Source organism: Diadema antillarum, unplaced genomic scaffold (genome assembly GCF_040938485.1).
Source record: "Diadema antillarum isolate AM-2024a unplaced genomic scaffold, OU_Dant_1.0 seq00000451_RagTag, whole genome shotgun sequence".
Taxonomy (NCBI): domain Eukaryota; kingdom Metazoa; phylum Echinodermata; class Echinoidea; order Diadematoida; family Diadematidae; genus Diadema; species Diadema antillarum.
The window spans coordinates 619,079-726,916 of record NW_027271424.1 but is presented as its reverse complement, the minus strand read 5'-3'; the positions used below and the strand labels follow the sequence as shown (position 1 = coordinate 726,916).

The following is a 107,838-nucleotide window of genomic DNA, read 5'->3' as shown; positions in this document are numbered from 1 at the left end:
CAATAACTTTGTTTTGTGAAGAACCTGTTTGTGTTTTTCTTTATCTCACATCTTCTTCATCACAGAGTATGTGTGAAACCTACATTAACTTTGGTCAACAAACATTAAACTGTTTAACATTGCAAAGTAACTCAATGTTCTTGCATGTTCATATTGAACAAGTCTATACTGTAACACCTTGTCATCTGGCATGGTGACAATGTATGTATAACACATAACACTGAGCTGCAAATTTACTCTTTTTTTTACAGCAACACCAACAAACAAAATGTCTTTGAAGAAGACGTTCAAAAGTCATCGTTAAATTTGAGAAAGTGACAACTGCAACTCTTCAAACACTATGCATATACACTGCCACATGTACATTCTTCCTCAAAGTTCAACCTGGTTACATCCATACCCATAATTGGAAAGTTGGCTACTTTCTGAACATGAATGTTGATATTGAACCTTTCATTGTGTGATCAATTTGTCTGACAGGTATATGGAAGGAAGACCACTGTTAAGTCTTAATATTGCTCAATCAGTCGTTTAGGTCTATTTACTACTCTGCCAGATCTTATTTGGTATGTCTGTGTCTCTCTACCACTGTCACGTTGCATAGTGTTTGGCTGTGTCTGTCTGTCATTGTCATCATGTCTGTGGTTCTGTTGTGGTAGTGAAGTTCTGATGCCTCCATCTTTTGGCATCTCATCTTCGAAGCGGACCTGTTTTGGTAGTGGGGTGAGGCTGCGTAAGTTTATCTTATTTCTGCGGAAAGCACTCCCATTAGGTGTCTGGATCTTGTATGACCTTGGTTCTGGACACTTCTCTATCACCGTTGCTGGTGTCCATGTCCCAGTCTTGTAGTCAAGTGTAGTCAAGTGTAGTCACTTTCTGGCCTACCATCAAAGGTGGTAGTGCGTGTACACCTTTTCCGTCATACTCTTCCTTCTGTTTCTCTTGGCGCTTCTGAAGCTTGTCTGTGATTTCCTCATCACGTGATGTGCTGCTTGCCATCATAGGCAAGTCACTCCTGAATTTTCTGCTCTGCAGAAGTTTGGCAGGCGAGGGAAAGTTGCTTGCTAGTGGAGTTGTACGTAAGCATAGCATTGCACTGGACGGATCTTGTCCTGTCTGCTTCACCTTAGTCAGTGTCAGTTTCACTGTTTGAATGGTTCTTTCAACCAAACCGTTGCTTTGGGGGTAGTGCGGACTGGACGTCACATGTTGAAATCCCCAGGCTTCTGCGAATGATCTGAATTCCTGGCTAGCGAACTGTGGGCCATTGTCACTCATGACTGTCATCGGAATGCCATGTTCGCTGAAGATTCCTTTCATAGCCTCGATTACTTTAGCGCTGGAACATGTACCACCCATTTTCCGAATGAAGGGGAACTTCGACCAGTCGTCAACAATGATGAGATATTCTTCTCCATTCCAGCTGAAGAGATCGGTACCAACATATTCCCAAGGGCGGTGTGGTAATTCGTGTTGGAGGAGTGGTTCTTTAGGTTGTGCATGCTGAAATTCATTGCACGTAGGACACGAGCTGATCATTCGTTCAATGTCTTTTGAGATTCCTTCCCAGTACACACAGTTCCTTGCCCTGAGCTGGGGCTTTGTCACACCCAGGTGTCCTTCACGTAGCTTGTGAAGTATCTCCAGCTGTACTGGTTTCGGTATGATCCCATCTTCCACAGTCAGCGAGTCTCTGCTTGACCAGTACTGCAGTACTTCCTTTGGCACCTTCTTTGCTGTCTCTGGCTAACCTTTATGAATCACTTCCTTGAGTGTTCTCAGTTCTGGACAGTTCTCCGTTTCCTCCTGGAGCTGTCTCAACCTGTCTGGTGCGACAGAGATCACATGGATAGTCTCGTCAAACTTGATGCTTGGCCGTTCCTCTGGATTGAGTTGCGACAAGCCATCAGCGAGAGTCACTTCTGATCCTGGTCTGTATACCAGATTGAAGTCATATGGTTGGAGGCGAAGAAGCATTCTCTGCAATCTTGGAGGTGTACTGGCAAGATTTTCTAGTGGATGTTTTCCAGCGGTGTGTGGCCCGATTCCACTGTGAACTTTGAGCCATAGACGTCTCAATGTTGGCATACCTCCTTTCTGTGTCTGTGAGTACCTTGCTGGCAAAGGCTACAGGCTTCCCTTCCTGTAGGAGTACTGCTCCCTTTCCTCGAGTGGAAGCGTCAGCCTGGATTGTTGAGTGTTTCATGGGTTTGAAGTAGGTGAGAGTGCAGAGTGTCGATACAACTCTCTCAAGCTCCTCGAACGCATTTCGGTGCGATGCAGACCATTGAAAGTCACTCTCCTTTCTGGTGAGGGCCCGTAGTGTCTCTGTCTTGTCCGACAAACTTGGTGTAAACGGAGCCAAGTACTGAACCATTCCCAGAAACTGCTGCAGTTCAGGAATGTTGGTTGGTTTAGGCAGGTACGATGTCCCTCACTTTTGCTGGATATGGATGGATCCCATATGCATCCGAAGAAGGTGATGTGCAGTTGCTTGATACTGCATTTCTCAGCATTAAACACCAAACCGTATTTCCTGGTGACTGTCATCAAGTTATGCAAAGCATTGTCGTGCTCAGCTTCATTGTGTCCGAAGACAACAATGTCGTCAGCAATGCCTATGGTTCCAGGGCATTGTTGGAGGATCTGGTCCATTCTTTCCTTGAACACGTCCTGCGCGACCTTGATCCCAAATGGCAAGCATCTGAATCTGTACCTTCCAAATGGTGAGTTGAAGGTAGTCAAGAAACTTGACTCTTCATCCAGTACAATACTCCAATATCCACTCCTGTCTTCCAACTTGGAAAACACCTGTGCACTATGGAGTTTGTGAGTGGTCTCTTCTATTGGTAGGTGTCATGTGGTAGGTGCGCTTGCATGCTCTGTTAATGTCCTTTGGGTATAAGCATACTCGAAGTTTGCCGTTGGACTTCCTGCTGAAAGCCAGAGAAGAAATCCAGTCTGTTGGTTCTGTGACTTTGGTGATCACCTCAGCTGCTTCCATCCTATTAAGCTCCTTTTTCAGTTTATCCTTGAGCTTTATAGGGAATTTCCTTGGCGGATGGACTATCGGTACAGCATCTTGCATCAGGGTGATGTGGCATTCACCTGGAAGCCTCCCCAGTCCTTGGAATCTGTCCGGGTGCGTTGACTCGAGGTCTCCTATGCTCCTAATTGGGAATGCCTCTTGATGAGTTTCGCAATGAACTTGGACGAGTTTCATCTTCACTGCACTCTGTAATCCGAGAAGGGCAGGACCCGCAGTTTCTACAATGAAAAATCCAGTGCGAAACCATTTTCCATCTGCATACTGGTATGGAAAATCAATGCTTCCATACTGCGGTATGATTGAGCCACTGTACGCGTAGAGCTTGGTTTGACTCGGTTTGACTGCAGACTCCAGTGGGTAGCCTTTCTCATTGACGAGATCAGGAAACGCAATCTTAAAGATGCGAAGGGGCAGTACATTGCTTTGCGCTCCAGTGTCTACTTTCACCCTCAACGTGTTGTTGCCTGGTTTGCTCTTCAGGCTGATGTTCAGTGTTGCAAACAACTATGCAACCTTTGCAAACCCTTCTGACAAGCCTCGCAAATCCTCTCAACCTTTCCAGACACTTTTGACCTCTGCAAACTTACCTGCTCTGTCCAAAACTATGCTACAAATTCTCCTTACCTCCTGATCTCTCCAGGGATAGATCACAGACAAAATTTGATAGCATGTATGAACGTTTGAATCAAACACACTGTAATATTGATGTTGGTATTGAGAGATTGCGATGTTATGTGAGTTTGTTTTCAAAGTCATAAACCCTGGAAGTAAAGAAATGTTTGGGGTTATATTTTCCAAAACATGAGACACAATGGTGCCAAAACATCTTTATGTGTTTGCCTGTCAAGTCATTTGAACGTCATGAAACGAGTATACAATGTCTTTTTCATCCCTTTGTGATGCTTTGCTAGAGAGGGCTTTGACATTTGGTAGGTAAGATGCTATGTATTCCAACCAGCTGTGATTAAGTGTGCAAATAACAATAGGTTGTTTTTGTAATTGTCATCGTAATCAGTTGAAATACACAGTTTAAAAAAGCTTTATTATTTTGACCAGCTACTTCCACAAATAAGGTGTTTATGAGTTAACTCTTTGACATAGTCATGCAGGCAATGGACTAACATCATCTGTACATGGCTGTATACCAGAAAAGTGTTAGTTTTCTGTGTAAAATTGTCTTCTTTCTTGTCACTTTTGCCAAATACATGTATTTACATTTATGGACATTACAACTGTAGGTTGAGGTTTATATTGTGGAGTTCAATGGCAATAAAGTTGCATTTTGACTTGTTGCATATGCCTTGTGCAGCGACTTGAAAGTTCATGTCTTTTCATTGTATGATTTGAAACTCATCCTTTATCATTGGTGGGTGCAGTAAACAGTGTATTCCTTTTCACGTCGTATACATTTTCCACATCACTTTCATTTTCAACCTCAGAAAATGATGAATAGTATCAAGAGTACACTTCAATCTTACTTTTAGTATCTATAGAGGCCATTGCTTCTCTGTAACTCCCTCTCTCCCTGTGATATTGACTGTCAGACTGGATTATGTAGAATTCCCATCATACAGTGGAACCTCATTATAGAGAGGTTGGATATAACAGAGCCTTTTGTAAAAGGGTGGTTTTGCAGGTCCCAATTCTTTATATATCTTGTTTTGTATTCATATTTATATTTTGTGCCCTGATTTTGTGTGAAACCTTATACAGTGGACTCCTGTTATAACGAAGTCCTCGGGACCGGCGGTTTTCTTTCATTATATCAAAATTTAGTTATAACTGAACAAATAAACAATAAAAATACGTAGAGTGGATAATCTTGCGACCTGAATTTTTACTTCGTTGTAACCAGAATTTCGTTATAACCGTGTTCGTTATAACAGTACAGTGCACTCCTTTTCTAATGAACATTGTTATGAAGAAATTCCCATTACAACAAAGTAAAAATTCAGGTCCCCAAATCATCATAAATATGTCTTTATGTACTGCCGGTCCCTAAGGACTTTGTTATAATGGGATTCACCTGTATTACAAAGCAATACAGTAATGTTTCTGTAATACATATTGTTTATAACAATTCATGGATGTTCCTTCTCCTACAGGCTAGCAACAAAGCATTTAATATGCCTGATCCCTCCAATTGAGTTCCCCAGTCAGAAATTCACTTAATTGTTGCTAGGCAGGACAAACCTCGAGCAAGCTTTGTGGTTGTCAAAGGCAACTTTTATGACCAAAGCATGCATAGAATTTGAATGCAATACCGAAACAGTCTATTGCCATGGTCTGTAGGTCCTTGTCATAGCAAGGTTCCACTGTATTATCTGGGAGTTTGAGCTGTAAACAGTATACAGAGAATAAGCTGCAGAAAGACATTTTCATGGGACTGTTGAAAGAACTGGGATGATATGGAGATGATGAATGATGTATTCTGGTCTTGTCTTCACGCTTCTTGTTTTTTGGCAAAATCAGTGCCACAAAGGGAAATTGAACACTTGGGTCTTGTATGAGAACACAGCACTACATGTATATATTGGAGTTTATAAAAAGTGCATCATGGCTCCTGGTGACATATTGTAATAATAATAATGAAGAAGTCAGGTTGCTCATGATGATCACAAAGTACATGTAGTTTCCCATTGAACTGTTTTGATGTTAAATGTGTATGCTGCATGACAATCTATGAGACTTGTGACCATGGCTCTGTTATTTTTTTCATTGTGTATAGTCTGTATGTTGCACAATTTGTGACACAATAGCCAGATTGAATATCTGTTGGAGAGGATTTCCCCGTTGGGCCACAATTGAACTGGTCCTCTACTGCTTATTAGAACGCCACAGACAATGACTAGAAACTAAAAATTGAAATTTTCTGCACAAGCTGATATGGCCTACAAGTCACACGCCCAGCTGGTCTTCACAGTCTATTCAGATTGTTGAGCGATTATGAAATGATATCTGTTATGAGATCATCTGATATTACTTGTGGTCATGATGTGTTAATGTATCAGCCACTGATGCAGCTTCTTGAGCAATACATTGTATTGAGATGAATCTAAAATAGCAACCAAAAGAGATTATGTGTCATTTGAAAGTTTGCACTGTGATGTAAATGAGGAAGAGAAGTTTGCGGTAACACCATTTATGTATGTAGTCCATGATGTAAAGACTTGTTTGGCAAAAGAAGAGCCTAGAAAAAGGAGAGTACATGTACAAGAGAAACAAAAGAGATATTAAGTAATGTTCTCAACACTGTCATGATCATCATGTTTCAAAAGCCTCAACGATTAGAAACAATGTACTCTTGACACATGAATTTCACTTTTAGAAACCAAGTTGTTGTTTTTTTTTTATTGAAGTGACACAAAGCAAAGGCAAGAGTGGCTAGTTTGTATGACGTGTTACGAGGGACAAGAATAAAATCACACAATATGACAAATTACAAGTCTGAGTCTGCTAAGTCAATTATGAACCAATTGTGGGGCAAAGGCTAGGAGAAACAGATATCAGTTTTCTTCTCTGAAGGTTTCTGCTGTTTGAATGTTGTTGTTTTTTTCCAACATAATACAATGTAGAATATTACCTAAATTTTACATGAGTATTTGTTCATACACATACAGGTCACAGGTAAATCGGTCAAATAATCACATTGTTGAACACAACATAATTACATCCATTTTGCCGAGAAGTTCACAAATTCAGTTTAAAGAAGTACATATCTAGCCTCTTCATAAATCATGAATGATATTCTAAGAACATGGTAATGGTTGATTAATCTCTGTTTTAAGAAAGATTAAACCCGATTAAACTATACGAATGTCAATTTATTAGATGAGTTCAGGAACACACCGTGGATTATCTGTTTATATGCTGAAACAGCTCTCAAAATGCAGGTGTTATACCGTTGAATATGTCAAATTAGAGTGCAAAATCACTCATCATACCTTATCAGATACCATTCTCAATTGCCTTGATTCATCACATCAAATTTGGCTTCAAATTTTTTTGATAGATATTACAAAACAAGTGGATCTCGGGAGAATTATTCAAGACATTCTACTACACACATGCACATCATTTACCCATTTGTCCGGGGGACATGAATGAATTTACCACTTCCTTTTATGATACATCAAGGACAACAAGGTTCAGTTCCCCTGTGTTATAATGCTATAGGTCACGTGGGTATATTGCAGCAGTGGAAGTATGTAGTAATTGGAGGACAAAATTGGGAGCGATTATTAGATCTTCACCTTTTTCCTGTTCAAATTTGAACAAACTAAGTCATATATATACAACGTACGTTTTGTCCATCGACAGTAAAATACATAGTACATTTCAGAATTTAAATTAAAAAAGAACATATAGCATACATAGTACTGGACAATATTCGTACCACAAAAGTGTCCTACCCGGTATAATCATAGTGGGTCTTTCTTTCCTCAGGCAATTAATGTGCATTAACTTGAAATATGTTACAGACGACTATTACACTGTACCTCTTAAACGAGATGTGTAGTTGATCTAACAGGCGGTCCTTTTGAGCATGTAAGCTTCTTGGTTTACAGTATTCTTACAGTGCATTTTGTGAACGAGTGATTCGGGGAAACCTACAACACATGCCCTCAGAGTATGGTGCATTACAATGATGTGAGCCAAGTTAGTAGATTTACCAGGGATTTATGCCAGTTGGGAATTGACCTATTTCACCCTTCTTCCCCTCGATTTCATAGCTTTGGTATAAGTCTTTCTAAAATCCAAAATTTGAAGGAAACCACGAAAGCATTGTTCTACTTATTGCGGGAATGAAACCTATAATTGTTATGACACATTATCCAGTACAGTTCCCATGATAAATCGATGATTACAATACATCGTACTTATTGAAGCGAAGTTATACCAATTGATAATTATTAATGTTTATGACGATGGTAGTAATGATATCTACAGACGATAAAGACGCTCTAGGGTACAAAGATACTTCAGTTCAGTTCATAGTAAATTGCGTAAGATTCATGGTCCTTCAAAGAAACTAGAAATCCACGAGTGGTAACAAAGTGTTTTTCCTGATGGCTTTTCATCACTGTTCATTTCCTTTAGTTTCCTGGGTTCTAAACGCGGAAGAAAATGATTAACAACTAAGAAAACGACGCCATTAAAATATTCTATAGCCGTTTAACAATGTGAGGTGAAAAGGAATGATTATCGTTCAAACAATACCAAAATTCCTTGAGACATATTTGACATTTGACACGTATGCATCCTTCAAATGTAATCACAAAAAGCAATTTGATGTTCTCATTCACTGTACACTGAGATTGATCGTAGAACAGACATCTAAGCGGACAAGCACACAGCGAGCAAGACAAGACTTTCCGTCAAAAATTGAGATAATTGCATATTCATCTGAATCATTCAATCATTCAATCATTCATTTATAAATTACTAGAGAACGAGAGCAAATCAAAATTGATATGTACAGTACATATGAAAAAACAACCAAAGAATCGGTCAGAATGTACAAAGTGTACATTATACACGATCCAAACCTGTGTTCGCATTTAGCGATGTCACTTTTACTTTCGCGTTGTTGTTCTTTCAAGCTTCACGAGTTTCTTTGTACTAGGATGGCACTATTCGAGAAGACTTTCGTTCTCTGATGAGTTCATTCATCACATATCTCCTGGTTTGTTCGGTTGTTTTGCTTTGTTTATTTTTGTATTGTACATGAACATTTAAGCTAACCAGCGAACATAAAATGAACAGATAACTGAGGTGATTTCAAGGAAGAGTGTGATGACAAGAGGCGTGGCTTCACTGTATCCGTGATTACATTGGACCATCCGAAACAGACCAACTCGTCCTCATCCAATGAAATCGACGCGTGGAATTTTCGTTCAGAACATTTGTCCAATCACAATGCACGACGTGTTCACTGCGGTACACACATGTTTACAAAGCGTGCTCTTCTTTTCGCGATTATATCATGTCGTTGATCTCTTTGCGTAGAACCGCAGAGATAGTGGAATGTTTATGTGAAAAATAATTATTTACAGTAAGATCTGGTGCTCTGATATCACCAATAGTGCTCAATCTTCAGAGATCGACACTAATTATTTTCACTGAACATGTTCACTCGTATTGAAAAATTATACAAAATGAAGGGTTTGCCAGTAAAAAGTGAATTTTATGTCAAAGTATAAATGCTATTTTTTAAATAATAAATGTTCACTGTCTAGTATGCAAGTACTTGTCACTTTGGAAATAGTGTCCGTCTAACCCCTGATGATTAAAGGTAAACCTTTACTTTCTCTCCATTTTTTTTCTCAGTTGTGTAGGTAGTATTAGATCATACTATTTCAGTTACATATATAAAAAGATCAGTTAATGCTTATTGACTTGACAATTATCTATAAATTCTCGCCGATGCATGGTATACAGGTGGTATGAAAATGATACAGATAATGTTTGGGAAAGTGATGATCTATCGGCGTTTTGACCTGGAATGCAATTTAGAGGCCCACATATTTTATTCCAGCAGTAGTGTCCCCCATGTGTCTAATCTCAAAGCATTGTAAACTGATGTGTTTTGTACCAACTGTCAAATCACGAACCACCTGTAAACTGCGTCATTTTGCGCACGATATATCGGCAGTTGAGGTGATTCTGTTCGTTCACTGTTCCTACTGCTGATTTCAGTCATCAAAGACTTACACCACAATCAATAGGCCCTACAGTGAGCTTGTATTATAGTCACTAGACAAGCTCTAAATAAATCACAATCGAACAAAAAAAAAATGGTGGAACCATTTCACATTACACTAAGACACGAACTGTCAACATCCAAAAACTTCACTAGGAAACACTAAACATCGATAAACACCACAAAGTTACTGCATATACCAAAGCACAAGCACTACGACTTGAAATTGCTGAAATCAATATTGCACCAATCAATAAAAGATAAAGTAAAAGTTCAAAACAATACAGAATAGAGCACGTCCATTAAAACCCTGGTAGCCATTGATGTAAATTGCAATTCATAATGTTGGCTTTTACTCGGAGGGATATCGTTTCGTATAAAGACAGGACTGATCTAAAAAAAACTGGTCAGATTTACAATGGCAAAATATTTGGAATTCATTCCTTTCTTTTACAGCATGATATTATTCTGATAACACTCACATTACAATATTTTGTATAGCCACTCTAAAAATATATTTTCATAAATATTCTTTAATTGCCACTATGTACTCTGAATTTGTAAATTACATTTTGACTAAAAAGAAACTCGGTCTTTTGATGTTTTGTTGGACATTTGTCATTTGCACCAATCTGTAGTTTATGTTGGGAATATTACAACGATGTGATTGTCCATATGTGACATCGTGGATTTCATCATGAACAGTCATAAACTGAAAAACAAATATGCAAAAATGCAGCAAAATACCAGATTTTTTTTCCACTTGAGATTGTTCTAAGATCCATTCCTGATTGAGAAAAAAAAACTCACGCTATCATAGTCATCATCTATATTGAACGTTTTGTGTGTTTAAGGAAAAGCGATGCAAATCAAATGTTGCTCTTTCGACGCATATTTCCCCCTTTTGCATGACGGCATGAGGTCATTAGTAGAAAGGTTAAATCGGTGGAATAAAAAAAAGCCTAAATCGTGTATTTGTAACGAAGTTGATAAGTAAGCACGTGATTCCACGATTCCATCGACACAGTACAGCGAACGGATCCATCACACCGAATTTTAAACACAGGCAGAGACAATCAAAACTTCTTGTCGTGTGCCGTGAAGGAAGTATAAAACAAAATGTTTCGTCCATAATTCATCTCCAAAGTGACATCTCTGAAGTCTAGTTTACTTCTGTCCATTGGCTCATATACTCGGCCGGAGTCGGGGACGTGCTGTCGTGAAGTGCTGTGCTCCCGGGGATGTGCTTCCCCGTTAGGGGGCCTACCAGAGATTCGAACCGGTGACCTTCAGGGAAGGCTCCCACCCATGAGCGGCATCGGTGCTAGTCCTTTCTCCTCTAATACGTCGAGCAAGCAGCGATGGATGAACACGTATTGTTGCTATGCAACGGAAAGGGAGAAACAATATGAAAGTGACGCTGGTTTCAGTGGCGGATCCAGAGGGGGCGCAACCGGCGCACGCCCCCCTTTATTTTTCGTTAAAAACAAAAGAAATAAAAGGAAAAAAATGAAATGAAACCCGGAAGTGGCACCAGAAATATTAGTCACGCCCCCCCCCCCCCCCTTTTCAGAATTCCTGGATCCGCCCCTGGGTTTGATATAACGGTTGAAATGAAAGTAGCAAGCTTTGCACACGACATTGACATTTTCCTTTGTACAGACTGACTGACTGAAGTCACTGAGAGATTCTGTATCAAATTATCAGGCACGTTAGCATTGCATTACAAGTGCAGTTTGCTGTCGACTTGACCAAAAAAGAACTTTAAAGAGGAAGTAGAGTAGATTTCAATCATTTTATTTGCAACCGTCAGTGACGAGTTCACGAGACGACAGGAAACCGGAGCCCAACTTTACCTGCATAGTGAGAGGATGGCGCTATAGAGCGTAATGTATTGTGTTATTATTGATACACCAAATTATGACTAGTATACTGTACAGTTAGAATATTCCTTATGAGTTGTTCAACTTACTTCAGTCTGGACCATGAAGTTTCGATGCATCCTCATCTCGCAAACAATACCCATGATGTCCACGTAGTCGTACTGCTCGATGTGTTGGAGGAGGCGGTCGAGGACGATGAACGTACCGGTTCGACCGACGCCAGCGCTGTCAAAAGAATCGAAAGCAACGGGAAAGATCTTGCGATGAAAACACATCGGTAGACGATTAACTAGCAATGTGTTGAGACATATTATAGCACTGATGAAATTCTGTGAAATCTATTTATTTTATTTTCAAGTGTCGGGTTACTAATTGAAAGTCTTTTTATTGTCGATATTATTTTACCTCTTGAGGATCGAGTAATGGCATAGAGTGCATTGAAGTAATCTGTTCGACGCTCATTCTGTTCCATAAAAAGGGGAATCAAGTGCGCACGCACTAGAGGATGCTATGCCCGATAAGCAAGGGTAAGCTTTCTGGCCAGTAAACTTTGTCATGCAATCGTATATGTATGCGTGAGGTTTGTTTATTGTAGGAAACTTCCTGACAAGATACACTGAAATTAATAACAATAAAATTCATACACTCATGTTGTCTCAAAGGAATGAAATAAGAAGTGACATTGCACTGAATGAGCAAGGATCAGCTGAAAAGATTGTGACTGAAGTTTCGTGTTTATGAATGTATATGAAAAACATCTAGCCCTCATAAAAAAACAACTACATGATAGATAAATACATTGCACTGAACCATTCAGATGGGGCCCACGGACACCATCTTGTAAAACAACAGCAACAACAACAACAAAGCTCATAACAAAAGCAAAAAACTGCCCCCTCCCAATAAAAAAAAGTTCAGTTACCAACACTTTAATGCACACCAATCTATAACCAACCTGCAATGAACTGCAATGGGCGTGGTCGAGGGGGGCGTGACGGTGCTCCGAATCCTCCTGATGAAAGAGAGGAGGTCCTGACTGGAGTCTGGCACCCCGTGGTCCGGCCACGACAGGAAGTTCCAGTGACGCACGTGTCTCCTCTGGTCTCGCTACAGTACGTAACAACATTAAGCACGAAACCCACCGTCATGATCAATCTTTAACCTCACGTTTTCACTTATATCTTTTTTGTTCTTTAAATTAATTGCAGGTTAGAGGTCTTTGGAGAGGCTAATCGGAGCCAAGATCTACCTTGAATTTGGGTAAATTTTGTTACACCATGGCCGTTGTAAGTAATACAAGGACATATTGGCTTTTCTTTAGTGAATTCTCACAAGAGCTGAGCACAAATCTCAAATTGTCTAAACGTATAGAGCCCCGTTAGTAGAATCATGAAAAGAGCATTCAAATCTTTCAGTTGGTTTTACATTAATTGATCAGTGAACATAAAGCTGTGTAGACGCAGAATGCATTGTACGCGTCATTTGCGCTGTATCTGAGAAACAAAGTACACATACATTGTGATCTTTTCACATAATCCTTCAAGCGTTGACAGTATGTGCGTCAATAACTTAAGTACATTTGTACAATCAAAGGTTTTCATCTATTCATATCTCATCTGCACGCTCTGCAAATATACCTCTCACTACACTGATACAGATAACGGTAAATCTTATCCTATGAACTCCACAAGTCCATAAAACATATTGACATCAAAGCAAAATAACAAGTAAAAACTCAGAAGTAAATGAACTGAGAGCAACTGAAATTTTTTTTTAGTTCATCGAGACTTTAGAGAAAAAAAAATCACGACCTAAAGTTACATTACACTCATTATACTAAATCATGTTATCAGTTTCACCGATGGTCTTTCTCAAATGATAAGTCCAAATATTCATTAAGGTATACTGGACCTGTATTGTGGAATGATTTGAACGTGAACCATGTTTTTAATGCACAATTTAGTAATATTAAAGAAAACAGTTTAAAAGATTCTTCTGAGTTTATATTGAAATTCCATGTGAAAGTATCGGTCTTAGATTTTGGGTGATATCCTTATGTATTTTGACCATGCCAATTTGTTTGTTTCTTTGTTTCTGTATTGTTTGTTTTCTCAGTTCAAATCTGTTTCTATACATTATTAGGTATGCACAGTCTTACAATCCATCTAAAGGCTTTCTCATGTGCATTCCATTTACAGTTGTGTACTTTGTGCTGATTTGTATAGCATATGAATGTAACAATACCTTGTGTTAACGTTGTTTTGATTTGTATGTAATGTGTTTTTTATCCTTGTGGAATGATGGAAATAAATGAAATGAAATGAAATGAAATGAAATGAAATGAAACAGTATGCCACGGGTCTGTATGCAAAGCGCAGAAGTTGCAAGTGGAAACAGTCAAACTCACAATCTGAAGAATGAATTCTTTGATGTTCCAGTTCGTTTCCTCGAATGTCTGCGTCATGGTCACTTGGATGTCGCCATATAAGACTGGTTTGTGGTCATCTGGCCAGTACTGGTCACATTTGACCTGAAGCGGAAGAGAATAAAACACATTGGTATCTTCTCGACAGGAGCGACACAGTGGTCATCGCCTTAATTTTACGGGTGTATATATTTCCATTCTCTACGCTGCGATGATTGCGATTACCTTCTTCCCTCCGACTTTGTGCATTTTTATGCTAATGCGTTTCGGAAAGATTTAGTTATTGCATGGACCACCACTGCGTAGCGTATAAATACGCTTTTCTCTGTATACGGCAAGGGATTTGATAACCCAATGGCAGTAGGGCATTGCCTTATCAAAGCATGCTCATAATTGATTTGCATTTAAAATTCTACTAATTCGTAAAGAAAAGATGGGGAAGAAACTTTCTCATTGCAATAAGGCAAAGGCAGATGACCCCCCCCCCAAAAAAAAAAAAAAAATGCAGAAGTCTAACATAATATAAAGGTGGTGATCGAATTGAATACTAGTAATACTGAATTGCTTTGCATGACTTACTTTTCCCTTCTCCACCAGTTGCGTTACCATGACGACAGTACTGACGTTCTGCTCCCAAATCATCCTCCACGTGTCGTCTGCGGTTCCAGGGAGCGGGCCCTGGAATGCGATGTATTCCCGCGGTGAAGTAAATCCCTATTTCGATATGACAGGTAGAAAAGGTTACAGTCACTACAAAAAACGGTTGAAAGGATGTGGCATGCTCTGTCAAGCCCTTGTAGCATGCGTCACCTGCATATTACAATGTAGGTATATGGACTTTTGCAGTCAGTTGTAAGTGACTTGCTGAAAGTGTTCAAGTCAATCCACCATTTAGGACAGAAATTTTTATACGTCCAGTGAATTCCAAATGCAGTGAATGATAATATCTGCAGAACTATGTGCTTTATGTGACATATCGTTTCTTTTTTTCTAATTCTCCGTTCACCTTGAGGTCCGGAATTCTGAAGAATGTATCGGTGGTTGCAAGAAACGAAATCAACTTGTTGACAGTTTTCCTTACATCTTGTATCTCCTGGTACTCGAGTGTGTATGTGTGTGTTTTGGGTTTCTACTTCTTGTGTTCGTCAGAATCATTCCACATTTCTGGAGAAATATGTTACATACATGTATAGTCACAATGAAACAGAAGAGCAGAGCAAGGTGTAGAGTACCAGAGTGTAATGTTTCAGCAATTCATCGCCATAGAAACCGGCCCGAATATCTGTGAACACTATTGTTGCTAACCATGCTCGCACCTGGTTCCAACCCAATACTAGCTATAACAAAGGACTGTGACATCACCACTTCGGTAGTCTATATTCAGATACTAATGTTAAAGGCGCAACCATGATTATATTCACTTTGTGTGTAAAGTCAAGTTTGTTGTTTCTTACCGGGATGTAGTTGGCGTTGATGTAGTCCGATCCGTCCTCGTCGTCGACGGAGCTCAACTTCACTCTCGTCCGATCATCTGATGTCGAAATAAAGACAACAAATCGTTCAAATCGATCCATCTCCAGAGGTTAGTTATCGAATACTAGTAGTGCATGGTATGCTATGTCAGTCAATCAATAGACTTAATCATAGTGCTTAAAGGTAATCGACGATGACATTATCTTTTATGTCATGAAAGACTGCAACCTCTGTTGTGAAGGTGTGTTCTCGAAATCCATTTCATTCTCACGTTATCACTGAAAACAGAATGAGTTTTGTAATATCAAACAATGGCCTAAAGAAAGCATTTATGTTTTGGTTTTGTTTTTTTGTTGTTGTTGAGCTATGACCGTTCTAATGTCACCTAATATCTTGATTCAAAGTAACAGAAATGTGTCAAATAGTACGTGAGGTCGGAGAATACTTATTTGCTGGTCTGTATAGAATCATTTTAGTATTCTTTTTAAAAGAATTACACAAATCGAGACTATCAAGTCAAATAAGAAATTTATGAGGACACAAATGATTGAACGTGTGACATGGCACTAACTCCTTTGTGTCAAGCGACAGTGAGCAAGCAAAGAGGACAATGAAAACAAGAGACCCGCGGGTCACGCGCTCACCTGAGTATCGCAATTTCACCTTCCATGCATTCTTGCACACTCTTACCTGAGAACATTGGAAACTTTAGGTCTGCATATGGATCCCTCCCCCCCCCCCCAACTCGGGGGGGGGGGGGGGGGCAGGCAGTCCTGGATCTGAATCTGCAATTAACAAACTTGGAACTAAAGTCATCAATGTACAAACTCATGGTATTAACTTTGCTTTATCATTTCTGGTTCTAGAGCAGAAGATTTTACATATTCCTTAATGTGGGGGGGGGGGGGGGGTGGGCCCCCTAGTTCCCCCCCCCCCCCCCCAAGAGGGACATGGTGCCCATTTGAAGGAATTGAGATTCTATCCCCCTAGGGATGCTACCTGCTAAGTTTGGTCAAAATTCATCTTGAGGTTTTCAAGAAGAAGATGAACATGTACAATTCAGGCTCCATTACAACTGTATTGTAGGACTTCTCCCCAGCCCTCTCCTGGGTCCTAAGGGGGGGGGGGGGGCACTCCTGATTCCGCCAACCCCATGAACAAACTTGAAACTACAGTCATCAATGTACTAACTCATAGTATCATCTAAGCCCTATCACTTCTGGTTCTAGAGAAGATTTTTAAAGGTTCCTTAATTTTAGGGGGTTTGGCCCCCTAGGGACCCCCCAGGTGGGCAATGGAGCCCATTTGAACAAATTGAGATCCTATCCCCCTAGGGATGCTACCTACCAAGTTTGGTGAAAATCAGACATGGGGATCTCAAAGTGAAGATGAAAATGTACAATTTAGGCCACATTAGGACCCCTCCCCACCCCCTCCCCTGGGTCCCAAGGGGGGCACCCCTGATTCCCCCATGAACAAACTTGAAACTACAGTCATCAATGTACTTACTCAGAGTATCATCTAAGCCCTATCACTTCTGGTTCTAGAGAAGATTTTTAAAGGTTCCTTAAGTTTAGGGGGTTTGGCCCCCTAGGGACCCCCCAGGTGGGCAATGGTGCCCATTTGAACAAATTGAGATCCTATCCCCCTAGGGATGCTACCTACCAAGTTTGGTGAAAATCAGACATGGCGATCTCAAAGTGAAGATGAAAATGTACAATTTAGGCCCCATTAGGACCCCTCCCCACCCCCTCCCCTGGGTCCCAAGGGGGGCACCCCTGATTCCCCCATGAACAAACTTGAAACTACAGTCATCAATGTACTTACTCAACGTATCAATTAAGCCCTATCACTTCTGGTTCTAGAGAAGAAGATTTTTAAAGATTCCTTGATTTTAGGGTGTTTGGGCCCCCCTGGGGCCCCCCAGGTGGGCCATGGTGCCCATTTGAACAAATTGAGATCCTATCCCCCTAGGGATGCTACCTGCCAAGTTTGGTGAAAATCGGTCATGGGGTTCTCAAGAAGAAGATGAAAATGTAAAAAGTTTACGCACGACGAACGACGGACGACGGACGACGCACGACGGACGACGCACGACGCACGACGCACGACGGACGCCGGACGAAGAGCGATCGCAATAGCTCACTTGAGCCTTCGGCTCAGGTGAGCTAAAAAAACGAGCTAACGTTAGCTTGTTACGAAAACTTTTAATGACTCATCACGTCCTTATGCCATGATATTCTTTTACGGTACATTTACGTGTTAAAAAGTATCTCCAGTCTTCAATCCTTAAAGGTAGGGAATCCCATTTGCATGCCTTAAATGAAGAGTTGTATAAATACAGTGGTATGTTGAAGAGAATATCATTTTAGAAACTCCCATAAAGTATTGAAAGTGGAAGGTAACATTTAGTACATTTTTTTGACGGTTAGATTTTGAATTGAATTGTTTTCGGGGCTCACCGTAAATTCCAGTACATTACTAGGCTACCTTTGCAGACCCATGTACTGCATGTGTGTCCATCATGTATATTTTGTGAAGAAAGTTCATCAACACTTACAAACATTTCTATATATACATTCTTACCACACACTCTATATGTTATTACATCAGCTCTTGTACTTTTAGATTTGTGTTTATAGATCACAAATACAGAAGAATGCAACAAAAAGGCTTAAGTGTGGCTGACACACAGAACTACTGAGTAGTTGAGTTTTGTGCATTATTCAAATTTTAGATAACTGTTGACTTCCAAATTTCTAAGCAGTGGCCTAAGCAAGTCCCCTGAGGTTCATATTTAATGTTTTGCTGCATTTTGGGAGGTCTGTAAAAGGTATCCCCTACCTTTAAAAACATACATGTACTTGTCATGTCCTGCATCTGTCATTGTTAGTGATCTGTAATATTGTTCTACTCACAGGGAAGGATGTTCGTGTAACGATTTTTGCCCACATTTGCTGCAGAGACGGCGGTACTGGTTGTCAGTTTCTTGCCAACTTTACGAATTGCCTGAAATCAAGAAAAGTTTAAGCAAAAGGAGCTGAGTGAATATACGAATGCAAATAAAAATCTGCAATTGAGAGAAACACAAAGAGTACCATTCGAGTAGTAATAATGGTAATGAAAAGAAGCAATCAGCCCCACAAGTTTCCTTATATAGTAACAATACAAAGTACAATATTGTGATCGATATAGCAGCGCTCGACATTAGCGATGGCCCGGTGGTCCGGGGCCACTAAAAATTGATGTCGGGCCGCAAAATTTCCAAAGGTTATATTTTGGTGGCCCGACCGGGCAACTAAGATTCTAAACGGACTGTTTTGTTTCTTTTTACGTCAGGCCACCAAACTTTCAAATGTAAAGATTATATAGTGGTCCGAGCGGACCATCACAAAAAAAAAAAAAAAAAAAGTTAGTGTCGAGCCCTGGCTATAGCATACTTATTAAAGATTCATTTCCGGCGTTACACAATGATAGTGTTGAATTTGGACATTTCTCTTAATCCGAGCAAGCCCTTGATATTATATAAAATCATGCAGTTTATGACACGGTGAAGTTTAAACTGCAAATTGTAATATCAGATGAGCTCCGTTCGGTTGGGAGGGGGGGGGGGATCATGGAGAGAGATGGAATCAATAATTTCATATTGCCCTCCTGAGGGCCACGTTGTCATACATCGTCCTCGTGACCGGTAAATATATTGTATATTATTACATATACGAGGTAGTTTTGCGCGGCAATTGCAGTTGTTATTTTGCAGGGTTAAAGGTCATCAGTTAATATTCGTTTCCCCATGTCGCTGCGTGTCGGTTACACACACCGTACCGTACACAAAACAATGTGTGCAAACAGTGCAATCTTCCGGTTTTCGCCATTCACTTTACACAGGGAGGTGGGAAGAGAAAGAGTGGAATCTCTCTCCCCACCTCCCTGCTTTAAATGTAAACAATCCCATCGACCACGAAAAGAAAACATTCCAGGACGTCATTGGGTGTCGGTTACACGCACCGCAGAAGAACGCTGATAAATCAACTCACACAAGGTCGACCACTTACTGCAGCACTACACGTCAAACAATGACTAATCCATTTGTGCTCAATAATTGCACAGTGACCATCAGCTTTACAACTCTCCAAATTTAAACAGAAGTAAAAATAAAGTGTAAAAGCGTTCAGATGTTTGAAGTTCGCCTGTTACAACTACATATGTATCTTTGAAGTTGGAGTTGAATGATATACATTGATGAACAATTTTTCAATTATTCGACATGTTAATGATCTACAGGTAGTCAAAATGTGGCTTGATCTATATCATAGTGTATAGCCGTATTCACATATTTTCTTAATTTACCTAGGGGATAGGTAATAATTATGATATTGACTGGCCTTGAGGGAGATACCAGATAAATATTGCCCGCACTGAAAGAATATTGCCCTCGTCTTCGACTCGGGCAATATTCTTTCAGTTTGGGCAATATTTTCTGGTATCTCCCTCGAGGCCAGTCAGTATTATATAAATGTCCTTGCTGTCATCACTTACCTCATACTCCTGCGAGTAGCCGTAGTTACTGTCTGCATTCATTGAGTACCAGTCTCGTGTGAATTCGGACAGACGAACCGGCCTATAAAAGAAAAAGAGAAGTGATAATGTCGCTGATTGCTTCCTGGTACCAAGCACCAAATGATGTCATTTCTTGAATAATGGTCAATAGACGTATGAACAACAAAACAAAAGAAGAACAAAGTAAGAAAAATACACAAAACATTTCAATTATGCACATAAAGAATGGAGAGCTATGGTTGGATCAATAAATTTGCCAATACAGTGACAGAGGTGGAACGAAAGTATTCACTGTACAGACGCATTACACAATTATGTATAAAACAACAAACAATTTATCAAGAAATTGTGAGACGACTACAGTTTTGTAACAAAATAATGACCATATTTTCCACTTGTTACTGACATATTGCTATACTGGGGAAATATTCCCCCTACTTTCTGAAAGATGTAAGCGCTCTTTCATTACGCTAGCAAAGTGATTATTTATGTTGAATTCTCCTTATATCGATGTCCTCATAATTCTACTGTGGCATCACGAAATGTTGGGTAGTCTTCTTTTTACATCGATGACGACACATGGATTTAACAAAAACTTTAAAAATTGGTATAACTTTAGAATGGATTGCCAGGTTTTCATCAAACTTTACTGAAGTGATCTACTAATATTGCTGTATTCACTCAATTCACATATTTTGGGATAACTTCCCCCTTTAACATCCAGCGCTGACCAACGAGTGTGTCCGGCTCGTACCTCGAGTATTTCTGTTTGCTGACCACTGTGGACTGATGATGATTATTGGCTACTCTCGTCAGCTCGACATCTTTCAAGTTGGCTGCGTGATAACGCCCTCTGCCGTCGAGTCTGCACCAGAGAAAACGGAACGTGGTTAGTCTAGTATGACTAACATCGTAACAATAGGATAAAAAAGTAAACAGATTTTTTTTTCCTTTTACCCCACATAAAAAAAGGGGAAAAAAGTGGAAGCTGCAGTTTAGGGGGCGCACGAATTTTATCACAAAATATTTCTTGTTTGGAGCATATTTCGAATATCTATTGCGAAGCCTTTTAAATCCCTTTTATAGTAATTACTTTGTCGATTTCCCACTGTCTTTAGGGAAGGGAGTACGATATAATATTGAATCTAGGTGTTCCCAGATAGTGCAATACCCTTTCTCCTATCTCTTTTCTCTTGGTACACCTACTGAAGCTGAACCTTTCATTAACTCAAAGCTACGTCATTTTGATGTGTATACTTATGCCTCCATTGCTTGAAGCTGTTTTATCTCTTGTCTACACCATGATGGTCTAGGAAAAGGATTTCCTTTTCAACTTATCAACACTTAACCTTGTCGAAATATTTGAAGGGTCTCTTTCAGTGATCCTTATATCTTAACGTGATTTTAAATTAAATGCTTAATTATTTTAGTTCTTAGAGTTCTGCGGTAAGCAGTAATGGTAATATATTTGTTGCTGCCGTGCCCATTTTCTTTTCATTTCTCTACTATCCTTTATCAACATTGTCGACATCATTAACACCAGGAACATCATAGCCAACATCATTCATTACCAGCCTCATCACAAACAACAAAATAAACAATTTAAACACTACATTATCTGAAGCACTGCTTTATTTTTGACAACAAATTCTACCCCACAATCCTTTGATAATATCCACTGCCCTCAACACTTTGGAAGTATTATAAGGGTTCTCGTATCCCCCCCCCCCCCCACACACACACATACACATACACATACACATACATACACACATAAATCCCATCTGATTGTGACAATCGCATTAAACTAGGAATTGCCTGTTTCAATCGAACCATGCATCCCCAGTTTTGAAAGAGAAGAAATTAAATCTCCCATGTATTGCACCTTGTATAATTATCTCCTTTTTAAAATAATGATCTAATATGATATTAGATACAAAATATTATTAATTTAGCTTGAATGCTACGAAATTTGAAACTTCGATCTTTTGTAATCATTAATTGATTTCATGACGCACTGATCCTATCCTCGTTCCGTGGTAATACCAGGATTCTTTGGAAATATGAGGTACGGAAGCGTACTATTACAGTCTTCCCCTCCTCCCCCTTAACTTTATGACAACTATTCCATGATTTTCGACTGCCTTGTCTATTTCATCGGAGTCTGCATACAATATTGATTGTTAATTTTTCCTGTTATCTACAATCAAGGAGTTCAAGGTGTCTCGAAGCATACATGAAGACCCACATTTACACGTAGAAAATAATCAAGAAAATAACTAGCCCCTTAAAACAAACGATTAAAACAAACAAGCAAAAATGTTTATATATACATCTCATTATGAAAGGGTAATAAAGGTCACGTGTATGCAAGTAAATATTGAGTATGGATATACAAAATAATCTCAATAATCCTACGTACAAAACGACATTAAAGCTTTTTCTGTTTTGGGCATGTCATTTGATTTTTTTTCCTATGATAAGCGAAGAAGGATACACGGGATATTTAGATAGGCCTTACTTTGCAATCGATGGCTACCACCACAAAAACAGCAGATTCACTTTTACTCTAACAATAAAGCAAAACGAGACAATCTTTTACCACAATCACATACGGATCACTGCAATATGACAATCGACCAATACACATTTGCAAAGCACAACAAACATGAATGCATTATGGAACAGAACTATTATTTTGGTTCTGGCTATGATAGCGGGAAACATGACACTAAAATGGTTCTGCAAGGCACCACAAATAGGAAATAAGCTGGTCCAGGAGGAATTGTCTATTAGTAGCAAGGAAGCAAAGGAAGTGTGCACTTTAAAAGCAAAGCCCAGGAAAGGTTGAATAGGGGACATAGTGTTTACACAGATCATGTTATTGAGAATGTCAATATAAAATGATAAACGAAGACATCTACAAAATCAGGCACAAAAATCATAGTAACAAAGACTTCTAGGGTACTAGATATGTGCGGACTGATGCAGACAAATTTCAGCAGGGGTCAGAGTCTAAGTTCAAGTTGCTCTAGAATTGGCAAGACCGATGCAAGACTTTAAAGTGGTCTATATGTATTCTAAAACACTTCATAGAATGGGACCTTAATACACCGACTTTGGTCACTTCGTTAGATCTGAACACCAAACTCAGATCTATACATTCAATCTTGAACCTTTTTTTTTTAAAAATGCAAAAGAAAGAAATGTTTCCACCTGACAAACGGCACTACAAAACGAAAAACAATTGGCACGACACACGTCAAGTCTGATACTATAATTATGAACTAGCTCTCAAAAACATGCTACCTTTCCTTTTTTTTTACAGTCCATTACCTGTGTTTGCACTGTAGCACCACTCGTAGACATTTATGTAGTCTGTGTGGAGCAATCCAAAATAATGTAAAACTTAAAATAACTCGGATGAGTTTTGTGAAATAGCAAGCCATGGCAACTTTACAAAACATTCATGAACCATCTGATGAGATAACATGCACTATGTCACTGAGTCTGAAATTGAACACATACGGGGAAAATGAATTGTTTTATGTTTTGAATGTCATATAACTCAAAATACGCAAAGATGAATATATTCAACAAGGAATTTGTTCCATGGAAACTTATGGGGAAACTTATGCGGAAAAGATTCCGGACAATTCAAAGTGTTGCTATTGGCTGAAAGTTTTCTTAAAACAAAAGCGCTGGTGTGAGGATTAATGATGACAAGACGAAGACAAAATGACTGAAAGAAATGTGTACAAACGAAGAGTGAGTTAGTGACGAGTGTTATGACCTTCCGTCTGCGAGCATGGAAAACGGTGACATATAAATAAGTAAAACCCAATATAAAATCGCAATTGAACAAAACAAAAAGTTGCTGTACATGAAAAAAAAAACTTTGTTAAATTTGTCAAGAAAATTAAACGTGTCAAAGTAGAATCGGTGACAGACGTTATGGTTGAATAACGAAAAGAAATATAAAAGAATATGAATTTCAGTGGGTTAGAATCCTGGGCGCAATTCGACATCGCGATCTGTACATGGAATGTTAAAGGTCAGTTACATTACTGTTACGTAGTATATAGTGGCTAGTAAACATATAATAGTTTTTATACTCCAGTGCTTAAGTCCCCTATCATTGCAGCACACCAATGACATTCATTACGAGGATTTCTGATTTGGCTTTGAAGATGACTTACGGTTATATTTTTATCACATATTTTCGTAATTTTAATACACAGCCAAAATAATGTTAAGAGAGGCAAAGTAAACACATGGTTTCGTTTGTTCAACTTGGTTTATTAACACAATCATCCAGTCAAGTGAACAAATAGAAACTCCTTTGTTGTTTTTTTTCTTTCCAACTGCAAATACGCATCCCATTACTCATCGAGAACATTCTTTATAGCTTCCCTTTTGTATAAAAATAGAAACACCTCATCCTTTCCTCAACTGCGAGAAAGACAATCATTTCAGTACTGCAAATATTATCGTTTGATCACATGTCACTATGAAATTCTATTTTGCTAGTCTGTAACAGCTAACTACTACTAACTACTTTGCTAATCCCTCATGCTACAACAAGAAGAAAGGCGTCTTGAACATAAGACTAGTCAACATAAGGTCAATTCTTTTACTTTACTTTTCTTTCTTTCTTTTTTATTTTCGCGTATTCGGCCGACGTAAATTCTGCAAAGTTTACAACTCAATGTTCAGGGAAAGTCAAAACGACAAAAAGAGAAGAAAGCCGAAAATACACCGATTTTGATCGAAAAAATATTCAAACAAAGACAGAAATAATTGCGGTTGAAGTTTGCACCCCCAATTTCAAAAGCACCGCGGGCACAGTGGAAACAAAATCAATATTGACTGCTTTACTAATTTATTCAAATTTCATGCATAAACTTCGATTAAAAAACAAACAAAAAAGAGCTTGATGTTTGTATGAAGACTTGATCTACGTGGTATATACTAATAGGTGTAATTTGAATGGCAAGAATTGACAAGGAAGAAGAACAAATGAGTTGAATAGTTTGTTACTATGTCCTCTGGAAGAACACAAAAATCGTTCTATAAAATCAAACATTAGTGCACTATAGCTTGTTCCCTTGTTACAGTGAGAGGAAGATGCCGTAATGACGATAAATAAATGGATGATAAATGGATGGATGAATGAACGAAATATTTAACAAAACTATATAAACTGAATAATTAATCAATATATACATGAATTATTTTTAAAGATAATTCTTAAATATATGTATTGCATTTTGTGTACAACAGCTGAATTAAAGGTGCATGATTTTGTGTCAAGTGCTTTACATATACCAAAATGTGATGTGCGAGTGAAGTTTGATTAAGTTTTGAAGGCTTGCGCATGGAAGCTACAATCTTAACAGACACCCGCCCTATTTGGCACACACTACTGTGGTTCTACCAAAAACTGCTTGGCTGTTGCACGGCATTTTCTGAAAGATTTGCATTTTTAAATCTAATCCATGCAAAATTTTCCCTCATCAAAACTAGCTTGTTCGCAATGCAAATACCAGTATGAATATCTCTTGTGGAGTGCATCTGTCTGAACATGATTCCAAAGGCATGATTAAAATATCACAGTGGAGTGTATTCTTCAATGCAACCATGCATTATTGTGCTTTGCAAGTGAGGGTTGCAAGCTCTCCTGCCGCTATGGACATCGTATCGACAGGTATTGGAGTTACGCCACGTTCTGCGCAATTATTGTCAAATTACTGCGCAAGCACCAAATATTATTATATTGGTGAATTTGTCCAGGCGACTTCGGTTTGTACCGTTCCCTGTTTGACTTTGATTGATAAAACCTTTGACCCCTCGTTCACTAGTCTTCGCCACAGACGCTCTATAGTGTTGCTGCGTGAGAAATCAGGGGCTACGGTACCTTCCGATACGTCGGCCAGTCAGTTTGTTAGACCCACTATAGACTACACGGGGATGCAATAAGACGTTGTCATCTTCTGACCTGAACTTGCGGACGATGACGATGATGGAGAGGATGATGACCACGACGAGGAGGGAGAAGAGTGCTGTGCTGATTCCGATGATGACGGTATGGGGGCTCGTGGCTGCTCGAGCAAAATAGCTTAGAGTTAACTCACTGTTTTCCAATGCACATTAAACAAATACAATCAAATACAGATCAAATTATTATATCCTCACTTCAGTGGTAGTCACTGGATCAGAGTATGATTAGTGGAGATAAACAAATTAAACAAACCAAGATATCATTAGTTTATCGGAAAATATGTGCCTTCAGAACTTTCCTTCAGAGTTTTGCATAGTGTTTTATCATACGTATCGTAGTAATCAACTTTTCATATATCTGTGAAATATTGCAACGGATATAAATAAATTCCCTAAGCCACTGGCTTTCACGACCTAATGAACACAAATCGATACGATTTGTAGCGAATGTTGGATGTCTTCTGCGAAATCAGAATCTTTCGAAGAAATGAAGGGTTTAGAATTAACCGACTCTCACTGGAGTTATATACCGCAATACGGCTCATTAGGGCATATAAAACCTACGTAAAAGGAAACGAACTTTTTTTAAAGGGAAATCATGCGCCAAAATTCGACCTTTACAGTACTTACGTAACGGCACGGGTAGGGAGAACGGCGTATCGGCGTAGCCACCGGGTGACATCCCTCGGAAACGGTATCTGATGGAATTCAATTCAATTCAAATCAAATTTAGGTTCATTATGTATATCAACAAATTCAGCAAAATTCAGTAGGGGTGTGATCAGGAATCATATAATTCCTTGTGGACTTAATGAACAGCGAACCTATCAACCTTCATATAGTGGTGTGTCACTAAAAACTCATAAATTATCTCACTACTTTGCGGCAACTAAAACTTGCCAACATTCTGCATTGCCTGTTCCTCAATGTTTCACGGTATGCAAGCCATCTGCTGGATAGGAGGACGTGAGGACCCCAGTGATGATTAAAGTGAAGTCAGTTACATAATTGGAATAGCTTTGGATTTTTTTTTTTTTTTGGGGGGGGGGGGGGGGGGGTGGGATGGGGATGGGGGTTTTCTACAACAGTGTTTTATCGTTTGAATAAGTATATGAGGAATGCTCTAATTACATCATCCGTAACAATTGCTTAAAAGCAACTACTGTAAATCCAACCTTTCCGTTCCACAAATTCCTATGCTACTTCGTGAAAAGTGCACTTAGTGCAGTACACAAAAGTGTTTGAAAATGATTTAATGTCCTTTTACTACAAAAACATCATACACTATTTTTGTTAGACATTATTCTACGAAAACAGCCCTTTCATCTGTAACAATCCATGCATTGTGCTGAATGTTGTATACGTTTGAATGAAGAATTGATTGAATGAATAAAATTATGCACGTACAAACGGCTGGAAGAAGGCAAGACTAACTGACTGATTGATTCACTGACCATGCTGACTGAATTAATGAATGAAAGAACAGATGGATGGATGAATGAAAGAATGTGGTTTGGCAAAATGAATGAATGAATGAATGCACGAATGAACGAAAGAATACATGAATGAACGAATGAATGAATGCACGAATGAACGAAAGAATACATGAATGAATGAATGAATGAATGCACGAATGAACAAAAGAATACATGAATGAACGAATGAATGAATGCACGAATGAGCGAAAGAATACATTAATGAATGAATGAATGAATGAATGAATGAATGCATGCATGAATGAATGCATGAATGAATGAATGAGTGAGTGAATGAACGAACAAAGGAAGGAGTGAGACTTACACGTAAGAGCGACCATGAGCTAGCGGCCCGTTACAGTAAACGTCCTTCTCGTTCTTCGAGCACCGCTCCCCTCCTATCTCAATGGATAAAGTGGTCGCCACGCTCCTACGTCTGCGACGTCCTGAAATACACAACGCAAAAGTGTCTTATTAATGACTAATTTTTCCCTTCTTTATCTGACTTTCTACACACATTATCATATTGTCAAAAAGAAGAAGTTATTCATCGAAATGCCACGTAAAGTAAAATTACATCGGCTCACCCCCTGTCCCGCTGGCCCCTACTGAGGCGTTGGACAGTACTAGACATCTGCAGAATACTATAGTACTGTTCTTCCACATGGCTATACGACATACGGAAAATTATGTGTGACGACAAACTTGCCATCCATGTTTTCTCCCCCAAAATCTGTGGTTTCGGGGTGACTCCATTTTGTGGCATGGGTTCGAAACGAAGCGGTTCATAAAGCCACAGTCTTTTGTGAGGATGTATCATTATTGTTGGCAGACTTCATCGAAAACAGCATGGTCTCCTTCCTAACAACGTCTCCTTTACCGTTAATCAATGACTTCCTCAATGCGGAAATCTGTCAATACCCCACGCTAAATGGAATGTCCCCTATTCACTTCCGGGGAATGCCTTCACGTATAGTAGCTTGTCTGACACTATGCATTACCCATAAGCATCCATCTAATACCTCATTACTGACTTTCGAAAGAGGCACTAGCGTGGCCAAGATATACAACACCGATGAAAATGTTACTACACTAAAAAAGTTCTGACAAATTTAATCAACAATAATCTTCTCTGACAGTAACGTGAGTAGCATTTTGTTTCATTGAGTATGTTTAAATCATTCGATACGTAAATATTGCTAATTTGTAAAAGGTAACTACTTTTATGTGGGATGCTTTGTTGAAGACAAACGTTTTAAATTTCAGCCATATAGACTAGTACCTAAGAAGAAGACAAACGTCACGGAAAATGAATATTATGACTTTATATAATAGTTACACCTTTTGAATTATCACAAGCAAAACCACATTAAAGGTGTTATATAAAGTCATTTGAAATTGACTGGAAGTTAGACAAAAAATTTAGATAAATCATTGTGAATTGTCAGCCAGTCACTGGCAGTCACCTGATTGCATTTCACTGATGTCAATTGGATCACTAATCTGATATGGCGGAATGACGTCTTCAGAGATAGCCTCCGCCCAAGTCGTCATCTTGGGATGTGTTGAGTTCCCACTCTCCGGCTCGTTGGCAGCTGGAATAAAACAGATACCGGGTTAAAATTGGCATTTTGAGGTCCAGAATTTCATTCTGAACAGAGCATATAGCTTTTTCCTTCTTTCTATAGAAACCTTGAACTTTGATAATCATTTGTTGCATTATTTTTTGCCGTTAATTTTAATGAGTTTTCATTCAAATAATCATAACAACAATAATCATAGACCTAACATACATGTGTGCAGCTGTATATCGAATTGATAATTCATATAATAAAGTCACGTGTTCGACTGACAGACGACAGATACAAAGCACAAGTACATAATTGATACAGAGAAACCTGACAATGCATACACACACATCTATATGCGCGCGCATGCGTACACTTTTTTATGATGTTCTTGATATAAATTTCATTCAATAACAGCATCATGTTTACAATGAAATGAATACAAGCGAAACTAAGCAGCTATATTATTCTTTTAACTTGTGCCGTAAATCAATTATGTTTAACATACATTAAAATATCTTTTGAGTACACACGCCCGCACACACACACACGCACACACACACACACACACACACACACAAGCACACGCATCTATGGATATACCCACAGAAGTGTACATGCCATAGCAGGGACGTGATAACTCCCAACACATTCGCAATGTGACACACAACCCAACATTACACTGTTGAATTCCACTGCCTACATCTTGCTTGGTAATTGTACATGGTGTTTTGTTAAATAATTTAAACATCAATGATAATTTTGTTTTCATAACTTTAATTAAACTCTAGGAAAAGTTGTCAGAATATAAAATTAATTCCCATTGGTGTAAGTGTTGCCTCAGGATGTTTGTCATTTATATTCAATTGAATATGATTATAGAATGGCACCTTTAAACTCATGGCTACTTCAAAAAGAGGACTACTGCAATCTATTTCATTATAATTTTTTTTTTGTACAAAAATGAGTGAACAAAAACAAACAAACAAACAAACAACACATAACATTTAGGGGTGGAGAGAAGGTTGAAGTGGTGTTCTTGGGTGGGGTGGAGGGGAGGGGTAATGTTAGTAAGAGGTGTGGAGTTAGTAGAAGAAGGTAAAGGAAGGGGTTTACTCACAGAACTTACCGGCCGCTTCGGCGACGATCACACTGACGTGAGTGATTGGTCCATTGTCATCACTGAAAATGCTGGGGTCAAAGGTTACATCAAAGCCTGTCGATCGTATGGACTTGCTGGCAGGATGAGAGGGCACCACTTCCGGTATTTCAGGAACTGAAAGTGAAAAGGCATTTACTCCCATTGTGTCATTATTCCATTAAAAAAATCCCACAAAAGAAGTCCATTAATGTGCAGATAGTTATTTACATAGTATATGCACGTATAGGCATGCTGAATGTTTTGAGGAACATTCTCCGCAGATTGCCAGTACAATGTCTGGAAAAACCTGAAGTAAAATCATATCCATTGATGTTCTACATAAGATGAGTAGATTACATGTACAAGTGTATATACTACATGTATGGTTCTTCAATTTCGGTTCCCAGGATGATAATTGGTATGTTGGTTTTGTGTAATTATATATCGTTGAAATGTACAGCATCGAACTGAGCATCCAAAGTGTACAAATATGCTTAAACAAAGATTATGCATTACTCATATAGTTTTACTGAAGTATGAGGCAGAATCTCTACTTACTTCCGATTTTGGTTAATATCACACCAGACCTCTCTGGGCCATATCCAACTTCATTTTGAGCCTGAACCTGAATAACGAAAATTATTAGAGGAAGAAACATGGTAAGAGAGAGAGAGAGAAAGTTTAAGACTCGTAGACGTATTCAGTTATAAATGATCATGGCTTTTTTTCTGTAACGCAAGGTAACTTGGTATGAAGGCCAATGTTTTGAAGCCTTTACATGAACTATCTTGTTATGAGAGGTGGTAATTCCCACATGATATAAAAAGCGTCGTTGATGATATAGATAATAATGAGCACATGACGAGTATGATATTAACAGTAGTCATATATTGACATATTATAGGTTATTTCTTACGAGCAAACATACAAGAATATGTAAATGATTATGATAGAATTTAAGCAACATTTGACATTTGACGATATTCATTGTATCTACCCTCTGCTTGGTATTTATCTGTCTACCTATCTCTCTATCTATATATAAATGTATCTCTATCTATCCATCTACCTATCCATCTATCCGTCTATCTACATCATTGATATCTACCTACCTATCCATGTAACATCTATCCGTCTGTATATCTATCCATTCATCTTATATCTATTTATCTATCTATCTATCTATCTATCTATCTATCTATCTATCTATCTATCTTGATATCTATCCAACCAATCCAGTGAATCAGAAATATTTTTTCAGAGGAACTCACTATAAAGAAGTATTGTGTTGGATTGGTATTTAATCCATTGGTGAGAGAATGACACTGCTAAATGCATGAGAGTAGTTATTTTTACACAAATACTGCCCCCTCCTTCCCCCTCAATATTTATGAGTGGGATGTGTTGCAGCTCCATTACTCTACAGGAACTTTCATGGAAATAACCCCCTGCTACACAGACGATATTTCCAGAAGGGGTCGTAAGTCTCGCCTTCATGTAGCAATAGATACCTTTGAAACTTTGCTCTGTTTCTTATTAGCATGGCTCACGTGGCCCAGAGGTGAAACTCATGCTCGAAAATGCCACGAATGTGCAGTTGATAACTATAACAGCCTCTCCTGTCTCCCTCTATCTATCTATCTATCTATCTATCTATCAATTTACCTATCTATCTATCTATCTATCTATCTATCTATCTATCTATCTATCCATCTATTTTGATATCTGTCCAACCAATCCGGTGAATCAGAAATATTTTTCAGAGGAACTCACAATAAAGGTGTAGTTACATCCTCCTTTGAGCTGTTCAATGATGACTGAAGTCTGAGATACGGGTAAATATCTTTGATCCTTCGAACAGATTCTGGATTCCTGTTTGACAAAGTTGAGAAAAAAAAACCTCACATAAACAATACATCCAGGGAAGCGAGAGAGATAGTTAAGTGACATCCAATCATAAAAAATGCTTAAGACATGATCTGCCACAGCTTGTGAAAGCGTTAATCATGCTGTCATACATAAATATGCGGAGTTCATTACACTCAGGACCTACAGACTTGCACACACTTAAAAAAACGCACGCATATATGCGGACATACACTCAACCATTCGAAATGAAGAAGTAACGAACAAATATATCCTACAACAACCAGATATGTAAATTTCGAGGGCATTCCTCGTGGTACTTTCATACTATTATCGTTGAGTGGACATGAACGTCAAACAAACACATGATAATTTCGACTAAATTTGGATAAATTTGCATGCGTCGTAACCAAGAGTCACTGGGATAATTAAGCGTAATTGACATTTTCCTAACAAACAAGCGATCATAGTTTCCACTCTACATAATGGAAGATATCCTTTAGTCAGCTAGATTAACTTCTAAGCAAAGGCGGATTCTAAGCACTTTAGCCGGAACATTCGTTATATTGTGCTGTGTCAGCATACGCGTGTGTAGTGTAGTGCGTGCGTGTTTTTAAACGTGAATCGGTTATTGTCACTCTATAACCAAACCGAATATACACTGAGACAGACTTCAGAAGAACAATGTTTAGTATCTTAATACAAGTCTTCCGTAGTAATAATAAAGTACAATGTGTATATGAATAGGCATATTATGGTACATAATTTAATCGCAGTGACTCCATGGTATGACTGGACCTACCCCTGTCCTGTTGCCACTGTACTTGACTCTGTAGCCCCGCAGAACACCATTGGGACGCATCGGCGCCAGGAATCCCAGCCTGATCTGTTGAGGTTCTTGGAGCAATTCCAGCAGGAGACGATCCACAGGACCTGGTTCTATGAGGTCAAAGGTTCCATACAGAAGGACCTTAAAGTTGACTTATGTATTATACGTTTTCTTTCGGAACACGATGATCTCATTGATACAGTTTACTGTTCAGTCGAAGTTGCATAAGTTGAGTTTTTTTCAAGGGATGGGTAAGCGACATTATTATGTGTACAGAGGGTGTAAAAATTCTTTACCAAATTATAAAATTGAGCTGAGTTATGGCTTTACAACAATATGACCTCTATGCGTCATGTTCATTTAAAGGAAGATTGATATGTCTACCACATTAGCATTTGCGAAGCTGGAAGCATACTCAAAAGTGCTTAAGGAGGCGGTGGACTAAACTATTCAATCTACCATTTTCCGATAAATTTTAGTGGGCCTAAATCATCATGGCAACATACACTTTGAGCCATAAGTTTCTCGTACAAGACTGGTCAGGACTGGACTAATATTGGTCAATAAGCAATATGTTTATGCGTGAATATTGCAACCGTGGGACTACAGTTCTTTCTCTCCTTTTTTTTAGAAAAAGGGAACAGAATACAATGACAAAGTTTGATGGAAGTTTATAAAGTACGTATTTGACGCTCTCGATCTTAAATCAGGCCTCATCTGTCTGTAAGGGATCGAGAAATTGAATAAGATTTCTTTACGTGATGTCCATGATGACGTTGATAACTTTCTACTTCTTATAATCAAGTCCTTTCTAGTTTCACGGAAAAAAAGAAGACAATACTATAAGTATGAATATGGGCTTAAATGTACGTATAAACGTCATTGAACCCACTGTCCATGGTAATCTGGTAGGTCATGCTTAAAGTTTATGGTACATTGTTATGTAATGGAAATCTCTAAGGGAATGGATTGATACAGCAATTAAATTGCCGTGAAACGGGTTGCTGAAAAGACGACGTGCACAAGCTTGAAACGAGCCACCCCGTTACTTATTCGTTCACCCTGGGAGATGTCTACGCTTTATTTAACAAAACGCGTCGACAACTCGATGACTAATCAACCCTTAAGTCTGGCACGCGTTCAGTCTTTACCTGTCGGCAGGGTCCTATCAGTTACGATGACGTAAACACCATGTATATCGTTGACTCTGGCTGTGATGGAGACGAAGTAACTGGCCCCAGCCAACAGATTGTGGAAGGTAAAGTGCGTGACGTCCCCGTGCACCTTTCCGACTTCTTCGCTGTGTTCAGCCCAAGCTCGCAAGGCGTAATGCGTCCTGTAGCCCTCTCCGTGTGACCACGAGAGAGTGATGGTCTCTCTGGTAACGTTCGTTACCGTCACGTTTAGTGGTGACGCGGGTACTAAACAAAATAAAAAGCAAAGAAAGGAACATGTGGGTCTTAGATATACCCTCTGTAACAGGGTTTATCAGAAGCCAACAAAACAACATGCACTATTACCTACACTCAGTGATGATAGTATTACATTCTCCGCCTGTTCTTGCGAGCTAGTATATGATCATTGTATCTTCCATTATCTTCTTGTGTACAGATAATTGTATCATTTATCATGACATTAAATGATCGAAATGTGGCTTGTGGCAAATACATTGCTATCGTGGATTAAGGTTTAAATCATGGACCTGCCCTTGCCATCACTCAGTGAGCAATGTGGTTGCTGAACTAGACTACCTTCAAGTGGAGAATCAATGTATTTGTTGATGTGACTTTTGAATAACATAATCTGTCAGTGGTCAGCTTTAATGACTGAACCCTGCTTCGGGCACAGGACATAATTGTCTGGCACGATGATGATATACAATCAACGCACATTACTCAGGATGTTAGTAAGAATTATCCACCCAATGATACCCTTGGAACAGTCAGAAACACACGAGGAGAGTCTTTTGAAAAGTTCAAAAGTTACGGAAGGTGGATGATTTCACTCACGCCCGACCAAATGATGTGCTTTATCTGTTTTATAAAACAGTGTCATGATTTGAATTCCGCGGCAATCATTTTCAGAAGATTCCAAGACTAGCACTGTCTCCGAGCTAACGAAATCGCCCACAAAACAATATACTACAATGCATTTGTGATACACAAGCATATTATGCATCTGAGCGGAAAATTAAGGCCTGTGAGAAGTAAATTTGGACCATTATAGGCAAAACGAAAGACTGGTCATGTCATAGCTCAGACAATCATTTGGTTAGGATTCATTCTAACAATTCCATAATCATTCTGATACGTACACGTTCTCCTCTGGACGCCAAATGATCCGGAGCTAGACTTCTTGTAGCTGACCGTAAAGACCTGTATGTCGTAGGAGGTGCCTGGTACCAGAGCCGTGATAACGGTGTAGCAATCGGACCTCTGGTGGCGGGTTCCCGGAGTAGCCTGGCATTCCACAGGCAATTGCTGCGTGTCTACGACGGGATCGCGCACTCCCGTGGGTTTGTAACGAACCAGGTACGAGCACGTCTTACATTCCAGGGGAGCCAGCTGCAGTGTTATATTCCGCTCTGTGACGTTTGTCACATCAGCCTTCTCAGGGATCAACGGAGCTGTGGAAAGTCAAAGATGAAGCAATTGAAGCAACGTGACTAGTATACTATGACTTACGAATGAACAGTAACGTCGTACAAGTGGAAACTGATAGATATTCATACCTGACTTCACAAAATCGTTTCTTCGGTTCCTGTAAGGAAATACATTCCTGTGTGTTTTACTAATTTCTTAATCTTTGAGTATCATCATAAAACTGTATCTGATAGAATGCACAAATTGTCGAAGTCCCCTTGGGATCTCGTGGTGGGGGGGGGGGGGGGGTGGTGGGCATTTTGTAGCAGGTGTCAGATTATTAGATGATTTCGACTACTGAGCCATGATAAGCTGTATTACGCTGAAGAATTATCGGCGCATTAGAATTGTGACACCTCTCACAGAGTTCTTGATATGCTTGCTTATTGCAGAGTGAGACACTACGAGCGATTTGAGGCGCCAGTCTTTCATCTGTTGGATTAAACCTGAACTGATGTCTTAATTTCCTTGGCTAGCTATCCGATTGTGGTACTACATTCTTCAAATGAGAAAGTTATCCGCGAATAAATCTTTAAGAAAGAGAAAAGGAAAAGAACGAAACTCTCACCCAGAATGTAGCTGGCTTTGTTTGAGAAGACAGACTCATTACCGGAGTGTATCTGCACTTCAAACGTATGCTTCGCCCCAAACTTTGTGCTAAAGTAGGAGAACATTCCCTGTATGGTATTCCTTCCTACGCTTAGCCAAGTCAGTTTCTGCATGTACTCCTCATCGTCCACCTGGATGTAGATTGTGACGTAATCCACGAATGCTTCTTGCTGGAAGTCCCAAATGAGGTCAAGGGTGGGGTCGGGGGTTGCGCGCTTGGTGACGGAGAGATAGGGCGGTTGCAGACCTGCGCGTTGAGAGATTTGTGGATATAAACACACATTAGAGAAAGGGAGTCGAAAACATGACTTCCACCCACACAAAATATCATGAGTAATCATGGATCTATCGAGTGATATTTCAGTTACCTCGAGGTGAGGTGTGGAATGACTAACGTGCAAGGAGATACGAGGAGCGGAAAATTAAACGAGGCCGTGAGAGAAGACGTGGGAAGAACTGATAGCAGTGCGACATGTTATGAGGCTAAAGAGAGGTAATATTACGGTAAGGGAGAACGAAATATAAAAGTGGAGAGAAAGATAGAATGCCAGGCAGAGAGTTAGAGCGTGGAAGAGAGGGTAGGACCTACATATTATACAGGAACGATTACTGTACTCTGCCAGTAGTTCTTCGTCTGACACAACCTGCATGAATACATCGTATCAATGAGGTACTAGGCGAGACAAGTATACCTCCTTTATTGTGAAAACACACAAAACCAATGCATTACATTCGAGTGTCATGCGTGTATGGAACAATTTCCTTTGATCAAATAAACGTTTTCTATCGGTTTTCGTTAAACAAAATTTGATGTACCCATGTTTATAAAGTGCGACAATTTTCACGGTAATTTATTCAGTCTAAAATGTATTCTCGTTAAGATGCACATACGAGATTGTAATGGTGTTACGCCACAAGATAGCGAAAACAGAAACTGCTGTAAGTGATTATTATATGATATATACACGATATAAACACAACACCTCACCTACAGAATTTGACCGGAAGACAAGGGCATTTGGAAAGCAACAAATTCATGTACCGTAGTTTTAGCCCTTGCTAGTTGGCATAATCTCGTTTGTTGGGTTCATCCAGTGTTTTTACTCTAGCAATCTTTTTGTTTCCAGACTATATTCTGCAGTGCAAAGCTTTTGGCTGATCGCGATTCAGATTTATATTGCGGGGCATTACTTCGGGGGATGATATGTGTAATAAGCGCTAAATGGTTGATAGTTTTGCTGATAGAAATATGCATATACGGTTAAATATATATGTGTGGTGCCTGTGTGTGAGAGCAGGGAGGTGAGTAATATGGTCTCACCTCCCTGGTGAGAGACAGTGTGTGAGTGTTTCTTCACGACATGGGATGGTCTGGCATGATGCACCAGTGATAATTTGTGATTTACCCTGACTGATTGGCCATTGCAAGAGCAGTTACCTTTATACTAGTATATCCAAGCATACGATATACTAAAAGATAACACTTAAATGTTCGTCACCCTTTTTGCGCTCTAATTTATTTCATATTTCCATTTTCTCAATGATGAGATTACAAAATAATTGACAACAAGACAAGAATACAAAATATATACAATCATGTCTTTTGATTGTAGAAGGAAAAGAAAAAAAATATACTCGACACAAATGTACATGGTCATATCGTGTGAAAATGTCACTAGTAAGTATAAGAAATATGATATAATATATGACAGCATATGCCTAGGTTGAGGCTGGTCAATTTGCAAGACTAAGGTCCTATTGAGCAAGGGGGAAAATCATCAAAGTTAAGTCTTCGCTTAGGAAAGTTCTGCTCTTTGGTGACTCACGATGCCCCTTGATAGAAACCTTTCCCCCACTTTGCAGCAAATCAGCGCGTATATTGAACTTTTCCACTTACCTATCTTAAAATACGGCGTAAGGGCAATCACGTGATTATTATTCCAACAAGGCATGGTAATGAGGCAGATGAGAAAAGCCCAGCTAGAAAGCTCAGACTTGGTTCGCAGACGTGACATCGAGGCAGGCACGGTAACACTCCGCATGATATTCCGACCCCCGAGAACTAGCCCTGTCCCTGCACGCTACGAAGTGTCATGAAGCCCAGCACGTTAGCACTGTGTAATAACTCCATCCGCCCAATCGAGGTGACGTTCGGCTGCTGTTATGTGACGTGCTTTTGTCTTACACCCTTCCAACAGACACCAAAGCGTGTTTTTAAAGCTCCACTTCCTCTGAAGGCAAAATCCCAAACAAAATGACGTGTTCCCCCTTTTCGAAGGGACATGCCCCTCTGTCGTGTAAGCGGTGAGCTGTGTCTCACTGTTTCGCAAAGCCTGAGATTTGGCACCGGAGAGAGATCTCGCTTTTGTTCTGACTTGGCAGACGTCACCAGTGACGCGAAGTAACGTTTTCAGTTAGCAACAACTTTTCTTCGTTTTGGTTTTTTACTAACCTCCTAGAGGGCTCGAAAGGGGCTCCAAGGCTCTCTGTTTGCCGAAAAATATTTACATCTATGGAGAATGCCAAACAGAACTGGGCAGGTCGCAGTGCTGCCTGTGACTATTGCTCGAGTAAATGCCTGTCACAATTCTGCATTACCTGCTTTTGACACTGAACTATGAGTGTTCCTGTCGTGATACATCGAGTAGTAAGCGCGCGCAAAGGGACCAATATCTGTCAGCGGGTGACTCCTACAACTCAGAGCCCGCCTTCCTGCCGCGCTGTCATGCAAACTTACTTGTATAAAAATAGGACGTCGGCGTGCTCGCGTTGCCCCCGAATCCATCGAAAGCAGTGACGACCAGCCGATAAGAAGCGCCAAGGGGAACGCTGATATTCCAGCACCCAGGCCTTGGCTCTTGGCGATCGGTATGGACGGGTACGTCCGGACCAGTCGAGTTGCCGTGGAGACAGCGCACCAGTTCCACTCGATATGTGTAGTTGGACGCGGCAAGGGACGAGTTGCAGAGGCAAACGTGCACGGATGTCGGTGCGACCTCGAAGTCACAGAGCTCAGGTGCCGGGGTTGCTGCAATGGCGGGGAAAAAAAGAAATAACATAATTACGATGTCAAACCTCACTTCTAATAAACAATATCCTCGCTCAGCAGCAGCACGTATAGCTTATAAACAATCCATTTCAAACTTACTTTCAAAATTTGTAAATATCTGAGTTAATCATGATATCAGATCATGAACATTAAAGAAAAGCAACTCGCAATTATATACCGATAAAAAAAATGATACGTTCTATTGAATTTGCTCTGGAAGTGAAAGTTTTTGCCGACTGGGAGCTCTAACCATGATTTGATGAAGTAGAAGTTACAGTGAAATCAAGCGGTGAAATGGTGACAAATAAGAGCCAATCACGTCATCACGATGTCAATTCACTAGTCACCACCTGCCCAGCTGGTGTCAATCAACTCCACAATCTCCACATGAATGAGCTACTCTTCTTTGTATGCTAACTTCAAATTAAATGTGCGTGCACATACGCAATAGAATCACACAGCACATTGTTGTGTCTGAACAAATTTTCCCTTACAACCTACCCATTTACTGGCATTCAATAACTTTTCTCCATAGCCTCTTGAGTTTTACATGTTAAGGGGAATTTCGGGAGTTGGATAACACGAGACTAAGATCCGAGAGAACATGAAATGAACGGAATGACACCAGAGCAAAACTTCACAAGCCTTGGTTTTTCATCTTCGGTTTTCACATCCATCCTTTTGAACAGGGGTGACCACGAACTCTTACCCGACACTGGTGTCGTCGCGATGGGCGTGGTTGAATCGCGAATGGAGTCGGTAACATCCTTCAAACCATCATCCGTCGTATCGAGATACGTCACGACTTCGGTGGACGTCTCGACCGTCAGCAACTCCTCCGGCGTCTCCACGGACACTTCAGAGGCGGACTCCGTGACGAGATCCGTTATGGCTTCCGTAATCATTGACGAGCTTGGCTCCGGTCGAATCGTCGTCGAAGGAGTGACTGTGGCGTTTTGCAGAAGACTGGGCGTCGTCAAATATTCAGATGTATCAGTTGCTAGTTCGCTTATAATTTCGGTCTTTTGGACTTCGGTAAGTAGCATAGGCTCAGTCGTAAAGTCTGTAACAAGAGAGGTGACCGTAACGACCGTCTCCGATCCTTCAGTACTCGTCACGTTAAATGGAGCCCTATTTGAGGGACTACCAGTGTTTAATGTGATTTGCCTCGTAGACAGAGCTGGGGTTGTGGGATCTTCGGGACCAATAGATTCTGCCGAGGGCATGGTGGACACGTTCGCAGGTGTTGGGTGTACTGAAGCATTCTGCGGTTCCATCGACTGCGTGAAGGAGACATTATGGACAGAGCTGAAACTGGAACTTGCGCCCGTCGAACTTCTTTCCGTCGAGTTAGCTGGAAGCATGCTATCAGACACAGCCGTTGCGACGGACGCTGAAACTTTTGGCGGTGCTGTAGAAGTGACTGAAGAGGTCGGAGAGGGTGTGGGGGTTGAAGGGGCAACCAACTCGGTCGTGGTAAGTACTGTCATGTTCTCGGACGCTTTTGAAAACTGCGAGGTAATCTCAAAAACACTTGTGTGCTCTCCATTCCCGTGGGAGGAAGTCGGGCTAAATCTGCTCCCTGCAGGAGTTGTGGATACATCAGGATATCCAGTGGACGTATTTACGTCGTTACTGTTCGACGTTGTCAATGTGCTCCGAACTCCTTGAGCTGTAGTCCTTTGAATACTATCATTTGACGGTGTTTTTGGATTGCTCACTGAAAATGTAGTTGACGATTCTGTCCTTTCACCGACCGAATGTAATGTAGAAATTTCTCTGTGACTATTCACTGTGGACAACACGGTTAATAGAGAATTCTGCAAGGTCGTGGTGTTTTGTTTTAAAGCGTCCGTCACAAATAATGTTCCACTCTCACGTGAAGTCTGAACGACCGGAGTAGGCGAAGCAGAGTCCAGCGACCCCTGCCCATTTTGCGTCCTGCCGCCTTCTGTTGTTGCACCCAGAGATTGCACGGATAAGAATATTGCTGGAAAAAAAAAGAAGAGGATGGAATGTCAAGTGACTTTCCCCTGAACAAGGGACATTCTCTGTAAATGGCTTTCTTCGACAGAAAAACACCAAAAAATGGTCATTTACAACCCTTCAACATCAATCATGTCAATCAAAGAACAGGTTAAGAATAAAGATGTGAAACTTTTCGTTTGCATGCAATCAAACTGCTATTGCAGTAAATTGTGTATGTGTACGTATCCTACTTCTTCCCTCAATTAAACACATCTAGCATTTTTGATAGCGACTATATGGCAGAAGATGTCCAGTAAATATGTATCAAGAGAAGCTTTATGCTTATCCCTATACTATTTATGCTCGATCCATTCCATCTATGCATGCATGCCGGGTAGATACTGCTACGCCGAATTTCTAGGACCTTGTGTAAAAATAAAGTCCTCTGATCGGTGAGGCCAGTTCAACTTTGTTTGATTCATTACATCAGTGAAAAGGTACGATAGAAAGCTTTAACAATTTTAACTGCAAACATGACATTTAAGTTGAAAATATCAATACATGTGTATATGAATACAAGAAGGAATAAGTAAAAAAAAACCACAACAACAACCAAAAACTGAGTTATGTTCGTTGGGTTCTTTTGTAGTCAGCCCTCAAAACGACTGTATTACGAGCTATGCTTGAATTGAATTCGGTTCCGGATCTGTTATTCTTTGTGCTGGAATAGTACCGAACTTTATACGTAAAAACGTAATAGACTGATTACAAACGAGGTTAGGTGTGAATTCAGCCCTTGCTTGATTTCAGCAATCGTGAAAAAATCACATCCATAACGACGTGGCTAATGGCTACATGATATTCACCATTCAAACCCCTTCGCTGTGTTGTACCAAGTATCTATAATTATACAGAGCAACAGTTTGTTGCTGTATTTTTTTTTTTAAGGAAACATTTCCAAATTCTAGGTACGACCTTCACGTGATGCCTTTAGAGATGTAATAACTGACGAAAGTAATAACGATTATAACCCCATTGAAAGTCTGTGGATAAATGTTTCGACTCGTTTGAACATAAAATGATGCCAGCTAATGCCCCTGTAGCCGAAATAATGCGCGTCTATTGCGACACGCATAACCATTTTCGGCAATTCAAAATGTATCAATTGGTATTCAAAGCCGTGTGATGGTCGTCGATTGCCATGCTAATCGTTTTTCCACTTTCGACTGTGAAATGTAATGCATAACATATTATGACCCAATATACTAACGTGGGGATGTTATGCCTTTTGTATGTACCGATCAAACGCTGTATACTGATATGTATAAAATGTTTTCTCTCTCTCAAAACTACGTTACTGGAATGATTCTGATTACAACATATCTGCAATGATGATAATGATAATGCTGAAAATTATACGATCTTTTCTAGCTTGCTGCTACAAAAATATCAAAAGCACATTATACCGAGAAATTATGGATCAAAAGACAGAGTTCAGCATTGTATATGTTAATTTGCATGTGAGGAATTTTGTCCCAGATTATCTGAGTCTGTAAACATGAAAAGGGTGTTACTTACCAAGGATGTACACTATTGCCTCCATTGCTCGAATTCGGTTACTCTGCAATTAAAACAGAGGAAACAGAATGGAAATTAGGATAGAGGTAACACACACACATGACACACAAACACGAACACACGAACACACAAACACAACAAAAACAACATCAACATACACCTTCTACACGTCATGCACTTCTTAGAGAGCTGAAGAAACAGGGTATATCTTCGTATCATATACAATCAAACTAAATGAAAGGGGAGATGTGGGGTGTCATGAAAATGAACAATATTTAAGAAATAACTTCATAACAGTTAAAAAAACGGTTACAGCTCGTTGTTCCGAAGGTTCGTTATTCCGAAGGTTCTTCAGTCCGAAGATTCGTTATTCCGAAGGTTCGTTATTCCGAATTTCATTTTCGGATTAACAAATCTTCGGAATAACGAACCTTTGGAATATCGCCACAAATTCATTTTCGGATTAACGAACCTCTAGGTATAGGAAATTTGTGTGTTTCGGATTAACGAACCTTCGGAATAACGAACCTTCGGGATAACGAACAGCACCCAAAAACAACAAACAAACCATAAAGGCCCCCGGCTCCCACGATATGTCGCATATCATTCACGAAGCAGATGGAACAGATAGGTATAAAGGTCAGATTTAAAGGTATCAAGGTATCAAGAGTGTCCCGCAGCTGGTAAAATGTTATCACTTTCAGCTCCGTTCAGCTTGGAAGTAAAAGTGGAATAATCAAGGAGGAACCAAGGAGGTACGCCTAGTACCTCCTTGGAGAAACCAAATGGACGGGCTTGATGACACCGCACTCCTGGGTAGAAAACACCGAACACGACTGACCGATCGAACACGAGATGAATGAAAGAGAAGTCGACGATATAGAGCTGCTTTCACGCAGCACAGAGAAAAGAAAAGAAAAAAAACAACCTAGAAGCCCTAATGAGAAGCACTGATGAGACGAAAGCGAAAGAGGCCAGTATAATGCGCCTTTTGGCATCAATAGAATTACCTCGCCTTTCTTCTTCTGTTCGTGTTTTCTTTTCTTTTTCGCTTGCACAGATAACATCCTCCTATTAGCATGCTGTGTTTGTGTCTCTTCCTTTCGTCTCACAAGAAACTGGCAAATGACATAATCATAATAGATATCGACCTAGCACCACACCTCTTACACGGAAAGGCAGTTCCTGACAGCGAGTTGGAATGACAACGGAAACAAGATGATCTTACGATAGATAAATAGATAGATATATAGACAGATGAATAAATTGATAGATAGATAGATAGATAGATAGATAGATGGAAAGATAGATAGATAAATGAATTGACAGATAGATAGATAGATAGACAGACAGATAGATAGACAGAGAGTTAGATAGAGGGAGACGGGAGAGGCCGTTAAAGATATCAACTGCACATTCGTGGCATTTTCGAGCAGGAGTTTCACCGTCTGGGCCACATGAGCCATGCTAATAAGATTAGAGCAAAGTTTCAAAGGTATATATTGCTACATGGAGGCGAGACTTACGACCCTCTTCTGGAAACATCGTCTGTAGATGGGGGTTCTTTCTATGAAAGTTACTGTAGAGTCATGGAGCTGCAACATATCCCATTCATCACTGTTCATGACGTATTGAGGGGGAAGGAGGGAGCAATATTTTGTGTAAAAACAACTACATTGTACTTTTCTGCATTTAGCAGTGTCATTCTCCCGCTACTGGGTCGAATTGAGACCAAATCCAACACAATATATTGGGGGGGGGGGGGTCACAATGTGCACTTTTTCTGCTTTCTTTGGCACAGTTCGTACAAACTGTGTCGGGGAAACGTCAATGTTGAAAAAGTCATAGTTGAACCTTTCAAAATCTTGATTAAAGGTTCGGAAGTGACTTGGTGCAGTACAATTAAAACACAAACGAAATAGGCAATTTAGTCCACAGTAAGATAAAAAGGGTAGTCGATATAGAGAATGGAGTATGTTAGTGTAATAGAAAAATGATCCCTAAGTCACAAGACAAGTTTACATGTATTGAATATGAAAACTGTGATGAGGAACAAACACTTCCGATCGTTTTTTGTGTAATCTGGTCTGTTGAACATATAGGCTATATGTATTATGATAGTATCATGATTTAGTATAACGCTTCCAATAGGTAATATCTAGACTTTTGGTATGAGCGTTGGAATGATATTAAATGCATACTCTATTGTGAAAGGAAAGTGATACCAAACTACAGTGGCCGGACTATTGTGTTGATATCATTTAGGACTCAATACATATCAACTTGTACTATCATCCGTGTATATCATCAGCAAACAGCTACTGAAGAAAGGCTCAACAATTTAAAAATACAAAAACAACCAAAAAACCTTAAAGCCATGGAGCTGCAGAAGTTCTCTAATGTATCCGCCATGACCTTGATCATCTGCTACTGGTGGTAAGGTAATTGAAACAGTAACTACTAATTGCGAGTGGTCATTCAGGCAGCCGATGATCTAAACGAATGCATTGGCATCACCATAGTAACCACTGCAATCCGCATCCCCCTCCCGACTGCGCACGCGCGATATCCTTGGAATGGTGATTTTTCTCCCCGTAAAGAGGGGTGGGAGCTGTCCAGTGAACGTGACACGAATGATGTGATGCAATCAAGTTCGTCACTTCCCACTTCTGCATTCGATCGAACAAGGCTTCGACAGACCTAATTATTACATTCTATCCATTCTCCTCGGCTGGCCAAACTTCGTGTAAAATGAAACACACGCCATAATAGTAATAACCTCTGCGTAGCAGGAGGACTACTATAGTAACCCCCTTATTCAGCTCAGAATACCGGTCCATTACGGCCCGATTTGGTGCGTTTATTGTCGAAGCGAGCTGCGACTGAATGAGTGGAAGTATCCTAATAGATTTGTTCCAGCTTCCAGGCCCGAGTCTATTAGTCAGTAATGTGGGTAATGTAAGAGGAGAAGACTGCAACTTAGTGGATGAATTCCCCCCGCGCTAGTCCTTCCTCTGTCCATCTTTCGACTCCTGTACGTCAACTAAAGTCGCAGAGTCACTGCCTTCACCGTTGACCGTATTTAACCGCGTTCACTTCTGTGATCGCGAGCCACCCTCCTGTCCTACATAGCCTAACATAATAATATTATGTTTTATTACCAGGTTATCTATTTCACATTACACACATCAATCACTTTACGTCCACGCGTGACAAGTGTCATTGTTTGATAGTCATCAATCACTTTACGTCCACGCGTGACAAGTGTCACTGTTTGATAAAACATTGGAATTGTCAGCAAAAATGCTAATGGATTTCATGAGAATATATTTTACATCACATTAAATGTCAAAAATTGATGTTACCAGAAGTATCAGTATTGCAACATTTTGTAATGTAACCATCATCATTACGATTATTATTGTTGTGATTTATATTTTCTTTAGTACCCAAGGAAGACAAAAAATAAAATTGTATAGTTATGATAGCAAATACAGCATTGCGAATAAGTTCGTCTCATTAGAATTAGTTCCAATTTTTCGTTTTACATATAGTTTACGGCAATGGACGTCTACGTGTAAATTCATAAGAGTCTTTGGTTTATTAAGTTGTTGTTGTTGTTGTTGTTGTTGTTGTTGTTTTATTCTCCTACAAGTTGATAACTAAGGGTGTTTACATGAGAGAATGTTTTGCCACGCCAACACAGAATTCCATGCGGACTTGTATGGTCAGGGAGGTGGTACATCTCCCTTGTACGATCATGATATTTTAAAAAGGCAGAATGCTGACGGCATCCAGCAGTGAAACAAAGGGATAGAGAGTGAAGAGGATAGGTAGATGTATCTCTGCTACCTCATTGTTTTTTACCATTCCCCTCCCTCTCCCCCTGACAATGCTTTCCTGCTCAACAATCACACCCACTCGGATTAGCATCAAACCTTTGCCAGCACTCTGCCCGAGGCACGGCTCGCATCCTGCAATTACGCTACGCCCCAATCTCAGCAGACAGGCGGTGTATGGAAAGGAACGGCGGTATACGAGGGGCGGGGTGGGACGAGGGGAGTTAAGGGGGTCGGGTGCAGGGGAATAAACGTCTGCCTCCTTCATTATCCCACGAGACCAATGAGAAGTCACTTGTTTACATTCGCTGTCACCCTGTCTAGTTGATATGACTCCACACAATCATCAGTCTACTAAATAACTGATATATAAATACATCATGTAATATACAAAAAGCCTTTGTCATAAAATCAATGTATGTATGACATACATGTATATATTAATGTATAATAGTGTTTCTGTGTCTACTTCTGTGTGTGTGTATGTATATGTATAATATCAAACCCATACAAATCAGTAAAACAACAACAACATGAGAGTGTGATACAAGCCTTGTTGTTGTTGTTTGCATTGGCACAGGACAAAATAGGGGCGGAAACGCTCATTGTGGGTAACCACATCCCCCATCCCGCCCTGTATATTAAGGGCTTTTTACACTTGTGTTTCTTAACCCCGGACTTTCTCTGACCCAGGACTATCGTTAGTCCCGTACCAATTTTTTCAGCTTTTTACACTCGCCAATTAGTCCCGTACTATCTCTTGTCCGGGGCTAAGGAGAAAACTGACCTTTTTTACACTCGTATTTCTTAGCCCCGGACTATCCAAACCACATGAATATTCATAATTACGCTGTGTACTATACACGTACACGCACGCACCGGCAGCACTTGATAACCTCGTTTCTGATTGGTCAGTGAGGGTCGGACTTCGTCTCCGCCGCTTAGCCCAGGATTATTTTTTCGTTCTGTTTACACTCACTTGCTTGGCACCGCAATTGCGGTGCTAACCCCTGCTATTTTGCAGGGCCAGATAGTACCGTACTATCGGTGGGGCTAGCCCACTTTGGCAAAAACGAGTGTAAACAGAAAGTGGGCTAAGGATAGTCCCGTACCAACGGTGGGGCTAAGGCCCCCCCTTAGCCCCACCGATAGTCCGGGGCTAAGCAAAAATTTACAAGTGTAAAAAGCCCTTTAGTCTACTACCATCCTCGTTCCAATCTCTATAGGGCGGGAGGGGATCCCGTTCTTTCCCTACCAATTCTCTCTCACCCCACCCCCATACATATTTCGCTGCCAAGATACATAATGATATCACATTTCAGCGGTAGCATAGATACAAGGGAGGAGCCATAGTATAAATACTAACCATGAACATTTTGTGAGTGATACATCGATGTGTACCGCAAGGCGCTGAAGGGGAGGGGGATATGATTCCCCCTTCAATGTTTTTTTTTTCTCACGGCACACTCTTAACTATCCTTCGATGTATCACTCCTATGTTTCAAATCTATGAGTTAGTTCAGAGTGGAGATTCACCTCCAATCACTAATCATAATTTCAATGATGATGACTTCAGGATATTCTCATTGCCTAATTGCATTACTGAGCAGGGCAGTGATGTCGTCATTGATGTTATTGCTGTTATTGGTCGAATGGGGGTAAGGTTATTGTACAGTTCTCTTTGCTAAGGTATAGTTCATCTGTCAGGTTCCTTTGCTTAGTTCCAGTGATTTTAAGCAGTCTTTAATAATTTCAAGAATCTTGTAATAATTATAGAAAATAATTCACAACATGGTTCCTGCTCATTTGCATCATCATCAGCACCATTATCATCATCATCATCATCATCATCACCATCGTCATGATCATTATCATTATCATCATCATCATCATCATCCACGCCCCTTAGCTTATCTTCAACTACTCACTGATCTCCTGGATCCCATACATTCACTGAATATTGATAAAGTTTTCTGTACACTTGCATCAATTCATTGGAGCCAGTTACCCATCGATATCCACACTGCCGCTACTATGGAATCCTCTGAAACGAGTTTGCAAAATGATAATAATAATGCTAATGCTAATGCTAATGCTAATAATAATAATAATAATAATAATAATAATAATAATAATAATAATAATAATAATAAAAAATAATGACAATAATAATAATAATAATAACAATAATAACAATGATAACAATGATAACAATAATAATAATAGTAATAATAATAACAATAATAATAATAATAATAATAATAATGATAATAATAATCTTAAACAGTCCCGTATTATAGTTAAACCCGTTAAAGCGTTTATACTTCGTAGCTCTATTTGAAACACGTTGCGATGGCGATAGCCTCTGAAACAGGCTGACCTCCGTTCCCGTTACACGTATCGTAGAATGCATAGAGGCAATTCTATCCTTGTGCATCCTAAGTATCTTAGAGAGATGCCCATCATCACAAACCAAGTCCTCCTTGCGACTCGACGAACAACGCTGTACAGCGCAGAACTTTCGACTAGCACGAAAACATACGCCCCCTTCCCGAGTTCCTCCTCCCAATCTTCCTGCCTATCATCACCCTGCTACTGCTTCTTTTCCAACCCTCTTCAAGGCTTGCCGAACTCCATTACATAATGAATACACCCTTTGACCATCGGGACTGTCATTCTCTAGATATCCGCCTCCCCTCCTCCTCCCCAACCAACACATGACACCCGTGTCGCAAACTGCAGTTTAGGATCCAGACTTTTGATCAGCAAAATTGTCGCTGCGATGTCCCTTCTGTTTTCCTCTTCTTCCTCCTCCTCCTCTTCCTCCTCCTCCTTCTCCTTTTCCTCCTCCTCCTCCCCCTCCTCCTCTACCTTACATCGCTGCGGCTGCCTCATTCATCTCTTCGCAAGTCATTTCGACCGTGTCAGTGAAGACGATTACGCGGCATCCGACGCCAGGCGTCAGTGCCCGGAAGAAAAATCCCCGCAAGGTTCCCGCCATTATGAAGCGATTCGTCTTCATAACAAAGATGACCTTTACGGTGGCGCTCGCACTTTCTGACCATCCGATGAACCCCACTCTCGAGCCACCAGAGTGTGCGTATGAACGTGAATATTGCTAAACCAGTGTCACGAGGAGACAATTTAGATTGCCAAAACAATCACGTGAACCACTTATAGTGATAATTGTAAATTAAAAAAAGAAACGAAAAAAAAAGAAGGCAATCAATCAAACGAACTGGTGGTATACAGACGAGCATTCAATTATAGTGTGATTGTGCTCAATGAGATCCTGTCGCTGATGAACACACATAAGTTTTAATTACTGGAAATCGCGCGAGTACAAACACAAACAAATACACACATCCACACACAAGACAATGCTGACAAATGCGATTACCGTTTTAATGGCTTGAGTTTCATTAGTAATTTGATTGGGTGCCGCTGGATGGTCGTTCAATTGCCATATTTCATATAGCATCACACGTCTGTTCCTATTTTGTTGAACGTTTATTTCTGTTTCAACGAACAATGACATACATACACTGACTTCGACATCTCCACAAATTGTAGTCAAACGGACGTTTGTTTACACAATCATTTATTTCTCAATGTCCATGCTGTATTACCCTACCATTCACTTAGGTATTTTTTCTTGATATGAATATAGCTATTGAAATTTTGGCGCAATGCATTAGCGTGTACATGCCAAACTCGACAGGGTCCGATATCTGTCTAGCACATGTTACAAAGGAGGAAAGAAGGACCTAAGCAAAAAAGATATCTTTGGTTAGCTTTGATCCTAGATGCTTGCTGATCTACAAAGACACGTCTGGGGACATTGCCAACGGTTTGTAACAGTGAGAGCAATAGTACAACGCCCAAGAAGACGCACGATTCATCATAATGATAAATATGGTAATGGAAAAAAGAGAAGACGAAGGAGGAGGAATATAAGAAGATGGAGAGAAGAAAAAATAGCATAGAGGTGACGATAATGTTGACGAAATAATTACTGCGCACCGAAGATATCAACAGCGTTACTTGTGATCCGAAGCAAGGCTTTTACTCGCTCTCAAGACAAACCCGGCACTACAAAGACAAAGCAAAACAAAAATAAAAGACCAAAGAAATGTGAAAGACAGAAGCGAAGCTCTTGTAGCCATGCAGGCTCACGTGTCCTGGCAAAACACGCTGTAACAAAGAAGATGATAATATCAGATGTTGCACCTGTGTCACGATGTTGTTTTTCCCCACATTAACAGAAACGGAAAATGCACCCCTCTTCAACGTCCCATCAGGGTAAGACCCACGTATTCCTATATATATAGTTTAATCACACCCAACGATGAGAAACAGGCGCTGGAGAGAAAAAGAAAAGTACTTCTGGTCATCGGGTGGCATGACAAGACGATGGCTGTAGAGACGATGCCTGAACAACTGCTCCTTTTTTGAGACTTTGAAGGAGATGAGAACAAACATCTGAACACGTCCGAAGAGTGACAGGTGAAGAAGATCTAGCCTTCTTTCGAATTAAAAAAAGAAAGGAACACATTGAAAAACCCGTCTGCGTTTGCGAAGTTTTCCAGTGAGTAACCTGACCTGGTATTTCCGATTTTAAGCCTCGAGTTCCCTATGAGTAAAATTCAAATCCGCGGCCGCCGAACTCTTTTGGGAACATTCAATACTCAAATTCAGGCCATACTTCCTTCTTAAGCGCACCGTGTTTGTGTGCCCAGACTTCTTTTTTTTTCCCCCTCTTTGCTTTGAAGATGGCTCGTCCTACCCACCACGTCGGTTCTGCCGGATTTGGTTGTTACGTCCTGATTTTCATGACGATGCTTTCGCAAAGTACAGAGGGACTTAAACGCATCTCGAAAACACAAATCTGTTCTTTAATTCTTCTGAAAATTTCGTCAAATTTTCCTCCTTTTTTCCCCTACAAGAATTGAAAATATAGATTCATCAGTCAAAATGAATTATTCCAGATATGAAATAATTAAGCAATAGTGACTTCTAAAAGGACATAGCATACCAACCTGATTATTTTTGCTAATCTATATTGACGAGATATTTTAAGTGCACAAAACAATGGAAGACTTGTAAAACAACGAAATCATCTACTCAGAAATTATTCTGATACGAATGTGGATATCCGATTTAACCAATACCATTGTTTCCATTGAACATGTCGAACATTGAATAAAAACTCTGTATTATATTTTTCATGTGAAACCTCTATACTGTTATGTTTGTGTGACCTGACGCTTTGACTAAGAGTCTCTTTACGCATAAGTGAAGTAAAAGATGATATTCGTTGGGTGCCGTTGGAATCGACCTAAGCCAAGCTGTGTTAGTGAAATTTGAATCACCTGAAGAATTTGTGCTCTTGTCATCAAATTTGTCTGAATTCTATAATATATCAAGAGTAATCAGACTTGTAATAACAACTGAAACCGACTCACTTCTTCACACATCCCCGCACACTCGAATATTGGTAGATTTGGAATAAAGTTGTTTTCATTTCAACCAAGCAAATGCTCACAAATGCAGTACTTAGATTGTTAAGATTTGATCTCTAAAGCAAACTTATGGGCCCGAATTCACGAAGGTGGTACAATCTTGTCCATGGACAAAGACCGTGGTTTTTATGGGGCGCCAAGTGTCGCATGGCCTATTTCGTTACGAACTCAGTCATTCTTCGTCGACGAAATAATCTACGAAATGTTCATTTCGTTACGAAATGAGCGCCAAAACTACTGTCTTTGTCCCTGGTTTAAACCATGGACAAGATTGTACCATCTTCGTGAATTCGGGCCCAAGAGTCTAAACATTCACCATTTCTACATCTTGTTCTATCTTATGCACAGTTTGATCTCCTGTTTGACATGACTGAAGAAGGAAATTTAATCCCAAGTTTGCATTGACTTTGGTGACATCAGATTGTCAATTGATTTCAGATTTATAGAGATTTGATATTTCGGATTTTCCCCTTGTGTATATATATTATATATATATATATATATATATATATATATATATATATATATATATATATATATATATATATATATATATACATGTATATATATATATATATATATAATACATCTATTTATTTATCTCTTTCTCTCTGGTTCCTCCCCATCGTCTCCGTTATGATAGAGCATGGGATGTCACTCGCACCCATGGCAATCAAAACAGTACGGGTCTCCTCCCGTATTTCCGCCCGAATCTTCCTCGTCTGCTGAGTCTTACAAAGAAGATAAAGGCTTTTTCACGAGTTCAATGTCATCACGAAGCTGACATCGAGCCAGAGTCAAGCCTTTTTTCCCCCTTCTTTTATGGTATGTCTTTTCTTCATATTCATCTCGGTCGGAAGTTGAAACTTGGCACCTTTCTCCGTGGGGTGCAGAGCGCTTTCATTATTTGACAGCGCGTTTCACCCTCCACAGGGAAGTTCAAATGGAATGGGAGATTGATGTGTACTATCATATATTATACATATTCATATGAATTCGTCATAATACATGTTGTAGATTTTGCGTATTTCAGTAAAGGAGAAGGATTATATAAGAGGCTGAGAAACAAACATGTAAGTAAGCAATAATAGGAAACCTTTATTAAGCCAAAATCTGAAGCCGACACTGAAAATCTTGTGTCGGCCCCTTTAGACACTTAGGGATTCATGAAAACCTGTTACATAAATATCAGTGCACTTCTTCTGTACCAATTATACATGCTCGTAAGTGGAGGGTTTCCTTTAACAACAACCAAACACATGAGTATCACTATATGTCTCTTTGAATCTACATTTTTCTTTTTACTCCTCAGACTGACTCGTCTCTCCAATAACTTCACTCTATCATTTAAAACCCCCAAAACAATCATATCGTTCCACGAAACTTTTATAGCTATAGCTAAGATGAAGAGATTACTTCGAAACTGTAAATACATTGTACGTATTTGCATTAAAGCAATAGTTTTTTTTTTAATTTATTATATTCCCCGGAAAGTAAATTTCATGGAAGTGATTTGTTTCAAAAGTGTCGCAATAATATGACGTTTTTGTTCGTTTGCAATGATAATATGACCAATCGCTCTGAAAGAAAAACACCATCGTACACGTTGGAGTCTTGGTTACCTTTGATCAACATTGTTAAAGCACAAAATTGCGGTTTGAAGTCTTATCGTCGTGTCTAAGACTAACAGGAAGAAACTCTGTTTTCAATTACCCCAAGGCTCTCGTGAAGGAATGGGAAACACACCAAGGAAAAACAGAAAGCTGTACGTACTTCTGCCCCGGCTTTGCTCCACCCCAATCTTGAGTGTATGACCGTGTTAAGTGTACGTTCACCTCAGATGATTACTACAAAATTGCCAACTAAAGCTCGAAAGCATCCTAAATCCATCATTCCCGGCTGCATACTCATCTTTTCACGAGGCTATCAATTCTGACTATAATTTCATTACACCTTTTGCCGCAACGACCTGCAGTGCAGGGGAATTCCCCTCACATAAGGGGAAATCCCCGCTGTATCAACATTCCTGCTTTGATGCGGCATTCCTTAACCCATTACTATCATTAATTACATCCTAGAAAGCAGGAAAGCAAGTTACATCCAGACCGCAGTTTAAAAAAGAAAGAAAAAACACACACACTCAGCAAGCACCGATATTGAAACAAAACTAAATCCTCCGTAAACGTGACTAATTTTAAACAGAATGCAGATAACTAAATAGATAAATACACAAAGAAATAAAAACAAATGAGCTTGATCTCCACAGCAACACAAAACTTTAACAAAAGATACAAAATACATGAACGTACAATTTTTCTTCACTAGCTCCGTCATAATTCCACCTTTCCGGCCAAAGACAATGGAAGTTGTTTTAGGAAAGGGTAATATTCTTGACTAATCTCCGCCTTTTGTCAAACGTCAAAACAGATCATTTCTCGTAACTCACACCCTAGTCAAGCATGATTCGAATTTTCCTGTTAGCCTTTCACACGTCGTCTTCATTAGATTTAGGAATACTAGTGCAGACGGACGGACAGACACCTTCTGAACTTTAGACGCTGATGGCACCTTAAGACGGTGAAATTTGTATTCACATTTGAGCTCCCACAACCCTTTAACTTTATCACTCAACACTTTATCACAGGTATAGCAGGTATAGGCCTACATTTCGTTTATGCATGGTGATGGTCCATCTTGATGGACGGTTGACCATTTGACCGCTACCGTGTGTATGTATTATGGTCAAGACGGGTCTAGAGAGGGCGTGAGATGCCCAGGCACGCGTTCTCATGAGAGAGAGAAGAGCACAATGTTAAGCCAGTTCGGGGTTCCACTTTGCGCATGAGCAAAAAAGGGTAATTTGTACCAACAGGGCATTTTAGTCATTAAATTTACTGAGATGAGCATCTGTGGTGTAACTTATCATTCAAGTAATCCTTATAAATTGTGCTTCCCAGCACATCCAACTGACAGCAAAAGTTGTATTTGGCAATATCAATAAGAAAGAGATTGGTAATGCATTCATAGCGAAAACATGACTGATGAACTTTATGAATTGTTACTTTGGGCGAGCTTATGCATTATGTCGCTTTGAAAACGAGCGAAGTGCCTTGCTAATTGAGAAAAAAGAAAGGTCACTTGTGTACCCAATATACATGAGCTAACTCCGAACTGGCTTGTTGATGGGCATTTATTCTTTTGAGCACTATTGTTATGACCAAAAGACTAGATTCTGGGACCCATCCCCACATCGCACGAGGTGTGAAAACCACCAGACCAAACCGGTTCTATATATAAAAGGACAAGCCACACCCATCGAGGCATATCCGTATATCCGTTTTATTACCGATTAACTCTTGTATTCTCCAAAAGTTTTCAAAGAGCAGCATTCTCAAAATAGCATTTTGTCCGAACGTGGCTCCTAAGGTGGTGCAAATCCTATCAATTAACACCTTCGCTCCCTTCCGGATAAGGGGGAAAATTGCTCACTCGCCGCCTTGTCCTAACAAATTTCCATCGAAAAAATTTCCACATCAGAGAGTGCAGACGATAAAACTTGCCCTCAACCTTACAGCATCGACATATTGGGCACGATAATTCTAATAGACTTCGCAAAGCTCAAAATTCATGTTTCTCCAGCAGTTAAAAGTGCGGTGTTTTGTCGACATCATTTAGAACGCAAGAGAGGGAGGGAGAGGGGGAAGAAAATAGAAAGAGAACAACTACAAAAAAGGTCGAAAAATCGATGCCAGAATTGATGTCAGAGCGTACGTGCGAGGTATATTCCGTCCTATATTTAATCATAGACTTCCCAGCGTCTGGATGGCAGACACTTCAACAAAGGATGTCGGCTCGCTCCGATTCACCTGCCCTTTCCTCCCGATCAAAAAGCCATCGAACTGTGCACACGGGCCACCTCTGGAGGCAGGATTCATACCTCTTAAGCAAGTTGTCCCATAACTATAACCCCACCCCTTTCCTGTGCCATCTTCAGTCAGTGGAATTAGGGCAGAAAGGTGTGAAAGGTTTTTGCCTCTAGATCTTAGAAGGAAGAGATCTATGTATTAATTGAACTTTTTTTTTCTTTCTTTGGAAAGATTACGATGTCAAAAACGAAGTTCCTCAGCTCATGATTTTTCACAGATATTTTTGAATACTACACGAGATGAGAATGATGTTCAAACGAAAGAAATCACACCCATGACTGCAGACAAACTAATTTAGGCGGTCTGTTCACGGAGAGAGTTCGAACAGAATACAGTGTAAATGCATGATATTTCATCGTCATTTTATTAAAAGATGCGTTCTCTCTATCTCCCTCTTTTCAAAGAATTCAAATTAAGCCAATCATTTAAAGAAACAATGCTTGTAAATGGAAAATGCCTTGTTTGCATTTTTTGATCAAAAGAGGGCATTAAAATGAATGTTAAGGATTCACCTCCAACCTTCTTCCTACTTCTAAAAAAAAAAGAGCTTACATCTGGTAGTAAATGGGGTGAACTTTGCAATATAACCGCGTTCTTTCGCGCAGTGACGCAACAAACACTAACTATACTTCAACCATGGAGCTAATAGCTACGTCTTGGCGAAGCATGAAAGTGAACTTTCGTCATCATGAAGAAAGAAGGGCAAAAGGTGGGCGAGAAAGAGTTCATTTTTAGACAAAGTTGAGGGCGGCCCAGTCTAATTTCCTGAATCGATCCTATTCCTCCCTCTCTCGTATAATGGTCACCATTTCCTACACCCGAAATCTCCCGTGCGTGCCATGTTTTAATAAGCGTCAATGTTGTTCTGGATACACCTTTCTCTTCTTTTTTTTTCTCGGACGTATCACAATTCGGGACACACTGACTTGCGTCACCTGACCGGCTGAGATTGAGTTCAAGTAAGTTCGAGTGCACTCACTTTGACTTTCAAAAACAACAGGCAACGCAGAATACTGTCGGCTGCATTCTAAATGGAGTGCTACCAGCACACATACTTCTAGCCGATTTAAAGTAGATGAAACTAGATTTAAAGGTAAAATGTGACAAAGGTGTAGTGTGCTAGCTTCCTAATTGGATGGCTGATATTATTTCGTAAACATTGCAGTTTTGCAGCCCTGGAAAACAGTGTCATTAAGAATTTTCTTTACTTATCCCGCCCCTTCTGTTGCCTCTTCTATCTCGCATGTTAACGTTAAAAAAAATCAAGGAACTTCAAACAGTCACTCCTTGAACAAAGGCAGTATATATGCTATTATTTTCATTGAGTATTACTCATAAATATGAATGCATGTTGACGTTTGTCAGTTTTTCTGACCAACATGTGAAATATCTACACGTTTTACTTGCGTCCTAATAGTGAATGTTCACTTCTAACCCAACTCTTGTCCAATTTGCCTTCCTTGGTTGTTGGTCGGTATCCATATATAGAACGGGGTAGGACAAACTCTATGGTATCTGAAGAAAATCTGTTGATTCGATGAACATAAGATTTGGATACGTTTTCACACCCACGCACATACACACACATGCATATATATTGTCAAACAACAATCTATCCCCACAATTCACAGTGAACATTGTCACACTCGGGCGACACTAAACATTGTTTGCGCTTCACAGTCGTTATCTTCATTATTTTGTTATAGCTTGCATGTATTCAGTTGGATAAAGTTTTCCCCATATTGAATTCCCAGCAACTGATCGCCACATCATCCCTCGATGATCTTTGAACACTATATTTTAATTGCTATTACATTTCGCTAATAAAAACCGAGGGTCATTGACAACGAGGATTTCCGGTTGGATAATCACGGGCTTCAATCAATCACTTCTTTTTACTTGCGATGTTAAGTTTCCAGCAAGCAGGATATATGCATTTATGTTTTTGTTTTATTGGTTTTCTTTTTCTTCTGGCTTTACAGTTAACATCAATTTTGATGGTTTGATAATCACCGATAAGCAAAGCGCTAAAAGAGTGCCGTATACAGTATCGAGTGTATGAAGACTGGTTGCTTAGATTTCAATTCATACAATTAATCTATTCCAGTTAGATCAATCACAAAATGCAAGGATACATTTGTATGGCACATGATAGCTACACAGTGATCTGATAAGGAGGACATGTCCCGAGAAGTTACACAAACAGGTAACTTGTATTGGGATGTACTTCCTGCATAGCAGTGTGAATAAAAATTGCTTGCTTGCACTTCTGAATTCTTTTTGGTCTCGACAACTTAATGTATAGTGGCAATGATAGCATTGACAGTATACGTTCACAGATTATTATAACATCCGGGGTATCTAAAAAAAAAAACCACACACACACACACACACACAAGTTGGCTATTGATGTGTATGCTTTGATTGCTAATCACCTTCATGTTAAGAATTAGTTAGCGGGGCTTAAAATTTGTCTCGCATGACAATTATTCTGACGTTGCCCGACAGCTTTTAACATTACACCCTGTATTCCTGAATTCGTTTTCTTACGTTCTTACGTTCAAATGACCTTATTTTTTAGTCTTTCTCGACAATTGTGGCGATTTTCTGTTTGTTTTTGTTGATTTTTCACTTTCCATCTCCGTTCGATTCAAGTGACATCCTGTAAAATCACATGATCAGATTCGTTTTAAATCCAGCATTTGATACATTTACATAGCTGCATGGAAGCAGACAGGCAAACATACATTGGGCCTATATACACCATTACACACACATACACACACAGACATGCATACACACATACACACGCACACGTGCATACACACACAGACACACATGTAACTGATGATACACAAAAGCTGAATACACCATAATCAGCAAAATATTATACGCATTGATAAACAATACTATACACCAAAATAATTACCCAACTCACGGCGCGCTTTGAAATCCGTTTCCTATACTCATCATTCCCGTCCCTATATAACCCCAGCAGTGGGACTGAGTGTGTGTCCTCATCAGACAGCTTCGTTACACGCCGATATCGCTGGCGAAGTCTTTGCCGTAGAATCACACCCCGAGAGACCAGGTCACGCACCGCAATATATTAAGAAAAGAAAATAGCTCCGAGCGACCGATCAACTCTAGATATAATATGTCGAGTCTAATAACTGATCGATGACCACGTGGTTCGCAGGCGCGTCAGAGGTCGTGCTCGAGGCGGACATCGATACATGCCGTAGCGCTCCAATTGGTCCCATCCTCGAGGGCAGGGTGCTGGTTTTATGGTTTTTGCTTGAAAAAAAAAAGAAGGCGAGAAAAACTACCGCCCCATCTTCTGCCAAGGGTGAGAAGGGAAGACGACGTACAAGGATGATGCGCGAGCCCTTCACTCCGCGTCCCTTTAAGCATGTCGGATTGATTATAGGTAAGACGGCCAATTAGCGAGAGACAACTGACAACGAAGGTTTCTCTTTCACTGTCATTAAACTTGGCAATAATTAGCCTTGATTTTTCTTTGTTCTTATTCGTCATATTCGCTTACATCACAGAGTTGATAGAATCACTGACGTATACTAGCTGGTACCGAAATTAGCGCGAATTAAATTCGGTAACGCGCGTGGGTATTATACTAAACTGTCTTAAACTGTCTCTTTTTTCCCCTAAAATCGTGAACCCGATTTAATCAAGAGATAATAAGGCGTGCGAGTTATGCAGCAAACGTAATCATGATAATGATACACATATTCCGACTGTATTGTCGTGCACATTTTGATACATGACAAACATTAGTTGCAGATGAAGGGGGGGGGGGTTGAAATATCATTGACAATCCACGTCAGTAACGAATTCAAGGTAGTCGGTAAATGGTTATTTGAAAATAAAACCTCCGTGTGTCTACAGCCAAGGTCATCTCTGTAACATCTCTTGTTTGTTTCTAATCCGCAAAAGAGCAACCCTTTCTTTTATAGCTACATAGCTCAAATAAAAAGTGTTGACGATTAATACGACTATAGGTCCATGCTCTGAATGATTCCCAATTCACTTCACCACGGAAGGAATCACCTCCGCTACATCATGAAATGGTGAAAAGTTGACACACATGCAGGAACCATTTTGAAATCGGCTCCAATAACGTCAATACATCAGCCCCATACCGTGATATTAATTTATCAAAGTAAACATTTGAAATGCAGACTGATAGGACGAACATACGAATGGTCACCAGACATCTTTACTGGTCCATAAAACTATTCAAACTATCTTTTATCTTCGACGATATGTGGATCAAAGCGTCGAAGCTGATAACAGTCAAAATTGCAGCCATTTTTAAAACAAACTGTTTCCAGTTTGAACAATCTGAAATGCGGATGGTCCTACGTGTTAAGGCAGTCCCTCTGACAGTAATTTATAGTGAAAGAATGAACCTTATTGTATAGTTGGAAAGGAAATTGTTAAACGCATTAACAGGTGAAATCGCATTTTCATGCTGCGTTTAGCCCATTATACATAAGTGTTACAATAAACCATGTTACAAACGGCATACCAGCATACATGATATCCATCAATATCATAACAACACATATTAAGAACGTGAGTTTTAAAATTGAATTTTTTGGTCAGTCATCACCATGTTCGTCAGCATGATATTTCGATATCATTAAGAATCAAAGCTAATAAACAACAGCAGTAAGCGTCGCTGAGTTGCTGTTGTTGTGCTTTTTTGTTTAGCAATGGCTTTAGAATTGAAAATGTTTTTAAGGAGACTGAATGTTCATCTGATCTAAAAGATTACGGTATAATCTCGATTGGCGCGCACACACAGTATGAGGTTGTCTCTCGCGTACCATGCATTCAGCACATTAAAGTATACTTGCTGTCGTCACCGCTCGCATCATGGATGTATGTTATACATGACTCGTCAGAAAGTACCTTGACGACTCAAGGACCGACAATAAAAATTAATGCACTGCTATTGTGCGATGACATTGTCGGCATTGAGTCAGTCTGCGTGTGACTTTTGTTTTTCTCAAGACTTTGCCTGGCTTAAAAGGTATAGTTACATTTTGACTTCTTCATTCCAAAAGTTAAAAGTAGAGTAGCCTGACTATCTATTGTATAGTAACGCCATTTTGCATAAAATCACAGTAGCCGCGCTGCAGCTTTACCTTCCTTTCACTAATTTATGAGTATTAAATATTCACATAAATGTAAATATGTGTATAATCTGCATGACGTGCATTAAGTATATGGTGTGTATACTGACAGTCCAAATTCACTAATCAAATAAACAAAATGAAGATCTGAATGACACAATATGACATTCAGAGCCAATACCGTGGCTGAGATAATTTCCGTAAGTTTTCAGCAGAAACAGAAAAAAAAAGGAAGAACAAAACGGCAGTCTGGAACCAACAGGGAAAGTGTTTACTAGCCCTTTTCCTTGCTAAAGAGGAAAGAGGAAGTAACATTTCCTTGGTTGCATCAGCAGTATTGTCAAGACGTGCCATACTTTGGGAATGGTTTTGAGACCGACCCTCGACATTCATATCCGCAGTTTATAGCCTAGATTCAAGACGTCATGCGTCGTTTACAGTCACGGTCTATTGGCAGACTGCGCATGCGCGTGCCCATGAATCTCATGGTGATTTATTTCCAGAAGTACGTCACTTATCTCCTCTCAGAATATACGCGTCATTTTGCGCTGTTACACACCATACTCATGTTACATATTGCAAATTATAATTTATATCTAAAAGAAATCAGGGAAGTATAAAGGACCATTCTTCTGTTCTTTCAAACATATATATTCGTCTAACTCATAATGTTGTGACACGCGCGACCGTGTTGGACAACGCAAAGAGATTGCTTCGAACCCTTTCATAATCTCTACTTTTTGTATCCATGGTAACGTCAAAACCAACGTCGGGCGTTCCAATTAGGAACTGCATTTCGGTACCACTATAGCACGAAAAAGGTATATAGAAGAAAAAGGGGCGGGGGCAGTAAGAAGCCTGATGGATGAACATTAGAATAAAAAACAAGTAAAACTGAGAAGTGCCATAATTACGGGGAAATGGGAGGGGATTTGTATTGTGCTGTTCAGATAGTTTTACATCTCTGATAGATATGAAGCAATCATACCGGTTGAAGACAAAGAGAAATAAGGTGTGTGGGGGGAGGGCGTGGGTGAGGAAGAAAAGGTGAGCCCATAATACGCTATCATTAATGGACACTATGTGATCCGTCAGCAGGCTTAGTTCAAGATTTTAATCACCACCATGCCTCACACATCATTAGGCGCTGAAATGGCCCTGATTGAAAACTGGGGTAATTGCGCATCGCCATAGGGGCTGCTCGTCGAAAAACCCTGGGAATTTGAATATATACCACCTCGCTGAGCTGGTGTATGGCACAAAACTTAAAGCCAGCTTTGCAGCACTGGAAGTAGATTGCTGTAAGTCTCTGGTGAGTATGGTAAGAGGCGAATTGGTTCTTATTGAGATTCCGTAGCCCTTATATATACGTCGTAAATATGATATACAAGACGCCATCTGATAGACACCAAGAAACAAGCAAAAATAAAGTTAAACTTGGAGCATAACGCTTCACCTAGAGAGGCTGACAAAAATAAGTTTATCACGTTTTGGTTCGTATTGGATCTGTATGGATATTGCCTAAGGAATGTAAGTGATTGACTTACGCTGTGACTGCAAGAATCGTGGGTAAATAAAAAACCCTGCAACCACAACATAATGATAATGATAAGATGAATGCCACCCACATTTTCCTTGCCAGAGACGTATTCAGAAGGGAGTCTTGCTTGGAGTACATTGCAGTGTTGTTCGTCATTGTTCGAACAACCATCCATTTACATAACTGGCGAAAAATACGCGCCCCGGTGTGAATGGCATGCGAAATGCCTCGGAGCGTATAGGTATAGAGTCACATCTACTTTGGCATCAATATCATGATATGTACTTGAGGGGGAAAATGTAAATCTAATTTATCCCTGACGATGTAACTGGCTTACAAGAAAGTCAAGGAAGATAAACTTTCGCGTGGTTTCATTTAAGGAAGCACGAAAACAGGCCGAGATTTGACTTGGCCCCGCCATCACGCCGAGGGCTGCCACCAGCGCATTACTGTCTTAGATATCGCCATGCTTACATCAGTTCGATAAGATTAGTGTCACGTCTGACTATAATGATCACGATGATGTCTGGAATCACATATTATAATAACGTGGCAGAGATGGAAACATTTCCATCGATATCAATATTATTGGCCATGCCTCACGCACCATGACACAACCTGTTGCTTATACTAAAAATCCGCAAAGAAACGAAGAAAAAGAAGAGAAAAAAAAGGATGATAATACCCGGTTGCAGTTCAATCATCCAGCGAATTTGCCTCAAAATGACGGAAACGTCTTTCCTTCGACGAGCGCTTTTTGCGAGAATGTCACGGGGGATCCAGGGCACGACGCCGCACGCATCGAAGGTGACAATGAAAGCTTATCTAACCGTCTTATGACAACCATCACTCAGTCAGCGGGGATGTGAGACTGTGCCCCGAGGTCCACAAAAATCAATCAAGGCTTCTTCGAGGGGTGTTTCTTCGGCGAGCAGAAATCGCAACATTTATCATAATTGATGAAACCCCTGTGATATGGCGCGCGGCGCTGCTTAGAACATTCTGCTAACTATATACTCGCTATTCACTGATTTCCCGAGGTCTTGTCAGTATACAGTTCACGCTCTAAGAGGCTGACTTACAAGATGAGCGCGTGAGGTGCATAACGACTCTTGTTAAATAATGATGTTTCTAAAAGGACGGGCGAAAAAAAGTTTCGATATGAGGTTTATCGACTCGGTTATAGCCTAAATCTCACGGTTTCGTGAATATCATCGCAAACTTTGGTGCGCTTGATAGATTTTGTCATTCATGCAACTGATTTTTGATTGCAGGGATATGATGTAAATCGTTAAAAGGGGCTGGGGATTACTGATTGTGGAATTATTCAAAAGCCAAAATAGCCACGCACGAGGTAAACGATTCATGCCCTTTACTACATACTATACAGTCATTCAACATGGTTTGTAAGTTATATAGGTCACAGATTATTGTACAGTGATACCCCTCATGAATATTTCTATCTGGAGTGTTAAAAAGAGAAACTCCAAAGTAAAGCGCGCAGAGAGTACATCCCAAACTTTCCTGCGGCACGGTATATTATCTCTGGCGATATACTTCAAGTAGATCAAAGGATCATACACAATATGAAACAAACAAACAGAACAAAACAAAACATCGATAAAGAGTTTTCCAGGCTCTTGTTAAATTTCATTCACAGATCTCGGCCAATGACTGTGCGATATACATCAACGAGCAATCCAAAACGATTTTCGCTTCTATAGCTTATCAATTGCGACTGGATTATATCCAAATATGAGCGAACGATAAGCCCTCACTCGTATAATCATTTTAGATCGTGGCATTAAAATTAGGATATTTTTGCAGTTTCGGTATCAATGAATAGAAAGCTGTTCCATTTCCTCATGCCAGACGTCTAATTCCCTCTATATGCGCCACTCCTGGGTCTCGTCTCGTTTTACCACTACATTCACTGTCGCTAACATCACCACTACCACCATCTCAACTAACTTACCATTTCAGCCACCGCGATCATATTATAATTACAAAATTACTACTTCTTAACGTTCGCATTATCAAGATTATCATGCACAACTAGTTCTATATAGGCCCTACATTTCAATAGAATATATTGCAAGCGTTTCCAAGTCAATTCTACTCCACATCCGCAGTTGCACTTCGGCCATCAGCAACCGCAACCACAACCACTACCAACACTGCCTCTAGCTGCTGCAACTCTGTAACCTTGTGGAAGAACAGCCTTTGGCTGAAGCAAGTTCGCGTGTTGAAATAAAAAAATAAATAACTTTTTTTTAACTGTCATCATCATGTCCTCCAATCATTTCTCTCGTCACCACGGCAATGGGCGCTAACGAGCAAGTTTCCTTTCTCGCCTCAGATTGACTCGTTCTCGAGTTAACGAGAAATACTGGCGAATTCCCGTAACAATATGAACTTGTACAATATTAACCCAAATTTGCAACGAGTCTCCTCCTCCTCCCCCCCCCCCTCAAAAAAAAAGGAGAAAAGTTCGCTGTTCGGTAATGAATGCCCTCCAGAGTGGGGTACACTCTTTGATAAAACCGTAAGCCTATCTTCAGATGTACGATTCAGAGCAAAAGTCACCGAACTTCCATAGGTCTGCATGTGATTGAAGATGATTTATGTAGATTGGTCAAAATGACACACCGTATTATGTTCATCCTCGATTCATTTGACGAGCTTATAGATGATGAGTATGCAAGAACATGAGAACTGAACCAGTCACATGTTGTATTATATTGAAACCGCAAAACCACATTAAGTTTGACCGTCTGCATACATTCAAAGTCCTTCAAATATACTCTTAATGTATTGGCATCAATTGCACCGGCATTAAACCGCTCCATAAACGGCACTATTAAGACAAATTGATTTAATAATTCCACGATCTAATGACGGAGATGTGAATCTATCTAAACCCGAACGATTCTCGAAATCTCGTCGAATGAATGTTTGTCGGTGACTCAGATGATTTTATTACAAACAATTTGTATTGATTATGCGGGGGGTTCCATGGCGGATAAAGTTGAACTATCTTGTTCTTTAAATCAACACGCAAAGCTTGATAAAGTACTGTGATCAGTGTGTCACTGTAAAAAAAAAAAAGGAGGGAGAGACTACCGTGTTCATTATAAGAGAAACATTGTGGCTCTAATGGATTACTTTTCAAAGTGCTATCTCGGGTTGAAACTGCTGGCTTGGAGTATATAGGATACGCAAGTACAGCAAAACTGTTGTAGGGGGGGGGGGGGGAGTCGTGACTAGCCTTGCATCCAGGCTATATGATATTTCTTTTTCCCCACCTCCTCAACATGATCAGTGCTGAACATAGAAGAGATATAAAAACAAAAAACTGACCCTCTTAAGCGATATTGTTATGCAATAAATTGTCCTATGTACGTTCACACAGTTAGGAGAAAATCATGGTCTTATCTCGAAACAGAAATTCTGAATATTTTATACAGACTGGCGCTCACGCGTAGATGGATACGACGCGGTCCAGGGCCTAGGAAAGGCAGACTATGTTTCACCCCACTCTCTGTAACGATACACTGCTCCGGAGGAAGGTGACTCATCCTGGTCAGGTGCACTTGTACACACTAATGACTGACAGAAAGTGCCTTTCAATTTAGCCCTGGTAGTTCCCCTCCCGACTTGCTGTTATGGCGGGCGACACGTTTCTTCAAGATACAATTTCGAAGTACTGCCATGAAACAAGTCAAAAAAAGATACATTTTGCCGGCAGTTTCCATGTTCTCTCACAGTATGTCATATTATTGAAATTTTCGCTGATCTTATGCACCTACATGATCGAACGACAGTGGTGTGTTTTACCAGAGAGCTGGAAGTTTCTCCTCAATGGTTTTACTGCATATATTAGTCTTTCTTTTCTGACGTTGTGGAACTTCTCTTTCTTTGATTCTGCTGTCCCATGTTCCTTTTGACATTCATTCCTGACCCACAAGAGACACGGAAATTCAATAGATTGCGAGATAAAAACCCGTTTTTAAATTCAAACCAAAGTTGATAACGCAATTTATTCATGTCAATAATACTGCGCCGTATAATGTCAATGTTTTGCTGTGAACATACAACGTTTCTTACGCCAAGAAATTATCAAGTTTATTTTCGTCTTTCTGAATGCGCTTGTCGCTTTTCTCCCGGGAGAAGTCCTAAAAATTGCGACACTCAAATCAAATTATACTTCCGTCGGAGCAGTCAAATCGACATTACATTGATTACATTCAGCATGACATTTCAGAAACGAAATTATCGTTGTGTCGAAATGCAAGCAGTAGAAATGTCAAGTTGATATTTCCACCCCCCCCCCCGCATACACACACGCATGCACACAGAGAGAAATACACACACGCAATCTTCACTTAACGAGATTAGAGTTGGCTTCAAACAAAAACTTCCAACGAAATCAAGTAGAACTCAAAACCGTCGTTTACGTATAGGCGCCAATGAGAGCCGTCAATAAATAATCTCTGGAGAATGAAAATGACAACAACTGGATGAAAATTCTTCTTGGTTTTGACGTTTAATCAATCGGAGGCAATAATCAGGATACTCCACGCCGCTTTGAAAACTATAATACTCATGATAGGCGCAATCATATAATCAATAAAATCGAAGTCCTTTAAAGTGTAGCATTTTTCTCATTATTACTCGTCAAAATAATCACTTCATAAATAACGTGGTTGTCTGTAATGAAATACAATTTCCACGGCCTGAAAGAGAGACTAGGATTGAAATTCTGCAAGGCAGATCGATCGATGAACTTGCTAGCATCCCTGTTATCGATCTATACCACTAGCCGCATAACCGCATTTCGCCCGAGTCTACCATTCCCGGAACCTTATATACACTCCTTGGAAAGCCGATGCGTTGCTCAATAAATCATTCAGTTAACTTACCTGGCCTTAATAATGTAGTTTTCCCTTTTCCCCCTTTTTTCACAAAGTATTCCTTCCTTCTGCGCCTATGACATCATCTAGGTTAACGATTCACATACAATAAAAAAGGAGAACTCTCAAAGAAATACGCCAAAACCACGTTCACACAGAGTAACAGTTTTGCTTCACGAAGGTGCGATGAATTTGGTTATAATGTACATAAAAAGCTAGATATTTGCAGTGATCATGGTGAGTGTATCTGCCTCCATTAAAAAAAAAATCAACTTTATTATGTTCATGTTAAACACTTAAAGCACGACATATCATTTAAAGGGGATGGCTAGTAACTGATCAGTGGGAATCAGTAGGAATGCTGGGGGATGGGGGGATGATCGTTCCAATCCTTGTGGGATTCATTTAAGAGTAGGGCCTACATTATATCTATTGTTGTGTGAAAATTATTTGCTTTCAGAATCGTTAACGATCGCCCCGTCACTGTACAGGCATGCTAACCTGGAAACATTAAACTGTACATTACTTGAATATGATACCATTCTGAAGCAAATAATTTTCACACAACAATAGATATATAATGTACTCTTAAATGAATCCCACAAGGATTAGAACAATCATCCCCCTAGCATTCCCACTGATTCCCACTGATCAGTTACTAGCCATCCTCTTTAAAGAAAGAAGCCATTGTCACAAATTGGGGTCTCCAGTGGCCACCCTCCTCTGTATCTAGAGATAGTGACGTAAGCACGGTGTTTTCGACAGATTTGTTTAATTGAGAGTATTAAGCTTTCACTTGATGTTCGATTGTAGTTGAGTACCGGTAAAACAATGCTGCACACTGTCACTATAGTCCAACAGTCCAGACCAGTAAAAATCACTGTCGGACCAAGAGACCAGCACTATTATGTCCACTCACTGATGCTTTAAGTCATAATTTGTCATCAACAGACCACAGAACTCGAGGCACAGTCTCCGGAGGACCTCCGGAGAACACCCGGAAAACATTGTCACCTCGAAACTTACGATCATCCATGAAAATGGGCGTCCTTCTCCACTGGAACAGCTGAAAGTACGAGAGCTTTAAACGAGCGCCGAGAACAAGGCACGTTTTTAGAACTCGCCGTGGAGTCTTCGGCACCTTCTCGAGTTCAAAAGCGTTCCCGTCTGGCTCTTCTCGTCTTGGACTAGACGTATAAACGTCACTGAACAAGTCTCTGTGTCTGTCTCCTTCTTTTGCCGTGAACAAGACACCCTCACCAACTTGGAAGAAATTACCTTTTAGCCACACCATTATGCCTCCGTGCGAAAAAAGCTTTGTTTTTGTTTTGTTTTTGTGTCTTTTTTAGAAAGAGAGAGGGAGGGAGAGAGAAGAGAGCACTGGACGTGGTTTTAAAACCACCACAGAGAATCCGATACCTTCTCGACAGGATATCGGCCGCACGAGGGCGCCTTCGGGGGATTGTCATCATTATGAATTATTCCAATTCAAGACCTGATGTGGCCTGTTGGGGGAGCTTTGCAACCCTCCACCCGACTCGAGCGAGTAACCGAGACTCGTCAACCACGTTATCGACACCCCATCAGGATCATCGCGGACAAACGAGAGGGTGGAGGGCCATTGTCCGCCGATTTATTCAGAAACTATTAAGAATTGATGATTTAACGAGTGACAGATTTCCTGATCAGCCAAACCCTCACAGTTTGCGCCCCACCTCTCTCTCTCTCTCTCTCTCCCGACCTTGACGTAGGCTACGTACCTTGACCGGAAACCGAAGGAGTTGAACGCTCAAACACCAAGAACAGCATCATACAGATGGCGAGAGGTTCGAGGATTTCCACTTCCGAATATCAGACAAAAATCGTGCACAAAAAGTTTCCCAGAAATCTGAGACAATCCATGCACATACTTTCGCTATCATTATTGGCATCTCGGCACATTTCCCACAATTGCAATCCTACTGCCCAGCATAATCAGGGAGGTGGGAAGTATTATTAAAATGCAGATCCCATCTCGTTTATGAAAACGGTACTGAAATAGGCGCAAAGAAGTCGTTTTGTTTATACAAGCACTTGAACTAAGTGGAATCAGTTCAGGATTCGTAGCGTTGCATCACGTATACACAAATACAGTCATTCCCACTGGCACTTATTGTGTCTACAATGTCTGGTGGTATTTGTACGAGTAGCAGCCTTTTGTTAGATGGTCAAAGAGGATGATGGCAAACTGATTCCATGACATTTGCTCTAGCACCAATTGCTCGCATGAAATATTAATATCTGCACGCTAAGCCAAACATAAATGATACCCACAAACATAGTCCTAACCCTAATCCTGATCCTCATATCAGACTAAACCTAAAATTCTATCACAACTCATGGAGCTACAAACGTAGCTCCATCCGTGCATGCACAACCCTAACCCTAACCCTGTAAGTCCTTGGAGATGGATGAAGACCGGAGCAAATGCCGTGTCACCTCGTAGACATGTAGACGTGAAATACACTCCATTAATTAATTAAGTGTGTGCGTGTGTGTGTGTGTGTGTGTGTGTGTGTGTGTGTGTGTGTGTGTGTGCGTGTGTGTGTGTGTGTGTATGTGTGTGCTTTATGTCTCCCCCCTCTCTCTCTCTTAGAAACATTCTTTTCAGTTTGATCATGTACTTTATAATAATGCTCCAGCAGTTTCTGTAAATGTTCTTAATTTCTCCCTTTTTATTATGGCAATTAATACTAAAATCAAATATCAGTAATGCACTGAGTTTCTTTATGAATTTGGTTGATTTTGTTGTGAATGTTGGGAACTTAATAGAAGAGGAAAAAATCAAAGATATCATTAAAACGTATATGCATATGTGGGTATGTCTTGACCGCGCTACCATGGTCGTGGGCCCGTGATGCCGCTATTTTGCCGATTAGATCGACTCCAGAAAATATTGCCAGATTGAAGCTACCCGTGCATGTTTGAATTATTATAATCATACTTATTTTCATTATTACTTTTTTATGCTTTTTTTTAAAGTTAAGTTCTATGACGAATTAAAATGGTTACCAAAGTGCCAGTAAGTGTACAGGCTAAGCAAATTGTTCTTTTTGTTGCCATGCTTAGTATACTGTAAGTATATAGATAACAGTTTCCGTGACTGAAACAAGTGTTATCTACCGAAAAGGAAAAAAAAAAACTATTTCCACATTAGTATGCTTTTCCTATAAGCTTTCGTAAAATTGAAACATTTCGAAGAGAGTTACGCACGTTCAGATTTACCTCTATGGTGTTTGAAATCTCTTCATTTTCTTGTGTTCTTGTATAGATTAGTACATCACTAAATAAGCATGAAAATAAGTTGCATATTTATCTTGCATCATAATGTGTATAATGCGCATGACAGATACTGAAAGTTGGGTTTAAAGTGCTAGTTGGTATAACTGCATGACTCATTCATTTTATCTATGCATCTCTTTCCACAGGCAATGTGGTAATTCCCTCGCATAATGCATAATGACAAAAATGCATCACATTACGACCACATGTAGGAATTCCCAGGTACCGTATCCCACCACAAACTAGTGCAGAGCCTAAATCCACGCAATACTATCGACGTAAGTATTTAGTAGTGTTACAACCTTCCCACGATGGACATCTTGCTGATTTGAGTATTTCGCACTTGAAATCGGACATGAAATAACGATGCCAAGTTTATCCTACTCTTCAAGTACCCTTCTCGCGCGTTTATTGGGGGGAAAGGTTAGATAAAGAAGCGTTCCACGTTCGACGCAGTGCGTGCTCGGAAATAAGTTTCGTTGTCTTGAAAACAAGCCCGAAATATTTAAAATCTTGTAGCCTCGACTGCTACCCCCTCCAAAAACAAAACAAAACAAAACAAAGCAAAATACTTAAAATGCTAACTAACAGAATTATTACGCTGCTTAGCAATTTAATAGTAAAACGAACGAATACTTTCATCGACACTGGTATACTTGAAATGATCGATACTTCGGGGCATGTCGTTTCGAAAAACACAAATGCACACATGCATACGCACACACATATTGCGTTATGTTCACCAAAAGTTCAGTTAAACTCTTTCTATGAGTTTTAAGATGAGTAACCACATGACTTGTGTTTGATTCAAAATAGTGCAATAGCAACAGATTCTTTCGACTCAACACACAGGTCAAAGGTCAGACGATTAATCCATTACTACATCACTGACGTCTTCCGGTACTTGGACTACAATAATGATAAACTGGGTCATTGCACAAGGCCATGGGTATTTTGTAGTGTTACTCTTCCTCGTCTGCCACTTCATATCAGGACTGCCTACACGGAAGTGACCTTTTATTGAGTAAGAATACCACAACATCTGGTTTTTATGCCTTCGTTGGACCAGACTTAGTCAATGACATTTCCTCACACAAGGAGTGGGTTCAATCATGCAGACTCAAGGAAGTTCAAATACCCCAAAATATAGTAAAACAAAGTGGTCCTAACAAAAGGTAGGTCCCAGCTTTTATTACGATTTCCTTGCTTTTCGGCCATTTCAAAACCAATTTCTGTAAAAATAAACTTTGAATTCAGAATTGTATGCTTTTATATATTTCATAAGAGCTTTCTCATTATTTCATAAAAAAAGTTAAAAACCTGAATTCCCATCTCAACAACAACAACAAAAACTATATCAGCCCTTTAAGAGATCTTGGATGGTGATAAAAAGTTCAGATGGATAGGCTTTACACCGCTTACGCATGCACATACAACTATAAGAACAACATTTTAGCATCTAAGGCACATAAACTGCACTTTGCATATATGTTATTGTTTCAGGTCAAACTACAGACGTCATGTGGCAGCGATACCCAATATCATGGGCCTTCATGATAGCCGTTTGCCCCCATTTTCAGGTTATATTTTGAGGGGATGAGAGCCGCGCATCTCAAACATTGCGCTGTCCAGTTTGTTCACTGAGGAATATACTTCTTTGGCTCACCCGCTTCTCTTGTCCGTCGGCGATGCAATGTGCACACCGTCCACATGAAGTGTCGCATCGTTGCTAGAACGAGTTTTCTCGGTGAAATCAACTGAATGGGGTTAATCAGTGTTTCGTTTACTTCGGTAAACTACATACAATCAGCGTAATGTATTCAACGATGGCATCGACGTATCTCACCTGATACAGCTCCTATTGCAATGACTGTACAAACAAATGACCCCTCCCCCCTCCCACACACACACACACACACACCAAAACTATAGACCAGTAATGACTAATCTTACTGACCTACATTTCTACTCAATGACCATAGGCACATCGACAAACTCTAATTGAAATCAAAACCCTTCCCTACCTGGCCGGCGTAACAAAAAAAAAAAAAAAAAATGATAGAAAACAACAGTAACGAAAAGGTGAACCGTTCCACCAACTGAGGGAGTAAAAGAAAATCTATCAAGGGAATGAAAAAAAGAAGCAAACTACATCTCCTTAACGTTGACAATGTTATGCTACCTGTCCGTGTTTTATCGTCATGAATTATTCCACTGGACCAACTCACCTGGGAGATTCATCGCGGCAAAAATCCCAGAAAATGACACCAATCCAGCGCTCATGAATAATAATCCACACCCATGCAATCACCATATTGATATCTCCTTCTCGTATTCTTCTTCCAGTGCTATATCACGGCCTTGTTTACTTGGCGTGTGTACGCCGCCCACAATGCGAAAGAGGAGTTTCTCATAAAAGTATATCGGAAAGATTTGCAGAAATCAAAAAGGGAATTTATAAATAAACTCCATTTTCTAAGACAAAATAAGCATCTCAACAGATTAATATCTCCTATTAAAGGCATCGGGAAGAAAACTTTGTTAAGACATGCCAGTTCAATAACATGCCAAGAAAGGTGCATATTATTATTTTTTTGATAAACAAAAAGTGCAGAATTTCACATTTACTTCAAACAATGTTCTATCATATGGTATTCTACTATTTTGAATGGATTGTCCGCTGTTTTTGAAACTTCCAGCAGAAGTTTCATTTACCTTTCTGCAGGTGCTAAATCCACAAATTATACGAATATCAGGGGATACTTTTTTGCCGTGGTGCTGCGGAGACTCAGCCGGTCTCGTCTGATTAGGACTACGTCCATTAGCCGCAGCCGGTGTGGAGAACTTCTCGTGTAACACTTTCATTCTCATATCCATTCTTCATTATTTTTCCCCTCTCACCCAGAGGACAATATCCTATGAAATCCACTATCGATGTCATATATACAACTTTACGCCTTTGGTAGAGATAGATTTTCACTGCAGAATGATTCTCTCAAAAAGGGCAACGACAAAGAAACACACACACACACACACACACACACACACACACACACACACACACACACACACACACACAAACACACACACACACACACACACACATACACACACACACACACACACACACACACACACACACACACACACACAAAATGGATGGAATCGATACTTGGCGAATATACCGAATAGACATGGCATTGATACAGTGACAAAGTTCATGAAGCATGCATGTATCGAATTTCACTTTTTACGCCAAATCATGATTGTGTATGATTCGTGAATAATGTAATGCGTGCGTCAAGTTCCATTCTTCTCGTGAAGACCGCTCGCTCGAGACGTCTATAAACTGAAGACTTGAGCATCTATTTATGATTGCGATTATATGGCTTCATCAATAATTGAAGGCAAGATCTATTCAATTTATTCATGTATTTATCTATTTCTATTTTGTTTTACCGGGGCGGTCTAACATCTATCACTGACACATCTTTCTTCCTCTCGATTCTTCTCTCATTTTAGTTTCAGGGGTTTGTTCGTTCTTGTTTTTACAAGTCACAGGTAGCGGAGGTGTCCGCCAGGTAACACCAGTTGCCATATTGCCACCTTGCAAGCTCATGTATCACGCATTAAAAAATTTATATTAACTGCTATCAGGAAATTCACGTGGCACAGGCCATACTTTTGGTCCGTGAAACGCAACCCTGAAATTAGACAGCGTTTGAGAATCTTTTTTCCTATACTTTTCTCTTCTCTCTCTCTCTCTCTCTCTCTCTCCCTCTCTCTCTCTCTCTGCTTCCGTCTGTCTGTCAGTCAGTCTGTCTGTCTGTCTGTCTGTCTGTCTGTCTATCTATCTGTCTGTCTGTGTCTTTGCGACATTCTATTGTATTCAAATCTCGTTTCACTCCACGATATCCTCTTCGAAGATGACATACAAAATGCGACCTCAGTTTCCATAGCGACACACATTGAGCACTGTTTGTTTGGCTGCAATATGGTTGGTTCTTTGTCTTCTTTTTTTTTTTTTTTGAAAAAGGATCGGCAAAAATTCCAGAGCTCGTTCACTTTCCTCCAGTCTTATCGATGTGGGTTTGTGTTACAAGACTTGAGAACTCATGTTAAAAGATGAGAAAGCATGACAAAAACAAGCTTCCCAGAAATGGATTTTGTAATTGGCATAGGCCTAATGACGTGCTTTAGTCAGAATTTTATCAAATTCTTGTTTTGTATTTCCGCCAGTGTCGATATATTAATTGATTAGCATAACATTATTCATGGCATGATTATGAATACAAAATAATGCAATGGCTTTCTGCCCAGGCCATGCAGGAAAAAGAAATGTACTCCTCGGTTCTTTTTACTCTTTGTGTTGTCTTTCTTTTGTTTTGATAATTTGGTTGATGTTGATTACTGAATAAATCAGGTCAATACCGATCACCAACTCAAAGAAAATTATCTATGTTAATATTCAGAATTGTTGTCATCTAAAATCACTGACCGTCTTTCACCGTGTTTTAATAAGCCGAAGCTCGTTTCTTTTTATTTCAATTTGTGCGCAAATATGTTGAAGACTCTGATGGAAGACTATAGCTTACCAAACTTTAATGGAGAAATTCCCGCCGATTACGTTAGCTTACCAAACTTTAATGTACACTCAGCAATAAAAGAAAGTAAATATTTTTTCGAGGTCATATTTTTCATAGAAGATTTTTATGAAAGTCAATGTATTATATACATTATTGGTAATTTAATTGGCTATTACGTTCATAGGTTAATTAAAAAGAAAACCTTACGTATGAGTGAGCACATTCGTTTTTGTCCTCCAAGGCACAAAATTGAAAATTGCAAAAATTGGCATGTTCTCTTTCATTTGCAAATGCCCTTCACAATAACATTGACAACAAGACCACTTTAAGACAATGAGAGACATTAATGAAATAGGAAAAATAAGTTTTTGTTCTCTTTATCTCTTTATAACCTCTAAGAAAAACAAAATGGTAAACTAAAGGGGAAAAATAAGAATTCTCTGTCCAGTGAAACTTCAAATGACATAGGGAATAAAAAGCATAAAGATGGTTACATTTCTTTATTTATTTCTTTTAAAATCCATGAGACAATTTCAAGAACCTAACATTATTTAAAATGTCCTTATTTGAAAAAAAGCTCAAATTGTACCTTTTTTGTTGATTATTACTTCTTCTCTTATTTCATTTGAATTTAGATTGAACATAAGATGCTTTATTTTCCTCCATTATTTTTAGCCTTCATTGGTCTTTTAGGCTTTAAAGATATCATAGAGATCACAGGTTTGTTTTTGAAACTTAATTAATGTTTCTTTTAGTGTGAAATTTGTTGTTTGTTCTTATTGTTCTTATGGAAGAGCACACATACGCATGAATGACAACTTGTTCAGTTTTGCAATTTTTACTTTTGTGTCCTAGAAGAGAAAAACGATGGTGTTCACTCATGCGTTAAGTTTCCCTTCTTGTTGACCTACCAGGTTGATAGCCAATTAAATTACCTTCAATATGGTATATAATACATTGGCTTTCAGCCGAATATTCAATGAGAAATCTTAACCTGAAAAAGCGTTTACTTTCTTTTTTTGCTGAGTGTAGAATCGTTGATATTCATCTTTATAGCGAAATACGTAGTGTTAGTCACAACATATCAAGTATACTCAAGTACACAAAGAATTCAGTGTGTCTAGAATTATGTGGTTATTTGGCTGGATTCATCGTATCTTTGAACTATGGAAGTATACTCGACCACATTTTCTTCCCGAGGGGAAATTCCATTCCAATCACGAAACCTGATGTTATTCCCCCGTGGTCCTTCATACCTTCCCATCTGTCATCAATCAATTTTTTTTTTCCATTGTGTCCAAACAAACAAACAAACAAAAAACGCAAACAGAACCTCTCTAATGATCGGATGAAGTGTCAATACAATCGGCACAATTTGCACCTAGTCACAACGCACAACGGGCATTTAGTGCATCATGTGCGTTGTTGCCCAATAAAAGCCGCAAATCTGAGGTTTTCACGTACTAAGGAATAAACGCAATTGTCTCTTCAAGCGTTTCAAGGAATGCAGTGCAATGGGATTCCATAGAAAAGGTAATCTGTATTATTACGATTCAGTTAAAAAAAGACGCCTGAAGGTGAAGAAATGTCCTCAACGAGTGAAAAGGTGCACAGATATCTGTCAGCAAACTACAAAACACCCTGCCACTCATCTTGCTTGTGCCTAGAAATTCATTTTCTGAGTGTAATAGAACATTGCTCACTAAGCGCACGAGAACGACACTGGTATATACGTTACACAGGGTTTACTATTCACCGTTACTTTAAATTTTAGTGATGTCTGCATTGCTGAATGATAAGAAATCAAAATTTGCGAAGTTGACAGTAAGGTCATCACTGTTTGAGTTGAAAGAGTGGGGGAGGGGGTAGGGAATAATCAGAGTTGATTTTGTAAGAAACTTTCATCTTTAATAAGTCTATGGTGGATGTGCGACTTACCTATGTGTTAACGTTGTAAGAAAAAACAACTGATGAGTACGTCTGCTGATGCATTCCAAAATAATCCGGGTGAAAACACGGACTGAAATTACACTCGCCCTCTTAGCTCCCCGTCCGGTGAGGGCTCCAAAAGAGAGTTAAAGACCCTTCCAGGTTAAATCTCATTCTCTAGACGCGAGTGGACTGCTGAGCGTCAAATGTATTCGTATTGCCTTCCACAGACAGAAATGAATTAAAATGGCTTGTAATTCATCTGAATGATAGATAGGTGGATGGAAAAAAAAAACATGAGGATGAATTCTCGCGCAATGACTAATAACATCGCTCGACGAATGAATTGAACAGGAGGATATCATACGGTTGAAAAAAAAAATGCGATTCTTCCATCAGCGATTCTCCGCTCGCGAACTCACCGCGGCGCTGCCATTGTATTCTATATCAAAGCTGATGAATTGGGATATGAGTGTACTCCCCGCTCGATGCGTGGCGGTCATTATCAGGCAAATTGATATCGGTTGATTGTCCTTCCCTCTAGACCTGGTTAAAAAGCAGACAATTGTGACTCGATAAAAGCCAGCATCTACTTGCCAATGAGATCATCAAATTAGGAGAAAAAAATGTTGAAGGCCACAATTATAGCCTTCGCAGGCAGTTCAGTGAGAGCATGGTTATTCAACAACACATAATAAGACAAACAGGCCGACTGCTCTTTGAAAACCATGCTATTATGCCAACAGGACTCCAACATCGCGCGTGAATTCGATCCCAACCATAATCAGAGAAAGATGACAAAGGACAACCCTGTGCAAGCAGTGTAATTGCCGGTGCCCAAGTAGTAAAGGCCCTATTTCCATGATGTGATGACATTTCTATCCATATCTACGTCACCGTGTACTCGCTAAACGGGAGTCTCTTATTAAATTCCATGTGCGCCACTCAGCAGAAATGAAATATTCATCGTTACATATGGACGACTGGTCACTTTGATGGATGAAAGTTGTGCAATTTTGTATCATATCAAAGCAACAGCAAATATCAGTAAATATAGAGGAAAAATAACAACTATAGGAGCAATCAGGCATGCATGTTGACAAAAAGGAAAACATACCAATCGATGGAGACATAGAAAGTCGGACAGACGGACAAACATATTGTCTAACAGGTATACAAACAGGCAAAGAGAGATGGACAGAATGATAGATAGACTGACAGACGTACAGACAAACACACATACAACAAAAGGAAGGCTGAGAGACAGACAACCATGGTAGACATCTACACACAGAGAGAGAAAGATATACACACGCACACACATCACACACAGACAGTCAAAAAGACAGACATGCAGACATAGACAGAAGACACACACACACACAGACAGAAAGACAAACACTTACACCTACAGGAGGCACCTCCTTGCTTTTACACTCAGACGTGATGAATTACAGCTAGCAGACACTGGTTTTATTTTTTTTTTCTAATGCGTTGACTCATGTTGGTCGTTTCATGGTCGTGCTTAACTACCATGTTATATCTTACGCCCAGAACAGGTCTGCAATATTCATATACCTTCAAGGTCACTCCGGCGAATTATATGAATGAATTGTACGCATGCCTTTGCGAACAGAAACACGGACCGATAACACCAAAACACTACTGCTGTGTCATGTGCAAAAAAGAAAAAAAAAGGGGGAAAAACGCCTGGAGATATCGAGCCCGTATTATATGATTATAATCATGCATATTCTTCTTAAGCATTTTTTGGCCCCATCCCATGTAATGTACATCATCATTCAATATGTTCAAACACACTGCCTTGCTCATGTTAGTAACTCTGCACTCAACTGCTACATGAACGATTATGCCGAAATCATTTGCCTGGTCATGTGTCGAGCACCAAAACTATTAACGGTCGCTGATTGTAAACTAACAAACACAATACTTACCAATTACAATAAAAGTGTACATCCTCAACTCGGATTAAAAAAAAAAGGACTGTATACGCTTGAGAAGTACGTTCAGGTTGGAAAAAAAAAATTAAGTTACTATACCGATATAGCAATTATCATAATATGCCTGTTATCCTTTTATCGGCTTTATCTTGATTCTTTCATTATCTTTTTTAAATTAAGGACTATATATATATATATATATATATATATATATATATATACACACACACACACACACACACATATATATATATATATATATATATATATATATATATATATACACACATATATATATATATATATATATATATATATATATATAGATTATATAGTATACATATATTCTATGGTTGTTTTTTTTTGTGCGATGTGCGCTACGCACAATAAATATATGGTAATTTTAATGTTTATATATTAAATAATAAGTGAAAAAGAAACGTTATCTTTAAGCATCCAACCGCTGTAAAATCAATCACACACTCGTAGGTGTTAGCCGGTTTCGCCATTGACTTATTGACATAACATCGCTCATTTCAAGAGACAGGTGTCATGTATACCACGGTATCTGTTTCAGGTGATGTCTCTTTGTCCAGCAGTTCTTTCGAGAGCCAATGGTTAATCATAAACGAGGAGAGATCGTGAGTTTGCGAGAGCCACGCCTTTCTTTCTTGGGTGGAACGTGAAAGTGTATAGCGTCTTCCCCATAATGATTTATCGTTTTCTTTCGTGTGTATACGTGTTTTCAAATGAATGATGGTTATGTTTCATTGCCCTTTTTCTTTGCCTGTTTTATATATACAGTGTACATTCAGGTGAATGTTTGCAGTTTATGCAATTATTTACGTACTGAATAAGATGAAATAAAGATTACAGGGAAAAAAGAAAGGCGCAAGGGAAGAAAATGAGAGGGTGAACATAAGGGGACAGGACAGAAGCAGAGGTACGGGGTTAGGAGGGGCAGCTACGGAGAGTTGCTTTGTCCACAGGTAACATGATTCCATTCGATTTTACTGTACAATTGTGTTTTCATTTAAGCTGCCATCAACTAAACATGATGACACGCAATGTGTTTTTAATATGCACTTTTAATTTGGACATCTACCGCGTAGAAAAAAAGGAGAAATAGTACACAAAAACAAATGTATTTTGCTGTGTCAAAATTATGCAAAAATTATACTTTTTTAACAATAATGTCAGTTAGATTTACTGTCCCTGTATTATTTAGTTTGAACTGAATAAATACCATTGGAAAAAAATGTGTATTATCTCCGGCATTATCTGCCACTCTAGTCCATTGATTTCATCTCATCAAGCTTCCCGCGTAAAGTGTACTCAGAGAAGCAACACTTGTGATTTCCCAAGCGTGTAATGTCTAGGTGGCAACGACCGCACATTACTGTGAGTGCGTGTAGTCTACACTCACTCTATCAGCGTCTGACGAGCATCGGTCAATTCCGCTGTCTTTCTGAGGATGTCGTTCCTCTTTCTGGGGTATCTGCGGTTGGGCAGAAATTCCCGAAATGTAAGCGATCTCCACACCGGAAGTAATAGAAACCCTCACAACATGCATAGCGTACAACATTTTTTCTGCTTATTACTTTATTTTCTTCTTTCTCCTTCCTTCTTTCTTTTTTGGTAAACCAATAAGCCAGTTCGGGGTTCCACTTTGAGCATGAGGAGAACAAGGTCATTTGTACCAATGGGGGCACGTTGGTATAATCATGTAATCTTTAAACATGATGCTTGCCAGCACATCCACCCGAAAAAAAAAATGTACTTGGCAGCATCAAAGATTGTTCATACATTCAATGCAGAATAATGTAATGGCTGTTTTCCCAAGGCGTAGTGTAAATTGATGGGCCATTCTCGTCACCTGGTCTACACAACTTCATTCTTCGTTTGAACACGACTGATGGATTCCATAAATGGTTACGTCAAGCTTATGCATCTTGTCACTTTGAAAACAAGTGAAGTGCCTAACCAACTGAGAAAAATGAAAGGTCATTAATTTTGTACTCGAGTGCACATGAGCTAACCCCGAACCGGCTTATTCCCGGCCTCCTCCCCCCCCCCCCCCCCACACACACACACACTAAACATTGTCCGTTACTCATATTTCGCACTACTCAAAGCAATAACGCATTTCCATACATGCATCACAGGAGATTAAATCTTGCTTTGGGATAACTCTACATTTTTTCACACAACAACAAACATTTTGAATTACCAAATCGTGATGTTATCGCACATTCCGTATCAAGCAATGTAACATTTGTTAACATTTTCGAATAGGAAGAAAATCGTAGGAAAAAATATAATTGATTTAAGGTATAAACGATGCATTAGTTTTCATGCTAATCGATCCCATGACAGCCACAAAGACGAAAATTATGAACAACATAATTGGAATTTTGAGATCGTATTATATTCTTGAGCGGATAAAGTGAGGCTTTGAATAAAGGACACCAGAGCAGGGTGTCAATAGTGATCAACCTGAGTGTGTGTATGTATGTATACGTATTGTTTCTTCTATATATATATACATATATCCTATAATACATACAATAGTACATAGACATACATTTTGTGCTATACATTGCACTCCTTTACTTTTGTCTTATTTCAAGATACCCACCAATTGTGTCCCATAATATGTTTGTAAGTCGCAGTACAAAATACACAGAAGTTATCACATGGTCATTAACCTTCCACAGCGGTTAGTGGTCAAGAGCTGAACAAATTAGCTTGTGAATGACCTAAGTTTAGACATTGAGCACGTGGCCTTCTAAAAATCTGAGCAAATGCGATCTGTTATGTTTGCGTTAACACTCAACAAGCCACCCCACAGGCAGACCAAATGCGAGGGCATATGAACATGATAATTAAATGAAAAACGCGGAAGTTCTTTTGGGTAATTTCCTGGCACACGGTTATCAGTTTTTCATGCTTGCTTTGAATTGTGTCCTTGACATGTTATAAGCAAGGTGAGGACATTACCACTGTGATAAAAACGAGTTCCGCCGAAATAATCATTCAAACCATAAATATATCGTACGTGGTAGTATGTGGAGTAATTTGAGCGACTGAAGTACAAATAAAACGTGAAGTGCGGCTGAATGCATCACATCATCATCGTAAAAGGTGGCGTGATAAAAAAAAATGTTCTATGGTGTATAGAATGATTGATATAATGTACCTCCCCTTCGCCAATTCTAAAGTCATAAACATGACATCAGCTCAAACACATGGGACTACAGTAAGTGTTAAATTTGACGATGTCGTCACCGGTGAGAGCAAAACATCTCACCTTGTGCGAACTACTCTTCATATTGCTGGTGTCTGAAGCTGTATATAGGGCCTATTAATTACTGCAGCCGAACTTCCGTGCGATTAGTCGTCCGACAAGCAAGACATTAAGATGTTGTTATTATAATCTTCTTGTCAGTGTGTACACCAATGGTCCATCATACCAAAACTCCGACATTGTCTGATAAATTGGGCTCACAAAAGAACTTAGCAATCAATCAATCAATCAATCAATCGCTGTATTCTGATAAACTTCCCTCTTCTCGGGAGCAGTACGGAAAGAAAAGAGATATGCTAAATAATATTTGTAAACCTCTCCAAAGATATAAATGCACTTCGGAATTGAATCAAAATTGATTCCAAAGTATAGTCTTGAGGGACTACATGGAGATGCTCACATCCCGAATTGTTTAAAAAAATGAAAGCTTCAGGCTTAGTTTCTTCCATAGACTGACTTGCTATGCTCAACACAAAATTTCTCTCCCGTTTTTAAATTTCTTATTTCTCAAAATCCGAACGGTTGTGAAATGAATGTCAATTCATGAATCACAAGAGAAATATGCTCCTCCATTAGTACTTGGTGCCTTCCTCATTTACAGCAATATACGTCCTATACTTGCAGAGTAATAGTCGGATAATAGGCTTTAAGTGTCTTTGCACCGAAAGACATTAATTATATCTGACATCCAGGTTCAACTTGTAAACACAGTACTACAAAATAACATTTCAGCTGTCTCACTGCTACTCAAAATGATATTTTCCACTTAGGAGAAGTACGAGAAATTTGCGGAAGGGGGTCTTATTTTTTAAGTGTAATCAGATCGGTGTGACAATTTTAGCGTTACATAGCAAGTTATCAAAAGTTACGAGCGCAGGAAAGATCGGGAGTATGTGAATGGCAACGATGTCACATAACGTGAATGAGACCATCCATGTAAGGTGACTGACCGACGTTAAAATGACCATGAAATCATGAATATCAGACAAATCTCCATTCATTTTGCTGTTGTTCTTGCTGCTGTTGTTAATGTGTTGTGGTGTTTGTTCTTTTTTTTTTGCCTCAATTTGTATTCTATTATATATTATATCACTACTGTTACGTATCCCTTAGTGCAGTTCGTTTTCAAATAACACACACACACACACACACACACACACACAAACCTTCGAAATATCAGAACTGTATAGCAGATTTGAGCTCGGTGCTACCAGCCATTCGGTTTTTCAAGTTATTGTTCTTTTTTAATTATCATTCTTATTATCTTTTTCTCTTTTTTTGAAGAAGAAATTATATGTATGCATGTAGGCCCTATAATTATGTCTGCATGGGTACTCAGGATTACAGTACTGGACAGGCCATTTTGAATAACAGTGCTGGCACGTATATACAGTTGCCTGTAGTAGGTGACGACAATCTAAACTTGGTATAAAACATTGAGTTTCAGGTCATCATCCACTTATGATCTGGCATTTGTAATTTATAGTCAACGCAACGCTATTATTTAGAAACAGACTGGGTATCTCTTTCACAAATGGTATCATATATCATCAGCTTTCTTATAGATATCCGTCCTACTTTTGGTTTCATCACAAAGAGGAAAGAGTTAATGATCGTCTGCCCTTCAATTAGATCGGAATACGTGAAAGCGGATATTTTTTCATAATAGCAAGCATACTGTGACACTATAAGCTTATTATATTACACCGTGATTGTGATAAATTGTTTGGCTGCAATATGTTGCACATCGTTTCATGACGAACGTAATTGATGATTACTAAGGTCACGCAGCTTCTTTTCCTAAACACGAAGAAATTCATCATTGAAAAAAATAAAGAACTGTTTGTGTGCAAAAGCTGTCGAAATTCACGATACAATGAAATGCACATAAAATATGACGGAAGGCACACATAGACATACACATCAACTTATACACACGCGCTGGGAAAGAAAATGCAAGTAATATAGACAAATGGTGATATAAAGTGAATTTAGCACCTTTTGGAATCAAACATGCCAAGCATGTTCAAGGCGTTGAACGTGCTATGGTGGCGGTAAAACGCAAAGGCGAAGCATCAAACTTTTTGTTTTTCCCAGAGCAGGTGAGAACTCAGGGCATCAAACGATGAGGAATAGCATTAAAACCATAGGGATATACACATACACTCACCGAGAGAATCTCCATCCCAGCAGCAGCTTTACCGTCTGCCATGGCAATGACTCCCACAAATTAATAAAATTCCACTTCGGTTATTAGTGTCCCTGCAAACAGATTGGAAATAGAGTGAGAGACAGTGAGGGAGAGAGTGGGATAGACAGATAAAGAGGGGGAGAGAAAGAAGGAGAGAGCAGTTATATAGAGAGCAGTGTCTTCTTCCCACGTCGTTCACAATCATAATCAGCGAAGCACGACCACTTCATCTGTCGAGCGCGGTGAGCCAGATAGTCTGTGTGAACAGTCGTTTAAGTTCATTGCTCCCGAAACGGATCTGCATGTGCTCTGGGAGTGTGTATTATACCACGCGCATAATCTAAATTGCAGAATGACAATGACAATGCGCCGACAGATCGGCGTAATACGATAATCAAGAAGAATTTTCATTGTTTGAAATTTGCATTGTTTTCAACAGTAAATAGCAATTCCAGGCATGTTAGCTTTACCATCGTCATTTCCCTAGCTGTATACACACATCGTTGACGGTATTTTTCATCGCAGTGTACGAAAGAGAATGCAGACAATCCAAAAAAGTGCGCTGGAGTTTGAGATTAACCTCGTATGCAACGTGGTAGGCGTGAATTTAGTGAGAGCTTTGTGTATTACAAAATACTGTACTTGCTGAAAGTTACCGGTCAAGTGGTGGTGAAATTGGCAACACAGTATCAAGTAGTGATGGAATGATGGACTTATGTTAACAAACAACAACATTAACTCGCACGAGATGCCGCAAACCGGCCACACCATCGGTCATGGTGTCGAGGCATGGCCAATTTTCTTCCAGTTATGATAGAACCGAGTTTTCCTCTTTACAAATAAAACATTGAACGTGAGTCAACCATCCATGTATGTTAACATCTTTCTTAAAATCTGCACAAGTTAGCCGAACTCGGTGGCAAATTTCGCAGACTTCTCATGATCTACCTACCGTCACAGTTTCGGGAATTAAGACATGGCTGAAGAATGTAAAGAACAATACCAACAACAAAGACAAAGGCAAAAACAAAGAGAACAACAAACATCAGAACAACAAGCATCAGAACAACAAACATCACAGCAGCAGCAGCAACACTAGTCATTCACTAAAATTGACACTTACTGGGACGAAAATCTGGTGACGTATAAGCAGTATAACAGCTGTGGTTCCTTGGCCTGTATTAATCCGTGAAATAGGGGGATGATAATGAGAGAAACGAACTCGGACGATACAAAAAGATGAGCGCCTCTTTACGATGATATCTGTGTCAGCGCTATATCCTCAACTGACGGAATTACCTCTGCATGTCTGTTTTCCCTCTCTTTGTTTTTTCTTCTAGAGTTTAACTGGGTAATGGCTACATAATAAGACAGCTCTTGCGCGGTGAGCTGAATTGTATTTTGGCGCAGCCCACGTGATAGGCTTCCTCCGTTAAGAGTTCAGTCTCTGACGGTTTAACCCTCTCACGCGCAAATTAAAAAAGGTATGATTTCCGTATACAATGGTATAACCGTGATCCTTATGGTACGTCCGTTGTAGAACCGGCTAGAGAACTGTCTCGATAGGCTTGGTGACATTGATGGTGTTGGTCTGATCAGAATAGGACAATGCCTAGTGCGTCTCACCCTCGCGTTCGCTAAGTAGGCCTACAATGTGTGTGGAACTGAGTGGAAGTGTGATTTTGTTTTAAGTCGATTTACAGACTGCAGACGACCATCCATGGCTACTGAATCGATTTGGCGGGAAATGATGAAACTTCCTTCCGCTCTGTGTTTCCACAGTTCCTGTTAGTCTGATCTTTCTACCCCTGAAAATGACGTGATGTATCCTTTGTCGATACTGCAGATAAAACAGTGTGGTGCTATCCCAACCAGGATAAACATTGGCAAAGAAAAAAAAAACCACACAAACAAACTACATAATCACAGCTGCACAAAATCTGTTTGATATTTCTGGAAAATTTAATGCTATCTTAGATTAAACTGTAGCTTATGGTAACCTCTTTCTATTTGATCCTCTCTTTCTAGTTGTTCTATCTAATCGTTTTAACAAGAAAAAGAAATAAAGTTTCTTTCTTTCATCGGGAGCGTGAAGAGGTCACGTGAGCAAGAGTGTAATGAGAATACTGTATCCCATTATCCCCTACACTCAACAGAAATAATAATGTTTGGACAATGTGGCTATGCAAAAATAAAAACATTTATATAGTCATAAATTTAGAACTCAAATATCATTATTTTCCATCACGTTATCATATTATTGCTGTTAACATTTACTTTGAAACGAATGCAGAAAAATGTGTGCAAGCAAGCAAACGATTAATTCTAAACCTTGGAAGTATTTTGTTCTAACTTATCAGAGTCTGATCGTAATGATAATCACATTTTTGCAAGCTTAGATATGAAACTCCTACTCAACGGATACTCTCCGCCCTTTTTCTATGTTTCCGTGACAAATGCTCCGCCGACATTTGCTCCATCGACATTTGCTCTGCCGACAATTGCTCGGCACTATAGTCGGCAGGTATTTGCTTCGTCGCTAATAGCTCCAAAGATGTGCAAAATTTGCTCCGCGACATCTACACCGTCAATATATATATATATATTTTTTTTTTTTTGGTGATGAAACATTGCTCTTGAGGTCATTTACTTCTGCCTACGAATGATTGCATCATGAAATCAAAGACATAGGTAAGGGGAGAAGGCGAACATACGATTTTTTTCTACCAATAACTTCAATATGAGATAGCGTTCATCACCACTATACTATCATTAATATCATTCTTATCATTTTTTGCTTCTCAGTTTAGGCATGAGGGATTCCACTGGTCCAGCCACATTATTATGGAAACAAAAACTCATTAATGTCGGCGGTGCAACTGTCGGCGAAGCAAAAAAAAAAAAAAAATGTCGTATCAGAGCATCTGCCGCAATTCTTGGAGCAATATGTCGGCAGGACTTATTGCGTCACTCCTATACGAAAGGTTCTCTACTCCCTACGATATATATAATCTGATATTTTATCGGGACCGCCCTGTTCGATGCATTAATGGGTTTAGTTGGTACACAAACACACACACACACACATACACACACACACACACACACAAACAAACAAACAAAAAACAAAACACACAATAATACACACTTCTTTTTTTTTTTTTGGTTAAAGGCTGCTCTTTCAGAATCTGCTCTCAAAGTGAAAACATAGTTCTGGAAAGGGTTTGGGGGAATGTAGAGCCCACAAAATGTCAAAATCGACCACTAATGTCAAAATTACCACTAGTGTCATAACAAGTCAACCACAAATGTCAAAATTTCAATTTTAACTGCAAATGTCATAACGCGTCAACCACGAATGTCAAAACTCATTGCAGAGAGAGAGAGAGAGAGAGAGGGGGGGGGGGGGGAGTTGAAGCCTCCCTAAAGTCCCCAAACTCTGGATTTTTTCTTCTTCTGTCGAACCGAAAAAGATAGAGCTATGTTAGTGCTTTGAAGACATTAATGACTTAAATTTTGTGTTTGATTATGGCGGATCCAGGGGTGCCTTGATGGGAGGGGGGAGGGGAGGAGGGGGATTTTCCACATTTTCAGCAGAAAAAAAAGACAATGGCATGTTTGTCACAAAATTTCATGCGTCGAGTGTTTACATTCCTTAAACTAGGCGTGAATGTATGGACTTTTATGGTTAAAGACTCGTAGAGAGCAAATATTACGGAATTTGAGCATTTTTACTTTGACCAATCTATTTTCATGACAATAATTTTAGTGGCTATCTTAAAAATATGGGAAAAATTCTGTTATTTTAGTATATTGATCTTATTTTACCATCATAGCCAAAATCTTTCCCTACGCGTCATTGTGTAGTAATGCTAATGGTAGCATGCAAATACCGTGGGGTTTTTTTAAGCATTGGGTAATCTCCAAGGTATGGAGGAACTGAGGAATAATATTTCAACAATACATAGTAGAATTTCAACATTTTACCTGACATTGATCCTTTAACCTGTCTAATGAATCTCACCTGGCATAGAAACGAGTTGCTGCACGCTGACCAGTTTTCTGGTCACACTCTGATTTCCCACTTTTTCCTTCCTTTTGGATCTGTCTGAAAGCGGTGCGTCATTTACACTTGAGCCAGGTCGTTTCGCGCAACGCCAAGCTGCGCAGGAAGGTATGCATGACGAATCTACAGTTTATCGCAGTAAGATATCAAAATACCTTTTGTGTATACCTTCCACTTCAATAGGGTAGACAACGGCAATGACAATTATTTTCCCCCACTGCACCGTGACCGATATTGGGGACGTCCCAACGGCAAGCAATATTATCGCGTAGCTGCGCGTTATGAACAATGGGCACTGCGTATGAGATTATGCTCGCGCCCGCGTGATTGACTTTGGTAACGACATGGCGCCTGTAGATCATGGGACCAGCTTTTGACCAATCACAGGCTTCAAATCTCATAAGCCGAAAACAGAATTGGCCAGACTCTCTACGGCACTGACTGCGACCAGCCAGTACGCGAAGCGCTCCCATATAAGTACAACACTGTACAATCCCAAAGGACAACTCGGCCCCGCCATCAAAGTGAGGCCGAGTTGTCCCCGAGTCCGAGTTAGCCTGCCCCCGATCGAGTAAGTTCTGAGATGCGAACATTTTTGATTAATATTTCGCATTTTCGTCGTTACCTAACGAATACCTTGTTATCAAACCGTTATTCCACACATTTCTTATGCATACGTGTACATTTTGGAGCAAAATTTGACAATTTTGTAGGCGTACCAGAACTATGTTTTGGCTTTAAAACTGACGATGACAATGACAATGACACTGACTATTTTTTTAATTTTCCAATGTCACCCAAAGTATGGAAATTGAAGAAAATTTGAACAAACATCACACTGAACACATAGAATGAGTTATTACATTATGAATTATATATAAATACAGAAAATTGCAAGTTATTTACAAAATATAGAGAATGATGCAGGATCCACGAGAGAGAGAGAGAGAGAGTGAGAGAGAGGGAGAGAGAGGGGAGAGAGAGAGAAGCAGGACAAACAAAACAGAGTTAAAATAGCAGGGCAACAATAACACAGACAAAAGCAATTTCAATAATATAAAGCAAAATATTGTAAATACAGATTAACATCAAACAAATCAAACAAATAATAATATAGGCAATAATTATTTCTTGTGGAGTTTCATTATTTCATCACAAAATTAACTGAAAATCAATTGAAACTCCACGCAAACACATGCGCGCGCGCGCACACACACACACACACACACACACCAACAGCGAGAGAAAGAATGATGTTTTGTCTATGCAGTGATTACATCGACAAGATAATGGAGACACGTGGATTTCATGTCTCCTTACCCTATAACTGCGTGATATCGACTCGATAAAACCGCTGTTTAATTCGACTAATGCCCATCAACAGCATGATAATTACAGAGGAACACAACGTGGAGTACTGCGTCCTTGTCCTTGCTTTATCTGGGACAATCGATGCCGCATTTGTTGAGGATTCTCGGGAGATGATGCAGGAGGGTACTATGATAAAAACAAGGATAAACGTTTCAACCCATTAAGCCACAGACATCGCATTTCCACGATTTGGTGTTGTGTATCTTTTGTGACATCTCTTCCATTCATTTCACTGATAGCCTTTCATAAGGTAGAGTATGAAAACAAAAATCCTTAATTTTAGCTATTGAGTTATTATTTTTCTCAGTAGCAAAGTTTTTTGAAAAGCTCCTCAATAGCTAAATTCATAACTGATTTACAAATTTGCAATGCATACCTACACATAAGGTTGAAGTACATGTACTTTTTCTCTTTTAAATTCTCTCGATTTTTTTTCTGGGGGGAATTTTATTCTAATTTTGCGCAGATTTAATGAATCTTACAAGTTTCATATCATCTTCATCCCATGCAAGATATGCAGCGAAATTTAACGGAGCAGATTTAAAGATGACAAGATAATTATTTCTGCAGTTATAGGACCTGTGGATGTTTCACAAAGAATTTAAGTCCATCTTATAAGGTTAAGATCAAGTTAGAATTATGGTATGCTGTGCGTGTCTTCAATGGTGTTCTAATTTCCTGATGAAAATCAAATTTTTGAGACTTTTTTCACGCAGCCATTAATACACAAAACAAAATCTTACGTGACAAAGAAATTTTTATGTAAACTTTGATAACAACTTGAAGTGGATCCTGAGATGCTGATAAAAATGAGCAGGGAAATCAATAGCATACTTTAGTTTTAAGTCGATCTTAACATTTAAGATCGAAGATAGACTTAAGTTCTTTGAGAGACATCCTCAGATAGGTAAAGTGAAATTCTACTAACTTGCCTCCGTTTTTCCTCTCTTTTTTTTCCACAATCTCTACCGAGCTTCTATGCCCTTAAATTGAATTTGAAATGACTATATTACATTGGATGAGCATGCACTATAGTCAGTGTTGGAATAGTTGGCAGAACAAACAAAACATCGATTCATTAACGTTATGATTAAGATCATTTCCTTGAAAATTCGCTAACAAGAGTGTATAAATTGATAGAAAGTGGATACGGGTCATAGTTGTCGAATAAGTCTAATACGATAGTGGTGTAATTATACGGGGACATTAAAAATACAAAGGAATTAACAGCGTGTGACAAACACTATGCACTTACGTATTCGAAAAAGACTGAAATCATGAGGTGATGGTTTAAATTTCTTTTTCAATCAGGGAGGTGGATCCAACTACCCCCCCCCCCCCGATCTAGCAGCTAGGTATCTAAGACAGCACAACTTAATTGGATCAAGGTATTGCAAGTGCAGATGGGAAGAATAACGGTTAGGGGCCTACCTCCTACGGTAAACATGGCTAGAGGGATCTAAATATGGCATAATCAAAGCGCCCTCACCGGGAAGAACGAGCAGGTGCAGCGCGGGCGACAACTTCAGAGTTCGCTGACAACACACGCACCCCATAAAATGCATCGATAGAGGGTACGGGGTGCGCCCAGTCCTTTCGTCACCTGCCCCTCTCGTCCGTTTGATGAACCAACCACGGGTCTGCGATGACGATGATGGTGATGATGATGATGCGAGCTGCCCCGGCTCTCGGGAGCAGCTGAGCAATTTCACTGATCAGAGGAGCGATGCTTTACACAGCGACGATTCGTTCGCCCCTGTGACAAGCGCTCCATCACAGCAGCTTGGATGATTTGTTGGCGGGAAGGAAAAGACATTTATCGGGGATATCGAGTAACTAATCTCGACGATCCTCTCTGGCCCGATATTGATCGCGAAGGGAAGACTGACTAAGCGGAGGGGGAACGGGAAACGACAGAAATATGATTGAATTGATACCGCGTTGGAGCGTGGAGGGGGGCAACCGAGGATCAAATAAGGGGCCATTGCTTTACCCATAAGGGAGAACCGAAGAGTCCCAACAAGACGGGAGAGTTCACCATCGGAGCGCAGGATGGTTGACATGAAGTGGCGTTGAAGAGATCACTCAACGAAATGACTTCATGAACCCATAAGGGTGTAGGAAAAATGGTTCATCACACAATCTCCTCATAATAGTCAGTTTAAAACAGCCCATGGTGATAATTAGTTTCATTCTTTTTTTTTTCCCGACCAATAAAATTCGCAAAATCATCTTCCATTCTCGTTTTATATGCATTCAAATTCGTGTGTTGGAAGCGTTATAAGCATTCAATTTCGAGTTTGGTCATGAATGTCGAAATTTGTGCATTCAGATGAGTGCAATGGGCGGGGTAAGAACTTCAAAGCACTTATTCATTTATTTAATTCATTTTTTGAGCGATCGATTTCCACAACTGAGTATTCAATTTCGTAATACACCTACACAAGCAAGATTGATTCTGTTCATTTAATTACTGAATGTGACTCACTTTTTATCTTTCATTTCATCATCATCATGATAATTTTTTTTTCTGAACGTCATTTTTTTTCTCAACATTTTATGTGATCTTCAATATAAATCCTTCTTTTGATAGTGATTATCACATTGTACTTGTGATCTTCAATTTCAAGCTTTATGAGCGTTTATAATTCTATCATGAAATTCCGTGAATTCTTAATAATCTATGATAAAGCATGAATCATGGCCATAAACGTCATGTAATCACATCTCACGGGTAATAATCTGACAGAAATTTGAGTCACTATAACTCTAATGACCAATCACTAAACAGCAGCACCTTGTATATCACATAGGTGGAACGTTGCCAATGTACAAAATATCTTGATCACTGTTGCTAATGTTATCAGGGTAGATCTTTAGCTGATCAAAATAAATGATAAAGAATGTCTTTGTGTTGAGGTGACTAGAAAAGTTCGCCTCAAACATTCTACAAAAACACCAGAAAGATCAGGAAATAACATGTACAGTCCAATCAAGAGCAGTAAGTCCCGAGACATAACCACAGCTTTTCTTACATCAAATCACACAAAATGATAATAAGCTGAAGCATGTGCAAGCCGGAAGGTTGAAATTTCAATAACTCTGAGAACCGTAACTAAATTTTTCTTTTTACAATACAATTCCATCTCACTCATCATGCTTCTGTAAAAAGAAAACAGCCGAGAGTTATGCTCAAATCAAAGGAGCTTCGTGAGGCTATGATTTCATCATTTCATTAAATATGCATGATGATCTCGACTGAATATCACTGTTACATGAAACCTTGTGATTTCAGAATTTCAGTGAATTCATTTCTGCCCGGTTTGGGTTTTTTTTTTTGACCGTTCCGTTTTGTCTTATTACTTTGTTAAGGTCACGTTGAACGCAGAGTGGGGTTTCTACTAAAGTAATTGTGAATAATGTTGGGCATATTACATCGACTCCTAGCTCCATCTCTCCGACTTCTTTCGCACAAACCAAGTGACGTCATAACGGGGAAGGGGGATCAGCATAGCACCGCCCACTCACGACACAGAGCTTTGTTTTGATTACTGGTCGAGCACAGATCCCGTCGTCACTGTTCCCTTTCGCTGCTTCATTTTCCTTTTCTGAACTTCTGTATCCTACCTATCAAGATTTGATCCCTTCTGATATCAGCGTCTGAAAGACTTTGTTTTAGTGCGATTAGGTCCCACACCCCTGAAATAAGATGGACTATGGACGAACCTCGTCATCATTTATATGTTGTTCTTGATAAACCAAATTAAATCGCGAAAATCATAAGCACTTGAAAATTCCAGCTTGGTAAGAACTACTTAGCTGTCGTTGGTTTTGTACCGGGGATTGGTAAGGGCGAATCCTCTACACAATTCGATATAATTTTCAGTTTGTAAGCTGGACATGCTCTACTAATTAACTCAAAGGAACTATTGTTAGGACCTATTAGTCTTGGCGTAGATTCACTTAGCGAAGTTTGAGCACAAAAACCCCAGATATATGGGGACTACGGTGAAGCAAGCTTACATAAACAAGTTCAAATTCTTTGATCTATGTAGAGCAGCAATGTTATTTTGCACGTTGTTATCGTCATTATATACAAGGAATGAGGTCAACCAAAGCCCCCTTATTCATGCTAAACCACTGCTCTACTTAGATATAGCAAGCCTCTCCTGAAAATCAAACGCCTTGTCACAAATAGAGAAGTTTGCATCCCTATATTCCAACTCTTCAAAGTAAGCGGTGATTGGTTGGGCAGTCATGCTCGCGTTTGTTTCTGTATATCATGAATATTCATGCTTTTCTCCGTCTCCGTCGACGTCATGTCACTTAAATTCGCTCCTTGTTTTCCAGTTAATTCTATACGTAACCCCTTGATTTGAACTCTGTCTCGCGCTCCACTTTCTCGCCTCAAGTCTTAATTACATGTTCAAAGAACGTTTCCTTTTATAGTTTGTAATTTTCTCCTCCTTGGAAAACCCATTCCCTCCTTGAACGTAGTCAAAACATCTCTTGTTGTTTATAGGTTTTCTCCCTCTCGCCCTAACTAGAGTCTTCTTTTCCAGCATGTCCTTCTCCGCCCCCATCTCTCCCCTCCCCACCGATCGAGAAGACTACGCTGTGTATGTGGGATGGTGTTTGGACAGTTTAGATACTTTTTACAGTTAACTAATCATTCCACTGCTCTCTATCAATATCAATAATAATTCAAGATAACTAAGAATGATAAATCAATGTGTACAATAACAAAAAATGACATCTCAATACAAAATATGTGAATTAAAAAAGAAGAAATATAAAACAATCACCAGCAAAGCTTTTTTTTTCGAAATAGGCCTGGACAAAAATGTAAACAAATCAAGAAAACTTCGACTGTATTTTTATGATAAAAGATAAGGTGCGTGTGTGTTTGTGGGCGTGTACGTGAGTCCATATGTGTATGTGTGTAGATGTAAATGAAATATATGATATTAATCTCGACTGAACACAGTGGTCCCCGTGCCCCCCAAGAGTTCCCATTCTCGTCAATCCCCCTGACCTTTCGGGGCTTCGTGACGGATCGATTGATTAGTAACGCTGGATGTTCCGTGCTCTTGTTTATCGGGGGTAAGGTAACCTTGACTCCCACGCCGACATACACGAGTAGCGCCGACATCAATACCCCTTATCTATCACGGCAGGGTATATATTACTCTGCAGACGACGCATTTGAATGGAGACTGGTCCCCTTCTATATAGCGTTCAAGCTCCCAGCATCGCTGGAGCTTCCTTCCAGTATAAAAGGTATGTCATGCTAACAACTCCTTGATGCGGTTTACTTCTTTGTACACCACGAGCAATTGCGAAGAAAGAACAGTGAACATTTTCATTTTGTCTAATAACGGAGAGAAGTAGACGTATTTATCTCTCTGAATGAATGATCTCGTGGTGCACTAAAACATCACTAGATTAAGCTTGAAAGAACAAAATAAAAACAATTGTAGAAAACGTATTTTCTTCAAAGCAGCCGTATGTTAAAATTTTTGTAAATCAAGTTTTCTTATTCAGGTTTGGGCGTCGGGCGCGCATTATGCCTTACGTGCAAGATGGAGAGGTATACTTGCGTTGACGGCAAATGTGTCACCCAGCACCCCAACTGTGACTGGTATATCTTTTTGCTTCTATAGAATGTGATATATGGTTTGCATTCACCAAAGCACTGGATAAATAATTTGATATTCAAGAGCTGGTGCTGCCGAAAGCCTTAAAACTCCTGTAAGTCTGATGCTATAGTTCAAAACCTAGAAATCAGTCGTTGGGAATCACTTATGGCTTATTTCATGTTCACCCTAAAATGACTAAGACTCACACAAATGAATGAACGAAATGAACAATAATGAATGATGGTTCAGCACCAAAATGTCAGAGGTCAGACTGTTGTGGAAAAAGAAACACCCACAGTACCTACGAAGAAAAACCCATCTGAATTACTATCAGCAGTAGATGGTGACATATTGAATTACTCGACAGGTCATTAGCACCTTCGTTTCTTTCTTTCACTTGGTATAATCAGACAGATATATAGCACTTAGAACAAAATCAAGTTATATAAATACTCTGATTAAGTAACGGGTGTGACGAAAATATGGCTCCGCTGTAGATGCTGCAATACTGGGTTCCACGTCCCCCTCTCATAGTTCCCCTACGTCATTTCCACTCCTGCCCCAGTGGAGGTTTTTCCCAACATCAGCTCCTCCTTCCTTCTCCTCTCACATTATTTTCGCCTATCGACAGTTGCAAAGTTGTGTGTTCCTTGCAAATTAGGCGGCCGCAAATTCGAGAGTCAGTCAAATTTGATTCGCCAACTTCCCGCCGTTTGTTTTTCCAAGCGTCGCGAGGGGTCGCTGAGAGGGGGCAGTTTTCTTTGCAGATGCCTTGTGCATCAGCTGCGCGCGGTAGAGGTTGCCTGGCTGGCCGCTGGTTGATTTGGTTTGGTTTGGTTTAGTTGGTTGGTGTATACGGGCGAGCGATGATGCTCGTGTTCGATGAGCTAAGAGACAGGAATCGGAATCGTGGGTCTGTCCTACCAGAGTTTATTGACTCGGCACTCCTTGGAGACACTCTTAGAGTCTCGTCGAAAGGTGCAACGTCCTCCTCTTTCCTCTTCTCTCTCTCTCTTCCCATCCCCTTCCATCTTCCTCTCTCTCTTTCGTCTCCATCTAAATCCTTCTCCCCCTCCTCTCATCCCCTCTCTTCTCCTCAGTTTCAATCTTTTCGCTTGTCTTAGCGGTCTGTCACAGGTGCGTCTCTGCGTTTGCTTGTATAGAAACTAGTAGGTACTAGTACTCTAGTTTCAGGTGTGACGAATTAGAGATTAAAATCAAACTCGAAACTGAGAACGATCCATCCTCATTCAGTGAGTCTCTTCTAGTTCATGTTCGGTAATTGCCTCGCTCGGTGGTATCCCCCCCCCCCCACTTCTCTTTTGGTTGTTGTTGTTGTTGTTGTTGTTGTTGTTGTTGTTGTTGTTGTTGTTGTTGTTGTTGTTGTTGTTGTTGTAAAGGATCTCTCTGACGGAGAGCTCTTTAAAGGATGTCTATCACGATCAGGAGAACTGAACTTCCATTCCAAAAGCAATCACGGTAAGATTATTATCTTTAATTTTGACCATAAATCAACAGCTCAACAGTAAAAGATGCCTTGGAAATGAAGAGAGGATGTAAAAACAACAGGAGTTGAAAGGGAGAAGAATGCAGAAGCTACTAATCTCGTGGCTGGTTAGACTGTCTTAGGGGAAATCGTTATATTGCTGTCCCATAAATCATTTCAGCATGATCCTAACCAGCCTTTTTTTTTCACGCAGTGATTGTTTCCACGAAAGTCCTCCACAATGTGGGAGGATGCCCTTAAACATGCACGGACCGGTGAGGGGCGTGCCAAAAGAGCGTGCATGAATTCTTGCGATGGATTTATGGGGGCAGACTAGTACACAGCCGCGGAGCTATACACTAACAAACTTCAAGCTCTCGTGTGTGCACAGAGAAAACATCTCGACTTACGGTGATATATTTACTCCGTCCCACTTACCCCTTCTTGAAGTCAGTTTACGCCAGCATCTCTCAGTACATCCCTTTCTGGCTTCCCTCTCACGCAATCCGTCCCACAGGGAGTTATATACTGTATCGCATGTGCCTTCTATACACCATCGTATCTGTTCGAGCGTTCTATTTCCAGAACGTAAGTCTCTCCATCTCCCTCTCTCTCTCATTGCTGTCCTTCTTGCTATCCATCTATCTATAACTATGTTTCTTCCTATATCTATTCATGTTTCTACTTCTATCTCTTTATGTTTCTTCTTCTATCAATATATGTTTCTACTTCTATGAATTTATGTTTCTTCTTCTATTTATGTTTCTACATATTTCTATCTATATGTATCTTTATATTCATTTCTTTGTCTAATTACATCGCTATCTTTATTCATAATCTCCGTCTACTGTTATAGGACCTATCCATCCACATATCTATCTATATATCTATCCATCTATCTGTCTATCCATCTATCTGTCTGTCTTTCTCTCTCTCTCTCTCTCTCTTTATTGCCCCTTCACTAAATTCTCCTCTCAATTCCCCCCCCCCTCTATCTCTCCCACTTTTCCCTCTGTCTCTGTCTGAATTCCTCTGATTCTGCATCATCTTCTGTATGTTTCATCTTGGAATTTGGAAAATTAATGATTAACTACTATTTCCTGAGATATAACAATGAACGCTGCTGGTTAGACACAGACGGCTCGCTAAATCTCCTGTATTCACAAGTGTTATATTAATATGTAAACAATAGTCAACAGTACTAATTGAATGGTGTATAATCCAACCACACTTTGAAAAAAAAAACGAGTGAAAAACAACATTACAGGACATTTCATGCGCACATCATTAGATAATCGTATACTAGTAATGATCTAAACGGACGGTTATACCACCACTCTCATATTCCTCCTACTATATCGACATCATTAATGGGCTGCGGTACCAGCAGCACCTATGCCTATTCAGATTGGAGTTGATACGTAGCTCATCGGTGTTCTCTCCGTCTTACTTCCTCACACTCACCCCCCCCCCTTCCCCTCCCCTCTCCTACCCCGTCTCTCTTTCTTCACTTCTTACGATATTACTTATGCTTTGTTTCTGCAAGCCAGTTTCTCGCTTAAAAACCCAGAAAAGTACTAATAGCAGGTATTTCTTCATCCGATCTGTTCTGCTTTTTGTTATGTCTTTCTCGATTCGATAATTTGCTTCCCGTTCTGAAATCGGTGGTGGTGGAGGTGGGGGGGGGGGGGACGCGGGGGTTGAGGAGGGGTGGAATAAAAGGAGGAAAAGAGTGCTACTGAATATAAAAGAGAAAAATGTTTGCAGATAATGCATGTTGTTTGCATGCATTTTGTTTCCATTACCTGCTCGTTGTCCCGACTTTTTATCATGCATTTCTATCCCATTACAGCCTTTCCGATTCCTTTCAACCGGGTATCGTTGCTGAGGAACTTATTTGATTTTTTTCCCCTCCAGCTTTGTTCCTTGCGTCGTTTGCATTTTTCGATCTGTATCCTCCCCCGAATCAGTAATTCGCTCATGTTGTGCGGGGGGCTATGCTTCTACGATATGATAAATTGCCGCGCTTAAATGGACGCTGAAATCTACAACGCTAATGGCTGAGGATGACAATACAAATCCTTTTCAAATCGATATAAATGGTAACTCTTTCTTCCGCCCTACTTGATATCTTTTGTTGGATCCCCCACCTCTTCCCCTCCCTCCCTCCCTCTGCCCATCTCTCCCTCCCCCCCCCCCCCCCTCTCTCTCTACTCCACCCCCTCGTTCTCTCTCTGCTATTTCCCCCTTCACTGTTTCTCTTTCTTGACTGGCTTTACAACATAAGTTTTCCGGCGTAAGTTCTTGAACACCAGCAATAGGCGCGCAATAATGTAACGTGTACATTTGCGTCACCATCATCTTTCCTTTTTTTTCTCTTCCTCTTAATTGCTCTTGTTTTTTTTATGTTCTCCTACTTTCAGTATCCCATCCTTTTTCTATTCTTTTCTTCTCTCCCTCTTCTCTCTACCACCTCTCTCTCTCTTGCTTTGCCTTATATTTCTATAATTTCCTTTGTTTACAAAAATATTTCTATTTATATTTCTTTCTTCTTTTATGCTCCTGCTATTATGTTTTCATTCTCGATTCGTTTGTCGCATGATTTCACTTCCTCATCTCTATTTAATCCCTTTAGAAATCTCGGTTCATTATTTCTATTAACTGTATACTCTCTTTCTGTATCGAGGCATCGTGAAACAAACACTGACAAAGAATTCGATTATATACAAACATATATATAATTCAAGGGTCCTTAACGATATCGTATCAGTTTCCCTTTCGGTACACGTTCATCTGAAATAATTACGACTACCAAAGTACATAATCACAATGAGAAGAAAGCATGGTAGAGGCAACCACGACTATAATACACAGTTAGAAAGCAGTCGTTTCAATTTATTTATTCATATTCTACTTGTTAAACGTGTAATACTCACCGTCTACCATTGTCCAAACGCCATCAAGTGATGCCAGTGGCTTCAATATAACTGGCGTAACTTCTGTTATACGAGAATTCGTATCGTAAATTGTTTCGATGTCATAAAACCTACACACTGGAGCTTTAACCCACTATAACCCCGTGCCCTGTAGTGTCTTTCTTTCTTTCTCTCTCCTCCCCCCCCCCCCCATTCTCTCTCTCTCTCTCCCCCTCTGACTCGCATGCTTTCTTTCTTTTCCATGCAATTTTCTCTCTCGCATGTCTTTCTCCTTTTTTCCACATCTCTTCCTTCCTCGTTTCGATCTCCCCTCGTGTCAGTGTCTTCAGATCGGGTCTGTTATGGCCCTTTGTCCCGGCCTCTGCCTCATTCCAAGGTAATAAGGTAAAAAACTAAACTAAACGGCGTCGCGTGCGGCACGAAGATGAAGAGATGAACATTAATTTTGATGGCGCAAATTACGCGTGGTGCAAATTTCCCCTCTTGTAGGATTATGAGGGGCAAATATCTCATTAGTCTTCCCATCCAGACTTTTTGCAGCATGCCAGACCGAAAAGTCAAATTAGACAGCGCAATCAGACAGTGAATGCACGCGAAATTCAAGTGCGTATACTTTGATTGAAATATTGGGGTATAGGTATCATCATTACAACCATAATCTTATACTCCCATGCATATATTCAAAGTTGCTACAGAACACATAACTGTTTGGCATTCACTTACAATTGATGACGTAGGCCTCAAATCAGAATCTTCGAGTGTATGTCAACGGACACGTAGCTACCTAAGTGAGATTTACAGAGCGCTATTTGATTTTGCAATAAAGGTAATCCAATCAATTATCGCTATTTCACGCAGATTAGTTTCAATAACTTTTTTTTTTGCATGGATAACTCATTGTGTTTTGGAGCATTCATCAGGATATCTCTGTGTGTAGTGTGTGTGTGCGTGTTTGTGTGTGCGCGTGTGTGTTTCTGTTTGTATCGATGTTTCTTTGCTTGTCAACTGTATGGTTAAAAGGGGACTTTTAATGTAATTGATATTGCTTTATTCGTTTTCATATGGCAACTCAAAATAAATATTGGCATCCTTCGATATGTTTAAGCATAAAACTTGCTTTTGAAACAAAAGTTACAATTTCTTGCTCAGAGCGATAGAAGAAGAAGAACGGAGAAGACAGACCAAACAAAATCTTGCATCTAAGATAAAATATTGATCGAACCTATAACATTACGTCTAGCAAACTGGGACAATATTGGCTCAAATCGTTACTCGATTCCATTTGCTGGGTTTTTATTAGCGTCGGATATTGAGAATTTATGCAGTACCTGGATAGCTAAATGGTTCTGCGAGGTAATTTAGGAGCCTCGACTATACCGATCGCATGCACGTGAAGGTCCCTCCATCTGCCGATGCCTGCCCCGGTACAGAGATGCCACAAATTTCGATGCCTTTGAAATATGATATTCTGTATACGGAATGCTATGTCTGGTGAACGGTACATCATGATGTCTGTCTGGTTCCGCGATGTCGTATTGAGTAATCAAGATTAAATCGTCCTTAAAAAGGAACTTTATAAATATAAATGAATAAATATGTATATATATATATATATATATATATACATACACTCTAAAACAATCCGGGTCCGAACTGACCCGCAACTGGGTCCGTTGGGGTCACACACCGTTCTGGGTCAAAAATGACTTGGAATTTGGTCATGAAGACCCAGAATGAGGTCACCCTGACCCAATTCATGACTCTGGATGGGGTCATATCTGACCCCATTCCTTGTCATCTCTGACCCGGAACGATGTGTGACCCCAACAGACCCAGTTCCGGGTCAGTTCTGACCCGGATTTCTTTTAGAGTGTGGATGTATATGCAATTTTATTCTGCATAGCTACATATAGGTCTAAATGTTATAACTTTAATGTGATGCATGTATCTTAAAGGACAAATCAGTGGTAATATGTATATAATATATATATATATATATATATATATATATATATATATATATATATAATATTTAACATGCTGAAGAAAAGAATAGTCCAATACGATATCTTCATTGGATGTGAACGTAGGCTTATTGTGACGTATCAGTGATAATATAGGTAGAGACAGGTAGAAGCTGTTCTTGGCTTTCATGTCCTTATAGTATGGAGATATCATCCTATAATTGTTTATTGGGAAGTGCATCCGATCCCAACTCAACACTTGCTTCTTCTGTTATAGTTGGGCAAGACGTTTACTGACATAAAACTGCAAAATCCTGTACACAAAACGTATACTATCGACGATACTTACACAGCCGCCGGTATATGGGGCCACGTAATAGAAAGAACAGGCCTTGCATTCCTTCTATACTTCCTATACCTATTCCCATCCTCTTGATATTCAAGTTTAGTTCTTCATGCGTTTTATTCTTTTTTTTTTTGGGGGGGGGAATTTATCAATATACACAGCTTGTACGATATGACGCTTTTCATTTAGAAACCTGCAGATTCACCCACTTCCGAATAAAAGCGGAGACCCTTCAAACTATTTGTGGGTCAATCAAAGCACCACTACTTGGCTCCATGCGATAACATTTTCCACAAATATTCTAACTTTATATAGTAATCCTTCAAACGGCAGTGTTTCAAAAGTACCATTGCAATGATTTTGAGGCGCGTTTTTCTCTCTTTTTAGTTGATGTGTTGGATTTTCAAGAAGATAATCTGATAGCTTATAACCCAAAATTGCAGTTCGCTTCGTTGGCCTTTAGTCGGGGGAGGGGATCTAATCTTGACATGTTGTACTAGTTAGTTAAGTTTCGCCGTCTTATCAGCATATTGGTTATGAAAGTTGGGTGCAAATCTCCTGAATTCTCCCATTAATAGTTACGCTCTGGTATACTCATATTGAAGAATATTACTCGTAATCGCTGACAGAGGCGAAAAGGCCAGATTGAATGGATTACGTGCCATAATGGTTATCATATTATCTGGGAATTAAAGTCGAATAAACGCCCGATGTTACAGAAAATTTCATTTAATCACAAAATAACCTAATATACAGGACATAATGTTTTGCCCTCTTAGATCGGCTTCGATGATAACATTTAGGAACATAGAATGATTTCATTCATTATAATACACGCTGCTGCTTTCCCCCTAGATTCCAATGAAAATCGCTTGACAATTTGAATACTGCTTTCTAAATGCATGTGACGCTTGATGGAAATATGGCAGTTTAACATTATGAAAAGTTGGAACGAGCAAATACATCACTTGAACAACTGAATTTCCGTTGATGCATTTTTATTTCATGTTTAAACGACCTTTCACGGTCCTATATACACGTCGTAAAATCGAGTCTGTTCAGCGCGACTACTCGTCTTTTAGGCTCGACTGGCCCTGACGAACGAGCAATACACTCGCTTAATGTGCGTGGATGCTAAATTGAATAAAGCGAGGAATTTGGTGGATCCTCCGTGTAATATCCCATACGTTAATATCAATATTACATGGAAGTCTGATGTTAGTGCACTTTGGGGGTCGTTTCGATTCCCAGTGTTCATTCATGTGAGGCTTTTAGTAGACGGTGACTCCCCGCATTTCGGGATAGGCTTTAGAATGACGAGTATTTGCCTTTTGTTTACAGTAGTGCACGTGCCCCAGTTACAAACATTTTTAAAAGGATGACATCTGCTCCGGTTTATATTATATATTCTTTTTTTGTCTACCTCAGAGATGAGCATAATTTGTATGAGCGTGCTGGTATATAATATGAGTGGATATGTTTAGGTGCGTATGTTTGCGAGTCCGTATACTCGTTGATGATAATGTAAGCAGTATTAGCAAACAGAATGTTAAGTTTGTACTTGCGTTGGTCATTGGTACAGTGTATGATGCTTTCATCATATTGTGTTTGCGTAACGTATGGGTTGGTTGAAGTATAAATGCCAATATTGTGTTTGATTATCATAGCTTTAATGAATGGCCTACGCACGACAAACGAAAAGTATGACTGTGGATTGATTTTACTGGAGTTTTCTTAATGGGCCTATAAAACCACAAAGTCCGGGGATGGACATCTCTGATTACGTCGCAAAAATTCCTTCTCCTAGTGAGTGCAACAACAGCAGCAGCAGCAGCAGCAGCAGCAACAACAACAACAACAACATCAACAACAACAAACGTATCGCTTTGGAAGACACTTTGGCTACAGCGAGAGGAACCAGTTACAAAGGTAATGACCAAAATCTGATAGGAACAGTCTGATCTTAATCTGCAAAACCTGGTGAACACACAAAAAATAACCATACACAAGCACGAAAAGTTAAAAATAAAGCAAAACAATACGAAACATCATATTAAATTAGGAAATCGGAGCACACTGACACACACCTGCACATATATAGAGACACTTAAAGACGTTGCCAACCTGATATGCAGACATACATTCACACAGATACACAGGTATTTATTATAACGTATACATATCATCATACCCATTCAACAGACATTGCTTTCAGGCTTTGGTAGTATAGTCAGAAGTATACCTCCTTATACCGATTGACGAAGAAGAAAGGAGGGATCAGTTACTGTTGTTCAATGACTTTCTTATCTTATTATGTACTCTTTAAACATGATAACAGGTATTGAATCCCATGGTATGCCATGCAGTCTAACGCAAACTTACCCATGATCGTCGTTTCATTAACAAGACGCTCAGCCAGGTCGTCGAGGAGTAGATAGTATAACACCTTTTAATGATCTCTCACGTGTGTTCCTCCACTCGGCTGCAATATTTTGTCTTCCCGAGAACTTACACAGATCTGATTATTCTGAGTAAACGATAAAGAAAGAGCATGTCCATGAAAAGCTACAGCATTCATTAAGGTAAGAATGCACTTTTCTTTATAATGACAGTCATTATATACCATGTTTGCTCAAACCGCTTTGCGGGGGAGCAGTAATTGATTCACTGCTTAAAGCGTGAAATCGGACAAGATGAAAAATGAAAGCTGCATGTTGAGTTTAAAATGTTCTTTTCTTTTCAAGGGGATAATATTGATCGCAACTACATGACATTAAGTAACTTAAGCTAATGTAATGATGTCATCACCTCTCAGCCTTCCGTCATTGATTGGTACACGAGAAGATTGTCAGCTGATCGGCAGACCTTATACACTTATATTATGTTTTGGTTCATAATCTATCAATGTCAACCCCTTCTCTTGTAAAGGTAATCTTAGTTTTTTAAGAGATTAGAAAACACAAAATGTATACGACGCGACGGATTAAAGTGACCCTCGTTGATTTCATGTTAAAAAGGACATTTAGAGGAGATTTGTGTGCTAGTAAAGGAGAGACAAGTGAAGTTATCTCGTACAGATATTGGAAATGCGCTTTTAAAATATACCGAGCCCACAATAATGGTGCTATTCTATGCCACAACAGTGCAAGGTGGGTGGCGCGATGTGCATGCTTCTATTGTCGGTTGACACTGTCGTGTTTGTAAAGCTTGCCAAGACGCACTTTGCATCACTGCAACACATTGATCTTCAATGAACTGTGAAGTGGCATATTTCGACATAATCATTGTCAAAAGGCAAAAAGGGTGCATCCTAATATCAATCACCATAATCGTAGTTGAGTGACTAGCCAGACTACGAAGAGTTCATTTCACACACTGCGTTTACTCTTCTTCATTAAATGTTTATTCATTATGTACCCCTTTTAATTAATTTGTTTACATCATTATACTCATTTTCATTTCACGCACTATAGCGAGTTCCGCTCTCATCTAAGTTGTATCATATGTCAAGCCCTCTAAGTTGACGATGTATTCTTTTAGTAATTCTGTTTTAAAACAAATTCTACTTCTCTTTTTCTTTTTCTTTATTTTAACTTTTCGTTTTTCCTCGTCGTTTCTACGTCTCCATGAGTCCTAAATTGAAATTCTGTTAAGGGCATAACGTTTGCACTAAGGGAATTACTATGGTATATAACTTGCGTGAAATTATTGACGGAGAAATGGACTTACATCCTCAACTTAATGATAACTCATCAGTACAAACTAACGATATATCATATATATATATATATATATATATATATATATATATATATATATATATATATACATATATATTTATTCTTGCATTGGCGGAATTACAAAAGTACTGTGTGTAGAAATGATTATGACAGTAGATTTACTGGGTGGCAAATGATAAATTGAGGTACAAACTAGTAGTGCAAACTGTAGTAGCAGCAAGCAATATAGTTGAGGGCGCGGTGGTGTAAAGTAGAAGAAAATATCAAGGTGATGAAAATAAGTTATTATCGATTGATGATGCTGTCTTCAATATTAGGATGATGGTAAGAGGAAGGCCATACAGCGATACGGCATGAAGAAAGTATATTAGGCAAAGTCATCGATTGATGAATAGAACATAGTGATGACGATCATCAGATGAACGAAAACTAATAGACGAAGAAAAATCGTGGAAATATTTGATGGACGGAAGTAAATGTTCAAGTCCTACAAGAACTGGCTATTTCCTTTCGCATCGATCCCAAAGTAGAAACGCGAGATATACACCTCATGCACCTTTTATTCGCTGATAGCGGGAGCTCCCTCCTGCCTTTTTCGTAACGATTGTAATCACTGATAATGAAGCATTTGACTTCTCCCTTTTTCACAACACCTCGGGGCGGGTGCAGGCGAACAGGTGTTCAATTTCCTTCCATAGATTTCGCGGACGCCACGAAAAAAAAAAGTGATGTAACGGACGAATTACTTTGTTGTTCTCGTTGCTCTGTACGCGCAAGTTCATCAACTGAGGAACATCAAGTCACCACGACACCTAAAAAACGAACGCTCAGAAGTCACTCACCTTTTTTGAATACTCAGAAGTTGTGTTTCTTGCCAGCGTAATTTTAAAAGCATATTTTTCCCATCCCTAAGCGGAGATGGTTCCATACAATACCTATTAAAATCTGCAAAGCTACGAATATTAATGCAGGCTCTTGACACAGATCTGGGGGTGGTGCCACACCATTATAATAGATTACGCTAAGTTTAGGCAGGGAGTTGAGACGACGCAACAGATTTACACAGTACATCTACCTAATCTTACTGATACTCTACTGAAAAATGTATGACTGACGTATACGCTGTGTATCGTGCCTGTGAGGTAATTTATGTGCATCATGTCCATTGTTAATGTCTCATCAACCCTTGTTTGTATCTCTACTAAGTTTTCTCCACAGCCGCAAGTGGTCCATCGATATAGTGGGGAAGGGGGGGGGGGGGGTTTGCTGGAAACTAAA

At 39.7% G+C, this 107,838-nt stretch overlaps 1 protein-coding gene across 3 annotated transcripts; it reads right to left on the bottom strand.

Annotated features, from left to right (window-relative positions):
• Positions 1 to 10,644: 10,644 nt before the first annotated feature.
• On the bottom strand, positions 10,645 to 105,337 carry LOC139732820 (phosphatidylinositol phosphatase PTPRQ-like). Of its 3 annotated transcripts, XM_071643662.1 has the most exons (26): positions 105,203 to 105,337; positions 84,992 to 85,083; positions 42,819 to 42,861; positions 39,982 to 41,262; positions 38,961 to 39,251; positions 36,183 to 36,470; positions 35,287 to 35,598; positions 34,124 to 34,393; positions 32,946 to 33,082; positions 32,051 to 32,149; positions 30,836 to 30,902; positions 30,266 to 30,412; positions 29,035 to 29,163; positions 27,894 to 28,014; positions 26,724 to 26,791; positions 26,092 to 26,194; positions 23,430 to 23,471; positions 20,848 to 20,958; positions 20,073 to 20,154; positions 18,452 to 18,542; positions 15,515 to 15,591; positions 14,640 to 14,774; positions 14,043 to 14,165; positions 12,591 to 12,742; positions 11,725 to 11,860; positions 10,645 to 11,134 (listed from the first exon to the last, which is right to left on the bottom strand). In XM_071643662.1, the coding sequence occupies exons 2-26, from the start codon at positions 85,031 to 85,033 to the stop codon at positions 11,042 to 11,044; spliced, it is 4,440 nt and encodes a 1,479-aa protein (XP_071499763.1). In that variant the 5' UTR covers positions 85,034 to 85,083; positions 105,203 to 105,337; the 3' UTR covers positions 10,645 to 11,041. The 3 variants fall into 3 exon arrangements, with proteins under 3 accessions (XP_071499763.1, XP_071499762.1, XP_071499764.1); XM_071643661.1 differs by lacking the exon at positions 105,203 to 105,337 and having other exon boundaries at positions 84,992 to 85,197; XM_071643663.1 differs by lacking the exons at positions 84,992 to 85,083; positions 105,203 to 105,337 and adding an exon at positions 77,563 to 78,264.
• Between the last annotated feature and the right edge of the window lie 2,501 nt (positions 105,338 to 107,838).

What these genes read in the sequence shown, in the direction of transcription:
- LOC139732820 (XM_071643662.1), bottom strand. Translation starts at nt 85,033, where the DNA reads ATGGCAGACGGTAAAGCTGCTGCTGGGATGGAGATTCTCTCG. An exon ending in CAAAGCCAGCTACATTCTGG is followed by an intron (nt 35,599 to 36,182) that starts GTGAGAGTTTCG and finishes GACTTTCCACAG; the next exon opens with CTCCGTTGATCCCTGAGAAG. An exon ending in TGATAGGACCCTGCCGACAG is followed by an intron (nt 33,083 to 34,123) that starts GTAAAGACTGAA and finishes TTGACCTCATAG; the next exon opens with AACCAGGTCCTGTGGATCGT.